Source organism: Phyllopteryx taeniolatus, chromosome 17 (assembly GCF_024500385.1).
Source record: "Phyllopteryx taeniolatus isolate TA_2022b chromosome 17, UOR_Ptae_1.2, whole genome shotgun sequence".
NCBI lineage: Eukaryota > Metazoa > Chordata > Actinopteri > Syngnathiformes > Syngnathidae > Phyllopteryx > Phyllopteryx taeniolatus.
Genome location: NC_084518.1, coordinates 10446735 through 10590913, shown reverse-complemented (window position 1 = coordinate 10590913; position 144179 = coordinate 10446735). Strand labels below are relative to the sequence as shown.

Sequence of the window (144179 nt, the reverse complement as noted above, 5' to 3'; positions counted from 1 at the left end):
CCAAAAACATGCATTAATTGGGGACTCTAAATTGCCCGTAGGTGTGAATGTGAGTGCGAATGTTGTTTGTTTGTATGTGCCCTGCGATTGGCTGGCAACCAGTTCAGGGTGTACCCCGCCTCCTGCCCGATGATAGCTGGGATAGGCTCCATCACGCCTGCGACCCTTGTGAGGAGAAGCGGCTCAGAAAATGGATGGATGGATGGATGGACTTCAGATGTCGTATCATTTTATTATTTTGCTGATTTGTGCTTATATTTAACCTGATGGATTGTATTTTTTCACCAAAATAACAAGCAAGGATGAGACCCCGGGGACGACCCAGGACACGCTGGAGAGACTACATCCTTTGGCTGGCCTGGGAACGCCTCGGGTTCCCCCCGGAAGAGATGGATGAAGTGGCTGGTGAGAGGGAAGTCTGGGCATCCCTGCTAAAGCTACTGCCCCCGCGACCCGACATCGGATAAGCGGTAGAAAATGGATGGATGGATAACAAGCAAATTCATTGCGTTTATTTGCTGTTAGGAGTTCTGGAGCTATCTGATTCGGGGGGGTGGGAGCTGGGGGGTTGTGAGCTTGTCAACCACAGCAAACTGAGTGTGAGTATTGTTGAAGTTCTTTCAGATGATTTCAGAAAAGTGTTGCTGTCTCGCCCTGACTAACTCTTGGTTGAAATTATAAAGACTGTTTGTGGAGGTCATAGTCAATTTGGAGTTTAATTTTTCTCCACTTATGTTCTGCTTTCCTACACTTTGATTTAGAGGTCTTTACCATCATTGTGCTCCTCCACGGTGTTCTAGGTCGCCTCAATTGTCTTAATTTTAATAGGAGCGACAGCATTCATGACATTTGCGATTTTACAGGTGAAATGTCAATAGATAGAATTTCAACATCCTTAGAGATGACCAGGTCTTAGATGTGACCTTGAGTGTGGACTCTTAATATGTTGAGAGAGGTCAAATGTGTCTAGTATAGCAGAGAGTTCTTTAGATTTTCCACCCCATGGTATTGTCAGCATGAATGTTAGTCTCCCGTTATGACAAAATAGTTGTAGTCAGTACAAATAACTCACAGCTGTTCTGAAAAGTCCTCCATAAAATTTCTATTGTATCTTGGAGGTCTATAAATTATTTTTTAAAATAACCATTGGAAATAATGACTTAAAAATAATAGCAATAACCATCGCCTTTTTTCCCTATTTGACACTTTAAAATTTGCTGTTGTCGCCTCATTTAAAAAGCTACTTTCTGTTAACCACATTTCATTTAGTAACAAAAAGTCCAGATCATAGGTTGTAATGATGTCATTAGTCAACATTGATTTATTACCCAGTGACCTGATATTGAAAAGAGCTAGTCTCGCAGAGATAACTGGAGACAATGGTTTGACATTTATCCTCACTAAGTTTGTAGTCCTACTTTTTTTGTGCCAAATTTCTTTAACCAACTTTCTGTCCCTTGTAATTACAGGGATCAAAAATGCCTGATCTCCATAGGGGTCTGACTTATTCTGGAAAAGACCCCGCAGATATCAGTCAGATTCGCAGATAAGGTTCTTCAAGGGTGGAGGAGGGGCCCTTCGTATCTTAGTGGACGGTGGTTTCAGGCGAGGGGGGATGGGAGGAAGAGCTTGGCGTGGTGTGCATTGGATTCCAATATTGTCAATCATACTTTGTCACTATCAGCTATTTTAAAAACTTTTTATCCTCATCCTGTTACTCTGTTGTTGTTTTTTTGTCCCGCTAATGTCTGGCCATAAGCTCATTTCATTGTAGAGAAGGTGTGCTAGATTTGCTTATCCGACTGCACAGGAATTATTATTTTGTGTGTAATTACTGCCGGCACGGTGGACAACTGGTTAGCACATCTGCCTCACAGTTCTGGGGACCCGAGTTCAAATCCTGACCCCGCCTGTGTGGAGTTTGCATGTTCTCCCCGTGCCGGGGTGGGTTTTCTCCGGGCAGTCCGGTTTCCTCCCACATCCCAAAAACATGCATGGTAGGTTGATTGAGGACTCTAAATTGCCCGTAGGTGTGAATGTGAGTGTGAATGGTTGTTTGTTTCTATGTGCCCTGCGATTGGCTGCCGACCGGTTCAGGTGTACCTCGCCTCCCGCCCGAAGATTGCTGGGATAGGCTCCAGCAGCCTGCGACCCTAGTGAGAATAAGTGGTAAAGAAAATGGATGGATGTATGGATTTTAATACTTTGTCAAACAAGTAGCCTATCAGCTATTTTGAAAACTTTTTATCCTCATCCTGTTACTCTGTTGTTGTTGTTTTGTCCCGCTAATGTGTGGCCATAAACTCATTTCATTGTTGAGAAGGTGTGCTCCATTTGCTTATCCGACTGCAAAGGAATTATTATTTTGTGTGCACATTACTTCATTGCCACAAATGAGTATTTTGTGAATACGTCATAATATGTATACAGTGGCCGCAGTTTATTTCCTCGGCATGTCATGTCTGGGGCGCTGTTCATTTCTGAGTAAAAGAATAAATAAAAAAATCTCCATCAATGAGCAGTTGATGTGTATTGCACCCAGCCAATGAACCTCGATACAGTCGGTGGCCAAATGCATGCTGCAGTACTGTTGGTGTATACGACGACACAATTGTCCCAGCCGAGTTTACAGAGCACTTATTCATCCAAGATATTGAGTGTTTCTTCTTGTCAAGACACACAAAAAGAAAGCTATAATTGTCCATCACTGAAATGATGATGTCAGGATGATTCAAAGTGAAGCAAAACATGTCTCTTGTTTCTATTAGTGGTGAGACGTGTTTTACTGTTTTGCTTTGACCTTAAAATGCACCATGTCTAGTCAGAGAGGATGGCGCTTGTAAGCTTAAATATATTTAATCCGCTCGGGTTCAGGTTTGCATCTGGTCTCTGTGCTATGATTTTCACTGCATGGACCCAGCAGTTAATCAAAGTGTGCCTTTCAGCTTAGCAGTCATGCAAACAAATTCCCAACCGCGCATCCTTATTAGCCTCCAGTTTCAAGGCGACTGAGGGGACCTCCAGCCAAGAGCTATTCTTGAGTCTTTGCTTCTGTCTGCTCCTCTGAACATCTGAAGAGTGAGCTCCTCCCACATCAGCCTCACATTACTTGAGATGTAATGATCACATTGGAGGCACACTTGGCAGCAGGAGTAACTACCATCTACCATCTTGTGGGAAATTACCCTTTTCTTAGTAAGATTAATTGACACCGATGTGAAAAGACAACATGATTTTGATATTGCCAAATGATCTCGACTATCCTCACAAATATCCTCATTTGCTCCTCATTATACTTGCAAACATAACACAAATGCTGCACCTTGGACCTTGGAATTACCATTCCTTAGTTGCTGTTGTTTTTTGGTGGTAATTGTGGAAGAAGAATTGTGCGCATATAGTGAAATAACAAAAATTAACATCCCCCTATTAGCTACAAAATATATTGTACTCCTGTAATCCTTTATAGGGCAGAAAGCTATTTGGTAAGCTTAAGTCAAAATGAACACTACACACCTCGCTATAAGGCAGTAGAACCTGTGACTACTCCCAGCATATCTAGGGGGGGAAAAGCTAATGATAATAATGAAACTGTTAATGAAATAGAACTTATTAGACATTTTTAGCAGAGGATAAATAATTTATGCCTGTGAGTGCTGTTGTATTAATATACTGTCTGTCTACATGTGTTGCTGCACCATTTGAGCTCAACCATCTTTTGCTTAAAGCATTATAACACGACCACATAGATGCTATTTGATAGCCGGTCTATGGCTTTTGGTATTATGTGTCAATATTAAGCTAGCGGATTTCATGACAAAGTTATGTGGTTGTTTTAAATTCATGTATAATTGTTTTTTTTTATGTTTAGCTTGACAGTAAATTTCATTTGTCCATATTATGATATAGTAGTAGTCTACGATGTTTTTACATTTGGGTATTGTACTTGTTGATTATATTGCGCTTATGTATTAAAATGTGTTGGGGTAGTCCTTAGATGTCACAGTGGTGGGGGGAAGAGACGTATTTCACAACTTAGTGGTAAAAGCTGTTTTTATCCTTGGGGTTCTCGATTTTAATGTCTTGTAGCGTCTTCCAGAAGAAATGGGGCAAACGTGAGTGTACGGGGTGGGAGTGGTCTTCAATAAAGCCACTGGGTTTCCGCAGGAGTCTGCCAGTGTAAATGTCTCTGAGGAGGGGTAGTATAGAGCCAATCACCCACTCTACTGTTTTCAGCACCTTCTGCAGTTCCCTCCTGTCCTTCGCAGCACAGCTGCTGAACGAACTAGCACTGCAGTAGGTCAGGAGGCTCTCCATGGTGGATCTGAAGAAGTTCATCAGCAGATGTTGGGTGACCTGGGTTTGGCGTAGTTTCCTGAGGAAGTACAGTTGATGTGCTTTTCTCACCTGATGAGAGATGTTGGTGGACCAGGTGAGGTCTGCTGTGATCTGGACTTCGAGGAACTTAAAGTTTTCCACCCTCTCCACCTCCACTCCGTCGATGTAGAGGCTGGTGTGCTCAATGCTCCTGGATTTTCCGAAGTCCGTGAGAGTAAAGTTTGCTATAATGATGATAATTCATTTTTGAGCTAAAACTTAACAAAGTGATTTTCTATTACAATCCCTGTATGGGATAGTCACTGATAGTTGACAAAGAAATTTACAACAATAATCCAAACAAGGAGTCTTCTTTGAAGGTGTATGCTTAATGAAGCAAGCCAGCAAGCTTGTGAACTGTCCAACATGGTCTGGAGCCGCATGGGTGAGTTTACCCAGAACAATGATCATGGTCTCCTCTAATACAACCAGATCAAAGGGACCGGGGCAGAAATGAAAGAGGAACAGGAGGCAGACACTCGAAACGATTAACATACAGATTGCACGAGCAGTGAACTTCACAACAAGAAGCAGACAGTGAAGCAGACAGTCTTTAAAAGTGAGGCCAGGTGCATGCTTCAAGCTGTTCATTGCCATCTCCAAGTTTAACATAATACAAAGAGAATTACACATTGTGTATTTGGCCACACCACATATGTTAGGAAAGTACACTAACACGGTAACTTAATGCTAACACACAATGCAAAATACTGTAGCATCGATGCCGCCATAGTTATAACCCTTTAAGCAACTCATTTTTTTTAACGCAAACGATGGAGCAACACCTGTAGACAAGCAATTTAAGAATAATCACAGGCATATATTATTTATCCTCTGCAAAAACAAAAACTAAGACTAAAAATACTGCAGCTTACTGAGTCATTTAGCTGTGCCTCTTCTTTATGTATTATGTATTGCTGTATTGTACTAAGTCACTGATGGTGTAGTGGTACACTCGCCTGACTTTGGTGTAGGCAGCGTGGGTTCAGTTCCCACTCAGTGACGGTGTGAATGTGAGTGCGAATGGTTGTCCGTGTCTATATGTGCCCTGCGACTGACTGGCGACCAGTTCAGGGTGTAGTCCGCCTTTCGCCCGAAGTCAGCTGGGATAGGCTCCAGTGTCCCGCGACCCTAACCAGGATAAGCGGTGTTGAAATGGATGGATGGATGTATTGTACTACCCCCTGGTGGCCAAGGCATGCACACCAGAAGGAGCACAATATCAATGGGAATTGAAGCATGAAATCATGATGCACAAACTGTTTCATTTCTTACATTCTATTTAACTATGTTCTGACTGTATGTTTTTATAAAGTTCCCACTCATTGTCGGTGTGAATGTGAAGCGGAATGCTTGTCTTTGTATGTGCACTGTGGCTAACCAGTCCAAGGTTTAGTCTGCCTTTTGCCCAAAAGTCCATTAGACTATTGCTCCATGCGACCCTGGACAGGATAAGTGGTGTAGAAAATTGATGTATCCTTTTCTGGTTATTATTGAAATATTTCAATGACTGTCCTTGTAGGATCATTACACTGTAGTATTACCTATGATGTCCCTCAGGTGTCAGCCCTTTAGTTGTCGTATTGTATGTGTGCGTGTATGTACGTCAATGGCTGTCAGCAGTGTTTTTCTTTTTAAATAAACTGATCTGAGTGTGCTGTCCTCTTTTGTTAAACTTAAACATTAGGGTGGGAGGTTAGAGCATATAATCAAATAAGTACAGCCATTAACAAGTTATGTGCCTGAAATAAGGCACTGTTTGATTTGTAATTTTTGCAATTTTAAATTTTAGCGTCATATTGATTGTTGTGCAGAAATGAGCAGCATTCATATCACATCGTCAGTAAATGCCCTACTTGTCCCCAGAATTTTAAACCACGTTGAGTGTTCTTACCGCCACTAATGTTTATAGATTTTTTTCCTAACCCTGGGCTTCAGTGAACTGATGTTGCTGTCACGAGATAAACACCAAAAATGAACAAGCTTTCTTCGATGCAAAACACTCCAAACTTTTCTTCACAATGGGACTGCCTCAAGCACTGATAGGTGATTGAATTGATGCTTTAACCCTGAATATTACATTTAAAACTTAAAGTGCCAGAGGAAAAAGCAACTTTCGTCCTTAACTGTATTGCATTGTTAAATAGGAGAAGCAGCATCCAGCATTTTTTGTGTATCCAAGGTCCTCAGTATAGCAAATCTGATTTCAGCAAAGGCCAAACAATTTGGATACACAAGGAGTTCTTCCTTGACCCATGCTCCTACTCTTCCACAATTAGATTTTGTACAAAAAAAATTATAGCAACTGAGGCAAACACTTTCATACAGTAGATATCTGACACCTTCATATGCTTGAATTTTAATATAATAGCAAACATCAATAATAACACACAAAAAAAGCTTGATATCCTGTGATTGGTTGGTGTCCAGTCCAGGGTATAACGCGCCTCTTGCCCAATGTCATCTTGGGAAGACTTCAAATCACCCGCGACCCTAGCGAGGCCCATGCATACATAGCCCCCAAGTGGTGCTCAAGCACCTGCCCTTTTGCCCTGTTTGAAAAAAAGTGCCCTTTTTGTTGCAGCCCATTTTTGTCTTAATTCATCAATATTTAAAAAAATTACCTTCTGTTCAGCAATTCCACCCAAAGCTTTTTCATTTATTTTAGTTCTTGAGAGAATTATACATATAAATGACAACGATGCTTTGGAACTTTTTTTTTGTACTCTTCTTCTACCTTTGAACAATGAGACCCCGCTGATGCTGCAGAAGCTCTCTGCAGACCAAGGCTTGTGTTGTAAGATGTGACCGCAAAAATGTCAGGCTGTTCTAATAGAACAGCTGAGATTTATTTAGGATTAATCAGAGTGACTTTAAATGGGGCGGCATGGTGGTCGACTGGTTAGAGCGTCAGCCTCACAGTTCTGAGGGCCCGGGTTCAATCCCCGGCCCCGCCTGTGTGGAGTTTGCATGTTCTCCCCGTGCCTGCATGGGTTTTCTCCGGGCACTCCGGTTTCCTCCCACATCCCAAAAACATGCATTAATTGGAGACTCTAAATTGCCCATAGGTGTGAGTGTGAATGGTTGTTTGTTTTTTTTGTATGTGCCCTGCGATTGGCTGGCAACCAGTTCAGGGTGTACCCTGCCTCCTGCCCGATGACAGCTGGCTCCAGCACACCCGCGACCCTAGTGAGGAGAAGCGGCTCAGAAAATGGATGGATGGATGGACTTTAAATGGCGGCTGGTGTGTGCTGACTCGCATTTAACATGAGTTTGAATGTGATTGCTTAATTCTGAACACAGCCACATCACCATTTATAAGAGGGTATGTGCATTTGTGCAACCCTATTTTTACTTCCCCTCGCTAAAATATTGCATTTTTTAAATTGAGTTGTTCAGGTTATAGGTTAACTATCGATCCATATTCTGTACCGCTTATCCTCACGAGGGTCGTGGGGGTGTTGGAGCCTATCCCAGCTATCTTCAGGCGATAGGCGGGGTACACCAGCCAATGGTCGCCAGCCATTGCAGGGCACATAGAAACAAACAACTATTCGCACGCACATTCACACCTACGGGCAATTTAGAGTTCAATTAACCCAGCATGCATGTTTTTGGGATGTGTGAGGAAACTGGAGTACACGGAAAAAAAACACACAGGCACGGGGAGAACAGGCAAACTCCACACGGGCGGGGCCAGGATTTGAACCCCCGTCCTCAGAACTGTGACGCAGATGTGCTAACCAGTCGCACACCATGCCGCCTAGGTTAACTAATAGTGGGAGAAAAAAACAACTGCCATTTGAACAGGGCTGTGCAGACCACGCTTCCCTTCATCTGCTTTATTAATAGTTGTTATTGACTGTGGTGATTGTGTTAACAGAAATAAATACATAATACATAATCCATTTACTACATATTGTTCTTAATTATTGATGATAATGAATGGAACATGCTTGATAACTACAGCAAAACAAACAAAAAATCTGTCTTTCTACATCAACTTCTATCCAGCTGTATACCAGAATAACATTGTAATTTTTTTTCTGGCATTATACCTCACTCCTCCTCAAAATTAGTCCTATAGCTTTTGTGTAATCTTATTAACTTACAATAGCAATGACAGCATAATCATCCTTGGCAGAAGTAGCAAATCATTTCAAATGTACACCAGGGCCAAAGAATACCATTGTTCACTGCAAAAATAAGGACAATCCTGAAAATAATTAAAAAAAAATGTCCTTGATATACTCCATCTGCAGCAGGAGTAAACGATCCTGGACCCATATCTTTATCTAGAGTCCCTTTCAAAACCAGTCATGCCATGTTTTTTTGTGGGATCCTGCCAGCAAACAAACTAACAAATGGTGATGAAAAGATCGTCCTCAGTGAAGGTAAATGTAACGCTGCGTACCAATTGACCTCCTAAATGAAAACGTGTGATGTGACAAGTGACTCTGACACCGCTTAGACTGTTTACTTTCAAGCCTCCCTGCGGATCCGTCACTATAGTCTTTGTGTGTTTTGTTTACACCAAGCAAATGTATAAAGCCCTGTGTGGGTCTTCCTCCTGCGCGCAGCCGCCTGCACACATATTTGCATCACAGCTTACTGTGTCCCTCTGCTCTTGTGTGGCTGTGACAGATGGATTATTCAATAGTGTAATGAATGAGGTGCCAAAAACATTCAGTTCGGCTTTTGGGCACAATGATTTCTCTGTGTCTACCTCTGCATTGTACCATACATTGCTCATATTGATTATGATGAGGTGCCCTCCTCACTAGTTATTATAATATTGACCTCACACTGATGCAGAAGAGCCCAGAGTATATTAGAGGTGCTGAATTAATTTTGGATACAGGTAAACAAAAAACAGCAGTCGTTGAATGCCAGGCTGACTTGGCACTGCTATGACAACATTTTATCAATTGATGGCTTAATTCTTTTGGAGATTGTCTCGTCTCCACCGAGGAGGGAGTTTTATTTTGCAGTTTTGTCTTGTCACAAAACGTTTTTATTTAATATGAGGTTACACCAGGAAATTGTAGTCAGTTTTTACACTCACTGACCACATTAAATGCTGTATGCTTACAGTCTAATGAGATCCAATGCAAGAGCTGTATCGAACATTCTCTCTTATACAGGTAATCATTTGCTGCCTTGAAAATTCTGCTTTCATACAAGTAGAAACGTAAAGTTTACAGGACTTAATACCTTGTAAAGCAGAACTCCAGCACAGATTGTTCCAGAAAGTTGTTCTACCTTTGTTCACATTTAAAATGCATTTTCCCCATAACTACACCTTTGTTTATTTAAGTTGTTTGTATGATAACATTTTCCTCATTTTTGTTGTTGTCACCACAGACGTGTACCCGTTATGGAATGATGAAAGCCATTAAACCAGAAGTGGAACATAGGGAAGGCTTTGTCGCTCAGCACAGGAGTAATTCAATCAATGAAATAGCAATGACATTACACTAATTCATTTCACTCATCATATGCTAATGCAAATACAATGTATTCATTCCGGCAATACCTATAGGAACACTCATGATAATATTGCACTGCAAACAACATACTGTCATGCATTTTGAAAAGGGTGAGTAGTTTTAATTTAGTTTCGTTTTATAAACAGTAATTACATTATTTCAATTTGTTTTAGTTTTATTATGCAGATTATGTTGTTTTTTCACTTGTCTGACTTTTAGAAACATTAAAATGTTACTTAAAGACCCTGGAAAGTAAATTCAGTGAGTTGTTTTGAATACATTATACATGTTTCAAGATAATTCCTGAAAACGTGCAAAGATTGAGAGCTGTGTAGTACTCAATTGTTGAGATACAGTTGTCCCTCGCTATATCATGGTTCACCTTTTGCAGGTTCACTGCATCATATATCGCACGATTTTGCAGTGATTATTTTCCACATGGACTGTTACTGCAGATTCATGTAGCAATAATCGTGAAAGAGGAGGAACGAGTGCTTAAAAGACAGAGAATGTCCAAAGTTTGGGATCATTTGACACTTAATAAGATAAGCAAAAGCACAATGTGCCTCTTGCAAAGTTCATCTGGTTTAAGTTACACAACAGCACGTCTAGGATAATGCAAACATTGCTAACTTACTACAGCCTACCACCGCTAGTATACACAAATTGTAATCCCTCCCCAGGTGGTTAGAGTTCACTTTCAATCGCTTTATTGAACAAACGGTAACAAAACACAGGAAACACGAAGACATTCTTAGACGACTTGCTGATGGCCTCAAATGACGGCGTCACTGAACCAACAGTTTTCCTGATGTTTTGGGCATGGCTAAAATTGCGACGTGCGGTTAGTTTGCTACCTGTGACGATACCCTGAAAATGCACTTCCCTACAGATAGTCCTCTGGCGTGGCAGCTTTAGAGTGCCTCATTGATTGCTGTCAGTGCACGCACACATCATTGAGCGAAGGCGGAAGAGCAAGCGGGAAAAAAAAGTCAGACTTGACAGCCAGTTTGTGGACTGGGGCTTCGGGCTGGCATGTGGCTGCTTCAGAGTGCCTCGTTGTTGGCTGCGACAGGGCGCATGTCATGGAGAGAAAGCCGAAAGAGCAAGGAGGGGAAAAAAACAAGTCTGACATGACAGCTAGTCTAAGCAGACTCAGCCACGCTGGGTACTTGCGGTGCTCCTCATCAGTGAGTCCTGTCTACCTCCATGTCAGTGAACACTGCACTCTGCAGTCCAAAGGTGCAGCAAGGAGTACTCCAGTGTGTGTTTGCTTATTCTTGGAGCTCAGCAAAGTAGAGAGACAGTCCAAAATCCTGCTGCCTCCTCTGGCAGACGACCTCAATTACAGAGGCGGAGATTATGGGTCAGCATTAACACTACTCTTTATCTGTATACACTCAGCTCCAACTCCCCTCTATCTGCTCTTACCCACCTGCCTCGCTGAGTAGATCCATTGCCTGTTTGGTTTCATGCACACAAGATATCCCTGCTATTTATTCTTCCTTTTCTGCTTCCTGTCCTATCACCCTAGCACACTCCTCGGGGCTCTTCACTCTGCCTCTGCGCCAAGGGACTTTCACTCACAACAAAATATTATTAATATCTTGATGCGCAATGATTTTTGCCACGTCCCACTGACATTTGAGAATGTTTCCCAGGAATTCTTCTTGCAGCTGAAGCTACATCAAATTAAAGGAAATACAATAATACACAATCATACATTAAAACTGCTATTTTTATACTAGTTTATTCATCATTAAAGTTATTCGTTTATTTTACTATAGCGGTCTTTTGCCGTAATATTTTTATTTATGCTATAGACACAGCTCCTTTTCTTCAGTCTGCCAAGGAGCTCTTGAGCAAAGCACCAAACTGCTCAGGGTTTTGATGCTGTTGAATGATTGAGTGCAACTTGACCTCCAATGTGTTCACATTTCAAAACATTGGAAATAAATAAAATCCTGCATTAACTGTAAAAGTAATGTTACACGCGCATAAGAAGCTGTTGACCACTGCAATATTAATTAATGTTCAAACAATAGAACTCTCTCTACTACATTAACTTTAATGATGAATAAGAGAGGCTTAATAAAAGTCGCATTGCAGAGGCAACCAGTTAACCACTACAGTAAAATTATTAAACACTACAACTCGCTACCCTACCTACAGTATATAAGCTGGCCAGTCAGCAGCTGGCAAATGTAGTAAAAAAATGGAGCAGACATAAATACAGTATATAGTCGCGCAATGTGACAAAAAAAATCCCCTAATGGACTAAAAATAATATTATAATTTGACATAAAACTGAAAATGAAAAAAACTGAAATACATTACAAATGAAGCAAATATGATATTACAAGTGCTAAACTAATTGTAATACACACACGCTGGAGAAAACATTGACATGTGCACTGACTAATGAATTCTGTTTGACTTTTGTTTTACCCCAATACACCACAAAACCACAACAATAAACATTTGAGAAAAAAAAAACAATAAAAATAAATAACATAAACATAAATAACATTAAAAGTCCATTATTATCTTTATATGGGCATAGATATCGATACAGCTCTTGTATTTGCTCTCGTTTGAGCAGGTAAGCATATTCCTAAAGCTATGGCTAGGACACACACGCACTGTGTGGCGTCGTTCCAGTTTCACGGGCCCCATCTGTGGAACAGCCTGCCGGAGCACCTCAGGGCTACAGAGAATGTTCATGTGTTGAAGAAAAGGCTGGACCCACCTTTTTAATTTAGACTTAAATTAATATTAAATTTACCTTTTAACTTAGTTTAAACCATTTTATCTCCCTTTTAACTTATTTTATTCTCATTGTTTTAGTGTTAATTATTGTATCTTGTCTTTATTGTTTTGCTATTGTTACAGTTCTAGGTCCAGCCATTTTAGTTTTCATTGAACCTTATTTTTTATAATATATGTTTTTGTGTATGTTTATGATTATTTTATTATCTTTCAGTGTTTCCTCAGAGGAAGCCCTCTGCACTGGGAGCTGTGATGGACCGTGGCCATGGTCCTGCCTCATGGGGTTGTCAGTCACCATATGTGGCTCCTCTTACGCAGCCGCAGTCTGATGTCTGCTCTTGGAGCAGACGGCTCCCTGAGATGCCGTTTCCTCACCTGGATTCCCTGTACCCAGCCATATGTCATTGTCTCATCACATTATTATTATTATTATATTTATCTTTACGTGCGTGTGTCTGTGTGCCTGAGTGGTAGGAGAAGATTCATTTTAACTATGTAAAGCACTTTGAGTTGCATGTCTTTGTATGAAATGTGCTTTATAATTTTTTTTTATTTGATTTATTGGCCAGTGAGTGTACAAAATGACCTGGATGGCTTGAATTTGCTTTAATTGCATGTTGTAGTTTTTGCATTGTTGAGTACATTATGAATTATATTGAGCTGAAAGTCTGTGGTTCATGTGCAGTTCCCAACATTAGTTCCTGCTATTAAAAAGGATCTGCCCCCTCTCTTGTTACCATGTCACCAACATAAATGCAGGTACGTAGCTGCGTTATTGTGACAACGGCTCTACTTTGTGAGAGGTGCAGCGTTGCACTGGAGTATATGTGCATTTATGTAAGTGTTATGTGTGTGGATTCTGGGAGGATGGAGGGAGGACTGTAAGAAGATGAAGAAAAAAAGTGATCTTTTAAAGAAAGGAGGATTTACAGCTTTAAAGCCCGTGGGTGCATCTTAACCTTTGAGATATCCCATCTGCACTTCTCCTTCCTCTCTCTCGCACTCTCCCTCTCATTCTTGTACTGCTTCATCCCACCGTATTTCTCCACATTCCCGCAGATTTGGAAGTGTACTCTCCATCCTATCTGTGGCGGCAGAAGGGAGCAGAGATGAATCCATTAAGTGGAATAATTTACCCGCAAAGCAAAAGTCTCAAAAAGCGCCTCTGCCATTGTGTGTTTTTCAAAAGAGAAGACAGCTTTGTGTCAACCACATCCTGCTAGGACTGTTTACTCTCAAACATTTGGACACTCTCCCTGTTGGAATCAAAGGGACAAAATCAATCCACAGAAGGCCTCAGCTGACCCTTTGAAAAAAAGCCAGAATGCCTTTACAAGGATGTTGCTTGTACATAATATTTTGCTTTTATATAGATGAGTGTGTAACAAATGGCAGTCATGTTGAACCAACAGGAATAAAAGCATGCAGTGACATCATCGTTTTCGCACTCTGACCGGCATTTATGGCATTGTAACATTTACACTCCGTGCGTGTGTAACTCATGTTGCGGGGACAGGCAGTATATCAGCATGCAGGGCCTCTGCGTAGGGAATCGCCTCACTTTAGGGGCCAACAAGCAAGTCCCTGTTACGTAAATCAGCAAACCCTCGGGTATAAAGTCTTTTCTGAAGGTGAAGTTAAGGCCAGGGTAAAGGTCAAGCTAGAAGAGATGATGACAAGGGGTCTCCAGCTGACAAATGTGACTCGAGGGAGGCCTGTGTATATGTGTGTGCAGTTTGAAATACTAATGTGTAAATAGAGGCACCTTAAAACTCAAGGTGGATTATAAAAAAAACTCATCCAGGGGATGGGCTCAGCTCAGCTCAGCTGCCATGCGCTTGACAGGCATGAGAATACGTACAAGTCCTGAAAGCGTGCCTTCTATTCTTCTTCTATACACAGAGCAGCCGGATGAAAAAGCACAACAGAACCACACATGCTATTTTCATCACATCCATTCAGACAGACAATTAGGCCCTTATTTCTTTGTGTGAGAGGGAGTGAAAAGGTTCATTTCTCTAATTGTAAACTTCCCTCAATGCACTTAAGTATTAAACACGTTCATGTATTGTTTACCTATACAGCCTATTCATTTTGGATGATAACTAAGTCAAGGTGGCTGAGATAGTTTGGGTTTTAGAGCCAGTCAGTCTATGTTCAATTCGAGTATTTTTACATTTTCAACCCATCTTCAGGGATTGATGTTCCTCAAACATTAATGGATTATGCTATACTGCTATATGCTATATATTTTGATTGATATCAAAATGAATGGCTCTTTGTGGTTCCATTTTCTACATACTGTCTTCTGTCAATGTCATTCCTAATATGTAATATTTGTTCCATTAAATTGTAACATTTTATTCTCAACAGTCTATTCTCTTTATTTCATAGTGGTTCTCTTGACTACATTGCTTCCACTAGTTTATGTAGATGTCTGATTTTTTTTGTCCAATCAAATTTCAGCCTCAATGAGCTGCTGTCACTCTAATCTGCCCATGGCCTTGCTGGGTGATGAAACCTAACTATATTAGCAATGGGACTGTTACGTTAACCAATTAAATTTTGATTCGTCCTCCCCAGGCCAGCTAGATGGCCCTATATGACATCAGCATTTGTCTGTTCTCTGATTGGTTGGTCAGAGCAGGCCAACCTCAACTAGCAAAGCACATCTGTAGCAATTTAATAATCAGCATCACTGGTAAGTATGATGTATTTATTTACTTGTGTTTACATTTTGTCATTTAAATTGATAAATATTGATTCTGAACTGCTCCATATGATGTACATGGCACCGTTGCATGCTATTATATTGTGTTTTTGTACGGTTTCGATGGTTTCCATAATTGCAACGCGTTAGTGGCGGTATTGAGAGGGGGACTACGTCGGGTAAGTCCCCACTGAAGGCCCAGGTACCAAATGCACCACCTGCCACTGAATCAGAATCAGAATCAGAATCATCTCTATTTGCCAAGTATGTCCAAAAAACACACAAGGAACTTGTCTCCGGTAGTTGTCCGGTACGACAACAGACATTTAATAATCAGCATCACTGGTAAGTATGATGTATTTATTTACTTGTGTTTATATTTTGTCATTTAAATTGATAAATATTGATTCTGAACTGCTCCATATGATGTAGATGGCACCGTTGCATGCTGTTATATTGTGTTTTTGTATGGTTTCGATGGTTTCCATAATTGCAACGCGTTAGTGGCGGTATTGAGAGGGGGACTACGTCGGGTAAATCCCCACTGAAGGCCCAGGCACCAAATGCACCACCTGCCACTGAATCAGAATCAGAATCAGAATCATCTCTATTTGCCAAGTATGTTCAAAAAACACACAAGGAATTTGTCTCCGGTAGTTGTCCGGTACGACAACAGACAGTCAATTGACAGAGAACACTTTTTGAGACATAAAGACGTTGAGAAAAACAGTCACTGAACAATAAAGGGTTGCTATGAATAAGGTAATGGAAGGCCATTAAAAAGGGAATAGTGAATATTTGGCTTGGGCCAATCCATTTTGGTTTCTGTTTACAAGGAAACACCTGTGAATGATGAACAGCTAGCGGACCGTGGGCAGATTTTTGCTGTCTTTGACAAATAACAATCATGGAGTGCACCTTTAATTACAACTATGTTTTATGTTCTCAACCCTCATCTGTGTCTTCAGAGCTGTTCATCGTGGCGCGTGAAGGTTTAACAGTGCAATGCTCTCACCCATCACAGTTTTATGCTTACGCTGACAGGCTCGCTATGTCCACTGCCAGACTTATTCATTCCCTGTGTTTTATCATTAAGGCCATGCTTGTTCTCAAGACATACATCAAACACTTCATCATCACTTCCTCTGTCGCCTTCCTCCCTCTTTCTCTCTGTACTCCTTTTTGTGCACAACTACAGCCATTGTGACTGCACATCGATGCTGAAACAATAGCTGAGCAGATGACAAAACATTTTGATGGGCACATTTAAATGCAACATTTTTTACACTGCATTAAATGGAATTTGTTATTCGCAGTAAAATCCACCACCTCATTCATGGTCGACTCATACAGTCGTGGCCAACATTATTGGCACCCGTGATCTTTGCCAAAGAGTGCCTGGACAAACCAGAGCCCATCTGGGAAAATGTTCTGTGAACACACAAAACCTGCGATTGGCTGGCAACCAGTCCAGGGTTTAGCCCTCCTCTCGGCCAAACGTCAGCTGGGATTGGCTCCAGCTCCCCTGTGACTTTAATGAGGACAAGCGCTTTAGAAAATGGATGTACAGTACAGACAAAATAAAAATAAGAAGAATAAAATAAAATAAAAGATGATTTGGGGGCAATGCACACCAGTGTTTTGTTTCTAGCAACCAAATGAAGTTTATGAAAAAGGTATTACAGGTCTTAAATGTATCAAAGCAATTATGAATTTAGAGGATTTCCAAGGGATTTTAGAGTGATTCTGTCTACCCACTCAGACAGCTAGTTTGGATGTATGATGGAAGCATAAAACCTTATTTAGAAATACTATGTTTACTGTTTTAAACTGGAAAACGGAGTCCTGATGTTTTTCCCCACAGAAAACCCTTCCAGAACTTGAACGAATTGCAATTAAAGAATTAAAGACAACTAAAGTGCAAGAAGCTTATAGCTAGAGGTAGTCGTCCTTCTAAACCAGGGATGGGCGGCTGGTGACCTGCTATATTACAGTTAAGTAGTACAGATGCTTGATTTTATGCAAATACTTGCACTGAGACTGACTGATTCACCTGGGTTGAATTGTATGGCGGTATGACTCAATACCCTTGTCCATATAGTGCATGTATGACAGAGTCAAAGGGAATTCTCTTTTATTTCATCTGTTGTTGTTTTTTTTCACTTACCTCTTCCTCAATTGATGTCTGCCTTGCTTTGAGTTGCATGTGTCTTTTCTATGTGTTGGTTGGAAGGATGATGTGTACCATCAGGAATTCCGATGCTTTGAGCATCACATATGAACCTGTGGGGAAAATACAGGATATGCCTTTGCACTTAAAATGTTTATTTTATGTTAACTATATAATATAATCTTTTGTTTTAGTGCAAGGATAAGAACATAGACCTTGTTCCTCTCTCTCTCTGATATTGTATTATCACTTTGCTGTGAGACAAAGTAAGATGTCTGTGGTTGTTGGGATCCAGTGGAATGAGGCAAATGTTTACTGCCAGTTTGTGTATGTATACTGTATATATATATATATGACGTCACCTCGCCTATGAAGAAATAGGCAGACACTTATTAGAAACAGCCATCAGGTTGTAATTAAACTGTCTCCTTGCATTTAGGTTTTTATTAAATTGTATCTGTCATTTTTCTCAAGGTGCTTTCCCTGTTTCTTGTCTAAAGGATTAAAAATTATTATTTTTTAAAAACAGTTTGTGCAAAGGTCTGTGGTCACCACCAGCTGTTTTGTTGATTTTAGTGAGAATCTGGATAAATATACATTATTTTCACCATTTTAATCACTCCTTCATGAAGCAGAAAGCAGTCTCCTGCCAACTAACAAACAGATGGAACAACAAACACCAATGTTATATTCCACTAATGTTTTCACTTTCACTGTGGAGGTCTGCATGCCATTCATGATGAGCATTCTCATCATTATAGCATCATTTGAATAACCCATCTAATTGTAGCTTTTATTTTTGCACAGCAAGTTGGACTGTTAACAGGTTATTGATAGTTAAGGTTTGAACGGTTAAAGTCTTGTTTAGGCACACAAACACTTTGTCCAGGAGGCAGTTAAAAAAAAATTCTTGTTGCAAAGAGTGCTCCCTTGTACAACCCCAATTCCAATGAAGTTGGGACATTGTGTGAAACATAAATAAAAACAGAATACAATGATTTGCAAATCATGTTCAACCTATATTTAATTGAATACACTACAAAGACAAGACTTTTAATGTTCAAACTGATAAATTTGATTGTTTTTAGCAAATAATCATTAACTTAGAATTTTATGGCTGCAACACATTCCAAAAAAGCTGGGACAGGTGGCAAAAAGACTGAGAAAGTTGAGGAATGCTCATCAAACACCTGTTTGGAACATCCCACATTTGAACAGGCCAATTGGGAACAGGTCGGTGCCATGATTAAGTATAAAAGGCGCTTCCCTGAATTGCTCAGTCATTCACAAGCAAAGATGGGGTAAGGTTCACCTCTTTGTGAACAAGTGTGTGAGAAAATAGTCGAACAGTTTAAGGACAATGTTCCTCAACGTACAATTGCAAGGAATTTAGGGATTTCATCATCATCATTGTATTCTGTTTTTATTTATGTCCCAACTTAATTGGAATTGGTGTTGTAGATGGACATCTGCCTCCCATAATGAGTATGACAACTGGATGTCATGGTCTGTGTTTCGGTTTGGGTTGTGTTTAGTTTTGTTCCATGTTTTCCTGTGTTCCATGTTTGTCGTGTGCTCATGAGGTTGTTGTGTCCACCTGTTCTCGTCTACTTTGTGTCGACCAATCAGCTCTCTCTAGCCACTTGTCTTGTCCAGGTGTTCCTCGTTGGCTCGTCAATTTGTTTGTATTTAGTTCCCTGGTTTCTTTCAGTTCTCGTCGGTTCATTGTCGTTGTCACATGTCTTGCCATGTCATAGTCGGCAGTTGTTTTTGTCATAGTCGCCAGTTGTTTTATCATTGTGATTAAATATTATTATTTTGAGATTCCCGCACTCCTGCCTTGCCTCACTGCTTCCCTGCAATTGGGTCCACCATGTTCTTGCCTTGCGTTCCTCGCCGTCGCCCTAACCATGTTCATGACACTGGAGGGCATTGTCTAGTTCAGTCGACCCATGCAGAATATAAGGCCAGATGTGCTATCATAACACAACACTGTGTGATAAAGGTCAATGTGTTTTCCAAGACAATAAGGCAAAAAGTATGCAGTTTTGTTGTCAATACTTTTGACAACTTGACGTGTTTCTGTGCTGTTAAGAATAACTTCGGTGTGATGTGTGTTTAACTGTTTAACAGCAAAATAAATAGCTTAGGTGTTTTCAGCTGATTGGATTTCTTTACTGCATGATCTCTGAGAGAGCTTTGTGTAGTCAAGGGAAATAAACTTATTCCAAAGTAATTGAAAAGTTCAAAGTTTGACATTTGCGCTCATATATACACTATGTAATTCCCATTGAGTGGAAGCACACTTCTTGCACACTTCTTGCAAAGCTTTAGAAGATTAAGGTGATGCTATTGGATTTGAATTTAGGATACTCTCTTCTTTAGAGCAGTAGCCTGTAAGACGGAAAGAACAGCAATGCTTAGGAATGGGAATTGTGAATACAGTGGAATCTCTGAAATAGAAGATCTGATTCAGCATATTTAGTAAATATATCAATATAATAAAACGTGCAGTGTTCATTCTCATCCATGATGGCAGTCCATGTTTACAAATGTTGCAAAAAGCCAATGATTTAAGAGGCATATTTTAAGTTCTGAATTGCAGAACTTCAGAGCCATTGAACTTGTGGTTGCAATATGTGCGATTTCTCTATCTGTCCATCCATCCATCCATCCATCCATCTATCTATTAATTTTCTGTGCGGCTTGTCCTCATTAGGGTCGTGGGTAACTGGAAACTATCTGAGCTGACCGGATGAGGTGTTGTACAGTACATCCTTAACTGGTTATATGCATGTTTTTGGAATGTGGGAGGAAACCGGAGTAGCGAGAGAAAACAATGGGGTAAGCACAAACACTGCGGAACACCACACAGAAAGATCATTTGCGCCACCACACTGATGTGCAATTTAACTGAAGTGAAAAGTGGAGAGTTGCATCCACACTAAAGGCCAGAATGGAATTTGTTGTCAGCCACGTCATGTTTTATGGGTTGTAAATCCCTTCCTGGAAGGGGTCTTTAAATTAAAGTGTTCTACATCATCACCTACTATCTTTTGTTGTCTGTTCTAACTAAGCTGGAAGCCACTTTGTCATCTTTTTTCTCTCTGAAGAATAAATTCAAAATTTCTCATAGAAAACAGCCAACTTTGTTCTCAGTGAAAATCTACACCACTTGCTCAATGACCCATGTCATTGCAGCTCCTGCCTATATGGTCAATAAAATCAGATTGCCTTCAGCTAATAAATGTACTATTGTCAAACTGCCCAATTTATGGCATTATCATATAATACGTTCACGGTGAGATGAGCACAAACGTTCACATAAATCTGTGTCCCCAAAACAAAATCTGCATTTTACCAAATGTGCAGACGTTGGCAGCAGTGTAATTCAGCCTGGCAGGCGTTGCGCACACTCCTTCAATACAGCATCACTCTTGTGTGAGCGGTGCCTAGGTAGCACTGCAGGGCATTGTTTATATGCACAATTGCTGTAGTGGGGGCTGCTAGTGTCCGTATGGGGAAAATTGTGTAAATTGCCGTTTTGTCAGATGCAGTCTGGCGGGCCTTTTATGACAAGTTTGTAAGATGAGTCAAATTGGAGCAAATAGGAAGCGGCAACTTATGGCATTATCAGTAATGTTATTCATTGTGACAATTAAGGGAGGTGGGAGGAGGACAGATAAATGTCAGAACAGGTGCAAGAAAAGCTCAGTGACATTTGAACAGTGAAAACACACAAACATGAGCGTATTGACTTGCTGTGCTATTGTATCGACTTCAACAATAATTCTAATTTCTTGAACTAACAACCTGTTTGTCATGTTAAAATAACAATAATTATAATACTTTGTCAGCTGTAAAAAGAAACCCAGCAGCTGATTCAAGCCAACTAATAACAATCATGTAGAATTAAACCAGTTTGTGTGCAGCCTGTCAACCAAGACAAAGTTGCGTTGCTTTTTTTCGTCTCCTTTTATAGCTTCAAGACAACGGAGCGCAAGTAACAATTTGTCAGTGCCAAACAGCAATTCATATTAAACTGCTCTCATCATCTTGAAAACCAAACCCTCTTCTAGGCATAGATTGATGACTTAGAAACTACGAAACTGTCATTAAGTTCTGTACCACTAAGGCCTCGAAGGCTTTATTCAAAGTGCTCCTTGTATCTATAGTCGGTAAAGTGTGCGAGTTGCCTGCACAGCCATAAGTATTCAGACCCTTTGCTCAGTAATTAGCAGAAGCACCCTTTCGAGCTAATATACAGCCAAGTCTCTTCTCCCCTGATTGCTCAGTTTGGCCGGACGGCCAGCTCTAGGAAGGGTTCTGGTCGTCCCAAACGTCTTCCATTGAAGGATTATGGAGGCCACTGTGCTCTTAGGAATTGTAAGGTCTTATATAGAGGGTGTTTCCTAATCAAGTCCAATCAGTATAATCAAACACATCTGGACTCCAATGAAGGTGTAGAACCATCTCAAGGATGATCAGAAGTAATGGACAGCACCCGAGTTAAATATATGACTCTCACAGCAAAGGGTCTGAATATTTATGGCTGTGTTATATTTCAGTTTTCCTTGTTAATAAATCTGAAAAAATTTCAAGAATCCAGTTTTTTTCTGTCAATATGGGGTGCTGTGTGTACATTAATGAGGAACAAAATTAACCTAAATGATTTTAGCAAATGACAACAATATAACAAAGAGTGAAAAATGTAATGGGGTCTGAATACTTTCCGTACCCACTGGAGATCCTAAATCTTACCAAAAAAGGCAAAGACTCTCATTTCACTTTGCTCCTTTACTGTAAGTTAACCCAAAAGAGTGATGTCACATTCAGGATGTGCATTCGTTTTTTTTTCTTTAGAGGGAAAAACCACAGACTAACAAGGTGGAATGCGATATTGAGGAATGAATAAAAATTTTATAAAAACAAGAAAATAGATAAATAACCACTCTTTCCTTTGATATAGATTTATATTTAGAGAGACTCTAATTAATTCTAACCTGTAATAAAGGTGCAAACTAAAAAGTTCCCTTGAGGACATCATTTAAAAGGATATCTGCCCCCCTCCAAAAAAAAGTTAATTACTCCTTAAAAAAAACATTCTACATGCATTACTTTGTGTTTATGTTAGAAGGAAGACCACAATCTCTGATAAAATGTTTTCATACCAATAATTTTATTTTGCTTAAGTAAAACTAAAAATCATTTCATGGGGACAGAAAAGGCACCAAATAGCCAGCAGGAATGACCCATGAAGTGAGAAGTTGTGCTCTTTAAGGGGAGCAAGCAGTGGGTGGAAGCAAATACCTCTAACGAGGCAAATTACTGAAGTAATGACTCACGAGGAAAGCTTGATGGGCAAATGATGACTAACTTTGCTTACATTCGCAGTACTGTAAAGTAATTACCCTTGAGAGTATTTCACAAAGTAATTTAGGACAAAGGAGAGGAAAAACAGGTACACTTACACAATGGAATAAGATCCAATATAAGCATTTTAAAACATTTTACAAAGATAATAATGGTCAGTTTTGATTGACACGGTCAACAACAAGTTTATTATTGTTCTGGTTTGTGCCTAGAGTTTGACTGTCTAAACAAGCTGAAAAACAAAACTGAGGTTTATTATCTTTTAAAAGGCAGAGCTACATGGATTTAATTAGACTGTGCAAGTGAAGGTAATAAAGTCTATGCTGAAGTACCTCATGATCAAAGACAAGTCATGTATAGACAGTTAAACATTTTTAATGTGAAACTGCAGCAGTTGTGTTTGGAGTTCTGTTCATTCTCAATTTTCTGTAACTAATAACAAAGTCGTGAATAAACCAAAAAGCTGGTTAATAAACAAGGGACAGAATAAAAACACAGATGTGGAATGGAAGGTTTATGAGGACAAAAAAAAACCCTACAAGTAATCAGAGACACAAAATGAGAGACATATCCATCCATCCATCCATCCATTTTCAACACCGCTTATCCTGGTTTGGGTCACGGGACGCTGGAGCCTATCCCAGCTGACTTCGGGCGAAAGGCGGACTAAACCCTGAACTGGTCGCCAGTCAGTCGCAGGGCACATATAGACACAGACAACCATTCACACTCACAATCACACCGTCACTGAGTGGGAACTGAACCCACGCTGCCTGCACCAAAGTCAGGCGAGTGTACCACTACACCATCAGTGACTCGAGAGACATATGATTAAAAAAAAAAGCTCAGCAAAACAAAGAATAGTAAGTTCAATATATAGTTGAACAAAATAAATTGCAACCATGTGTGCTGTCTTTTCTCCCTAAGACAACATTCAGGTATATAGCAAACACCATTAAATATAAAAAATCCTCTTGTCGGATGCTTCAGTGCGCCATGACCATGTGACAGTCAATTAGTGCACAACAACACAGTGAGGCAGCTAAATGAGATTAAAAAATGATGCATTCTTTGACTACTTACACCTTGCTTTCTGGAACATTAAGTTTGTTATTGTTGTTTTTGTTTTGTTTTTGGTATTGTTTTCCCTCCCATGCGCACTCCCAATAATTGTGAAGTGTTGTTATATATGTCTTAGAGTGGACATAAAAAGTCTAAACACCCCTGTACAAATGCCAGGTTTTTGTGATATAAAAAAGTGAGACTAAGATAATTAATTTCAAAACTTTTTCCACCATTACTGCGACCTATAACCTGCACAACTCAGTTGAATTTTTTAAACATCTTCCAAGGTGGAAGTAAAAATAAACAACTAAGATGACATGGTTGCACAAGTGTACAGACGCTCCTATAACTGGGAGGTCGCTGTGTTCAGAATTAACCAATCACATTCAAACTCATGTTAACTGGGAGACAGTACACGCCTGCCACCATTTAAAGTGCCTTTGATTAACCCCCCCCCCCCCCCCTTGCTCACAGAAGCCTGACTGTAACCCTTTGAACCAAATCCCTCAAACGCATGTGGAAAAAATGTTTTATGGTCTGATGAATACCCCATCAGTGTTAGCACAAAACCTTCAGACTTAAGACAGAAAGCAAAAACCCCAACATTTTTTGGGGGTTAATGAGAGGCACTTTAAATTATGTGATGTGACCCCCATTTAATATGAGTTTGGATGTGATTGGTGAATTCTGAACACAGCCACATCCTAGTTATAAGAGAGAGTGCACACTTGTGCAACTAAATTATTTCAGTTGTTTATCTTTACTTTCCCTTGATAAAGATTTGAAGAAAATTTCAATTGAGCTGTACAGGATATGGATGGAAAATATTTTCAAATGATTTATCTTGGTCCCCAAAATCTGCCATTTGAACAGGAGTGTGTAGAGTTTTTCATCCACTGTATGTGCCACTACGGTAAGTATGAAGCAAAATGATTGTAAGAACTTAATACCTGTACTTAAATTTTTGCATTATGGACACAAGTGGTCGAGACCTACTTGATCCATCAGATGAAACTGTGTTGAAAAAAGCTTCATACTTTTTCTTTTCTTTGTGTATTTTCTATTTAATACAGAGTAGTGCTTCATCCATCCATCCATCCATCCATCCATCCAGCCATCCATTCATCCATTTTCTTTACCGCTTATCCTCACTAGGGCTGCTGGAGCCTATCCCGGCTATCGTCGGGCGGGAGGGGGGGTACACCTTGAACTGGTCGCTAGCCAATCGCAGGGCACATAGAAACAACCAACCATTCATGCTCACATTCACACCTACGGGAAATTTAGAGTCTTAGTGCTTCATTCACAAATTGAAATAGAATTTAAATAAAGTCGCAATTAGACTTTACACCGAGCTGATCGGTTTGATCGGTATCGGACGATAATTAGCATTTTATGCTGATCGGCCAATCGACTTTCATGTCATAATTTGCCAATGACGTCGTCGATCGGGTTCGCAAAAAACATTTACTCTGCGTCACCGTAGCGTATGAATCCGAAAGCTAGTTTATTTTTAGTCTTGTCACGTGTCTTGTGGCGTAGTACTGTAACTATCTGACGTCCAATAAAGTTTTTTTCAAGCTTGTCAGTGAAAAAACACGTCGTCGTTGAAGGACTATTTTTGTGGTGTCTAAGACAAACAGCACGTAAGTTATTTGCAGTCTGTGCACAACTGAAGTACATCGTGAGGAACGTCATCTAAATGCTTCAACACAACAAATTTCATCAAGTGGTCACACAACCATGTGACATGACTAGGAAAGTAATTCCAAGAAATTCCGTTGATCTATGTTGTAAAATGCTTATATATATATATACATACATATAAGAACATTCCAAAATGTATAGACTTTATACTGTTTAAAGGTGCACGTCAATAAATTTTGGGTAAATTCTAAAGAATTTGTTTTTTTTTTGTTTTTTTTTGAGGTAGAAATTGGGTTTTTGAAAAGTATTTTTCAATGTGTTTAAATAATTTGTATAAAATATGAGTTTCAGTTTCAAGGTATATAATTACAATATCATTACCTCATTGTCTAACTTTTTATCTGCTATGTAGACCATAAGCTTTTATTATACATTGGATAGCAACATTATATAATTTGCTGAAAGTGACAGTCACCATAAATAGGATCACTTCACAAAGTTTTACATTACAAAGAGGAACCAGACAAGGATGTCCACTCTCACCAATGCTATTTGCAATATTTATCTAACCTCTTGCTGCCGCTATACGTCAGAATGCTAATATTAAAGGTATCTGCTCACTAGTGACAGAAAACAAAATCAATCTTTATGCTGATGATATTCTTCTTTAGTTACAGGAACCCAAGTATTCTCTTCAGGCACTCTTCTCATTAAAACATTTTCACAAATATTAGACTACTCTACTAACTGGACAAAATCAACAATACTGACAATAACAGCAAACTCACTGACTCCTGCAGATCAAATCCCAGACTACCCTATTCCTATAGGAAGTATTAAGTATTTAGGTATCAATATTTCGTCAAAACTGACAGAGCTAACCAATCTAAATTACACACCACTCCTGGAAAAAATCTCATCTGATTTCAGACGCTGGAATTACCTGCCTATATCATTACTGGGAAGAATAGCTACAATAAAAATGAAAACATTACCTCAAATAAATTATTTATTTTCAATGATTCCATTTAAGACCACATTTAAATGGTTTCAAACCTTAGATTCTGCTGTAATAAATGTTTATTCAAAAAATAAGAAAAATAGAAGAAGTCTATCCACTCTTCAGAAAAGTAAACAGTAGGGAGGCCTAAATGCTCCCAACTTTAAAGACTATCATTTAGCTAACCAATACCTCATCAAATGGTTGCACCACAGTGAGGAGTGTAATTATTGGCTAGAAAACAAACATACTGCAACAGCATCAAACTACCAGAACTCCCATTTATTTCTACTAGTCTTAAACGCCATAAATGTTTCAAGAATCCAATAATCGCATCCACCTTAACGGCTTGGTGGCAAAGTTTAGTATCGAAAGGATCTCAATTAGCTCCCAGTATGCTCTCCCCAATCTGTCATTATCCAGATTTCGAAATTGATAATACACCCCTTCATTTTAGTACATGGGAACAACATGGAATTAACCATCTACAACAACTATTTAACAATGTTTTTAGGACACGTGATGAACTGTTCCAGGAATTCCAAATAACAGCCGGAAACTTTCTTCAATACAATAAATTAAAAACAGCAATAAAAAAAAAGAATACCAACACTCCAGAGCACCCTCGAACTGCCGTAGTTTGTCAAGCAAATAATGAAGCTTCTCCCGCAAAGTAAAATAAATCGCTCAAAAGTTTATAAATTAATTTTATGTATTAAATTAATGCACTTACCAATCACCAAATGGGAAGAAGACTACTCCATGTCTGCTGACCGTAGCTACTGGATACAGATTTGTAACAATACGTTTAGAATGACAAAAACACAAATCTACAGTTTATACAATATAAAGTGCTCCATAGAACACATACTCTACACTGCATAAAATGGGATTCTCTGCATCTCTCCATCCATCCATCGGGGCAGCCGTGGCACAATGGTTAAGATCGTGGCCTGCCACCGTGGGGGTCCTAGGTTAAAGACCCCGACTGGACCATCCGCCAACATCCCCTGGATTTCATTCTATATGGGAATGTACACCAATTCAATGCTTTTGGTCTTCGGTTATACAAAAACTCTCGTATATTTTAAACTGCAGGATTCCACTTTCCCCAAGATTGTGCATACTTGGCGATTTAGGCATAATTGACCTCCCTAATAAATATTCACAATCATTACTCGTCGCGTTAGCTACCGCGAAGAAAACAATTCTATTAAACTGGAAAAACAAACAAGCTATTACCATCAATCAGTGGCTAAATCTCATCATAGAATATATTGCGTTAGAAAAAATATCAGCAGAACGAAAAAATCAATTACACATATACATAGATAGCTGGTCACCATTCCTCAACATGCTAAATCTAGACTCTTGATTCCTTTGCCTGAGTAGGGTACCATTTGACATTTGACAATAGCAAGACTATTTTCATAAAGTAAACAATGGAATTCTATATTCTTTGTTGTCGAGGTTGTTGTTGTTTTATTAATAATTTATTCATTTCTTTTTCTTTTTCCTCTTTTATTTTCACACATTTTAGATCGGTTTGCATGGTAAAAAGACACATGTATGCTGTGGGGATCTTCTCCTCTTGTCCCTGTGTTTGCTGTTACGAAATCTGTGGGGGCGGTACTTTTTTTTCACTCCTTCCTGATCTCAGGGGTGGAGATCACTGGGGCGACCTCCTGGGGAGTAGTGGAGGTGTGATGGTGACTCGCCCATGTTCTGCACCCGCCTCGGTCCCCCGCTCTGGCTGCTGGTGGGGGCGGTGGGGGCCCCCTGTCGCTCCTGCTTCCTCCTCTTTTCTCCGTTCCTTGCGTCCCGCTGCACATACACATATCAAAGGGTTCCTGGGGGACTGGTATGGGATCGGGAGGGTGTGGGTGTCGGATCGGGTTTCAGCACGTCTGTGGGGGGAGGCATTGAGTCCCTGCGGCCCCCACCGGGTGTCCAATTGTCGGGGCGCCTCGGTGAGGCCGAGCTGCTCTCGGGTGGACCCCTGGGCCTGACCCCTGGGCCTGACCCGCCCCTTGATTGATTGGGTGGGGTCCTCAGCCGCCGTGGTGCGGCCACAGCAATTACAGGACACTTCTGTCAGTCATTGTGCATGTAAAACGGTATCAATTCACTTGCATGTATCCGCAGACACACACCCCTAGGACTCTTTCACTGGGTGTGGGGTCATGCACTTACTGCGACAAAAAACTCATGAATATGCAAATTGTGTGTGTTTCCCCTCACTTATACTCTCATCCTGTAGACTTTTATAATTCACATAATTAATGCCACCACACTTCAGTTGTACAGTCGTGTTCACGACCCTTGTCCTGCATGCTTCTTCTCCTGTCCTTGTCCTGTTCTATCTTGTCCTGTCCTTTCCTCACAGGGTCTAGCACTACAGCCCCATGCAACACTCATATTTAATGTTTCATTGTTGTAGATAATGTAATGATTTACTTCTCTCATCCTGTTTAGAATTAGTGCTTTGTCTTTTGTCTTTGTTTCGCTCTCCCTTCTAGAAACTTTGTTCTGTTCGACTGATCAAGTCTGATTTTCAATAAACCTCAATCATAATACCATAGCCGAAGGTTAAAAACTCCACTGAGACACAGTAAAACTGTTCCGGCATGAAAGGGATACAGATTTGCCATTCTGCTTGACCTAACAGCCGAACAAAAAAAAAAAAAAAAAAAAATATATATATATATATATATGTATATATATATATATATATATATATATATATATATATATATATATAAGAACATTCCAAAATGTAGACTTTATTCTGTTTAAAGGTGAATGTCAATAAATTTGAATATTGTGGAAAACATAATTTATTTCAGTATTTCAATTCAAAAATTCTAACTCATATATAATATAGATGGATTACACAGAGAGTGAAATGTTTCAGGATTTTATTTTCATAGTTTTGATGAATGTAGCTTACAGCTCACAAAAAACCCACAATTCACCATCTTGACAAATGAGAGCGTTACATAATAATAATAATTTAAAAAATCATAATGTTGTTTAATATGGAAATTAGGTAGAAATTGGGCTTTTGAGAAGTATTTTCCTATGTTTAATACATCCATCCATCCATCCATTTTCTGAGCCGCTTCTCCTCACTAGGGTCGCGGGCGTGCTGGAGCCTATCCCAGGTGTCATCGGGCAGGAGGCGGGGTACACCCTGAACTGGTTGCCAGCCAATCGCAGGGCACATAGGAACAAACAACCATTCGCACTCACAGTCATGCCTACGGGCAATTTAGAGTCTCCAATTCATGCATGTTTTTGGGATGTGGGAGGAAACCGGAGTACCCGGAGAAAACCCACGCAGGCACGGGGAGAACATGCAAACTCCACACAGGCGGGGACGGGGATTGAACCCCGCACCTCAGAACTGTGAGGCTGACGCTCTAACCAGTCGGTCACCGTGCCGCCATGTTTAATACATTTGTATGAAATATGAGTTTCAGTTTAAAGGTATATAATTACAATATCATTACCTCATTGTGTAACTTTGCTATGTAGACCATAAGCTTCAATTACCCTTAAATTCAAGAATATTTTGTGTCAATATTTGCCCAGTTCAGCCCGTTTATGCCATTGATGATAAGCTTGTTCGTGACACTTCCATCAGTATTTGCTGTTGCTAAAATAAAATGTCATTCAAAAAGACATAGGCAACACACAGCACTCATTTCATTTCCATCCAATAATGTCCTATTGGATATGGAATATGTGGCTTTTATTAGTCTTTTAACAAACTGGCACACGGTTCTGTTATGTCACAAAAATTACACTTGTTTCTTTTTTCTTTGACACTTTATAGTCACATTTTTTGGCATGATTGATATGTTGTTTATTAAACACATGAAACACATTTCTATACATCATTTTGCAGGAGGATCTTAAAGATACAATTGAAAAGGATTTTCAGATAATAATGCATTTAAAGTCATTAATACATCAAAAATGCAAGCTACTGTATGGTAAAATGATTTTTTTTTTTACATAGTTTACAAATATAAACACACATTTTGAATACATAAAAACGCATGTTCAGTCATTAAGGCCAGCGCCACAGAACTGCAAATTAGCAGCATAAATGCTACAACACTGAAACAGCAAAGTGTTTTTCTTAAACATAATTTTTGATTTTTCATGTGTCCAGATATATATTTTCAGACCAGTTTGCTATCTGATGGTTTTTTCCCCCTGCCTGTTAGCTTCCCTTTGCCTCAATTTTAACAAGAGGATGGTCAAACTGCAGAATGGCCCCTCCTAATGTAACCCCTCATTAACTCTTCAAAGTGATACAATCTCCCAATGGAAACAAGTGATGTAAGAGTTGGGCCATGCGGCCTCCTCGTCTGATTACATACAATCCTATTTACAGTGAATGAGAATGTATAGCAGTGCTCCTCCTGTGACATTTACAACAAGCAAACTCTTTTTTTAATGTACCTATTTTTATGATACATCTTTGGAAAAGGTCCAGCCTGTTTAAGTGCTCAGTGAAATCTCATCATTACGATGGTAACAATCATATATGATGCCTCATAATACTCAGTGTTTGTATGTTTTCTTTACAAAGCCAATTACACTATAGCTCCTTTTTGCTAAGAAAGCCATTATGTTTGCTCAAAATAATGGTTAAAAAAAACCATATGGTTGTCTTTACCTACAACCCTGCAACAGTGTAATTTCCCAAGAAAATGAGCCATAGGAAAAAAATCATTAACATCAGCAAACGTTATTCCAGGCAGAGAGAAAGGCTCGATGTGCTGCTCAATGAGCAGAGCAGCCAGCAGCCTTTCCAGACTCCAAGTCTCCGTGCCTATCTCCATATCTTAATCTCGCAACATCTGCACATGACAGGGAAGTGCCAATAAAACACATCTCCTCAGAATTTAAAAAAAAAAAAAAAAAAGGTGAGAGGCCATGACAGCTGTAAATTGCCTATTTCCTCCCCTGAGCCGTCCTCCACATTTCCCTACATGTTGACTTCTTGGAATTGTGCCGTAATTGCTTTAAGTCGCTTTTTTTCCCTCCTCATTTTTCCCATCGAGGTTTATCTCATTACCGTTGCCATCTCTCATTACTCATCGTGCTCGGAATAATTCTAAGTGATTGGAGGTGCTCACTGTGAGAGGAGCCAAATGTTGTAAAGTCCTAATATCCCTTGTGCATGAAAGCCACGGCATGGTACCGACTTGACTACAGTCTCCTTGCTTTTGTCACCGCCATTTCATTTTCCACCACTCACGGGCAGCACTTAACGTGTTGTTATCTTCACGCTGAGGAATAAGAGTCCATTTATGACCCTTCATCTACTCTAATGTACCCCATAGGGCTAATTATTGGACTGTTAGGTAAATGTACCTTTTCCAGGGCCATAAATATACATGCATGTTCCCCAGATTCAAAAGTCAGCTGTCAATGGAACAAAATAAAATTTTAAGGTACAAAGACATGTAGTGGACCTTGGAACCTAAATAGTTGATGAATAATTTGGCCTAAAATGTGAAGGAAAATATAGGAACAAAAATTAAACAAAAACCTGGTATGATGGTTTGAGACATTTTCCTTGTATGTCTACTCTTTCACAAGGGTAGTAGAGGTGATAAGATGAATAAAATGAATAAAACTTAAACAGCAGCAACTGTACTCGTCAAAGTTTGGCTACAAGTATGCAATACATGCAGTTTGCTGTTGTTTGCTGCTCTTCTCCCCGTGCTTGCATGGCTTCTTCCCATATTCCAAAAACATGCATGTTATCCTAACTGGAGACTCTTAACCTGCGCCTGGGTATTAATGTGAATGTAAATGGCTGTTTGTCCAAATGTGCCCTGTAAATGATTGGTGACCAGTCCAGGGTGTACTATGGCTCTTCCCCACAATCAGCTGAAAGAGACGAGTACTCATCATTGTGACCCGCAATAGTTATTAACAATGATAACTACCAGCTCGCATGACAGACATAAGGAGCAACTCGAAACAATGGTCAAAGACAAGAAGATTACACTCCAGCTGTTTTGTATTATGAGGCAAGTTCGGGATGGCGGAGACGAGCTAGCACAATAGAACTGTCCCAGTGGGAGTGCGCCCTAACTTTGAACATATTGTATGACTTATTTTTGTTTTCATATGACAAGATTAAATATTTAAACTACTACTAAAGCATGTGTTAGTGCAGAATTTAAAGGTTTTATGATGGGGGAAATGTTGATTACTTCCAATATAGGGGAAATACATTCCGAATCTTCAAGGTCAAGCAGCCTGCTGGAACAGACTGTGTTGAAAAACGTTAAGTTGTAAAAGTCAAATGTGTGCTGCACCATATAATGCTGCTTGGATCTTTCAGCCATTAACCTAGATAAATAACAACCAAAATTCTATGGCCACTGCAAAATGTACATTTAATCAAATAGCAGTGCAAAAGCAAGATTATTTTTAAGTGTCACATTTGCTCAGTTGGAGTTTCGAGTCAAGTCAGTACCATGTTTTGATTTAGCAGAGTTGCAGTCTTCAGATTAACCAGTAAACTAACTCACTGAGAGCATCGTGCAATGGGGACAGAGCAAAAGCCAACGGGGCAAGCGAGTAACAAATGTGTTACGAGTCACGAAAAAGAAATCAGAAGTCATCCTCTGTCTCGGATGCACTAGAGCACGTTGCTTCTGCGGTTTTGTCTTGGAGAGCACGTGCAGTGAGTGTGGCCTTTGGCAATGTGCTTCTTGTTAAAAGAGGGGATGTACTTTTGAGTGTGAAGCTGGCTCTGGATGGACTGTTTGCCCAGGCAGCACTTCTGAGTTATGCCATGCACTGCTATCTGCTCCGGAGCTAAGACACAGATATTGCTGCACCCCAGATATCTTTTAACTCTTAAGGAGTAGAGTACTTTTGTTTTTCAATGAAAGCCTTTGCAGTTTATTCTGGCAACTTTTCTCAGGGAGTGGGCATGTGTTTGAATGTGGAAATGGCAGAAAAATGAGCAGAAGATGGAAGTTTTAGTTGCTCTAACAGTCCCAGTCCAGGATGAGTACAGAAAACAGCAGTAGTGGAAAGACTGGCGCCAGTGAGCTGGCTGTCCCTCGCTGTCTCTCTGTGGCCCTTGACTCAGTGTTGGAATCTTTCTCAGAATATGGCGGGATCATGTTGAATTCCTCACTCTTAACCTCCTCCTGCTCCACTTCTTCACTGGTCTCAATCTGTAAATGGAAAAAAAGGTGAAATTATAAGAGGAATGACGTGAAGGAAACCAGACCAGTTTAAGTGCTCTCTGTTTGTTCAGGTTCACATATTGTTGCTGTCCACTGAAAGGCATGTATCTCCATTTTTGCGTGTGATTTTTTTATTGGCAAAATAACAAAAAAATATGATTTCTTTAATGTAACAAAATGAAGTGTCCTTTTTTATTTTCTACACTGCTTGTCCCAGCTGGCAAGAGGCAGGTAACACCCTGGACTGGTACCCAGCCAATCGCAGGGCACGTAGACAACCATTCAGACTCACGTTCACACCTATGGACAATTTGCAGTTTTCAGTTAATCTAAGAAGCACATAATAATAATAATAATAATAATAATAATAATACTTTTGTATTTCAAGATAAAAAATAACATTACAAACTGTAGATATACAACAACAAACATTTTTGATTGGATGGGTTTTCACTAAAATAATATCCTTCCTTCAGGAATTCCCTGAACTCAAAGGATTCTATAGATAAAGGTGAAATAAAAAATAAAAAATAAAAAGTGCAAAGACACATTGACCTTGACAGCAGGAAACAATCAGCTCATCCTGGGCCCCAATTGAACATTTTATATCAAATGTGAAGAAATTGGCCCTCAGCAATACTGAGACTGCAATCATAAAACTGGAATGGACAAGTGAACAACCTGAAAACACAATTTTTCCATCTGGGTGTTGCTGAGGTGGAACAACAACAGGTTGATGCCGCACTTATATTGTTAGACGTTAGGTAACGTGTTGTTGGCTGATCAGAAGCAAATATTATGGAAAAACATCCATGCATGGTGTAGTGCTTAAAATAATTGTTTGTGTTCTCTCTTCTTGGCATGTCACTGTATATTTCATGAAGAAAAGCTTTGATTGTTTTGTATTGTTGAACAAAAGACATGATCTGATGTCGGCCAAATAAACAAACTGCTCTGTGTGCAGCACCACACTTTAGAGACCTTATCAGTGTTGCTGGCACATGTAATTGTGCGTACTGTAAGTGTGCCAAAAAGATGTCCAATGAGTTATTTTGATACCGTTTATAACTGAATTATCAGTTTTTCCCACAATATTTTCATCACAAATGATTTATCTCAAACAGCATTTACTGAATTACTTTACCATTAACAGACTATGTTACATGGCTTTTTTTTTGCCCTTTGTTTAACTACAATGATATATAATTTTAAACATTTTATTTGTAATGTTATAAGTAGATATATTTGTTAATAAATGTGTTGCCTTTTCCATATATTACCATTACAGTTCACTAAATACTGTGAATATAAAATGTCTGCACACCCCTGTTCAAATGGCAGGTTTTTGTGATGTAAAAAAATTTGACCATAATATTATAATTAATACATTTCCAGGAATTTGTTTTATGGTCCGATGATACCAAGGTTGAAGTATTTGGCCATAATTCACATGTGTGCTGACTCCCACTGAACATGATTTCCAATGCGATCACTTAATTCTGTAGAACTGTGAGGCAGACGCTCTAACCAGTCGACCACCGTGCCACCCAAGAGCATACACTCCACCAAAATATATTTCATAAAAGTAAATGTACAAAATGCAAAGAAATGGTTGTCGTTTCCTTTCATAAGTCCTATTGGGCACTCCACTTAAAAGGTTCTGTTTGCAGCTGGTGGGATGAAACCTACAGTGTGTACACTGTCAACACATTTGCTGCTCTGTGATGTGAGCAGGAAACAGCTGTCACCATGGAGAGTCACTCACCCAGCTGTCAACCTATGTCATGACACTTTCGTGAGCCTCAAGACTGACTATGTGCACTTTCCTTTGCTAATGGCTAATTATGTGAATTGATGCATGCACACATTCATATGGTTAGCACATATGGCTGTCATTGCACCTCACTGACCATAGTCAACAATTATCAGTGATGCTGGACATGCTCACAGATCAAACACACTATCACTCACTTCCCAAGATATTGACCTCACCGAAACTTCCATCCATCCATTTTCTACACCATATCTCACAATGTCACATAAAAATAAAAGAACTCAAAAGGGGTTTATTGTTAAATAAACTATGCGTATGAATCTTGAATGCAGCCCACCAGTGACAGGTTTTGCAGCAGTGGGGTGTTGTGGCAGGATTATGAGAAAATAAAGAGAATATAAAGTGAAGGGGTGTGCATATATGAATATTAAAAGTTGAGGGCTGAGCCCAATGTTGCAAACAACACAATTTTCTTTACAGCTTATCCTCACAAGGGTTGCGGGCTGCTGGAACCTATTCCAACTATCTTCGGGCAGGGTACACCCTGAACCGGTCGCCAGCCAATCGCAGGGCACATAGAAACATACAACCATTCGCACTCACATTCACACCTACGGGCAATTTAGAGTCTTCAATCAACCTAACACGCATGTTTTTGGGATGTGGGAGGAAACCGGAGTGCCCGGAGAAAACCCACCCAGGCACGGGGGGAGAACATGCAAACTCCACACAGGCGCGGCCGAGATTTGAACCCCTGTCCCCAGAACTGTGAGGCAGATATGCTAACCAGTCGTACACCGTGCCGGCATGTTTCAAACATCTTCAGATAATCCGTGAGCACAAAAGGCAGGCCTTCCACTAATCTGAGGTTACAGATGAGGATGCTCGCCCCAAATCACTGCTGCAGTCCCTGCTTGTGCCATTTTAGTTTTGGTTAGTCTTCCATCGAGGTTGTAGTATGGGTTCAACTCTCATGCGGCGAGGGTGTGATCATGCACCGAGAGGGCTTACTTACGGTGGTAAATTCCGGAAGAGAGTTGACGCTGTGGACTCTTGGGGAGGGCTCAGGAGCTGGAACGGGGCTGGTCTCAGCAGGGGGCGCCACGGAAACTCCCATGGAGCTGATGGCAGCACCTGAGGCAGAGTCAACAGGGGGTCTCTGCATGGTTCATTATTCATCATCACCATTCAGTCATTTTGACTTCTGTACTGTACTGTACTGTACTCCTATATTGAATACATGTGGTGACTGCACTGTGAGGGTTATTAAACTGTGATTTGACTCGGGCACTTTTTCTTGCTTCTTTACTTTTCAGAAGCAAACCTACTCCATTTTATGCACGATTTGCAATGCACTAATGATTATGACTAAATAATAAAAATTGTAATAACTACGGAATAAATAAATGCCAATTCACACATCAAGACCAGATAGCTTCATACCATAACCCCGCAACTCTAACCCTAACCCCTAACCTTAACTCCAGCCAACCCATCATCTACCCTTAATGCCCCAACCCGAAACATAACCTGAACCCCCCAAACTAGAACTTTCTTATCCTCAAGCAGAATTCCTCAACACTAACCCCCCAACCTTAACCCCCCACTACCAACACCTTTAACCCGTTTTATAATGTAAGGGAATACAAATACTTTCTTACTGTACATAAGTAGAATTTATACACATGTTCATTATCTACTGTAAATTTCTTACTCCTGAAACCAAATGTATACTTTTACGATACATTTTTGTTAACCATCTTCATTAGTCCATGCAGCCATGGCCCAATGGTTAAGATCATCGCCTAGCACCGTGGGGGACCTAGGTTCAGGTCCCCGACCGGACCATCTGCCAACATCCCCCAGACTCATGGCTGTGGTGTCCTTGAGCAAGACACTGATAACCCAAACTGCTTCCTGGGTGCTTCAGCTGCCCCCTACTCCAGTGTGTGTGTGTGTGTGTGTGCGTGCGTGCGTGCGTGTGTGTGTGCGTGTGTGTGCGTGCGTGTGTGTGCGTGTGTGCGTGTGTGTGTGCGTGTGCTCACTGTGATGGGTAAAATGCAGAGAACAAATTTCATGTGCATGGATGTTCATGACAATAAAATTGATTCTGCTTCTTACTATTTATTTATTTATTCATTCATTCATTTTTCATACCGCTTATCCTCACTTGGGTCGCTGGAGTGCTGGAGTGTATCCCAGTTGACTCTGGGTTAGAGGCGCGGTACACCCTGAACTGGTTGCCAGCCAATCGCAGGCCACATAAACATATATAAACAAACAACCATTCGCACACGCGGGCAATTTAGAGTCTTCAATTAACCTACTGTACATGTTTTTGGGAAATGGGAGGAAACCGGAGTACCCAGAGGAAACCGGAGTACCCGGAGAAAACCTACGCATGCACGGGGAGAGCATGCAAATTCCACACAGGTGGGCCCGGGATTTGAACCCCAGTCCTCAGAATTGTGAGGCAGATGCAGTAACCAGTCAAACACCGTGCCATCATCTTCATTCATGACTCATTACTAAAAAATAAAATCTGAAAAAATTGTTCATTGACGTAATGCCGGAACTACGGAACCCAAAGCAAAAGAAAAGTCCTTTTTGTACAGTACTGACTGGTAATCTTTACATTTGACAAATAGTGATGCAAGTGAAGGGACAAGTGTCAGAAGTGATCAAACAAGAGTTTTGATTGACAGCAGTAAAACCCAATAGAAATTAGCAAAACAATTAGCCCCACCCACATACATCCAGCTCCCTTAAATACATTAAAAAATGCAATTAAAATAAATAAAGACGGCGGCAAATTGTCCAACTGCTTAGCAGATCTGACTCACAGTTCTGAGGACCCAGGTTCAAATCCTGGCCTCGCCTGTGTGGAGATTGCATGTTTTCCCGTGTGCCTGTGTGGGTTTTCTTTCTTTACGTTCCGTACCCCCTCTCGCCCGCAGTTAGATGGGATAGGCTCCAGCATGCCCGTGACCCTAGTGAGGATAAGCAGTGTAGAAAATGGATGGATGGAGAAATAAAGACATAACCAAAGCTCTACAAAATCAAAACTCAAAATACTTGTACTTTTAAGTACATTTAGTGTGAGTAAATTACATTTGATACTTAATGTCAGCTACTTTAGGACCTTTACTCGAGTAATACTCTACAAGGTTACTTAAACTTCTACAGTACTGTCATGGATGTGTGGTATGGTTGTTGTCTTCCCCCTGTCTCATACACACCTGCTCCTGAGAGCATCTTCCCCACCTGTGCCTCGTTTACCCTAATTTCCCCATGCATTTAACCTCGTGTCTCATTCTTTCTGGTCGCCAGTACGTTGTACCTTGTTGTCACGTTCCAGCATTCCTTATGTCCACGTCACCAACTCATAGTAAGCCTAGGCCCTGTTTTGATTATTGACCTTCCCTTTTTGCCTCACATTTTTTGGATACTGTTGCCTTGTCGGATTGCCTGCCTGTGTAATGACCTCTACCCGTTTATTAAACCTCTCTTTTTTAAACCGTCCATTTGAATTGGAGTCGTGCATTTTGGGTCCTGTCCTTTGTACCTTTCATGACAGAACGAACTGGCCATAACATCGACCCAGCAGACTCAGACCCGGTGCGCAAAGCCCTTCAAGCGCAGGTTCAACGCACCTCGAAGCAGGATGAGCAGCTTGCTGCCCTCCACCTTCATCTAAAGGGACTGTCAGAGTATCAGGAAACTATGATGAGACAGGTGGCCTCACAGTTTGAAGTTCGAATGAATATGGTTCAGAAGGAGAAACCAGCTGGCACAGCATCCGATGCCGCCACTGTACCACCGTTTCCATGTGAAGCAGTCACCATGTTGCCACCTGCCACCTCCGCTGCTGTCTGCCCACAGCTCTCTCGACTGGAGAGGTTCTCTGGAGATTCTGGGAATATTAAGCTGTTCATCACGCAGTGCAAACTCCACTTTGAGCTGCAGGCAGCTGCCTTCCCCACCAAGCGGGCAAAGATCGCTTTTGTCATTTCCCACCTGACTGGTTGTGCGGAGGCGTGGGCTACTGCTGAATGGGGCCGCAATTCTGCTGCGTGTCATTCTTGGGCTTCTTTTGTAAAGACTATGGAGCAAGTTGTTCAGTATTCCACACCAGATCGCGAGGCAGCTCGCTCCCTTGTCACCTTACAACAAGGCAAGCGCAGGGTGTCAGATTACACGATTGAGTTTTGCATTATAGCAGCTGAGAGTCAGTGGAATAATAGGGCATAACTCTCCGTCAAGGATCATTTGGTCCCACTAGACCTGCCGCGACCAACTTGGACACTCTCATCGCTGTCGCTATAAAGATGGACAAAAGGCTTTTGGATCGCGAGCTGGACGGAGATCGATGGAAGGATGCGTCACCGCGCACTTGGAGGACGAGCCTCGGTGTCCAGCCAAACCAAGGCACATCCCCTGTTGCCAGTCTCAATCCATTGGCTAGCGTCACCACGGATGAACCCATGCAACTGGGCAGGTTCCGTCTCTCCCCTGAGGAACGTTAACACCGGCTGAGGGAAGGGCGGTGCTCCTACTGCGGGCAGTTGGGTCTTTCCGTGAGCAATTGTCACCTCAAAGTTGCCGGTGCCGGTAACAAGGGAACAGGAGCGGTGAGTCTTAATATCATTAAGGAAGATCCTACCCAGGTTCTTCGTAAAGTAACACTATGCTCTCCAGATCAAGAGATTCATACATCTGTATTGACTCTGGTTTTGACGCAAATTTACTCAACTCCCTCCTCGTTAGACGTAGGCACCTTAGAACCTTTCAAGAAAGACGCCACCGGTAGTTTTATGGGCAAGATCACTCGCCGCTCCCAAACACTCACATTTACATTTTCTGATTCTCACTCAGAACACATTAGTTTTCATGTTTTTGAGGCTATAAATTATTACCTTATTTTAGGGAACCCTTGGTTGAAATTACATAACCCCCACATTGACTGGTCCTCTGGGCATGTTATGTCATGGGGCAGCAATTGTGCCCAGAACTGTTTAGAGCCTCCATGTAATGTTTAGGGTTATGTTTCAAATGATATTCCACAGACCCCATCTTGGGATCCTGACTTGTCACAAGTGCCCACCTGTTACCATGACATTAAAGTTTTTTCCAAGTCCAAAGCCAAATCCCTTCCACCCCACAGACTTTATGAATGTGCAGTTGACTTGCTGCCTGGAACCACACCTCCACGGGGGAGGTTGTTTTCTCTTTCAGGGCCGGAACACAAGGCCATGAAGGAGTATGTGGAAGCATCACTGGCAGTCGGGATCATTCGCCCATCTTAATCTCCTGCGGGAGCAAGATTTTTCTTTGTGGACAAGAAGGACAAGACCCTGTATCGATTACCGGGGTCTCAATGAAATAACTGTGAAAAATAGGTACCCTCTTCCTCTCATCTCCACCACCTTTGAGTTCCTGGAGGGAGTCAATGTTTTCACCAAACTAGACTTGAGAAATGCGTATCATCTAGTCAGGATAATGAAGGGGGATGAATGGAAAACAGCATTCAACACACCAACGGGACATTGAGTATTTGGTAATGCCTTTTGGACTAATTAAGGCTCCAGCTGTTTTCCAGAACTTTGTCAATGATGTCTTGCGTGACATGTTGAATGTGTATGTTTTTGTATATTTGGACGATATTTTGATATTCTCCCCGGATGAGGAGACTCACATCATTCATGTCCACTCTGTGTTGCATCGGTTACTGCAGAATGAAATTTATGTCAAGGCTGAGAAATGTGAGTTCCACAAGGCGTCCATTTCTTTTCTGGGTTTCATGCTGGCTCTAGGTGAAATCAAAATGGACCCTTCTCAAGGATGGTAAATTACATCCTTATCTCTCGAAAAAACTGACTCCAGCCGAGAGAAATTACGACATAGGTGACCGTGAACTGCTGGCTGTCAAGGTGGCTTTGGTGGAGTGGAGGCACTGGCTAGAAGGGGCTCAGACCCCGTTTTTAGTATGGACGGATCACAAGAACCTTGAGTATCTTAAGTCTGCTAAAAGATTAAATGCTAGCTGGACTGCGGTAAAAGAGCTCTGAAGAACACTCTTAGCCCTGAAGATTCCCCTGAAAACAGGCTTTATGTGGTCCCAACCTTAAGGGGTAGAGTTATCCACTGGGCTCACACTAACAGGACTGTATGTCAAACACAATCTGTGGTCGAACAGCGCTTTTGGTGGCCTAATGTTAGACGAGATGTTATCCATTACGTCAACCCTTGCCAGGTATGCGCTGCTAACAAGCCCTCTCGTCAACATCCTTCTGGGGAATTGCGACTCGTGCCAATACCACAACGTCCTTGGTCAGACATTTCCGTAGACTTTGCGACAGGATTACAGACCTCTAAAGGAAATACCACCATTCTCACAGTTGTTGACAAGTTCTCTAAGATGGCACATTTCATTGCAATGACGAAACTCCCCTCAGCTAAAAAACTGCCGAGTTATGATAAACCAGGTATTCAAGTTTCATGGTTTTCCCAAGAATATGGTATCGGATAGGGTCCCCCAATTTGTTTCACGAATTTGGAAGGAGTTTTGCAAATTAATAGGTGCTACCGTCAGTCTGTCTTCTGGGTTTCATCCTGAAACCAATGGACAAACTGAGAGGCTGAACCAGGACCTGGAGACTGGGCTCCAATGTCTCTCGTCACAGGAGCCACAATCCTGGACTCAGAAGCTGGTTTGGGTCGAGTTCTCTCACAATTCTGGTCTATCACCTTTTCACATTGTGCATGGTTACCAACCATCTCCTGCCACAGCCCCAGAATCCACAGTTCCATCTGCATTGACCTTGGTGAGACGCTGCAGGAGGACCTGGGAGCGACCCCACCAAATGCTGCTACGCCAAGGACGGTCCTACAAGACCGCAGCTGACAGTAGGACACTGACCCAGAACTACAAAGTGGGTCAGCGAGTTTGGCACTCCACCAAGCATCTTTCACTCTGGGTGGAGTCCCGGAAGCTTGCTCCCAGGTTCGTTGGGCCAGCATGCCCGTGACCCTAGTGAGGATAAGCAGTGTAGAAAATGGATGGATGGAGAAATAAAGACATAACCAAAGCTCTACAAAATCAAAACTCAAAATACTTGTACTTTTAAGTACATTTAGTGTGAGTAAATTACATTTGATACTTAATGTCAGCTACTTTAGGACCTTTACTCGAGTAATACTCTACAAGGTTACTTAAACTTCTACAGTACTGTCGTGGGTGTGTGTTATGGTTGTTGTCTTCCCCCTGTCTCGTACACACCTGCTCCTGAGAGCATCTTCCCAACCTGTGCCTCGTTTACCCTAATTACCCCATGCATTTAACATCGTGTCTCATTCTTTCTGGTCGCCAGTTCGTTGTACCTTGTTGTCACATTCCAGCATTCTTTGTTTCCACGTCACCGACTCATAGTAAGCCTAGACCCTGTTCTGATTATTGACCTTGCCTTTTTTTTTTAATACTGTTGCCTTTTCGGATTGCCTGCTTGTGTACCGATCTCTGCCCGTTTATTAAACCTCTCTTTTTGAAACTGTCCATTTGAATTGGAGTCGTGCATTTTGGGTCCTGTCCTCATGACAGTACTGAAGTTAGTTTCTGTTAAGATACTTGTATTTTCACTCGTGTCACTTAAGGTACTCTATACAAGACCAGCCATATCCATCCAACCTTAACCAGGCCAAAACCAAAGCTGAAACTTGCTATGCAGACTCTGAAATACCAGTAGGAGCATTGCAGGAGCTTTTAAAATATTTGCATAGTCACATCTGTTGCCCCAAAATGTCACGGCATATGTGCCTCCATGGGCTTATCTACTCCATTGCCGAAGAAAAAAAACAACTTTTATTATGACCTTGTGGAAGATGTATTGCAATATTTAAATTGAAATGATATTAATCACAGCACAGTCAGTGTGTTCATTGTTCTGTCTACCAAATGACACTCACGCAGACAAATGTTGTTTTTGAACATCTGCAGGATGCGTTGACAGCCCTGCCATTCGTTGCCGCTGCCATCACATGTGCACCACTGGGACACCTCTGTGCTGCTGTTGCTCACGTAGTTGGGAGTCATAATGGTGCCTGAAAAAGCCAAAAAACCTCTGTTTTACGTCTGCTAAGATTATTAATGCCCCGTGCCTCTGTTGAAGAGACCAAGCAGACTACTGACAATATTCGTGGTATTGCAACAGGGTCAAAAAATGTTTTGAAAGATACAGTAAGAGGGAAAATGAGGGAACAAGACAATTTGATGAGCTGCTGGTGGAAATATAAATGTGAGATTTTTTGCCGTACAGGAATCCCTAAGCGGCAGCAACAAAACAGAATTGAAGAATTGTCCATACAGAAGATGGAGAAAACATGACTTTTCGTGATTGTGTCTTCCGATTAGGAAATTTTAACAAAACAAAGAATTAAAAACCCTCATCAGGGGTTTTGATATTGTCTGAGTCAATGTGGTTTGTTACAATTTTATTTATATATTATATAAAGGGTTACATAATGGTAATGGCGAAACAGTACAGTATCTGGAAAGTACTCATGAAGTACTTTAGTATTATTTAATGGTTAATGTGTTTTTTTTAAAATTGTTCGGGAGTTAAAGCCAATTATTGCAGACAAACAAAACCACTGACAAAAGATGCAACATATTGCTAAACGCAATGACTGTTTCTAAAACTAGTAAAGAGTTGCTCTCTGGGGAGAAAAAGGATTATGAAAGCCAAATATCACTGCAAGACACCTGCGGATGATTTCTAATAATCCTTCACGCTGTGTTCTGCCTTTTCCACAAAATGATTCCATCCCTCAACAACATCTCTGCTTTCGTTTACTCACCTATGAGTCCGGCGTAGGCCTTGAGGCACATAGCTCTGCTCTCTCGCATGCAGCCAGAGGCAGACAGAGGAGCTGGCTGACAGTTGTGTTGGAAATCAGCAAACCGGGATCTGACACACAAAAATAAATAAATTAATAAATAAATAAAAATTATTCATTTCAAAAGTACCTTAAAGGTCAAATGTACTGATTCAGCTATATGGGTTCAAGACAATCCCAAAGTATCGCAACCAGATGTCTTCTGTATGACTTCTGTGGAATGAGCTGCTCTACCCAACTGTAAAATAACAGTTTTTGGAGGCTTTTGTTTTTGCATCACACACATTGCTATTGTTGCAGTCCATTAAAAAGTAAAAACGTCGATTGCGCAGGAAAGGAACCGAGCCTTATCACGAATAGCGGAAAAATAAGAGTAATTGATTACCTCAAAATGTTTATAATGGTTTATATTAATTTCAAACTCCTTTTACAACATTACCTTTAAAAATAAATGGCATACAGATTATTGGATTTGGAAAAAATTACCCTGGCATGTATGGCCCCGCTTGCAACCCATAAAATATACATTTTCAAGCAATTTGTCGACTTAAACTTTTTAATAGTCACTCAGCAAAACAAAAAAATACACAGGCGGCAAAGACTCTACATAACGTCTGCTAACAACCCCGGCTAAACTCAAATCCTCCCTGACAGACTGGATACAAAGATGAAAATCTTTGAGCAGTGGGTCACTTCACCATACTTCCTTGACACCAATTACTACTTTCCGATTAGCCAAGGCTTTGCTGCCATCTTGTGTTAGTTTAGCATTACAGACAGAGCTCAAAAGTTCCACAGAAAATAACCCCAATACGGGAACAGGTGACTTTATAAATGGTGAACCACAAATAGGCGGGTGTTCAAATGATCCCCAAATGCAATGAGTTCTTCACTTGAAACATGGATTTTTAAAGGTAAAAAAAAATGTCACAGCTATTTAAGATACGTACAGATACATTCCTGTTTTGTTTTTTTTTTCACATACATCCCCATGTTGTTATGCAGAGCAGAAGCAAAATTAATGTGGAACTCATACAGTATATACACTGTCTATGTAGTATAAACAAACAAAATAATACATGTAAAACATTATTGGATTTGTGTAATGTGGACAGAAGCATTCAGAACAATTGAAGCACAAGGTGAACATGTTCTAAAACAAAAACATTGTTCTCCCTCTTGTTTGCACATTTTGCCTATGACTGACAATAACATTCACCTCAGAAAATGTCCAGCTCTGTAATGAACAAGCAACCTTTCTCACCTACACAGCTCGTCCCTGGAGCAGTAGTTCTGCAGGTTGAGGCAGTTGGGCTTGCCCACTCGATCCTCCCCCTTAGTGTTCTCCTCATAGGAACAAGACGGTACGATGGTTTTCCTGCGGCGCTCCCCACATAGGGTGTCGGAGCAAGGGCAGAAGAGCAAGGCGAAGCTGTACTCTTCTGGGACACGCTCCAGGAAACGCCGCAGGGCTCGGTGGCACTTCTGACGGTTGCAAGTGTTGTCAGAGGCCGCCGCTCGCTTGGTGCACGCCACTACGTACTCGGAACGCAGGGAGCCGCATTTCTCATACAGGCCACAGTCTTGGGCCGCCTTGAGACACTGATTGTGACCGTCCACAGACACAGAAGAAGCTGGTGGGAAAACAAGAGTATCGTGTCGACAAGGAAATAACCTTGAATAATTCATTCATTCATTGTGTCATATCCGTGGCTGTACCTGCCATGATGGACGCCATATGTGACATGTCAATGTTTCTCACCAGGCTGAACTCCAATTCTTCATATGGAGACACTTCATACTCATCATATGCTAAAAACAGAAGTGAAGTCTTGTTTTCAGCAGTTTCACATAAGGGCCACAACATTAGGGACACCTGCACAATCTAATAGGATAAAAGAGCTGTATCCAAAATTCTCTCAATGCAAAGATAACTACAATGGCACTCAATAGAATGCAGACCTCTCCCAAAGCAGAATGAAACACCATACCCAAAATACAGTACCGGTATGTTTATCTGAAATTCTGGGCAACTGCATTGCAAAGCGGCGGCACGATGGGCGACTGGTTAGAGCGTCTGCCTCACAATACTGAGGTCCGAGGTTCAATCCCCGGCCCCGCTTGTGTGGAGTTTGCATGTTCTCCCCGTGCCTGTGTGGGTTTTCTCCGGGCACTCCGGTTTCCTCCCACATCCCAACATGGTATGTTGATTGACGACTCTAAATTGCCCGTAGGTGTGAATGTTTGCTTGTTTGTATGTGCCCTGCGATTGGCTGGCATCCAGTTCTGGATGTACCCCGCCTCCTCCCCGATGATAGCTGGGATAGGCTCCAGCACTCCCGCGACCCTAGTGAGGATAAATGGCTCAGACAATGCATGGATGGATGCATTGCAAAGTTTGTACCGATTGCTACATGGAACAAACTTGTTCTTACTTAGCTCATGCACCACACCGCAAGAACATTTCATAGAAATCAGATATATAGTTTTGAAGTTACTAGCTAATGACACAACAATATCTTTTCACATTTTCCTCAATTTCTCAGTGAATGATTCATGACAGAGGCGGGCCATGCATTTGGTACCTGGGCCTTCATTGAGGACTTACCCAACTTAATCTACCTTTTAATACCACCACTGTCACATCACAATTATAGAATCTATCAAAACTATATAAAAACAGTATAGCAACAAGCACACATGCATCATCTGGAGCAATTAAAAATTCATATTTATTAAACAACATTATTAAAACATCCATTCGTCCATTTTCTATACTGCGTATCTTCATTAGGGTCGTGGGTGAGCTGCAGGCTCTCCCAGGTGACTTCGAGAGAGGCAGGGTACACCCTGGACTGGTCGCCAGCCAATCACAGGGTACATATAGGCGAAAAAAATATTCATGCTCACATGCACACCAAAAGACAATTTAGTCTTTGACTGACCTTAGGCCCGCCGCACACCGAACAAGACAGCTGAATGCAACTCAAGTGTGTTATGCAGAGTTTTGCAACTAGTTTTTATTTTGCAGCAATTTAAAAGTTGAATTGCAGATGTAAAGGCCAATCAAAAATGCCTGAGCTTTCACAACAAAAATTACGTTACCGGGTACGAAATTAGCTCCAGCTGGCAGCTGCCAAGCCATACCAATTCTGTGTATTCAAATGTGTATATTGTGTTTTACTGTGATACTTAACTATTTATGATTTCATATGCACCTGTGCAAGTGTGGAGAGTTTCTCTCACCGAAATGCACAAATGCAGTCATGAATGGGGCAATCATTGCCAACTCCCTCTCAAATATTCACACTCTATCCATTAGTTCTCACCTGTTTCCTCTTTTTGTATTATTACAATATAGCTATAGCGACCAGGGAAGTACACTTCGTCCTTGACAAACACGCTTTTGTTTGTGGTTAAATAAAAAATAATAATAATACAGTACAGCATATATATGGAGCCTCAAAAAAAATAATTATCCAATAAGAACACCAGAGCTCACGTTTTTTTTTTTTTCCATTGTAGCAAGCATGTGTGCGAGGGGTCAATCGCTTGATGTGCAGATGTGAATCGCCGACTGCACTTTGTAGCCGATTGTCCAGTTCGGTTGCATTCAGTTGACATATGTATCCACTTTTTGTGACATATTTTGTTTGGTAGTGTACTGTGAGATTTTTCTCAATGTAAATTTCTGTTTTGGCTCTACAGAGGTTGGGAAACACTGATCTAAGGTATCTACCAAGGTTTACGATTCCTCTTCACTCGAGTTTGTGAAGGCAGAATCTTTTATTCAACTCTTGTGCTGGAATCTCATTACATTATGCAGGTGTGCATGCTGTTATGGTCAGTGAGTGTAGGTAAGCAATAAATACACAAACACACACACATGTGCGCACACACGCGCGCACACACACACACACACACGCTCACACACACACACACACGCGCGCACACACACACACACACACGCGCATGCTCACACACACAGATGGCAGAGCTTAAATCCCACCTCCAAACCTCACAGTCCAGTAGACCCTGAGGCAGTGTTCCTCTCGTCGAGATCCACGCTGACATTTGCACACTTGAAGGGGGCGATGGTGCTGCAAGGAGTTCTGAGCCTCCAGGCACTCTGTGCGGGCCTCCGGGCCGAGCGGCGAAACCGCCTCCTCATCTGCACAGTATTCCAACAGGCGGTACAGGACCATGCAGGACTGCTCTTGGATGCAGCCCTGCTCTGCCAGCAGACAGTCTAAAGAGGCCGATACCGGTGTGCTACCTGATGGAGACACAGTGATATGTTGTCTTTGTGGAAGGTGCTTAGCTGCAGGGTTAATTGTCCCACTGTTTGCTCTTAGGCTAAATAGGTTGTAATTAAGACAACAGATCAAATTAATTGTGCTCTGTGGACACGCCGGAGAACTACTCATTATAATAACCGCAAGGAAGATTAAATTGAATGCCCATAAGTGTTCTTCTTTCACAATATGGCCATAAAACACTGCAGTGGGCTGACTGGTTGGATTGATTGACATTCAGGGGGCCATCCAAGCTTCTGGACCGCATCCAAATAACCAGTCAGCTAATATTGAGGCACTGTTTAAACATTGAAGCTTTATGCTAAACTGTTATGACACCGCAATCCAACATGAGCCCATTATTATCGTTGTTTGAAACACACATCTCGCACTACATAATATCCTCCAATGTAAATCTTTTTCTTTTCCACCTCCGCTTTCAGTTCTAAAGCCTTTCTTGTGTCACTCCCCAGAGTGCATATTAGATACCTATTTGTGTGTCAGTTGCTGAATGGTGTCGCATTCGTATGTAGAACATTGACTTGCATTGAAAAAAGGATGTTGTTACACAGCCAACTTTTAGATGCCGCATGCCAAATCTTTCAGTTTTCACTTAAACAACCTTCAAAAATATTTCTGAAATATATTAATAACAATATAATACGTACATATAATAATATACTTAGTACAGAATTAAGTGAAAACACACCAACATTCAAATATTTGCAAAAAGAAAATGAAAACATACTGCACATGCACACACCAGAAGGACCAATAAATACCTGAAAAGATTAGTGGGACATTGTATCACACTCTATACTGGCCATTAGATCTTCCTGAACAATCTAATGACATCCAATAAAGGTCGGGTCTGTTTTTGTTCCAAATTATTATGCATCTAACATTTAATCCATTTTCCATACTGCTTATCCTCACTAGAGTCACGGGCGTGCTGGAGTCTATCCCAGCTGACTCTGGGCGAGAGGCAAGACCTGAACTGGTCACCATTCAATCGCAGGGCACATATAAACAAACAACCAGTCACACTCACAGTCACACCTACGGGCAATTTGGAGTCTTCAATTAACCTACTATGCATATTTTTAGGGATGTGGGAGGAAGAAATCCCTGAGAAAACCCACACAGGCACAGGGAGAACATGCAAACTCCACACGGGATAGGCCGGATTTGAACCCGGATCCTCAGAACTGTGAGGCAGATGTGCTAACCAGCATTGGAGATTTAATTTTTTTCTGGGGAGGTTTATGCGTATTTAGTTTCTCCTGTTTTATATCACTAATGCCAATCTCAAACAGGCTTGATGATTAAATTTCACAGGTGAGTCGAATTCAATATTACTTAAGGAGGTTGTTCCACGTTATTAAGCAACTCACAGTTTTCATGAGTAATCGTGAAAAGGAATGCTTTGCGAAAGGAATGAAAATACTTGACATTTCAAGAAAATCATTGCACTGATTTGTATTAAAAAAAGTTTATGTCAGTCAAATGCATCTTATTAAGCGAGCAGCTGTTAAAAAGCTACGGGTATTTCAAGCTGCTGATGTATCTGGAGTGACAAGAACCTCAATGCATGATCTTCTAAATACCTGTAGTCATGCAGAGTTGTCATAACGATTACTCACAAGGAAAAACGTTTGCAGGGGGCTCAGAAATACATAAAGACACATTTTCAGACTGTTTTATTCACTGATGAATTCTGTGCTACTTTGGGTGCTTTAGATTGGTGGCGTTCTGGATGGTTGGTGGCAGGACCCCATGTCATAATAAGGCTGCAACATCAGCAAGAAGTAAAATATAGAAATGTGTGTATAAAATATGTGGACATAAGGTTGGTATTCATGGTATGAAAAGAAGAACAGTGCCTTCTGCAGTAGAATTCTCATGCAAAACTAGTATGTTTATTAGTACATAAGTAGTAATTTAATAAGTTCATTCTTGTTGAAGTTTGCAATGTGATATGTGATGTGTGTATACAGAGATGTCTTTCTAATAAATATGGTTGCCTATTTTAGCTGTATTAGCATTAGCTGGAAAAAAACAATAATAAAAATTCAAAAGACCTCTCAGGATGTTGCGGTGAATGTCCACTGTAAACTACAACTATTACAATAAGCCTTTACATTTGTACCTCTCTGAAAGGATTAAATAATTTAATGTTAACTAGATATATTATAAAAATGTAAACATAGTCATATACTGCCCTGCAGTTCCATTCTTGGAGCCGGGAGGGCTTTGTTGACTCCTGTGTTCCTGATCCATGTCATTCCTGCCGCCAAGCCAGCCGCCTGTCCACGCCACCGGCTGCCAACGCACCCAGAACCACCGCCATTACCTTTCCTCAATAAAGTCATTTTACATCTGCCTCCGCCTGCTCTTGGATCCAGCTACTCCCCATACGTGACAGAATACTTTGGTCATTATGGACCCAGCGACTCCAGACGCACTGATGAACGCACTAACTCTCCAAGGAGCCCACATAGGAATACAAGAAAAGATTCTCCAAGAACTCATGGAATCCTTACACTCCCTCATACAACAAGTATCCCTCCTTTCCTCGACAATGCTATCCAAACTTCCACCTGTAACTACGCCTTCCGAGCCCGCAGCCTCAGAGCCACCCTGCCTCCTGTACAAAGAACCTCATGTCCCGCTGCCCGACCCCTACTCCGGGGACCTAGGTGCGTGTCGCCAGTTTTTACTCAATTGCTCACTCGTTTTCAACCTTCAACCATACAGTTATCCCACCGAACAATCCAAAGTAGCTTATGTCACTAACCCCCTCCGCAGCAAAGCAGCTAATGGTCCACTTCCTTATGGCAAAGCTCCTCCCCGGTACTCCACTCATTCGATTCCTTTTCCAACAAACTCCATAAAGTGTTCGATCACCCCGTTCATGGCAAAAAAGCCACCCGTCATCTCCTCACGCTCACGCAGGGTGCTAAATCAGCAGTGGAATATTCCATAGAGTTCCGGATATTGGCGGGTGAATATGGGTGGGATGACGCGGCACTTAGGGGGATTTTTTCTAATGGCCTTTCCGAGCAGCTCAAGGATGAGCTAGCAGTCCGGAACGAGCCCTCCTTTCTCGAGGATCTCATCGGCCTTTTTACCATCCGTCTGGATAACAGACTGTGAGAGCGAACACGAGAGAGGGGGGTTCGCTCGCGCAAAAGCCCTACCACTCGGAGCGCCGCGCCGTCAGCTTCACACCTGCCTCCGCACCGTCTTCCGCACTTCAGTCACTCCCCGTAGCCACCGAAGAGCCCATGCAAATTGAAAAGACACAGTTAGATCCACAGCAGTGTCAGCGTCGTATCACCCAGCGGCAGTGTATCTACTGCGGTCAATCCGGTCACTCGTGTCCCCTCCGACCAAAACACCAGGCTCACCGCGACCCTAGAGCGTCGTGGTGAGCCAAACCTCCATTCCCTCAAGCTCTCCCGCTCTCATGAGCGTTCCCGCTTTCATTATAGTTTCAGCTCATAACACCCCCATCGCTGCCCTGATTGATTCAGGTGCCGATGACTATTTCATTCATGAAGCCATAATTCACCAGCTCCAAATCCCTCTCCAACCACTTCCGTCCCCCAAAGAATGTCACAGCCCTGGATGGCCGAATTATCTCCCCTGTTACCCACCAAACTGTGGCATTCACGTTGCTTATTTCAGGAAATCACTGTGATCTCTCTTTTTGTTATCCCTTCCCCCATTAGTCCTTGGAATTCCCTGGCTCAAAAAACATACCAAGATGTGGCGCATACCTGTGAGGACGCCTCAGTTACGCGCTCTCTAGTATTGTTTTTGTCTTTTTCGTTCGTCTTTGGAGACATTACATGGCTCACTTACACAAGGGAAGACTTGCTAACCATCAAGTAGGCTACTTCGGACTTTCTTTCACCAACTTTCCCAAATCCCAAACTTCCCCCCCCCCCCCCCCCGTTTATCACCGGAGTAGCGACCGCGGTCTTTGGTGCATGGAGGCGAAGGCGACGCCACAGAGGGAAGCGAGAGAGGATACAGATTGGCGTTTCCGTCGATCCACCTCGCGAATCTACTCTCCCTACCCAACAAAATGGACGAGCTTCATCTTCTGATAAAGGCCAGTAAAGACTTCGGATGTTCCGCCGCCATGTGCTTTACGGAAACTTGGCTTTGTGAGGTTGTACCCGATGGCGCCGTCATGCTTCCCGGCTTCCATCTTCACCGGGCAGACTGCGACATGCAATCATCGGGGAAAACAAAAGGCGGCGGGATATGCTTCTATATCAATGAAAAATGGTGTACGGACGACACAGAGCTCAGCACACACTACAGCCCGCATTTAGAGCTGCTGTTTTTAAACTGTAAGCCATTCTACTCGCCTCGTGAGTTCGCATCGTTCATTCTCGCTGGTGTCTACATTCCCCCTCAAGCTAACGCTAACGCTGCACTGCTAATGCTCGCCGAACAAGTAAATGAAATTGAAAAAAAACCACCCGGACTCACCCCTCATTATTCTCTGGGACTTTAATAAAGCTAAACTCAAACACGAACTCCCTAAATACAAGCAGCACATTGACTGTCGTACCAGGGAAAATAACATTTTAGACCACTGCTATACTATGCAAAATAACACATATCCGTGCCAAACCTTGTGCAGCACTGGGCTCGTCTGATCACTGCTTAATTCACTTAATACCGACATACAGGCAATAACTTAAATGCATGAAGCCTACAGTGAAAACAGTGAAAATGTGGACTAATGAAGCAAAGATAGAACTTCAAAGCTGTTTAGACTGCACAGACTGGAGTGTCTTTGACAATTCAGCTGGCAGCCTGGATGAATATACGGACACTGTCACATCCTGTATTAGTTTCTGTGAAGATGTGTGTGTGTGTGTGTGTGTGTGTACCAACAAAGTCATTTCACACATTCAATAACAACAAGCCGTGGTTCACTGCCAAACTTAAGCAACTTAGACAAGCTAAGGAAGGCGCATATCAGAGCGGGGACAGGGCCCTGTATAATCGAGCGAGAAAACAGCTGACTAAAGAAATTGACATTGCAAAGAGAAACTATGCAGCAAAGTGGGGAAAACAGTTTAGCGCTAACGACTCTAAATCAGTCTGGCATGCATTCCAATCGCTGACCAATTACAAGCGACGATTACCCCAAGCTGAGAACAATAGCACACCAGGCAACGGCTTGAATACCTTCTACTGCAGATTTGAAAAGGACACTTTTGCACCCCATACCCACCCAGCCACATCACCGACCACAATCACACCTCTGACTTCTGCGTTAACCATCCACGAACAGGATGTGAGACGCATCTTCAAACAACAAAAGATTAACAAAGAGGCATGCCCAGACCATGTCTTCTCTCTCTACACGAACGACTTCGCCTCAATGCACCCGGCTGTCAAACTTCTGAAGTTTGCAGATGACACCACTGTCATCGGCCTCATCAAAGAGTGAGTCTGCACATTGACAGGCAGTGGAGCGGCTGGAGCTGTGGTGCGGCCGACACAACCTGGAGCTGAACACGCTCAAGACTGTAGAGATGATCAGGAGACAGCTGCCCCTCATGCTGTCCAGCTCCCTTGTGTCAACCGTCGAGGCAGTTCTACACAGCAGTCATTGAATCAGTCCTGTGTTCTTCCATCACAGTCTGGTTTGGTGCTGCTACAAAAAAAGACAAACTCCGACTGCAACGGACAATCAAAACTGCTGAAAAGATTGTCAGTACCCCCTACCGACCCTTGAGGACTTGCACGGGACCCTCCACACCCCGGTAACCAGCTCTTCCAGCTCCTTCCCTCAGGTAGGCGCTACCGATCAATGCAAACTAGAACTAGCAGACATTCCAACAGCTTCTTCCCTCTTGCAATCAACTTCTTAAACAGCTAACCTACAATTCCATTGCAACATGCTCCCAATTTTTTTGTCTTGAGTTTGTTGTCACATTTCTGTCGGGCCAGTTATACATACACGAGCACTCACTGTAGTAGTCTCGCCACGCTGCACTATTTGCATATCTGTTGTTGACCAATACTGGCCACTCATGCCAGAGTAGCGTTTGCCCCACTTGCACACTGACTGAGGAGTATCTGCAACATTTGCACAATCAACATTGTCCCAGATTATCGTGCTACTAGTCACTTTAAACTGCATACACTCCTTGAAGTCTCGGCGCCCTTTGCACAATGGTCATTGCACCGGACTATTGCTATATTAGTCATTTAAACTGCTCTCAGTGCTCGAGGACTCTGCATCTTTTTGCACAATTCATCCATCCATCCATCCATTTTATACCGCTTATCCGAGGTCGGGTCGCGAGGGCAGCAGCTTTAGTGGGGACGCCCAGACTTCCATCTCCCCAGCCACTTCATCCAGCTCTTCCGGGGGGATCCCGAGGCGTTCCCAGGCCAGCCGAAGGATGTAGTCTCTCCATAGTGTCCTGGGTCGTCCCCGTGGTCTCCTACCAGTGGGACGTGCCTGGAACACCTCACCAGGGAGGCGTCCGGGAGGCATCCGAATCAGATGCCCCAGCCACCTCATCTGGCTCCTCTCGATGTGAAGGAGCAGCGGCTCTACTCTGAGATCCTCTCGGATGACCGAGCTTCTCACCCTATCTCTAAGGGAGAGACACCCTGGGGAGGAAACTCATTTCGGCCGCTTGTATCCTGGATCTTGTACTTTCGGTCACGACCCACAGCTCGTGACCATAGGTGAGGGTAGGAATGTAGATCGACCGGTAAATCGAGAGCTTCGCCTTTCGGCTTAGCTCCTTCTTCACCACAACGGATCGATACAAAGTCCTCATCACTGCAGACGCTGCACCGATCCGCCTGTCGATCTCCCGTTCCATTCTTCCCTCACTCGTGAACAAGACCCCAAGATACTTGAACTCCTCCACTTGGGGCAGGATCTCATTCCCGACCTGAAGAGGGCACACCACCCTTTTCCGACTGAGGACCATGGTCTCAGATTTGGAGGTGCTGATTCTCATCCCAGCCGCTTCACACTCGGCTGCGAACTGCTCCAGTGAGAGTTGGAGGTCACGGCTTGATGAAGCCAACAGAACCACATCATCTGCAAAAAGCAGAGATGCAATACTGAGGCCACCAAACCGGACCCCCTCTACGCCTCGGCTGCGCCTAGAAATTCTGTCCATAAAGGTTATGAACAGAATCGGTGACAAAGGGCAGCCTTGGCGTAGTCCAACCCTCACCGGAAACGAGTCCGACTTACTGCCGGATATGCGGACCAAACTCTGACTCCGATCGTACAGGGACCGAACAGCCCGTATCAGGGGGTTCGGTACCCCATACTCCCGAAGCACCCCCCACAGGACCCCCCGAGGGACACGGTCGAACGCCTTCTCCAAGTCCACAAAACACATGTAGACATGTTGGGCGAACTCCCATGCACCCTCGAGGACCCTGCCAAGGGTGTAGAGCTGGTCCACTGTTCCACGGCCAGGACGAAAACCACACTGCTCCTCCTTAATCTGAGATTCGACTTCCCGACAGACCCTCCTCTCCAGCACCCCTGAATAGACCTTAACAGGGAGGCTGAGGAGTGTGATCCCCCTGTAGTTGGAACACACCCTCCGGTCCCCTTTCTTAAAAAGGGGGACCACCACCCCAGTCTGCCAATCCAGAGGCACTGTCCCCGATGTCCACGCGATGTCAACCAGGACAGTCCTACAACATCCAGAGCCTTGAGGAACTCCGGGCGAATCTCATCCACCCCCGGGGCCTTGCCACCGAGGAGCTTTTTAACCACCTCAGTGACCTCAACCCCAGAGATAGGAGAGCCCGCCTCAGAGAACCCAGACTCTGCTCCCTCATGGGAAGGCGTGTCGGTGGAATTGAGGAGGTCTTCGAAGTATTCTCCCCACCGGCTCACAACGTCCCGAGTCGAGGTCACCAGAGCCACATCCCCACTATACACAGTGTTGGTGGTGCACTGCTTCCCCCTCCTGAGACACCGGATGGTGGACCAGAATTTCCTCGAAGCCGTCCGGAAGTCTTTCTCCATGGCCTCACCGAACTCCTCCCATGCCCGAGTTTTTGCTTCAGTGACCACCAAAGCTGCATTCCGCTTGGCCAGCCGGTACCCATCAGCTGCCTCAGGAGTCCCACAGGCCAAAAAGGCCCGATAGGACTCCTTCTTCAGCTTGATGGCATCCCTCACCATTGGTGTCCACCAACGGGTTCGGGGATTGCCGCCACGACAGGCACCAACCACCTTATGGCCACAGCTCCGGTCGGCCGCCTCAGCAATGGAGGCGCGGAACATGGTCCACTCGGACTCGATGTTTCCCGCCTCCCTCGGAACATGAGCAAAGTTCTGTCGGAGGTGGGAGTTGAAACTCCTTCTGACAGGGGATTCCGCCAGACGTTCCCAGCAGACCCTCACAATACGTTTGGGCCTGCCACGTCGGACCGGCATCTTCCCCCACCATCGGAGCTAACTCACCACCAGGTGGTGATCAGTTGACAGCTCCGCCCCTCTTTTTACCCGAGTGTCCAAGACATGCGGCCGCAAGTCCGATGACACGACCACAAAGTCGATCATCGAACTGCGACCTCGGGTGTCCTGGTGCCAAGTGCACGTGTGGACAACCTTATGCTTGAACATGGTGTTCGTTATGGATAATCCGTGATGAGCACAGAAGTCCAATAACAGAACACCGCTCGGGTTCTGATCGGGGGGGCCGTTCCTCCCATTCTGCCCTTCCTGGTCTCACTGTCGTTGCCCACGTGAGCATTGAAGTCCCCCAGCAGAACGATGGAGTCCCCAGCAGGAGTGCTCTCCAGCACTCCCTCCAAGGACTCCAAAAAGGGTGGGTACTCTGAACTGCTGTTTGGTGCATAGGCACAAACAACAGTCAGGACCCGTCCCCCCACCTGAAGGCGGAGGGAGGCTACCCTCTCGTCCACCGGGGTGAACCCCAACGTAAAGGTGCCGAGCCAGGGAGCAATAAGTATACCCACACCTGCTCGGCGCCTCTCACGGTGGGCAAGTCCAGAGTGGAAGAGAGTCCAACCCCTCTCAAGAGGAGTGGTACCAGAGCCCAAGCTGTGCGTGGAGGCGAGTCAGACTATATTTAGTCGGAACTTCTCGACCTCACACACCAGATCGGGGTCCTTCCCTGCCAGAGAGGTGACATTCCACGTCCCTAGAGCCAGCTTCTGTAGCCGGGGATCGGATCGCCAAGGTCCCCGCCTTCGGCCACCGCCCAGCTCGCACTGCACTCAACCCCTATGGCCCCTCCCACAGGTGGTGAGCCCATGGGAAGGGGGACCCACGTTACCCTTTCGGGCTGTGCCCGGCCGGGCCCCATGGGTGCAGGCCCGGCCACCAGGCGCTCGCCTTCGAGCCCCACCTCCCCTTTTTGCACAATTGTCCCAAAAATCTTTTTTAAATTGGACCGGCATTACCAGATAACTTGCAACCCTTTATTGCTCAGTGACTGTTTTTCTCAATGTCTTCATGTCTCAAAAGTGTTCTCTGTCAATTGACTGTCTGCTGTTGTACTAGAGCGGCTCCAACTACCGGAGACAAATTCCTTGTGTGTTTTTTGGACATACTTGGCAAATAAAGATGATTCTGATTCTGATAACCCCGCCATAGACTAGACACACTTAGTCATCAGCGGATGGAGCCCTCACTGCCACTCACACTGCCTGCTCTCAGCTATACCTCCCTCTGGTAAACTGCCACCCTCTTCCACGCCCATTGACCTCTCCCAAGTCCCTGAAAAATATCATGATCTCTCTCCTGTGTCTCATCAAACACCTGTTTGGAACATCCCACAGGTGAACAGGCTAATTGGGAGCAGGTGGGTGCCATGAGGGGGTATAAAAGGTCATTCACAAGCAAAGATGGGGCGAGGTTCACCTCTTTCTGAATAAGTGCGTGAGAAAATAGTCGAACAGTTTAAGGACAATGTTTCTCAACGTACAATTGCAAGGAATTTTGGGATTTCATCATCTACGGTCCATAATATCATCAAAAGGTTCAGAGAATCTGGAGAAATCACTGCATGTAAGCGGCAAGGCCAAAAACCAACATTGAATGCCCATGACCTTCGATCCCTCAGGAGGGACTGCATCAAAAACCGACATCAATGTGTAAAGGATATCACCACATGGCCTCAGGAACACTTTAGAAAACCAATGTCAGTAAATACAGTTCGGCGCTACATCCGTAAGTGCAACTTGAAACTCTACTATGCAAAACAAAAGCCATTTATCAACAACACCCAGAAACGCCGCCGGCTTCTCTGGGCCCGAGCTCATCTAAGATGGACTGATGCAAAGTGGAAAAGTGTTCTGTGGTCCGACAAGTCCACATTTCAAATTGTTTTTGGAAATTATGGACGTCATGTCCTCCAGGCCAAAGAGGAAAAGAACCATCCGGACTGTTATGGACGCAAAGTTTAAAAGCCAGCATCTGTGATGGCATGGGTATCTTACACATCTGTGAAGGCACCATTAATGCCGAAGAGTACATATAGGTTTTGGAGAAACATATGCAGCCATCCAAGCAACAGCTTTTTCATGAACCCCCCTGCTTATTTCAGCAAGACAATGCCAAACCACATTCTGCACGTGTTAAAACAGCGTGGCTTCGTAGTAAAAGATCGCCGGCACTAGACTGGGCTGCCTGCAGTCCAGACCTGTCTCCCATTGAAAATATGTGGCGCATTATGAAGCGTAAAATACAACAACGGAGACCCCGGACTGTTGAACAGCTGAAGCTGTACATCAAGCAAGAATGAGAAAGAATTCAACAATTCAACAAAGCTTCAACAATTAGTGTCCTCAGTTCCCAAACGTTTATTGAATGTTGTTAGAAGAAAAGGTGATGTAATACAGTGGTAAACATGACCCTGTCCCAGCTTTTTTGGGTGTGTTGAAGCCATAAAATTCTAAGTTAATGATTATTTGCTAAAAACAATAAAGTTGATCAGTTTGAACATTAAATATATTGTCTTTGTAGTGTATTCAATTAATTATAGGTTGAACATGATATGCAAATCATTGTATTCTGTTTTTATTTATGTTTAACACAACATCTCAACTTAATTAGAATTGGGGTTGTACAACCTGACCCTGCCAAGATCCGAGCAGTCGTTAACTGGCCCACTCCCACCACCCGTAAAGAACTACAACGTTTCCTTGGATTCGCCAACTTCTACCGTCGATTCATCCGCATTTACAGCAAGGTCGCTATTCCCCTCACTAGCCTCAAATCCACCAGCTCCCTCTTTCAATGGACCCCGGCAGCATCCCAAGCATTCAGTCAACTCAAGACCCTGTTCACCAGTGTGCCCATTCTTCGCCACCCCAACCCCTCCCTCCAGTTCGTGGTCGAGGTTGACGCCTCGGACACGGGGGCAGGGGCTCTCCTCTCGCAGCGAGACCCCACGACCCAGAAACTTCATCCCTGTGCCTTTTTTTCCCGTCGTCTGTCTCCTGCCGAAAGGAACTACGATGTCGGCAACCGAGAGCTACTGGCCATTGTATGGGCCTTGGAAGAGTGGAGTCACTGGCTGGAGGGGGCTGAACTACCACTCATCATTTGGACAGACCACAAGAATCTCTCTTATCTCCGTTCCACCAAATGCCTTAACCCTCGACAAGCTCGCTGGGCTTTTTTCTTGAGCAGGTTTAATTTCAACCTCTCCTTCTGTCCTCGCTCCCAAAACAGCAAACCAGATGCCCTGTCTCGACTTTACTCACCCCCCACCAGCCCTGACAAACCAGAACCCATCCTTCCTTCCTTGTGCTTCGTTGGAGCAGCCACTTTGGAGATCGAACAGGTGGTTAAGGAGGCCCAAAAGACTCACCCGGATCCCAAGACTGGGCCTCCAAACCGCTTGTTCGTACCCGATTCCGCACGCTCTGATGTTCTTCAGTGGGCTCGCAACTTAAAACTCACCTGTCATCCTGGCATCACCCGTACCATTCAGTTCATCCAGCAGCATTTCTGGTGGCCCAGCCTTGTTCAAGACGCCCGGGAGTTCGTCCAAGCCTGCTCCGTCTGTGCCCGAGGGAAGTCTTCACACCTGCCCCCAGCTGGGCTGCTGCGTCCATTGCCTATCCCTAGCCACCCTTGGTCCCATATCGCTCTGGACTTCGTTACCTGTCTACCTCCTTCTGAAGGTAACTCTATCATTCTTACTATTGTCAATCACTTTTCCAAATGTGTCCATTGCGTACCCCTCCCCAAACTACCATCCGCCTTCGAAACTGCTAACCTCCTTGTCCAGCATGTCTTTAGACTCCACGGTATTCCCATCGATATTGTCTCTGACAGAGGTCCTCAGTTCTCATCCCTGGTATGGAAGGTATTCTGTAAATCGGTGGGCGCAGCAGCCAGCTTGTCATCAGGATATCATCCGCAGACTGAGCGGGCAAACCAATCCCTAGAATCAGCACTCCGTTGTGTTGCCGCACGCAACTCCTCCTCCTGGAGCTCATTTGTCCCGTGGATTGAGTACGCCCACAACTCCCTCACCAGTTCCGCTACCGGTATGTGCCCATTCATGTCTTGCTATGGTTACCAACCGCCATTATTCAAAGAACAGGAGCAGGCAGTGGCAGTCCCTGCCGTCAAGGATCATCTCCAGAGAATCCAGGCAGTGGGGAAAGACGTCCGAGCGGCGTTGACCCGGTCCGCCGCACGCAATAAACATCTTGCGGATCGTCATCGCTCCCCGATGCCCGAATACAAGGTGGGCCAATCTGTCTTGCTTTCTTCTCCCGACCTCCTACTTCAAACTGAATCCCGTAAGGTCACTCCCCGTTTCATTGGCCCTTTCCCAATTACCAAAATTGTCATGAACGGAACAGAGGATAGGACCCAAAAATGCACGACTCCAAAACAAATTGAGAGTTTCCAAAAAGAGAGGTTTAATAGACGGGCATAGGTCGGTACACAGGCAGGCAATCCAAGAGAGGGAACAGTATCCAAAAACATGAGGCAAAGAGACAAGGTCGATAATCGGAACAGGGTCAAGTCTTACTGTGAATCTATGACGTGGAAACAAGGAATGCTGGAACGCGACGACAAGGTACAACGAACTGGCAACGAGAGGAAATGAGACACGAGGTTATATACAAGGGGTAATTAGGGTGAACGAGGCACAGGTGATCAAGATGCTCACATGAGCAGGTGTGTGTGAAACAGGGGGGGAAGACAAAACCCGGAACACACACATATGACAGTACCCCCCCCCCCCCCCCTTAACGGCCGGCCCCAGACGGCCCTGGGGCCCCTGGATGCGCAACGTGGAAGTCCCGAATGAGCGAATCATCCACGATAAACGCAGACGGTACCCAGGAACGCTCCTCAGGCCCATAGCCCTCCCAGTCCACCAGATATTGAAATCTCCTGCCCCTCCGACGAGATGACAACAGCCGCTTCACAGAGAAGACAGGGCCCCCATCCACAAACCGGGGGGGAGGAGGGGGCCTGGAAGGCGGGACCAGAGGGGACTCCCGGGCTGGCTTGAGTAGGCTGACGTGAAAAGTAGGGTGGACCCGCATAGACCTTGGGAGCCTCAGCTTCACGGTGACAGGGTTGATGATTTTTGTGATGGGGAAGGGCCCAACGAACCTGGGAGCGAGCTTCTTGGACTCCACCCGGAGTGGAATATGTTTGGTCGAAAGCCAAACTCGCTGACCCACTTTGTAGTTCGGGGCCGGTGTCCTCCGACGGTCAGCAGCGGCTTTGTAGGACCGTCCCTGGCGCAGCAGCATCTGGCGGGCTCGCTCCCAGGTCCTCCTGCAGCGTCTCACCAAGGTTAATGCCGCTGGAACTGTGGATTCTGAGGCTATGGCAGGAAACAGAGATGGTTGGTAACCATGCACAATGTGAAAAGGCGATAGACCAGTGGATGCAGAGGGGAGGGAATTGTGGGAGAATTCGACCCAAACCAGTTTCTGAGACCAGGATCGCGGCTCCTGTGAAGCGAGACATCGGAGCCCCGTCTCCAGGTCCTGGTTCAGCCTCTCGGTTTGGCCGTTGGTCTCAGGATGAAACCCGGATGACAGACTGACGGTAGCACCTATGAGTTTACAAAACTCCTTCCAAAATTGCGAAATGAATTGGGGACCCCTATCAGACACCACATTCTTGGGGAAACCATGGAACTTAAAAACCTGATTAATCATTAGCTCGGCAGTGTCTTTAGCTGAGGGGAGTTTTGGAAGTGCAATGAAGTGCGCCATCTTAGAGAACCTGTCAACAACTGTAAGAATGGTGGTATTGCCTTTAGAGGCCGGTAATCCTGTAACAAAGTCTACGGAAATGTCTGACCAAGGACGTTGTGGTATTGGCAGGGGTCGCAACTCCCCAGAAGGACGTTGATGAGAGGCCTTGTTAGCAGCACATACCTGGCAAGCATTGACGTAATCGCTAACATCCCTCCTAACATTAGGCCACCAAAAGCGCTGTTCGACCACTGATAGCGTCTTGGCAATGCCTGGGTGACATACCGTTCGGTTCGTGTGAGCCCAGTGGATGACTTTTCCCCTTAAGGTCGGAACCACATAAAGCCTGTTCTCGGGGCAATCTTCAGGGCTAGGAGTGTCTTTCAGAGCCCCTTCAACCGCAGTCTCAATGTCCCAAACAAAAGCGGAAATGAAGCATGACTTAGGCAAAATAGTCTTAGGGTCGGACAAAGAACTCTCCTCGGAGAAAATGCGTGACAAAGCATCTGGCTTACCATTTTTAGAACCCGGTCGGTATGATAACGTAAAATTAAATCTAGAGAAGAAAAGAGCCCATCTAGCCTGCCTCGCATTTAATCTTTTGGCAGTTTTAATATATTCAAGGTTCTTGTGATCTGTCCATACTAAAAACGGAGTATGTGCCCCCTCTAGCCAGTGCCTCCACTCCATCAAAGCCACCTTGACTGCCAACAGTTCACGGTCGCCAATGTCATAATTTTTTTCAGCTGGGGTCAATTTTTTGGAGAGAAACGCACAAGGATGTAACTTATCATCCTTGAGAGACTTCTGGGAGAGCACTGCTCCTATTCCGGCATCAGACGCATCGACTTCTACCACAAACTGCTGTTTGAGATCTGGCAAAGTAAGGATGGGAGCGGAGGTAAAGCTCGACTTAAGTTTTTGAAAAGCTGCATGACAAAGCGGGTTCCATACAAAAGGTTTGTGTGGCGAGGTAAGATCATGCAAAGGAGAGGCTATAGAACTGAAATTCCTGATGAATTTCCTGTAGAAGTTTGCGAACCCTAAGAACCTTTGTACATCTTTGCGTGACGTGGGAGTAGGCCAATTAATAACGGCATCGACTTTGCAAGGGTCCATCTTGACTTCACCTTGAGCCAGGACGAAACCCAGAAAAGAAACGGACGCCTGGTGGAACTCACATTTCTCAGCCTTGACATAGAGTTGATTCTGCAGTAACTGCTGCAAAACAGAGCGGACATGAATAATGTGAGTCTCCTCATCCGGGGAGAATATCAGAATATCATCTAAATAAACAAAAACATAAACATTCAACATGTCGCGCAGGACATCGTTGACAAGGTTCTGGAAAACAGCTGGAGCGTTAGTAAGCCCAAAAGGCATTACCAAATATTCATAATGTCCCGTTGGTGTGTTGAATGCTGTTTTCCATTCATCCCCCTCCCTTATCCTGACTAGATGATATGCATTTCTTAAGTCCAGTTTTGTGAAAATCTTGGCTCCCTCCAGGAACTCAAAGGCGGTGGAGATGAGAGGAAGAGGGTACCTGTTTTTTACCGTGATCTCATTGAGACCCCGGTAATCGATACAGGGTCGCAGGGTCTTGTCTTTCTTGTCCACGAAGAAAAATCCTGCTCCCGCAGGGGATGAAGATGGGCGAATGATCCCGGCTGCCAGTGATTCTTCTACGTATTCCTTCATGGCCTTGTGTTCCGGCCCTGAAAGAGAGAACAACCTCCCTCGTGGGGGTGTGGTTCCAGGCAGCAAGTCAATAGCACAGTCATAAGGTCTGTGGGGTGGAAGGGATTTGGCCTTGGACTTGGAAAAAACATCTTTAATATCCTGATAACAGGTGGGCACTTGATATAAATCAGGATCCGCAGATGGGGTCTGTGGAGTGTCCTTAGAAACATGACCCTGAACATCACGTGGCGGCTTGAAACAGTTCCCTCCCAGTTCCATTATTGGAGCCGGGAGGGCGCTTTGCATCCTCAATCTCTCCCCTCTCTGTTTTCAGCACCTGTCTCCAATCAGCCTCATCACCACCGGTGTATATAAGCCTGCCTGTTCCAGGAAATCCTCACCAAAGTATTGCAGTTTCTTCCAGCGGTACCACGGCCCATTTACCTCAAGTAAGTCACTCTATTCCTTGTTCCCTTTGTTGACTCCTGTGTCTCCTTGTTCTCAGTGTTTTCCCCCGTCTTCCCGATCCACATCATTCCTGCCGCCAAGCCAGCCGCCTGTCCTCACCACTGCCTGCCACCTGTCCACGCCACCGCCTGCCAACGCACCCAGGACCACCACCATTACCTTTCCTCAATAAACTGTTCATCATTTTACATCTGCCTCCACCTGCTCTTGGATCCAGCTACTCCCCATACGTGACAAACATTTCAACTCTAAAAACATTTATTTCAATTTTATAGACTTACTGACGACTATTTACATATTTCTGTGAACATCATAGTCAAGTACAATTATAGTGTGAATGTAAATCAGATTTTAACAACTTACTGACTCAAGTTCCTTCATCTATGACGTCATTGAAGGTGTCTCAAACAAACTTGAAACCATGCCATTTGTGCATTATTCTATTTGTGAGTTTATCTAAACAGTTTCTCAAGTAATCCCCAAAATTGAGCCTTATTTTATTTGAAGTTTAGTGAAAATTTGCCAGCCTTTCATACTTTCCTCTAAAAACCTTGTCAACTTGAGACTCAAATAAAAAATGTGGTTCCTCTGGGGAGCCAAAATTATTTCAATGCATCATGTATGGACATAAAATTGGCATGTGCTTTACCCAAACTAATACTGATCACCAGTCATAACATTTTGAAAACAAACATGAATCAAAAAGTCATTGCCAAGAATAAGTGTGTCTACTTGATGATCAATAAATCACAACAGCACTTTACACTGATGATGGTTCAACCTATGATAATTGACCTATGACCCATTTTGGGCCCCGACCCTAAATTTGGCAAAACCTGCATTAGGTTGCACAGGTGTACCAAATGACAGTGAACGAAACCAAAGTTCATGTTTAAACAAACTGTAGAGAATGATCTTTTAACACAAATCTGTGGCTCGGGGTGTTTGTCTGCAAGTGCATGTACCCTCACATACATTAACATATAGATTAAGCCCACACACACACACAAATTCACAGCATAGTGTTAATATTGGTCACACACTTTGATTAAGCTGCTGGCGACTGGCGAGGCTAAACGCAGCTGCCGTCCCATTCTGCTGCCACGTATCCGGTAATCTCAGACGCCTCATGAGGTCCACGTCTCACTCACGCATGAAATATATCATAAACAGAGGCTACGCTTTATTGCCACTGCAGGAAACCTGCCATAGCGCCTGCCGTGACTCCACAGGCCAAGGCGGGAAAACGATCATAGCCTCATAAAAAGCAGCGCTTATCTTACTCAAATGGTTGAATTCCTAGATCATTACCGAGCATCTGTGTTAAATTTATGAAAACATGGAGTATATCTGACGAACATAAAAGCATCACAGAGTTGTTCTCATTGATTAAGTAAAGCTCTCTTAAGTCTGGAGGCAACAGTGGAGTGTGCGCTTGATGAATTGGGGATGCATTATTGTGATATCTGCGCCATAATACACCCTATTGATTCCGCACTGGGGTGATTAATACAATGTGTGCAGGAAAATATGATGAAGGTTCATGCTGTTCATGGGAGACCACACACCAATGCTCACAAGAAAGTGATTGGCTGTGGCCAATTTATCTTCCACCCATTCAAAGGCGTGGGATGGATGGCCGACCATCCACGCTGCAGGCCAGTAATTGGAGATGAGAGGAGAGTGTGGCGGAGGAGTGGGGAGTCTGCTGGGAGACAGGGAGTGTGACGGGAAGAAATTCCTGCGTGGAAGTCACACCATTGAGGAGGCGACTGAAGGACGAAAGGCATATGTACGCTCACTGGACATAACATTAGGTTCACCTGCTTTAGGTGCTTTTGAGACGTCCCCATTTCACCACATAAAAAAATTTCCATTGAACTTCATATTTTATTAAGCAGACGTTATCTTATTAGAAATGCTTATTGGTGAGATCCCACTCTTTTTGTCATAAATTAACTGCAAGCAGACAATGTGCATGCAAACAGCTAAATATGTGAGCTTGCTGACAGTGTAGACCACAGCTGTCAAACTCATGCCAGATCCGATTTCATGTGGCCCGCGGAAGCAAATCATATGCATCGACTTCACGGCTCTTGCTAAAATACCAAAACTGCAGATTGAGATATTGCAAGCATTTCTTTTTTTTACCAATCGCCTTTAAAATAAATTGAAAAATGTATTACTGAAAATGTATAAAATATTTTTTACTGACTTCTAATTTCAAAACTAGTTATCCGTTAATTTGTTATAACTATGCAATAATATTTGCGGATCAAACATTTGTATTGGTTCAGAGTAAGGATGTCCAATACCACTTCTTTTCTGACTGATACCAGTACAAGTATACACTCCTAAGTACTCACCGATACCAATACGACTAGTACTTTTGATATATAAAATTTGAACACAATGACAGATAATTGTGAACAAAGATCTTTCTTTCTGACCCACATAATGATTCACCGATGTGTCAAAGGTTGCAGTGTAGTGCCAACTACTGCCGAGTAGGACTTTATTTCAGATATATATATATATTTTGCCTTAAGTATCTGTGGCTGGTATCGGCAGCCTTCGCAAGTACCCTCTTCCTTGAAATGAGGCCGGTATCGGCCCGATGCCGACACCTGGTATCGGTACTCGCCCATCCCTAGTTCAGTCATAACGGCCCTCCGAGGTAAACCATACCTACGATGTGGCCCACCATAAAAATGAGTTCTACACCCCTGGCTGTACACAGTGTGGACATTTTTGGCTAACATTAAATTACCAAATGGTGGACCTTAACTTAGCAACATGAGTCCTTTAGCAACTTGTGTACTGTTTAACAAATACCTTTCAAATTCCCGAAACATTTTTATATCACGCGGCACGGTGAATGACTGGTTAGCAAATCTGCCTCACAGTTCTGAGGACCCGCGTTCAAATCCGGCCTCACCTGTGTGAAGTTTGCATGTTCTCCTGCGTGAGTTTTCTCCAGGTGCTCCCGTTTCCTCCCACATCCCACAAAAACATGCACAGTAGGTTAATTGAAGACTCTAAATTGCCCGTAGGTGTGAATGTGAGTGTGAATGGTTGTTTGTTTATATGAATCAGAATCATCTTTATTTGCCAAGTATGTCCAAAAAACACACAAGGAATTTGTCTCCGGTAGTTGGAGCCGGACTCTAAATTGCCCGTAGGCATGACTGTGAGTGCGAATGGTTGTTTGTTCCCATGTGCCCTGCGATTGGCTGGCAACCAGTTCAGGGTGTACCCCGCCTCCTGCCCGATGACAGCTGGGATAGGCTCCAGCACGCCCGCGACCCAAGTGAGGAGAAGCGGCTCAGAAAATGGATGGATGGATGGATAGTTGGAGCCGCTCTAGTACGACAACAGACAGTCAATTGACAGAGAACACTTTTGAGACATAAAGACATTGACAAAAAACAGTCACTGAGCAATAAAGGGTTGCTAGTTATCTTTTAATACCGGTACTTTTTTTTTTTGGACAATTGTGCAAAAAGATGCAGAGTCCTCTAGCACTTAGAGCATTTCGAAAGACTAATATTGAAATAGTCCGGTGCATTGACCATTGTGCCCTGCAATTGCCTGGCAACCAGTTCAGGGTGTACCCGGCCTCCTGCCCACCGTTAGCTGGGATAGACTCCAGCATACTCGCGACCCTGGTGAGGATAAGCGGTGTAGAAAATGGATAGATTGATGGATTTTTATATCAATTGATAGTTCTCTATGACAGAGTGCACATGTTAAGCTTGACAACATCCACCGACACACATACTGTGATGAAAATAAGCAAGACGTAAATATTTATTCTGCAACTAGTAACTGTTTCAACCTGCATTAAAGAAAGACAAAATGCAGGTCGTAACATCACCGAAAGGTTTCTTAAAGGGGAAGTTATTCCATAATGACAGGGTGGACAGGAATTTCAGATACACATGCAAAATTGTCAGTATAATTGAAAATAGAATATGCATGCTCAAAATTACTAATTTTATCAAATAACTTGTTATGGAAAAAAAATCATAAAAAAAAAAAGATTCATCATCATTTAAGCACTAATTACACAATGAGACCTATCATTGTACTGATACGTGTGTAAATGCTTGGCCACTTATAATAAGACTTCATAGTGCCATTATTCTGCAAAGTTTTCATGAATTTCATGATATATTATAGTGATGTAGAACTGAACTGCATCATATTGACTATTTGCCCCTCTCATGTTGCAAAATCGGGTAACCACTGCAAACTACATTCACAATTGAAAACATGGTGCTAAATTTAGTGTACGGAAGAGCCAAAGCTAAGAACTCCGATATGAAAAAACAAAAAAAGATGATAAAAAAAAAGAAAAAAAGTTCAAACTAGAAACAAAAATTATGCGAAAACTGTTTTTTTATTGAATAAGAAGAACTTGTGTGTCATCTTTTGTTCCTAAAACCTCTTTCATGTCAGTCAACACTGCGCATTATTAGATCAAATGAATGTGACATTTAAAAAGTATATAAACAATAATATAATAATTAAATATTCAAATCAAATAATAATCACATACATGTACCTGTATAATCTAAAGGCACTTGAAATAAGGTGAACAGTAGAGTAAAATATATAACTATTATTAAATATATAATAACAATTTTGACTGAAGATCATGCATTGGATTACATTTTATTTTGAATGTGTTCCTAAATATTGTGGCCAGTGAGTGTATACTATATGCAATGTGTTGTGGTCTTAGCCAAACAGGGCATTGTACATTATCACATATTTCACAATAGGTGACCCTACAACATTCATGTAAAATGTACAGCAGTTTATGTATATGAGATGAATATACTATCACACAAATTAAAACAACATACTAAGTACCCGCAGTACTATACAGTTCATGGAATATTCATGTAAAGACAGCAATTGACCTGCACAGCAAAGAGGCCATACTAGAAAGGAGCAGAGAGGCCTGCGTACAATATGTTATGACCGTTTTCCTGCCAAAAGTGTCTCTTTTTGATGTCATTCAACACAGTAAAATTAAAAGACATTATCCCAAAAATAAATTGAGCACAGCAGATGGCAAATGACAGATACTGTAGGTCTTAGTAGACGTCCAAGCTTTCTCCAATCGGCACATGACTGACCCCCATGTCATGGCAACAATTAAAATGCATTTATTCCCCACGGTATCACAGATTAAAACGTGGCACCATCACTTTTGGAGTGCGTGAAGGCTTTTCACTTTGTGTTAAGAGCCGCGAGTGAATTAATGAATTAATTAATTGTGTATTTTGGCTTGTGTGCTGCACTCGCCCCTGGACAGAGTTGTTTCCTTAAGAAGGACACAGTTGGTTAATCAGCCATAATTAAGGCTGGTGTTAGTCCTTGCTGATGCAGCGCTTTCTTCCCACTTTCTCCACCAATCAGCTCATTGTCCTCCAACATCTTTTAAAATTAAACATATGCTTAGCCAGGAAGACTGCAGTGACTGCCGTGGGCATCCTCACACAAGCTGAATCCGAAGTTGTGTTTTTATCATAAAACCTTATCTTTTTTTCTCATTGTGCCAATTCGAAGAGAGTCTCTACATTTTCAGAATTGCAAACAGCTCTCATTATGATGCAGTGCAGTTCTACACAATTGCCAACTGCAAATGCAAAAGATTGTTAATTCTGACAGAGACAGTGTCAATCAGTCCGTGCATTATTAAAGGATAATTGGATTTTGTTAGATTGAATGGTTGTACATGATGACACCCGGTGTAAAGGAGTATTAGGTCCGCACTGAAAATATGTGAACTGAAAGTTGTCACATTACGAGAAAGAAGTCATAGTATTATGAGCAGAAACATATATCTGACTTAAGATGAGGACTGTTGACTTTCACGGGCAACCAGTTCAAGGAGTACCCTGGGTCTCGCCCGAAGATATCTGGGATAGGCTCAGCACGCTTGCAGTACGGAAGCGGTACGGAAAATGGATGGATGGATGGAGTTTCACGTGACACATTATTATGAGTATGAACAGTTTAATGTGGCTGTGTAAAAGTGTCTCTTCCTGACAAAGAATGATACAAACTGAAATCACCTTTTTCTTGGCATGGGTCCTGCCAAAGATTTGGGGACCCTGTGAAAAACATAACAGTTTTGGACTGACGACTCCAATGCCACCAATTGAAAATACAGGTTTTGTTTAGAACCCCAGTCAGTCATGGGCTTTTGAATCATCATCACTTTTCTAGCAGTATCTTGAGTTTGTTTCTCTTTGATATGACTTTTAGGACCCCCCAAAAATTCTACTTTTTCTCTTGTAATTTGTAACTTTCTGGTAATTGTACTTTTTGGTCATTTCAGGATGACCCTTTATAAGGCAAGGAACAATATAACTTACACATCTCACTATAAAAAAATAATATAAAATTAGAAGCTACAACTCAGTACTTGAGGGTTTTTTTCACTGAATACTTAGTGACTCTTAATCAAGTAATAATTTGGAGGACTAATTTTACTTTTACTTGAGTCATATTAATCTAAAGTAACAATACTTTTACTTAATAACAGTTTTGGCTACTCTACCCACCATTGGAGCTCACCCAGCCAATTGGTGAACAAAGTCACAATAATGACAGCGTTATCATTTAATATAATGAATAATTAATTACATTGGAATATAACTGTTATGAATATAATTACAATAGTTTTAAAATATAAAATTACAAATGATCATTTTCTGAGTATTTTAGTGAGTGGGTTTTAGGTTTAACGTATGTAAAGCAGAGGCTCGGGGGCCAGATCCGTTTCACCACATCATTTTATGTGCCCTGCGAAAGCAAATCGCATAATGTTTCTTGCAAAAATACTAAAATCGCAACTTGTCTTCATTTAAAAAAATGCTGAGATATTGCAAGCATTTTTGTTACCAATACTCCTTTTAAAATACTGTAAATTGAATAATACTTGAACAAACTTTATTTACTGGCTTTTGACTTCAAAATGACCATTATGTTATAATATTGGGCTATCATACATTTATATGGGTTCACAGTCATAACGGCCCTCCGAGGGAAACCATAACTATGATGTGCCGCGCAACAAAAATGACTTTGACACCCCTGAGATATCTATAAGTGTCTTTGAATATTTTGGAAAGCGCGATAAATATAATGCACACAAATCATTTTCTATACTGATTGTCCTCATTAGTGTCATGTGCTTGTGTGCTGGAGCCTATCCCAGCTAATTTTGAGTGAGAGGCAGGGAACACCCTGGGATTGTCAGTCACCTGCAGCACACATATAGACAGACAAGCATTCACACTCACAGTCACATCTATGGGAAAATTTAGAGTTTTGCACACTTTTGGAACGCGCAAGAAAGGACAAGGAGAACATGCAAGCTCAACACAGGAAGGCTGAGTCTCGATTTGATACCCGAACCTCAGGATTGTGAGGGGAACGTGATAATTGCTTGACTACCGTGCTGCCTCCATGCCTTCAATGCCACCAAATGAAAATCCTATTTTCCAAGAATTGCCAGCACTTTTTTTCCCAGCACTGCTGTTTCTTGGGGTTGTTTTTCATAATAGTATAACTTTTTGTCCCCAAAATCAAACTTTTTCTCTTGTTAATTATAACTTCTGGGTAGTTTTACTTTTGTTTTTTTCTTCTTCTTCTTCAGAATGGCCCTTTATAAGGTACGGAGCCCCAGACATGACGTGAAAAAAAATACTAGTTTGTGCGCACAAATTAGTGGTTTGTGGGCAAGAGCTACTAATTTGTCAGCAAAAACTACTAATTTGTATGCACAAACTACTACTTCGTGCGCTCAAACTACTTCTTCGTGCGCACGAAATAGTTACAGTGTGTGCACAAAGTAATTGTTCGTGCACGTGAAGTAGTTATTGCGCGCGCATGAAGTAGCCGTGGCTCGGTACTGGACTGGAAGGTAACCAAATCGAGCGCACTTTTACGGACTTGCTACAAACGACGAAGCCGAAACTGTAAGAAACATGCGATGGCTTCAGGGTAAGTTTATTTTCTTATCATGTTCTTCTCAATATCCCTGTCCATTGTGTAGCTTAAGAGCTTTAGCCTCGCCTCGACCTTCAACTTTGAAAGAGGGTACGTTCGTTTTGCTTACCCTACTGTCCAGTATGGAGCCACCGCTACTTCGTGAACACCCTGTAACTATTTCGTGAGCACAAACAACTACTTCGTACGTGTAAAATAACCATTTTGTGTGCACAAAGTGGTAGTTTCTGCACACAAAGTAGTATTGCATGCGCACAATGTTTGAGTACGTGCGAACGAAATAGTTATTTTCCCTTCATGTCATGTCTGGGGCTCCGTATTAAGGCAACTTGGGTGCTAAATTCTGTGCCTCATTATAAGAGAGACAAAGTTTCAAGAAAAATTCGAGCGTATTTCAATTAGTGGGTTTTGGGGTTAAAGTGTCTAACCTAGTCTTTGAATATTTTGCAAAGCTCTATATATAAAAAATACTACCATTATATATTTTTGTGGGCACAGTGATGACTGGTTACAGTGTCTGCCTCACAGTTCTGAGGACCGGGGTTCAATCCCCGGCCCCGCCTGTGTGGAGTTTGCATGTTCTCCCCGTGCCTGTGTGGGTTTTCTCCGGGCACTCCGGTTTCCTCCCTCATCCCAAAAACATGCATGGTAGGTTAATTGACGACTCTAAATTGCCCGTGGGTGTGAATGTGAGTGCTTGTATGTGCCCTGCGATTGGCTGGAAACCAGTGCAGGGTGTACCTCGCCTCCTGCCCGATGATAGCTGGGATAGGTTCCAGCACGCCCGCGACCCTAGTGAGGAGAAGCGGCTCAGAAAATGGATGGATGGATATATGTTTGTGTCATTATTGTTATAATTGATAATAATAATAATAATAACAACTTCACACACCACAACAGCTATCAAGCAGGCTGCTTGAGAGTCTGCCTTTGTTTGCTTTCTCTTGATGTTTTGAGTCGTCAGCCTTGACAGAACAAAGGGCCCAGCGTGGGCGCAGTGTACAGAGGAGGATGTAATGAGGTTCTTAATGCTGTGGATTGCCTGACTGCCCTCTAACATAACACCTGAGAGAAGGACATTGTGGCAAATTGATTTTGGAGACAATTAGGTCAAAGCCATAGATACTGAAATTGACCCGTCTGCCAGGGACAAGCAATCTCATCTGGGGGGGTCCAATCATGTGATCACCATCCGTCACCTGCTGTGTTCACTTTTGTCTTTCCGCCACTGGCCTCACACGGTGGTCCACCATTGCTTAATTCACCCCCCAGACGCCCACCCACACACCCAACCAGTGTAACACTATGGACCATAAAGCTAGCTACCCAGCTTTGTCTCCTCTTCATGTTAATTTGCATGAGTGTCCTAATGTCTCCACATTCTACAGTTGTATAATATATTTACGTAGAAGGCTTTTGCTTTACAAAAGATCAAACATGAAACAAACAGGGGACTACAGATGAAAACTAGCCTTCTGGCTAATTCTGGCTTTTTTAACCATGTGTACTTCATGTGTTTTATGAAATTGCATTGTCCCCTTTCAAAAATAAACTGATTTAAATAGCCTTTTGACCATTTCAATCACTGCTTTGAACTCAAACTCTAGACAAACCATTCTCTTGACTGCCAGATCCAATTTGACCCTATTCCAAGGCCTTTTAAAGGTACGTTAACACAGCAATGATCTAGAAAATTCCGGAACAAATTTCCATTGCATATTTGAGAGGGCCCGCGACCCTAGTGAGGAGAAGCGGCTCAGAAAATGGATGGATGGATGGATATTTGAGAGGTTCACATACAGACAATAACGTTGTAAAATCCTTGTTTATGTGGACCTGTCAGAAGGCATGCCAGACCAGTATTTGGGCAAAAAAAAACTTTTGCTTGTCTTCCCAGGTCTATTTTGAATCCCCTCCATTGGTGTAAATGTGGGCATAAAACTTTCATGATTAATACATCTCCGCTGGAGGGAAGGGAAGTGCTAAACACAATGCAAAAAGAGTGCTGTGGTCCACCATTGTTGTACTATGGCGTGCAGTACTCATGCATGCCTTCAAATAAACACTGGGCAAGTATTTTGTTTACACAGACTGTTTTCAGGATGTCGATGCAAACAACAGCAATATTTTTGCTGAAATAAAATCTTTTCAAATTTATGTTGTATAAACAACCAAAAAAACAGAATTATGTTGTCCATTTTCATGGGATAATATACTTAAACATGAAATAGATATTTTCATCTCTAAAAACACTTTGCACAATTATACTTACACGACTACCAATTTCCACAAAATGTTGTAGCAGTGTGTAGTGTAGACCAGGGGTGTCAAAAATACAGCTCGTGGGGCCACACCGGCCTGCTAGGGGGTACAATCAGGGCCCCAGGATGAATTTTAAAATGGAAGAAATACCTAAGAAATTGCGGTGGTGGGGAATAAAGATAATTTTGAGAATTAAAACGCTATTGTAGAAAATTTAATTGTAATAATTCCTACGTCTTCATTAATCAATTTCATTATAAAGTACAATACTATATTTTTAAATTCCACAAATCTGTGACTTAAAGTTTTGTGTCTTAAACTTCAATCACTTTGATCAGTTATATGCACACATGTAGATCTCAAACTGAACCAAAATTTTCTCAAGAAATCTGTTTTTTTCGTAAAATGATTGTTTTTAAAAAGTCTATCAATCCATCCACCCATTGTCTGAGCCGCTTCTCCTCACTAGGGTTGTGGGCGCGCTGGAGCCTATCCCAGCGATCATCGGGCAGGAGGCGGGGTACACCCTGAACTGGTTGCCAGCCAATCGCAGGGCACATACAAACAAACAACGATTCGCACTCACATTCACACCTACGGGCAATTTAGAGTTGTCAATTAACCTACCATGCATGTTTTTGGGATGTGCCAAGAAACCATATGGGACATCACAGTTGCTCCGGTTTCCTCCCACATCCCAAAAACATCCGTGGTAGGTTGATTAAAGAATCTAAATTGCCCGTAGGTGTGAATGTGAGTGTGAATGGTTGTTTGTTTCTATGTGCCCTGCAATTGGCTGGCGATCAGTTTAGGGTGTACCCCGCCTCTTGCTCGAAGTCAGCTGGGATAGGCTCCAGTGCGCCCGTAACACTAGTGAGGATAAACGGTATGGAAAATGGTTGGATGGATGATTTTATTGGTCCAGTCCCTTTGACATCAAATTAGGCTGTATGTGGCCCATGAACTACAATGAGTTTAACACCCCTGGTTTAGACCACAAAATGCAGTGAAATTTTAAAAAACATGTATGTGGAGCATGGATTTTTAACTTCCGATAACATTTCTAGCAAGTTCACCTTTATAAACAATGCATGTATGCACATTGTACATTTCCAAACATCCAGATAGACGTCAATTATTATTCATTAGTCCTTTCTTAAGATTCCAGAGACACAGAAAGGATTTTGATTGATAATATTTATTCCTAGCCTCACATATTTGCTGTTTTTAAAACAAATTTCCAATCATAAATTTTAGTTTGTAATACACATCTCTAAAATGATGGTGCCCTCCTTCATATAATTACATTCAAATGATGGCAACAATGGTGCCGAGAGGACTCTCCAGTCTGCAGACATCCAAGTTTTTTTAAGCCCTTATCTCTGATGGAGAAATTATTTGCTATTTAGTCATCAATTTCTGCAAGCAAAGAAAATTGTATTTCTAAGTGAGTGGGTCTTTGAGAGGTACAGCACACTTGCACTTGCTCTAATCAGTTTTCATGCACATAGCCCGCAGAGACAGCTCCAACAGAGACGCGACGAGCAGACCGGAGCAGAATGGAGCAGCCTCGCAAGTGGCAGCGGACCACACTCTGAATCAGCCCTTGCCTCACAAGACCACTACATGAACCAATGTCTTGTTTTGATGAACTGTAACCCTGGACTGTAGTGCCACATCATCACTCCTCTGACCTACAGCAGCCTGTCTCAGGTGTCACATCAAGCACTCAAGGGTTTTCTCCTGCAGCTTTGTCAATATTTCAGGTTCCTCCACAGTGCAGTGCCAAACTGTGATGTGCCATATGGTTTCTTGGCAGTGACAGAAAATTTCTGCCAGTTGCATCAATGTGTGCAACTTTCAATCAAAATGCAAAGCACTTTGGGAGACAAAAATCTTCTCTTTGTGTCAAATAGAGTGGAACGTCTAAGATTGACCTGTGAATTGTTCAATCTGAAACCCCGCCGATTCGTGGCTACCTAGTCACGAATTTACCAGTTTGTGTTCTGTCTGTGTAATCTATATCGGGGTGGAGCTAACTTTAACCTGGGTTGTTAGTGGAATTTTGTTTTTCTTGAAATAAAAATATATGTAAGGCATTTAATTTCAAGGGGAATATTTACGATGTGTTTGAAATGGGATCACAGTATGTGGTATATTTACAGTTTCAACAATTGCATTGACTGGGGATGGGTGAGTGCTGATTCCAAGTATTGGCATAGGTATAGGGTACTCGTGAAGGCTGCCGATACCAGCAACCGATACTTTAAAAAAAACTGATATTGAATAAGTCCTCCTCGTCAGTAGTTGGCGCTACAATGCAGCGGTTTGATACATTGGCTAATCATCACATGTGTCAGAAAGAAAGAAAGAAAGGGCTGTTCACAATTTTCTGTCATTGTGTTAATTGAAATGTTATTTATCAAAGTACTCGAGCGATCGGTACTTCGTATCGGTGTGTACTCGAGAGTGAATACTTGTACTGGTATCAGTCTGAAAAAAAGTGGACAATTATTAACATTTTTAGAAAGGAGCGTCAATTTTTTTTCCATTTGCGGCAGTGCTCAGTCCCTATAGGAGAGCAGGGGTTCACTGTAACCTAGTCTAGGGTCAAACAGTCATCATAATCATCATAGCCTTTATTAACTGTAACTTTTAAGTAACATTTTAACATTCTTAATGGTCATACGAATGTAATTTGTGTAAATTAAAACATTCAAGTCAAACAACAAAGAACGCTTAATTTATAATGCTGTGAGTTGCAGTAAGCATCTCGCTGTTTTTTCACTTGTCACACAAGTGTAAAAAGTTACACTATAATACAATACACTTTTACAAAGAGCAGTAATGTGACGGTGGCGTCAACGCTTTGAATTCGTTGTCTGTCTTTTGGAAGAGCGAAAAACAACAACCCTTCTATGGGGTGCCATTTGTAAAACTTCTCACGCAAAAATAGCAACATTTTGTCACATTTAGTTTCAAAACGTGAATTTTTGAGAGTCACCTTTCTGCACTTTTCTAGAACAATATTTGTTAACTTTACAGTTCAATACAAATATTAAATGTTAAACCTAAATCTCAAATCTAAATGTTAAATATATATTCAAATGTTAAATATATATCTAAATATAAATGTTAAATATAAATATGAAATAAAAGCTTTGTGTTTGTAATGTCAAAAAAAACATATGATACAGCGAAATTGACCCTTGACAATACATTAGCACTTTCTAAAATCACAAACCATTGATGAAAACTTTATTTGACGAGTACTTTGAATGTTTAGTGTCACTTTTATGAAGTGTCGCATGGAAGTCATGGGGCGGGAGCCGGGGAAGCAGGGCGGAGAAAAGAGAACCAGCCAGAGACGGGTGCTTCCCACTGGCCTGCCCGCCTCACAATGCTTGCTCACTGCCCGTTAGAGAGCGGACTTGGGCCCTGGAGGTGGATTTGGAAAAACAAGTGGCGACGGGGGGGAGAAGAAAAGAACTGTTACTGTTGCGGTTCTTCTTTTCACCCGGCATTTCAGCACAAAGTGCGGTATGTTCTTGTGTGACGCCATGCATGCATTTGTGGAATAAGTGTGGCTAAATAGCCCCCCCCCCCCCAAAAAAAAAAAAAAAACGCAACCATAATGTCCACCCAGTGCCCTGTTTTCGTAGATGGCGGCATGCAAAATCTGCGTGTATTGATTTTCGTGGAAGCTCAAGGCTCGTTGCATGCGTTTGCCAATTTGGGAGACTGGTCTGCGACAAGCTGGGTGTAACGAGGGTGTGTCCTTTGACATGCGCCCTGTGTAGTGACAATTTGGTGGCAGAAAGTTGGTCTAAACTTCGCCTGCTGGGACCACGTCTAAGTCTGGCGCAGTAGGTAGACCTGACAAAATGTTACTTAATTTGATTGGGGCATAGGCGGACAGATTCTGAGCCCCACAGATGTGTGGTGGATGTCAGATGTATTTCATTCATAAATACTGTATGTGAACAGCAGGCATCAAACCCTCTGAATCATTGTAGAAATCAATTCATTGACCGCATTATGTTATAGTATAGTATTATTATTATCAGAGGTGGGTAGTAATGTGAATTTACTCCATTACAATTGCTCAAGTAACATTTTCCATAAACTATTCTTGTCAGAGGCGGCACGGTGACCGACTGGTTAGAGCGTCAGCCTCACAGTTCTGAGGACCCGGGTTCAATCCCCGGCCCTGCCTGTGTGGAGTTTGCATGTTCTCCCTGTGCCGGGCACTCCGGTTTCCTCCCACATCCCAAAAACATGCATTAATTGGAAACTCTAAATTGCCTGTAGGCATGACTGTGAGTGCGAATGGTTGTTTGTTTCTATGTGCCCTGCGATTGGCTGGCAACCAGTTCAGGGTGTACCCCACCTCCTGCCCGATGACAGCTGGGATAGGCTCCAGCATGCCTGTGACTCTAGTGAGGCTCAGAAAATGGATGGATGGATATACTTGTCAGAGTACTTTAAATGTACTGTACTGTTTACTTTTACTTGAGTATTTATGTGACAAAGGATCGATAGTTTTACTCTGTTACAATGATCGACATGCCGTTCACTACTTTTATTTATTCATTCTTGCGTCTATTTTTAGACTCCATCTTCAACTTCCACATAGGGTGTCCATTGCTCCAATCAAATGGGATCACTAATGTCATTTGACTCCAATTCACCAATCAGACAACACAAGGCAGTCACATGACCCCGCACGTAGCCTTCACGAGCCCATCAAAATTACAATTTTTTCACTAATCATACGAAACAAGGGAGTCACATGCCCACGCACATACCCTTCGCAAGCCAATCAAAATGACTCATTTTGGGGGGGAAACGCCGCGTGACAGTGTTTATTTTTCAGACTCCCAAAAACAACAGCTTTATCATGCAGCACTTAAATTATGACTGCCCAAACTTGGATATTTCAGCCCACTTCTAACTTGAGAAAACACCTTGCGGTAAGTTGCAGATGTTTCTATTGTTTTGGCAGTGTATATGGCAAAATTAGCCTTATTGCTACGGTGTCGCACACGCACACACAATCACTAAGTCTGTTCAGCAAACATCTTCATGAAGTCATTTAAGTGAATAAAGCAAATAATATTTCTGTGGGCCTGATGTATGTGTTGTTGGTTTTTGGGCAGTTAAAAATTGAAATGGTGGCAGGTGTGTGTAGACTCCCATATATTATTGTTTTTTTCATTTTATTTGATGCTCAAGCTCGGATTTTTAAAAAAAATCAGACGTTACTCACAAAATACTCTTTACTTGAGTAGTTTTTTCATGGAGTACTTTCTTACTCTTACTCAAGTAAATATGTGGATGACTACTTATTACATTTACTTGAGTCTAAAGTAACAGTACTCTTACTTGAGTACAACATTTGGCTACTCTACCCACCTCTGATTATTATTAGTATGATAGTTTCTTCTTCCGCCATTTCAAAGACTGTGAGTATGCTTCTAGTGCTAACCCGTATTTAATGGGAAAGAGAAGAGCCCCTTTGATTGGACAGGATTGAAGTCGGCTTTGATCACTCCCACAGCCGTGCAGACATCCCACTTTTAGATGCTCTGGGGTGCACTGGTCCACAAAATTACCAACACTTGGTCTAACCCACCTCCGTGAAGAGTTACGCCATGTGTCAAACTGGATTCATGCAAGTCACAAAAATAGAGCCCCCAAAGTACACTGTGCAATAGTCTGACATTTCTCTTGATGTCATACATAATGTCATAATTCAGGATGGCCCATTTTTCTCAAGTGTTTTGGTCAAATTTCAGGGAAAGTCATCTTTGCAGGTTCCACTGTATGTCAATGCATCTGTGAGCTACAGCAGAGTACACGTACCTTGATTTTTAACATCTTAAATTATTTTTAAAATGAGAGACGCCACAAAGGTAAAAAAATCACTTATACTGCTCTTAGTGTGTGTGGCGTACTTTTGATGACTAACAGCACCACACACACCAAACGACCAGTACCAGTCAGTACCAAGACTGACCGGTGAGAGGGAGCATGGCGCCACAGAAAATCCTGTCTGACGGAAAGTTCAAAGAAGAAGAAAGAGTATTGGTAGAAGAAGAATTATAGGAAGCTAGGCTAACTGTTAGCTTATCTGGTAATTACATCGGGGTTGCAAACGACCCTCCTGTTCATTTTTATTGTGGGGTAGAATTTGTGAGACATTACAGTCATACAAATACTCAACATAACCAAAATATTGAACAGGTTTAACACAATTGTCAGCACCCACTGATTTCTGTGCAGACCGTACACCACAGGATAATCTTTTAGGATAGTCTTTTCGAGACATCCAACAATTTTTTTTCAAAAAAAAAAGTATTCACTGAGTTTGATCAAACTGAGGGAAATGCTCAAATATAGCCCGATTGTCAGTATGTGTGTACCCCACTTTAGATGTGACAAGTCAATTAAATACCACTGTCATCCACAAATTAAGTTGCGTGTGGCAATTTTGTTTTCTCGATACAAGCATTATAATCCAAATGATCTTTTTACGACATCAGACGCTTGAAATGATGAGGCTCTTTTTTATTTTCTCTCATCTTGGTGATGTCCAGTGGGCGTGCTGCCAGTTCAATCTTTGTGTGCAGTCGGCCAAAACATACATACATAGTTGTGGGTACACAGTTTAGAAAGACAAGAAGAGTACAGCGAGAACAATGTGCGGCATTGTCATGTATTAAATAGTCACAAATAAAAGAGATGAGCAGTTTATATATATATATATATATATATATATATATATATATATATATATATATACAGTACACTGTATATAACTTTACGCTGACTGAAATGAGCTCCGGGAAATTCATGACAATGGTGTTACGCCACAATCAGCATCCACTAAATGAAGAACCAAAATAGCCACACTCCATCTCACACCTCAGGTCATGTGAATAATCCACAAGGGCTTTGCAGCACAGGGGTCAAAGTCAGCTTTAATGTCATTTAACAATGACTGGCTTCCAATTGATTTGCCTAGCAATGCATGCACAGACATCATTTTAAACACACCTTTCCATTGCGAATAAAAGAAAATGTAATTTATGCGAACGATACACAGTTGGGAGGTTTTAAAATGTGGTCAATTGTGTTTTCCTTGCTGCATAGAATACAGGCCCGCAGCTATTGTGAAATTTGAATGTTGTTTCCATAGGGGAGAGCGCAAAGGCTGCATCTGCTGTGTACAGACAGGTGCAATCCGCCTCCTCCTCCTCCTTCGATCTTGAATAGACACTTTAATGACGACTTTGGCGAGCTTTCGCCCGCAGCTCTGTAGCTTGTCACCGATGACAGACATTTTGGGAAAGGCTCCCTCTAAAGCGCCACACTGCCATTGTTAAGGTGACAGAGTTGTACACGGCCAAATGTATTCAAATCTAAAAATAACATTGCATGAAATGTGATTTCACCGCTCCATCTCTTCTACTGTTTTCTCTAATACCTGTGAAGGAAATTTCAAATCAGATGATTTATTTTTAAAGTAGGCATGAAAGTCTATCGTTGACAATTTCTATTTACGATGACAGAGATCACCGTTTAATAGCGCTTGAAAGAACCTCTGGACAATTATTATGCGCCATATGCACTTAAATAAATGCTGGGGTTATTTTAAATCAGAATGATACATTAAATAATAACACTTTGATCCGGACTCCTTTGTAATTTTGGAAACGTTTTTGACAGATCCTTGAATTTGTTTCCAAAAAAGTGCAGCATGTCTGCCATGTTTACTGAGTGTGTTCCGCTTGGGCGCAATGACACTAATTGTCTATTTTAAACAAACAATTCAATTTCCTATAATCTTATCTTTATAACATGTTGAAAATAAGTGCTTAGAGGCCTTAAAGGGAGGTGTCCGACACACAGGATGAAGGTGATAGAAAAAGTGGCATAAAGCACATGCACACTTTTTGGATAATGTTATTAGCAGCCTGACACAACATTGTCCAAAAAGAGATGAAATTATCAGAACCAACTGATTTCTGTGCAGATCATCTGGTCAATAAAGAAACGTTATGAGAAATGTATGTGTCTTTCATAAGAAGGTATGTGGCTGCACAGCCTGGGGACAAGACACTCGCGCGGGCGCACACACACACACACAAAACCTCATGAAATTAATGTGTCTGCTCGCCTTGAGCGATGAAGAATACCAATAAAGCAAAATAACACAATTTTTTGTATTAATATTGCAGAGCAACACTAATTTATGGTCCACTGGAGTACTGCTTTTCAGCCACAACAATTTTATCGACTTGAGGATTTGAACTGGTATATTTTTCAGCAATGGTGCCAATAGAAGTGGATTCATCCAAATTCATTTTATATCGCAGCTCAAAAATAATGATATTGCAGTCTCCTTTTTAAAATACCTTTTATCTTACAGTATTTGTCAAATGTAATCAAGCCAAGTGCCCCAAATGATGACGTCTCATAAAGTGGTCTCCTATTTTACTGCCATTAAGTGGTGAATCCTGCAATTTCTGACATCATATGAAATCTTCTCCCCAATCACCATCTAATGTACATGTTATGTACCATGTCACTGATTTACACATGTGCTAATGGAAAGAAAAGCCTCCTCTTAAAGGGGAACACCAGATAAGTGAGATGTCTCCATGATACGGGACAGTCCAATCAATATGTGCAGGATGAACACCCCCCACCAACCCCTTTTTGGAACGTGTCCAAAGAAAGAAGAAAGACTGAACCCATGATGTCATCCACATGTAAATTATGCTGCCTTGGAAATTAATTGCAAATGGAGTTAATGGGATCATTTTCCCAGCCGAAAGGTTCCACTCCAACCTGGGCTACTGTAGAAGTGCATATAGTCGGTGTAATACAGATAAATAGCTGCATAGCTGATGCCATGATGTGATTTTTCTTTACCAATGGTGTTTGCATGTGCAAGAGAGTCAATTTTACTCTTGGCAAATGCTTCCCTTTCCCCTTTACACCCCCCTTTTAAAAGCATCTTTCACCAACCGCATTCACATGATGCATTTGCAAGAATGCAGATAGCAGCAGTTCTAAATGACTCTCGTCATAAAATAGCACTTACAGTCAGTGTTGCAATTTTAGTAATCCAAGGTAGCTAAGTAGGTCTTGCCAAATTTCCCAATTCTCTTCAAATGATTTTTAACATGCTGCCAGGTCCAAAACAATATTTTACATAATGTGCCTCTCGGAAAAAATGTAACGTTTTAACATTGTTCTGTAATATTATGCAAACAGTGATAGGCTACACTAATAAACAAGATAGATAGATAGATAGATAGATAGATAGATAGATAGATAGATAGATAGATAGATAGATAGATAGATAGATAGATAGATAGATAGATAGATAGATAGATAGATAGTGCACTTTCATAATCCTAAACTTTATAAATAGCTTTAAACAATGAACAGGGAAAATTATGACTATTTTTAAAATGACGTGCAATGCATCCATCACTTAACTTATGGCAATTACATGCATCTGTTTCACTAATCAAAGTGGAATAACAGCACACTTGTAAGGCAAACATTTACGTGCAAATGTTGAAGTGATTATTTCAACTGTATTGAGGACACAAAAGCATCTGTCAAATAAGATGGTTACCGTGGGAGAAGACCTGAAGCAGGAGTCCGATGAACATCATCCTGTGCGCGGACATGGGACACTTTTGCAGAGGGGGACTGTCAAAGTGGCACCCGGCTGGCAGCAGCTCACAGAGCCGTCTGCTGCTTCCACATGCAAGCCTCCCGTCCCGTGAGGAAGGTGACGATGAGGATGCGCCCACACGCGCTCGCCCCGATCGGAGGACCAGGTAAGAGATGCGCAAAAGTTGGCCAACAACAACACCACGGACGCGACTCAGCAAGTAGCGACCGTGCGCGCTACTGGAGGCGACGCGCGAGTTCTCGCGAGCTTTGCAGCGCCATCTCCGTCTCTCACGTCCAATTGAAATGTCCAAAAGAGGTCCCTGTGCTCCACTCACAACTGCTCATATGTGTGGCTCCACAGTTGTCCGCTCGGAGGAGTGAGAACACGCAAAGCTCGCGTCTCCTGTTATTTTAGGGGTCACGTGATTGGCCCCTGGAACAGGAGGAATAATCCCAAACGCTGCTGCTAATGGTTCCTGCGGGGGAACAGCTGTGTGCGCGGACAGGACATGATGGACAGCAGTGGGTGCTCCATGACAAGGAAGGGGGGAGTAGATCCTAAACACGTCCCGTATTTCTCTAGGCTATTGTTATTATTATTGGTATGACTTTACTTCTACAGTCATTTCAAATCGAAATGCTTAGTTGAAGATAGGGTTACAAAGGGGTGGAAGTTTATGGTAAATGGAAATTTATGCTGGGAAATTTGCCACTCGCATATTCTCGCGTATTCGCTGAAGAACTCACCTATTCGCTGATTTTGTGCTCAGGCCAAAAGCCCCGCCTAAAATAAGTATTTCTTTTGTGCCATCTTGTTGCCAAGGAACTGTGTTGGGTTGAGGAGCGTAGCAAACCTTTGCCACCATCTTGTGGCATCTACAGGCAATTAATCGTGAATTTTTGCTAATCACGGCAGGGCCTGGTCCCTGTCCCTCTCGACGAGGGAGAGCACTGTTTTTCAAATTGAAAACTTTCCAGGGGAATTTAACTGGAAATTTAGGATAATTTAATGGAAAGGTATCATATCCAAGCATAAATATATTATATATTTTGTTTTGTCAGAAGCAGACATCCATGCAAGGGCATTGCAGAACCTTAATTGCGCTTAACATTTTTTACACTTCACTCCAACGGTGGCATATCAGAAGCTGGCTTACACCTAAAATTTTGACTTGCAACACAAATCAAAGAATTGACCAAGCCACGTCTCATAACTGGAGAAACTTGTAAATTGGGACACTCATAAGTCAAGGTACCTGTGCCACAAGATGGCAGCAAAGTATTACTTTTGTCTAAATGCAGCTCCTCAATTCCACAAAATGGTGCCTTAGGCCTGGTACACACATAAAGACAATCGGGCCGTTTTGGTGCCAATTTTGCCCCTTCCCGACCAAGCACGTCAACGCCAGACAATGTCTTTGTCTGATCTGAACATGTCAAGATTATCGTATAAGATTGTCCTTCGGTCTGACGTGTGTTAAGAGTGGATTCGTCCAAATTTTAGGGTCCAAAACAGGTCAGGGCCGACAATCTTAATTAATGAACATGTTCAATATTCACGACCAAAAGTCTTCGTGTGTGGGGGAGAGCCAGGAATTGTGACGTGGAGCTGAGAATTGTGACGTGAATTCACCACAGGCAGACTGCAATTAAGCTCTAGAAACATCTCAAGCATGATCAGTGGAAACAGGAGGCACCAGAGCTCCGTTTTATGCTTCATCGCAAAGGTTGTGAATACTTATTTATGTATGATTTTAATTAATAATAATTGTGTAGAATTCTGAGGAATCCATCCATCCATTATCTGAGCCGCTTCTCCTCACTAGGGTCGCGGGCGTGCTGGAGCCCATCCCAGCTGTCATCGGGCAGGAGGCGGGGTACACCCTGAACTGGTTGCCAGCCAATCGCAGGGCACATAGAAACAAACAACCATTCGCACTCACAGTCACACCTACGGGCAATTTAGAGTGTCCAATTCATGCATGTTTTTGGGATGTGGGAGGAAACCGGAGTGCCTGGAGAAAACCCACGCAGGCACGGGAAGAACATGCAAACTCCACACAGGCGGGGACGGGGATTGAACCCCGCACCTCAGAACTGTGAGGCTGACGCTCTAACCAGTCGGCCACCGTGCCGCCGAATTCTGAGGAATAAAAGTTAATTAATTCCATTTTGGAATAAGGGAGTGACATAATGTGGAGCGCTGAGAATGCTTTCTTAATGCATTGTACAGTGCCAGGAAAACCCCCCTCTCAAATTCTCTTTTTTTTGCATAGTTTCCCAACTTTAATGTTTAAGATCATCAAACAAATGTAACTATCACACAAATATAACTCAAGTTTAAAAAACATCTAAATGACTTCCAAGACTTTGGGGAGAATATTTTATGGACTGGATGAGTCACAACTCGAACTTTTTGGGAAATGTGTGTCTCATTACATCTGGCATAAATGTAACACAGCATTTCAGAAAATGAACATCCTACCAACAGTCAAACATGGTGGTGGTAGTGTGAAGGTCTGGGACTGCTTCACTATTTCAGGACCTGGACGACTTGCTGTGCTTGATGAAACCATGAATTCTGCTTTTTACCAGAAAATCCTGAAGGAGAATGTTCGGCCATTAGTTTGTGACCTCAAGCTGAAGTGCACTTGGGTTGGCAAATACTTTCTCAAGGCATTGTATATCACCCGACATCTTCTAGATTTTGTCCTATATGAACTAAAGCGGCGGCACGGTGGACGACTGGTTAGAGCGTCAGACTCACAGTTCTGAGGACCCGGGTTCAATCCCCGGCCCCGCCTGTGTGGAGTTTGCATCTTCTCCCTGTGCCTGCGTGGGTTTTCTCCGGGTTCCTCCCACATCCCAAAAACATGCATAATTGGAGACTCTAAATTGCCCGTAGGCATGACTGTGACTGTGAGTGTGAATGGTTGTTTGTTTCTGTGTGCCCTGCGATTGGCTGGCAACCATTTCAGGGTGTACCCTGCCTCCTGCCCGATGACAGCTGGGATGGGCTCCAGCATGCCCTCGACCCTAGTGAGGAGAAGCGGCTCAGAAAATGGATGGATGGATGGATGAATTAAAGCAAAATTTGATGTTTTTTGTTAGAAATAATAACATAGCAAATGTGGTAATTTAATAACAGGGTTTCCTTGGTTGGGTTCCATTCCTATGGTGAAGTTGTACATTTTTTACCGAAGTCATAGACTCGTAGCGTAACACAAACCTATGGGAATGCAGTAGTAAATCTTTCTATGAAAAAATCTTCTAGGCCATAAATCAAACGAAAAACAGTACGTTTAGTGGTAATTGAGCATGCTTTTGTGCTGTGGGCTAACTATGTACTTCATTTCACGCCGTTCGAAACCTCCTCAAAACATTGCATCTGGACTGTAGATACTGGTTTCATCGTAATATATAATATTTTCTCACATGCAATTGGAAGATTTCAAGTGTGCTTTTCAAAAAATTTTAAACCAATTTTGAACGTTTTGGCCATAATTCCAAAACATATGTCTGCCGCAAAGACAACACTGATCATCACCAAAAGAACACCACACCTACGTGCGAAAAGTCCTGATTTGGGGCCGTCTTTAGCACAAAACCTTCAGGCTTCTGCTGGGAAGCAAAGCACATTTTTGGAAAAGCCTATTAGAACAGCTGAAATTTATTTGGGGTTAATCAAAGGCACTATAAATGATGGCAGGTGTGTTCTGACTCCCTTTTAACATGAGTTGCAATGTGATTGGTTAATTCTAAACAAAACCACGTCGAGGGTGTGCACACTTGGTGCAACCACATTATCCCAGTTGTTTAATTTTAGTTCTCCTGTCAAAAATATATTTTCTTGTGGAGTTGTACAGGTTATATTTCACATTAATGGTGGAAAAGGTTTTGAAATGATTTATTTTGGTGTAATTGTTTTTAATATTTAAAAAACCTGGCATTTGAAGAGGGGTGTGTAGACTTTTTATATCCACCGTATATATGCAAGCCCACGTAGTACATTTGTCTTTGTTTTGGAAATGTAATGATTTACTCCGATTTACGTGGGCATTTGTTAGTTACATGGTACTGCTGTTGGGTTTATTATTAAAGCGTAATATCTTGTGGATTGTATCATGTAAGCAAATGATCAAGTAGAAGAAAGCACAATTATCAAATTGCTTTAAATATAATACCTGTCCGGACTTTGTATCGATCCGTTGTGGTAAAGAAGGAGGTAAGCCGAAAGGTGAAGCTCTCGATTTACCGGTCGATCTACGTTCCTACCCTCACCTATGGTCACGAGCTGTGGGTTGTGACCAAAAGAACAAGATCCCGGATACAAGCGGCGGAAATGAGTTTCCTCCGCAGGGTCTCTCCCTTAGAGATAGGGTGAGAAGTTCGATCATCCGGGAGGATCTCAGAGTAGAGTCGCTGCTCCTCCACATCGAGAGGAGCCAGATGAGGTGGCTGGGGCATCTGATTCGGATGCCTCCCGGACGCCTCCCTGGTGAGGTGTTCTGGGCACGTCCCCCCGGGAGGAGACCCCGGGGACGACCCAGGACACGCTGGAGAGACTACATCCTTCGGCTGGCCTTGGGAACGCCTCGGGATCCCCCCGGAAGAGCTGGATGAAATGGGTGGGGAGAGGGAAGTCAGGGCGTCCCTGCTAAAGCTACTGCACAGCAAATGTATGATTGTAGACAACCATCCTGTATCCCACTTCACAGCTTTTGGATACTTTTTCCTTCAGTAATTCCAATAAACAAGCACATTAAAGTCCAATGGTCTATTGTCTGTAAAAATAGAAACTATAGTAAATGTGAACAAACTTAAATCGGTGCATCCAGTATAGGTAACATAATATAATGCTTAGGGTTTTTTTGTTGTGTTTTTTTTAATGTCATCAGACAAGAGTATTTTTTTTAACAATTGTAAATATAAGTAAATAAAGGTAATTAAAAACAGTTCCTCTTTTACTTGTTTACCTCCTTAATCACATATGCTTTTGTAAAACCATTCATTAAGGTGGACTATCTTCTCATACATTGCACTGTGCGAGCAGATGTAAACCCAATTGTCTATATTTTGTTCAAAATAATACATATATATATACGTAATGTGAAAACGTTAAACGAGAACATAGATTAAATAGTTAAATTAAAATTAAATTAAAAGGTAAAATCTAAATTGCCTGTAGGTGTGAATGTGAGTGCAAATGGTTGTTTGTTTCTATGTGCCCTGCGATTGGCTGGCGACCGGTTCAGGGTGTACCCCGCCTCCCGCCCGAAGATAGCTGGGATAGGCTCCAGCAGCCCGCAGCCCTAGTGAGGATAAGCAGTAAAGAAAATGGATGGATGGTAATATTGTTTCATCTTGTCTTGTTAATTCCAATATGCAAGTTGATGAAAGCGAATTTAATGTATACTAACTCTACCTAGTGGTGAAGTTACTTAATTACAGTTTCTTTATTTTATCAACCTGAAATTGAATGACATAATCTCAGCAACACAACATCAAACACAAACTGTGAACATTGTAACAAAAACTGTTAACAAAAATAAAAAATAAATCAAGTCCTTTAATTCTGAGCAACCTCGTTATTTGGTGCTAAGTAAATAGTTGTTAAATACTGACTTGTCATGTCCTGCATTTCATAGGGCTGGTGGGTGATGTTAATGGTTAAATGTAAATGAAACCTGTTTCTGGTCTGGCCTGCCTCACTGGGAGGCACCCTGCAGACGGGGCGCTTTCATATCAGCTTGCAGCAGGATTGGGACTGTGAAATCTTCCCTTTTCCCACTGCTGCAGTCAGCCTGTGGGATGGTGAGCTTTTTGTCATCACGCAAAGAGAATTGCACTGTGCTGTAAATATTGACTTATTTTTCATTTTGCTCACCTAAGAAGAAAATAATTGTGCAGCCAGTTGGAATTGGATAAGATGAAATAGTTTATCAAAGGTTGAGCGAAACAAATAAACACCACAAACGGATTTGATCGGTTGATCCCATTGCAGCAGAAAGGTTTATCATGTGTCATGTCACGTGTGGTTAAAAAATAAATAAAAGCCTGTGTGGTTCTTTAATGTGTGTTCATGTTTTAAGGATTTCACTGGTATGGAATTACTTGTCATTGAACGACAAGAGGAATTTTAAAGCAGTGTGTGACCTCACTGAGATTACATTAATAAGAATGGTAAAACATTAGAGCACCATTTGCATATCCTGCTGAATTGGATGCCCAAGTGGCAGCAGGAAATAAACTAAGATGACCATAAAACAGTACACCAACCAAAATTAAAGTTTAGATCATGCCATTATCACACCTCATGTCCACTCATATTGGCACAAAACCACCCAAATTATTTACATTGCATTCAAGACGCTCATTAAATCTAAGAAGAGCTGTGTCCTTTTCAACGGCGCGATTCTATGATATCACTACACTGTCCTCAGGTGGCCAATATTGTGCATTACATCATGGTTATGCAGGCCACACATCACTTTTGAGAGTTTACGTCATGCAACCTGTTTGAGCATTTATTCGATCAACTTGAGATGCAGTTTAAGATAGTTTAGTAGCCTCCTGGACCCTACTACTCGTACCAAAATGCCTACACGTAGTTTTGCCTCAGTAGTAACATGCAGTTGTTGTACTAGTGTGCCCTAATCATTCTAATAGTGTGCAAAATGAAATGGAATTAAGATACATTCAAATATTTCTAGCAGTTTGAAAACTGCCTGTCCCTTTAAATTTGAAAAATTTGAAAAATTCTAAAAACAAACCCAAGTTTTAAAAAAAAAATGGAAAGCATATACTGTATTGTGATGTCACAATAAATGTATTGGCTTGTCTGCTGTCTGCTATTTTGTTGAATCCTGACGTGACATTGCAGTGTCTGGGGGGGGGGGGGGCGGGCATTCAGTTGTGTCGTTGATATGGACCATTATCAGCCATCTCTCGGGGCACCCTACTAGTCACCAGCCAGCAACAAGGGTCCTGCACCGGATTGCCGACATTGTTGTTGCAGTGTCTGAAGCACTGCCTTTGTTTTGTTTTGTCATTAATATAGGCCGATGTCAACTGTTTTCCCACTTTAACAAAGCTAAACTCAACCACAAACTCCTTAAATACAAGCAGCACATCGACTGTCCGACCAGGGAAAATAACATTTTAGACCACTGCTATACTACGGTAAAAAACGCATAACGTGCTATACCTCGTGCAGCCCTGGGCTCGTCTGATCACTGCTTAATTCATTTAATACCGACGTACAGGCAAGAACTTAAATGCGCGAAGCCTACAGTGAAAACAGTGAAAAAGTGGACCAATGAAGCAAAAATGGAATGTCAAAGCTGTTTAGACTGCACAGACTGGAGTGTCTTTGAAAATTCAGCTGGCAGCCTGGATGAATATAGGGACACTGTCACATCCTATATCAGTTTCTGTGAAGATCTGTGTGTACCAATAAAGTCATTTCGCACTTTCAACAACAACAAGCCGTGGTTCACTGCCAAACTTAAGCAGCTTCGCCAAGCTAAGGAGGACGCATATCAGAAGCCTGCTGACTAAAGAAATTGACATTCCAAAGAGAAACTATTCAGCAAAGTTGGAAAAACAGTTTAGCGCTAACGACTCTAAATCAGTCTGGCATGCATTCCAATCGCTGACCAATTACAAGCGGCGATCCCCGCAAGCTGATTGATTGAATCCCGGTCCTCAGAACTGTGAGGCTGACGCTCTAACCAGTCGCCCACCGTGCCGCCTCCGGCTCCAACTACCGGAGGCAAATTCCTTCTGTGTTTTTTTGGACATACTTGGCAAAGATGATTCTGATTCTGATTCAGGGCCCCCTTCAGCTCAGGGACAATTTTCTGGGTTGCTTGCACTATTGTGACGCTTCTGTTTGTGTGAAATACTATATTTTGGGTATATATCATTCCCATGAACAACTTACATGCCTGGGTAAGCAAATTGAACGCACCTTTGCCCCAAAAAACAATAATGATAATAATAAAATTTTAAAAAATACAATACAGACTCTTGTTTCTAGTGAGGATGCACTCAATTTGCTTACCCAACTGTTCTAGAATGATATTAATATTATTAATGTGTATTTTGTGTGCAGATTATATCTACTTTTTCACCACAAATTAGTATTTTGTGGCCACGAAGTAGCATTTTGTTATTTCTCGGGGGGAAAAAAATAAAAAATCAAATAAAAACATCTCCCCTTGTCATATCTAGGGCTCCATAGTTATTAGTGAAGTTGATGAGAAAAATGTATTTGGATTTTTCTTATTTGCATGTATGCTTTGTGGAAGCCTCTTCAGTAAATGATCCAATCGACTTTACCATAATTTATAAGGTTCCACTACAACCGAATTGCAACCGGGACAGATGAAATAAATACTGTATACATAATAGATATAATCAAATATCTTGGATTTCTAACTAAAATTAGAATATCACAGTAGCCCGCAATAGTGTGTGGAACCATATTTGGTCTGTAGAAATCAACACCACAGGCAGGTCAGGAGGAGGTGAGATTGAGCCCCTTTTGAACATACTGTATGCAGAATTGTACAGGGCATGCATCATTTGAACATTTGATTGATCTTATACATTCATAAATACATTCTAATCTTGAGTAATTTTACACTTAAAACATTTTTGTTTTCTGTTTCAGATAGAGATGCAGTGTATGTACTGCCAGATCTAGTGGCATTTTGGCACAAATGCAACATTTGTTCAACATTGTCATGGTCTGTCCAGCCAAGGTGATAGGGTTTCCACAAGGACACACACCTCGGCCGAATCCAACTGTATTGTGCCTGCCTCGGTTGAGGTAGAATTGACAGCTAACCTCATTCCAGTTATCTCAAGACTGGTATTGTTGTGGTGAATATCGGTGGTTCTCATACTGTTACTTAATTTGCTTGCTTCAAAAAGCGCATGCATGAACACAGAATGTCCCTGACTGTGTTCCGGCATGCGTGCAGACATGACAGTGGAGTGGTACTCAAGAACACTGTGAAGGTGACACTTCTCTGAAATTCAGTAACCTTATGCTGCCAAAGAGTCACGTGCAAACACATAATGACATATACAGCCAACAACGACACCCTCACTGATTACTGGTTCATTGAAACGTGTAGGCTCACTGGCCCTAAAACGGATATCAAATAAGACTAGAAATAAACATCCGTATTGAATGAAAAAAAATAATAAATAAAAAAAAATCATGCCCCATACGTATGTCTGTGTTAATAAATGAGATTGTAGAACAGAAAAGGACAGTGTCCGGTCCAACATAAACAGAAGAAACAGAGGAAAATATAAACAGCGTCTTGGGCGCTACGTCGTACGTCAACGTAGCCACCATATTTGATGTGGAAAAGTGGGCGTCTCATCCATTTTTTTGCCTGGAGATGTACCAACCGTTTCATACTTACTGTAAAACTAGATCTAATGAGATTACGACTATTACTATTACAATTACTTTACTTTTGATTTCATTTTGAGATCAGAATTGATTGGCTTTGTCGCTAATACTATGACTGAATAATGAATAACAGACTTTCTCTTGTGACTGTCACTATTAGTTATTAAATTGATATAAATCACCAAATCTAAAAATAAAATCACTTAAATATAATTGTTCCATCCATCCATTTTCTGTACCGCTTATCTTCACTAGGATCGCGGGCGGGCTGGAGCCTATCCCAGCAATCTTCGGGTGTTTTGTAGAATGAATCCAAATGTTGCATGATCCCTTGAAAGGGTAGAAAGGAATGCGATTATAGTGATACAAAGATGTACATCCTTCCAAAATGGTTGTTTTATTGAACATGAGAGGATAACAGCAAGCTTTAACTTTGTGCACTTTGTAGGTTGTCGCGTTATGAAGTTACGTAGCTTTATGAAGCATTTACTTGCATACTTCCATTAGTTTACGGAGTAAACTGCCTCATCCAATACGGCGGATACGCTGACGTATTACATTAACCAGCCACCGCACTCAATGAGGTGTCTAATCCACATACGTCTAGGACACGTCACTATTGGAGGAGGACGTACGCAGGAACCATCGTGTGTGACATCACACGCACTTCTCGCTTCGTATCGCGAGTTATCGTTTAAGATAAATCCGCAACGCGGCTTTCCAATCGGCCATTTCGTCGGTGCAGGCCATAGCCGTAAAGGGCAACGGGGTGAATCCGCATTATACTGGTTATCTGAAAGGCACGTCAAGAACATCGCACCATGAGTGAGACAGCTATCTCTTTTGCCAAGGACTTCTTGGCCGGTGGCATCTCCGCAGCCATCTCCAAAACAGCCGTCGCACCCATCGAGAGAGTGAAGCTTCTCCTTCAGGTGAAAAGCGTCTTCCGGGAAAAAAAATCTGCTTTTGACGCTAGCTCATTAGCTTCCTCGCTTGTGCCAACTTGCTAAATGCGGCAGAGAGCGTTTCTCACCGATAGACTGTTGACCACCCAGACTTTCTCTCGAGTAAACCAGTCTACAGCTTGTGTGGTGTGTTTTAAGTGTGCGGATGGTGAAAGGATGTAAGGTCATCACGGTATTGGGAATGACCTACACGAGCCGGCTGCTAATGCTAGCTCTCCTACACGTTAACCTTAGCCGGCGTTGCTAACAAAGGACAAACACACTCGCGTGGCATCGGGACACAATGTACAAATGTCCATACAACGAAATTACCTATTGAGCTCATAACATTTCGTTTACACGTTTTCTTTTTATACGCTCTTGTAATTAAACCGTATGCTAATGTAGAAAGTGGCTTGTGAAATGGCTGCTAGTTCTCTGTTCTCTGGCGACCGGGTCGACAAGTTCTACATGATTTTAGTTACCCATTTTTTTATTTTTTTTTCAATAAACAAGTCAGTAATAGTCATTTTCGCCCACAAACGTTTATTTAGACTTGGTCATGTCATGTTATCACAACTTGTATTCCAGCGGCATGCAGCCTTAGTTTGCTATTGAGCTGATCATAGTGAGTAATTATTTGAAAAGTGTAAAAAGTGAAGATTTAATAGGCACCAAGGTCATAACCTTGTGATGTGTCACATGTGCTTCACCTAATTGGCTTTGCTGTTATATAACTTCTTTGTCTTTCTCTTTCCCCCTCGTCCCAGGTGCAACATGCCAGCAAGCAGATCACCGCAGATAAGCAGTATAAGGGAATTGTGGACTGTGTCGTCCGTATCCCCAAGGAGCAGGGCTTCCTCTCCTTCTGGAGAGGTAACCTTGCCAATGTCATCAGGTATTTCCCCACCCAGGCCCTCAACTTCGCTTTCAAGGACAAGTACAAGAAGATCTTCCTGGACGGTGTCGACAAGCGCGCTCAGTTCTGGAGGTACTTCGCCGGCAACTTGGCATCAGGCGGAGCCGCCGGAGCCACCTCCCTGTGCTTCGTGTACCCCCTCGACTTCGCCCGTACCCGTCTGGCCGCCGACGTCGGAAAGCCCGGCGCCGGGAGGGAGTTCAACGGTCTCGGTGACTGCTTGGTCAAGATCTCCAAGTCTGACGGTCTGCGAGGCTTGTATCAAGGCTTCAATGTGTCCGTGCAGGGGATCATCATCTACAGGGCTGCTTACTTTGGCATCTACGACACCGCTAAGGGTAGCGCATGCGCTTTTGAGACTCATTTTTCTGTTAGACGGAAGGCTCCGTAACTAATGCGTGTTCTGTTGCTCACAGGTATGTTGCCTGACCCCAAGAACACTCACATTCTTGTAAGCTGGATGATCGCCCAGTCTGTGACAGCCGTCGCCGGCCTGACCTCCTACCCCTTTGACACTGTCCGTAGACGTATGATGATGCAGTCTGGACGCAAAGGAGGTGAGTTGATTAACATTCAATGGGTTTAAAGTTGATCGACGCCGGCCCGACTTAACGCTTCATTCTCTATCGCCCCGCTCAGCTGACATCATGTACAGCGGCACCATCGACTGCTGGCGTAAGATTGCCCGCGATGAGGGTGGTAAGGCCTTCTTTAAGGGCGCGTGGTCCAACGTGCTGCGAGGCATGGGCGGCGCTTTCGTGCTGGTGTTGTACGATGAGCTGAAGAAGGTCATCTAAAAAAAAAATATGTCACGTCACCTCACTGTCCAATTCGGCTAAATGTAATAACTTTCCATTTCTTATGGACTCTGCATTCTGCCTTATTTATGGGAACAAAACTATAGTGTCCTCTCCACTTAGCTGTGGGTAATGGCTGTACGTATTGCATCTTGATTTTAAACGTTCCGCACCCCATCTTTACCAATGTCATTCCTTCAACAAGTATAATACCTCCTTGTTATTCACTAGGTTTGTATGGTCCCAACTCAAATAAATCCATTCTGGGGAACAAACTACAAATATGGCTGTCCACTCATTTCCTCCACTGTCATAGCATGAGTACACTGGATCATGAAAAAGTGGATTACACCCAACTGCTATATTTAGTCACGCTTATCTCCTCCTGAGCCTCCCTGTTTGTGTTCACTGCTAGGCTTCCTGCTCGGTACAGTACAGTAGAACCTTGTAACTATTTGTTTCTCCATTTGTAAACTGTTAAACAAAACACAATTTTGTGGTTAGCAGGCTGCATTTTATGCTTGCTTTTTTGTTTTGGCAGAAACTTTAGATATATGTTCAGCGATACTATTTTGGTTAACTTTTGGTACCACCGGTAAATGATTGACCTTATTTGACATTTCAGTGGTTTATTGGAACATTAAAGTCATGTTTCTCATACAAATCTGTGTATTTTCTTCTGGATGACAATCACTTAAACTAGTTTATATAAACCCCAATACTGACACATGACACGTTCATATAAAGACGCATAGAACTGTGAAAGGGAAGCAAATTATTTCTTTCGCGGGTGGTGGTGGTGACGCAAAAATTAATAGTTGGACAACATTGGTGAAACTTGTCTTGTGGAGAACGCGGAATGTATGACGGTAGAGGGCGCCAAAGGGTAACAAATGAGCCCTCTGCAATTCCGTACTTGCTTCCGGGTTCGTTTCATAACACTCATGGCGAGTTTCTTTAAGCCGTCTACACGTTTATAAAGTACGCTTATAGCTTGGAAATAGATGCTTCCTGGGTATTTAGAAATTAAAACTAACGCGGCTTAGGCCCCCCCAAAACAAAATTTAAACAAAGAGGCTAGTTGCATTAGTTAAGTCATATCTTGGGTTGTAATTTCATATGGTAAATTAATAAATAATTTGATGTCAATGTATGCGTTAGAATTTTAATTGACAGAATGTCATTGTTACCTTTATGTCCGGACCAAATATTTCCTTGTGTTGCTATTACGGCATAGTTAGAGGGACGTCAACAACAACTAGTTTGCATGTATGTAGCTTTTTATGATAATGCTTTCTGGTGCACTAAATGTTTCGTTGACATCTGAAGAAAATGGGTGATAATAGGCTTTAAAGAAAATTACTGGCCTTCAAACTCTTTTTCACGGCAAGCGCCCAAGGAGTAATTTATCTGTCGTAACTGTGCAGTATTTATATTGACAATGTTTGTGTGAGTGTGTCCCATTTATAATGTATTGCACACCTGATTAGGTTTTGCACAATGTTAATTCATAGACAAGGTACACACGGTGTGAGATGTGTGAGGATAAAGATATGTTAAAGCAATAAAAGGCCATTACAAAGAACCGCTTGTTTTTGTGTTTTCGTGGAGAGCTACAGGACCAGCGCCACAAAAGATATATTTCAAACCCGAAGTTTTCGACTTCAATGTAGATCAGATGCTCACCCAGCACATCTCCAAAGAAAACCTGTGGCCTTTGCTTTGTTCAGTGCGTGAGAAGATGTGAGTTGTGGACGCTTCACCATGACAATGGCCCTGCTGACAATGCCCTGAGCATCTCTTGAGCAACCTCCCTACCCTACTCACCCAACCTGTCTCCATCCATCCTTCCGTCCATCCATCCATCCATTTTCTGAGCCGCTTCTCCTCACTAGGGTCGCGGGCGTGCTGGAGCCTATCCCAGCTATCATTGGGCAGGAGGCGGGTTACACCCTGAACTGGTTGCCAGCCAATCGCAGAACACACATAAACAACAATTTGCACTCACATTCACACCTACGGGCAATTTAGAGTTATCAATTAACCTACCATGCATGTTTTTGGGATGTGGGAGGAAACCGGAGTGCCCGGAGAAAACCTACGCAGGCATGGGGAGAACATGCAAACTCCACACAGGCGGGGCCGGGGATTGAATCCCGGTCCTCGGAACTGTGAGGCAGATGCTCGAGGCAGATGCTCTAACCAGTTGTCCACCGTGCCGGCGCCACCTGGCTCCATTTTTTTTTTCCTGTTTTTTTTTTTTTTCCCTTGGGAAACAGGAAAAACAAAATGGAGCACGGTGGATACTGGTTAGAGCGTCTGCCTCACAGTTCTGAGGACCGGGATTCAATCCCCGGCCCCGCCTGTGTGGAGTTTGCATGTTCTACCCGTGCCTGCGTGGGTTTTCTCCGGGCACTCCGGTTACCTCCCACATCCCAAAAAACATGCATTAATTGGGGACTCTAAATTGCCCGTAGGTGTGAATGTGAGTGCGAATGTTGTTTGTTTGTATGTGCCCTGCAATTGGCTGGCAACCAGTTCAGGGTGTACCCCGCCTCCTGCCCGATGATAGCTGGGATAGGCTCCAGCACGCCCGCGACCCTAGTGAGGAGAAGCGGCTCAGAAAATGGATGGATGTTTCCCAAGCTCAAGGGGACCTGTTTTGAAGACGTGGGCGACATCCAAGATGGCCTTGATGACAGAGCTGCAGAGGGTCCCAGAAGAGTCCTTCCAGGAGTGCATGAAGGTGTGGCAGATGAGGCTGAGAAGGTGTGTTAGACTCCAGGTGGATTACTTTGAAGGGGAAAAAAATATGTAGTTTGAAGTTTGGATTTGAAATATGTCTTTTGTGACACTAGTCCTGGAACTTTTCAGACACACTAAGTTCTTGAGGTATTTTCTTGCTGCCAAAGCAGTTTTCATTCATGTTAACAGAGGTAAATTTAACTGCAGTGAATGACCAAACTCATCACAAATGTGAATACATGTTAGGCAAAGAAGGACTATATGGTTATTGATGAGCGTGTGATAAAACATTGGCCGTCTGTCCAAGTGTGTTCGCTGCCAAATGCATTCTGGGATACCACCCAACTGTATGCAGCATATTTATGGCCATTCCTTTGTTTAGTATAATGAGTTACAGGCTCACTGTTATGCAGCTATTTGAGAGGTCATGTGCTGAGGCTTTGGATAAAAAAAAAAATAAAAAAAAAAACTCAGAATTCAACCTCCAAGGTACAATTACAATACAGTATTTTATTGATATTACATTAGGGCTGAACTACTTTTACACCTGTGTGACAGTTGATGTTAAAAAATATATTGTTTGCTATTACTGTTATTACACCCTCATTTGTCATTAATGTTAAGAGTGTTTTGTTTGTTCCGATCATTTCTATTTCCATTACATCCTATGGGAAAACAAGTCAGAATGGAATGTGTTTGTCCTTCCGGGTTGCATTGCATTTGGAGTTTGTGAGGAATGCTGCTAAATGAAAGGCCAACAAGACATTGTGTGAAGTACAGGAAAGTACTAGTTTTTAATTCCTTCATAATCAAACTTCACAAACAGCTTGAACTTGTACAATACCTCAGAGTGAAAATTACAAAAAAAGTGCTGGTAACATTTACAAAAATCATCCTTACTTAGCAACAATCAGTTTATTCTTCCACACTTTTTTTAGTCTTTTGTATTAAGGCTTAATACTTCTGTATAAAGTATATGCAAGATAAGTCTTCACAGTTTTTCGAAAAAAGTCACAATATTGTGTAACATAATGAAGCGTTTACGGCTATTTTTCTTTATAATAACGAATACACATCACTGGTAAATATATGTGAAATACAGGGCTTATTGTAAAATGGCAAGTTATGATACTGTTTGCTGAGATAAATCGATTCCACACACTTGTTATAGGAAAGTTTGCGATAACTGAAGCAGGAGGAGGAAAAAATAAAAATGATAAGTGTCAACAGTTGGGGAGATCGCCTCCAAACTTTGGCACATCCCACGAATGAAGAAGTCACACAAATATGAGATTCCAAATGAAATAATTGCTAAACTGGAATAAAGTGAAAACATGCTGTGTAGTAAGGTGCTAAATTAGAGATATTACATAGCCAGCCTTTTCTTAAAAAAAAAAAAAAATCATTATTCTTTTGTTTTCCCCACGTGGACTGACATGAATAAGGTGCATTTTAAGACTCAACACGTACGTTTTTTTTCTCACATGTTGACAAAATATTTAATAAATACAAGGAAAAAATGTTTTATTGACCAATAGTCTTGAGGCGACCTCATGCTTTCCCATGGATTGAAAAAACTTAATGGGTAACTCTTATCGTGGCATGTGAAAATAAAAGCTGTACTGTAGTTATGGTGTTGCTTTTTTTTTTTTTTTTTTTTTTTTTTTCATATCACAAATTTTTTTGTCTTTTTTTACACAATTTAGACTGTGACAAACTGGATGACTAAAGGAGATGTAATTGAAAGCCGAGATATATTCACAAGATCCTCAAGAAGCTGCACTGGTTTTGTTTACAGGTCGACAGATGAGCCAATCTACCCTCATGCATACTGTATGGTTTAAAGTGACGCAACAAGCTCGCTTTAAATAGTCTACATCACAAAACAAAAAGCAATTTGGTTTTTAGTGCAAACACAATTGGCTGGCTTCAGCTTCTCAATAATAACAAGGAGATTACAAGAAGGCACGTACTTATGCTTCCTCGAACACGCAACATATTCAAACTGGAACACCAGACAAAGCGGTGGGAATAGGAAGAAAAGCTACATTGCCGCATATAATGGTGAAATATTTTTTTTTTACACTCTAAACAATAATTTGTGTCAAGGTCAGACCTTGATGTTGGGACAGAAAAAGGAGATTTGGTGGATGCAGCCAATGAAGTTTATATCACAAAAAGGTGCATTTCATTTTTGGAACATTCTAGATGAAAACAAAAACACTTAAAATGACCAAATAAGCAATGTTTTTTTTTATTTGTTTACACAACAATAGTTGATGAAGACTCAGAATGGATCCCTTCCCTCATTACATCCAATCTCATTTTCCCCACATCTGTTTTGATTTGTCCAAAAACAACCACAGGAGGAAACGACACTTTAATGCCCCTCAAATGTGGAAAACATCAATGTGCACCACAGACGCCAACAAACAACTATGGTTTCTAAGAGGTGTAAAATGAATTATATTGCTTTTTGATAGAAGAAGACCAAAATGAGTCTATAGTGCAAATTTCTTTTCTGGTTTGAGAAAGTGGAACAATGTGAGATTTAGTCATTATCGGCTTTACCATAGCAAGAAGGCCTCCTACCTGTCTGTCTGTCACGTGGAATATCCCTTTATGATGTCTTGTCAATGCAATCGGTCATCAGTAGGGATGGGCATTGGACTATAGGCAAAACAATTATTATTATGAATAAAAAAAATATACATTTGACGAGCAATTGATCTCGCTGTTGAATGTTCTAAACTCCTGTTTCAATGCCAAAGTGGAAGCCAAGCAGTGCACTCAATTGCTTCACAACGAGATTAACCAACAAGCAATTCCCTACAATCAACAGAATTAGTAGCATTCAATGAATGGGTCGATTATTATGCCCATCCCCCAGTTACCAGGCCACAGTTTGGAAGAGTGGGTCACCTACGCGGGTATACACCCCTCACCAAACCGCAACGAAAGGAAATGTCTTGACGTCTCACTTTTAACAACTAAGCCCTGCCCCCTTTCCCTCCCACGTCCTGTGCAGTCATGTCTGTCAAATACATTGCTCAACTTGGAAATGTTGGAAAACTCACTCCAGTCCAGTGTTTGACAAATCATATTATATAAAAACAAACGTCCGTGCACATACTACATTTAGAAAAATGCTTTCCCCTATTTCAGAACAGCAGTCAAAACATTTCAAACAAGCTCGTTTCATAACAATAATAATAATAAAACATAAACTTGGAGGATAAATTACCAAAAACAAACTTAAAAACACATTACTGCAGCATATATCTCAGGGTCGTTTAGTTTGATGTCATCTTTAACTACCATTTACTACAACAGCTTCACTTCTGCCAGTTTTTTTTTTAAGGGGTTGGATGTGGGATTTATAATAAGATAGCAAGTTAATTTAGACAGAAACAAAGCCTAACAAAATACACACATGAGCAACATCTGAGTTTACAAAAAAGCATATCATCTCCAAACAAGATGACCAAAAGAAAAAAAGAACGAGAAGGCGCCCGTCTTGTAAATTGAAGCAATTCGTGCCTTCAGCATTACACCAATTACTGCAATTCAATTTCCTATTTTGAGAGCATAGAATGAAATACATAACAAAGTCTTGCTAAGAATTTGTGAGAAAAACTTTAAGGATGATATTTTGTTGTTACAAAAATATACTGTCTCATAATGATCACAGTTTTGGAGCACATTTCAATTTGCTTTGTTGCTGCAGTGAGCATGAAGATATTTCACGTGTCGATATTCTCTCAGTTTTTGGCTTCATAACCTACAAATATGTGCAAACTTAACATCTTGGTCCATCTGAAGTATAAATGGCTAAATGTATTTAAAAGTTGTGATGTTAGTTTTGTTGTTGTAGGGATAGCCTTTAAAATGTATAGCGCCAATATTTAGAAAAAAAGAAGTATGAAGAGTAAATAATAAAAAACTGCAATCCATTAAATGTAATATAAAGTGAAGGTGAAGGGTCTACATTGAGTTAAAGTTGGGGATGGTACACATATCGAATGAATTTTTTTTGTTTTAGAAACAATGTATGTGGTTTCATATTTCAAATATCAATGGGGTGTATTTTTTATTTATTTTTAGAGTCATTGTATATAAATCTAATTTGGTCTTCAAATCAAGACAAGCACAAAACTCCAAAGAAACATTAAGCTCTCTGCCTTTAAAACAAAAAGCAACAAGAAAAAAAAAAAAACACCAGATAAAGACATTTTATTTTCTCCAAAATACACTATAATCTCAACCCTTCTTTGATTTGTGTCAACCAACATTGTCTTGTTCAGCTTTCCCTTGCCAATTGGGCTTCAAGTAATTAACACGGCCCAGTGCTCCAATGTGTCCTTTAAGTCTTGATGACGTTTGCTTTTACTGTTTGGCGGCGTGACCAAACAAACAATATGCATTGTAATGCATGTTGTCTACAGAAGTGGTCTGCTCACAGCTAGATAGCTTTGTGCTCTCATGGCTAAAAAAAGAAATGGCAAATTAAATGAAATAAGGGCCATTAGTTGTTTGTTTGTTTATTTATTGTTTAACGGGAACACTGGCTGGAATGTTCTGGATTGAACGGGAATGCAATTGTGCTGCCAAAGAGGTGAGCTGAGCCAATTGACATACTTGGCAAATACAGAGGATTCTGATTCTGATACTATAGAGCAGTGATTCTCAAACTGTGGTACCAGTACCACAAGTGGTACATGGGCTCCCTCTCATGGTATGCAAAAGAATCACATAATTTTATGTTCAAAATGTACATAATGCCACAGAGGCTTAAACTTTTGTTTTTGTTTTAATCCAGTACATTTGATTAGTACAGTTCAGTTGTATTTAACTTTTAAATACAATCCATTTGCATTTAATCTTTTGAAATGATGTCTTCTAACATTTATTCAGGTACAACCTTTTTGTGCAATACATTTTAATTGAATTACTATTTAAGTACAGTTTCTATTTTACTATATTCAACCGCAGTGTTAATGTTCAAACTGTGCATAATGTTATGGTGGTTTACAGCAGTGATTCCGATATACAATATAGTACTAATGTAGTGTGCCGTGAGAGATCATCGCAAGGGCCGCGGGAAATTATTCAATTGCACTTACTTTGTACGAAAATTATCATTTATCAATTACAAATATATCATTGTTCATTTATCTATGCTTACAACATATAGTGACAGGCAGAACAATTAAATGCTCTTCCATTAGATGGCAGAAAGTACAATAAGGCTGTATCCACCTGTTGCCATTCATACAAGTCAAATATAAGTCATGGCATCCTGCAAGTATATTGGCTTTGTGTTCAGTTAAACAGGCCCAGATTTCACACTAAGTCAATTTGTAAATTGAGACGAGATCGACGTGTGCCGTGAGATTTTTGCAATGTAAAATGGGTGCCTTGGCTTGATAAAGGTGGGAAAACACTGGTTAACAGTACCTACTACGGGCCTACTACACAACTGTATTTTAATGATGGTCATTATGGTGGTATTTTTCGAGGTGGTAGTTTTTGTAAAAAGTTAGAGAACCACTGCTTTAGAGACTTTGAACAGGACTGCACAGTAGAGTTGGACTGATACAACAGTGGTAGCTGATGCTTTAAAAAACTAAATAGGGTTGTGTCATAATGGAGAAAAAAAAAGGTCCTAAAGAATATGACTGACATTAAAATGCGGGTGGATGTAGTGTGTGTGATTGACGGATGGATGACAGGGACGAGCTATCACGTTGCCTGTATCACGGATGCTTATTTTGAATGTCAATGAAAGTAAGCCTTTCAAACAAGTATCTGTTTATAGTCATAGCTGTTTTCTCCTAGTAAAAAGTATGGATGATGGAGGACTTAAAGAACCAAAGTGAAGGCAATCACTTCATTTGGTATGACCTGCTGTATGTTTAATGTGATTCTTCTTGTTTTTCAAAAGTAATTTACAAAGTAGACTGTATTAGGGCCCCTTTGAAAAGAAAAGAAAGAAAATACATTTACTACAAGAATAACTCATATTCCTTTGTGAAAAATGTATAATCTTGCAAGAATAAAGATGCAATTTTACCAGAATAAAGTAGTCATGAAATGGTCAATGTTTTAAACAGCATTTATAAACATCTTAATGCGAGAGTTTGCGTGGCTCTGTTAAATTTTCAATCAAAAGTGTTTTTAACAAATATTTAACAATAGTAACTCATTAGTGTACATGGCAGCACTCTGGAGACAGAGAGTGGCTGCTGGTCTCGTACTGTGATGTTTAGGTGTTGAACATTACGACTTTTTGCTTGTAACACTGCAACTTTTATTCGTGAAAAATAAATACTTTGTTCTTGTAGCCTCATTATTCTTTTTTTTCTTTTCACTGTGGCCCTAACAGTCCTTTGTACTAATTAACAATAGTAGTTTTAACGTGAAGAGTTCCCACCCCCCCTAAAATTTTCAATTTGGCACGTTGACCGGGCTGGAGAATGAAAGTGTGGTAATTAGTCAACAGGGGACACAATAATGAGCCGGTCCAAAACCTTTAATCTCACAGCCACACCGTCATCGCCATCCTAAAACTTCATGTCTGACACAAAGCGCTTTTACAGACCTTTGTGGAACAATCATGTGTTGTCTTCACTAAATTTTCGAATCTTGATTTCAAGACTTTTCCTCCAAAGAGGGATTACTAAAAAATGTCTTGACAAGTTTCTTTATGCACGTCGCTCCACTTTTCGGCTGCATGTACAAAGAGATCAGATAAAGCATTCATCAACATTAGGTTAGGGAATTTGGCATCAGATTTGTATACAATGGCGCCCTATCATTAGGTTCAAAGGGCACCCGGTGTACTTTGACCTTGTCAACTAAAGGGCCTGATAATCTACTTAGGTGGTAGACCATGGCCACGTAACAGGCATAAACAAACATCTTGAGTTTCATCATCACGTGACCGACGCATTGGCCCGTCACTTGACGCGCACACGGCAAAAATTGTTGCTGCGTGTAGAATGCCGCGGAGATCATCTCTCCTGATTGGTCCGTCTTAGTCACATGCTGTGATGACGTACTAAGCGTTCCCCTTGGTTCTACAGACCATCTACGCCACCGCCTTCTTAATCGATTTTGCAGCATAATTAAATGTATCATCTGGTCATCTAGGTCCATTTGTTCTAGCAGACACTGTTCCACAGTCGCCATTGTTGTTGCTTTGTTCCTTGTTACGGAAAGGAAAGTAAAAACGGCTACCGGAAATGGCCAAAAATGCAGAGGAAACAACACCCTGTGATGTCCGAGCCAATACCAGCCGTAGCGACTCTTGGAGGAGAACTGCAGTCCATTTTAAAAACTGTGCGCGTGGGTTGCGCTGGAGTATAAAGGCAAACTGCGCCTGGATAGCAGCAGTGACGTCAGCGCAGTCGCCACCCGCGCGAGTATAAAGAAGCCTTTACATTCATGCGTCTCCCTCTACAGGTCACAAAGCCACATTGCCCTCTGTCACACAGCACACAAACTAGCTTGCCTGCTACGTACGTGAACAACGTGCAAGAAGAAAACCGCCATTAAACATTCGTAAGTGATTGTGCATTTTTGATATCTTTGAATCCTCCACATGGCGTACATGTAAAATGTAAAACCTGCTTTTACTGTATACGAATAGAACATTTCAGGTACTTTAAAGGGTTCGGATGCACTCACAACCACCTGGTTTTACTTGTATAAATACTGTCGTATATTTTTTTAACTAAATAGAACATTGTGTATATATTGTATCTGTGCACTGTAGGAGAGAAAAACTATGAAAATTCTGTATAGTTGCTGAATGCACTGATAGGCACTTGATAGGCATATTCCCGATATCACACAAGGAAAAATGCATTCAACTGTGAGGAGATGGTGATTCTTTTATATACATTTATATTTACTGTATATATTTATATAAATATCTTTGTCAGAAGGTATATGTTTCACACTGATGTGTGCTGTAGAGGAAATAAAAAGCTGTTATGTATAATCTGAGTGGTTTTTATTCCTAACTGTGACTTAATTCAAGCTTGAACAAAGAAAAACTGATGGAGACAACTAGGAAGATGGACACTACAATGAACCCTCACCATTCCTGTGTTTTCGCCTCAATGCAAAGCCTATACTGTACTGTATGCATATGTACAGTATAATACACCGTGAAAAATATTACTCAATTACTTGACTACCCTCGACCCAGCTATGTGAAAGCTATATGCATGTATTAACAACAAGACCATACTGTGTGATCATCAGAACAAACAAGCAGGATGAACTAAAGAAGTATCGTGAATAAATGAGGAATCAAATGTACTGTGAGAAGGACAAACATAGTACTGTAGACCCCGAATCTCTACACTAAGATAAACAAAACGTCATATTATTGGAGAACACAATATAAACAGCTGCAAGATTGGTATCGAGCATTTAATAGGGGTTTGTCCTGGAAAATTCGTCAACAATCTGCAAAAAAAAAAAAAAAAAAAAAGCCAAACAGAAAAGATCCCTTAAATAAAACTACAAGAAATGCGCAAAGGACCATCTTTTCTGAAAGGGGCTGCAACTTTTTAAACCATTTTTACAATTTTTCTTTGCAACACAGACAAAATATTGTGAAGCCCCACCACGAGTATCTGAAATAGAATAAAGAATATACTGTACTGTATAACTATGGACAGTGAAGCGAAGCTAATGCACACTGGGGAGAAGAAGAAGAAGGCTCCTTTCCTTTCAATCTTATCATACAAGTCAACGAGTGATGGGATGAGTTATTAGCCCTCATCCAGAGAGATTGGCTACTTGTTATTCCAGAAAACCACCACCACCACCACCACAACAACAACATAAAAATGATAGCGAGACACTCTTATAGTGTAATTCTGAAATGAAAATATTGTCCAAAGCCAACGACAAGCTACTTAACCTACTATTTAGACCATTGATACCACAAAGCTGGTTGTACTCATCTAGCTACAGTCTATAGTGCATTAGATATATGTGTTTACACAAACTATGCAAAAAGCAGGTGCCATGAAGGAATGCTAAATCACTGAATACGTACATTACACTGAAACATGTCTGCCTCTGCGCGGAAAGCTGACGTTTGTTTGGCAGTGTTGGTGCTCGACCGACAAGACACCGTAAGCTGTGTGCCCAAAAATGTGGCAATACTGTTGGAAAAGAGAACTCGGCAGTTTGCTTACATAGACTATTTAGTGCATTGTCTGTTAAGGCAAGAGATGACCCTCCACGTGCTGTGTCAAGACAAATAGAGCACTAGCATGCAGCACATTTGCCATCCTGGCAGCAACAGCTACAAAAAAGGGGCCGCACCATTTTTTTTTAGGCTAATACGCACACCATAAATGAGACAGGTAACTGTGAAATAAATGTCAATGTTTACATGAGGAGAACTCTCAGTTGTAGTTGGATGAAATTTAGAAAACAATTTTGACTTCCAACTCTCAGTTTTGGAGGTGTCCTATGAGCCCAAAAGGTGTGGTGAGGAGCCACTCCTCGTGTTGTACCTGCGCTGCATATTGCAAAGGAAGCCCTACAAGGTCAAAATATTTCGCTTATCAACAGTTTGATTCGGCTAAAAGAGCACACAGACACAACGACACTCACTAAAGGAAGGAAAGGACACAACGGTGCACAACCCACAGACACATACAGTATTATCAAAGAAGCTGCATTCCATCACCTTTCCACGCCCACCCAAAAGTTGTACTAGGACACATATGTCATCTATATTACACACACACACACACACACACACACGCACACACACACAATAATAAATGTATTATTATTATTAATAGCGTGATAATAGCTGTTATTACCACTACCACCAAGTCAGACAGAAGTTGCCGTTATTATTACTGTTGCCGTTTCACCGTTTGGCTATAAGGAAAATTCTGTCTCTTTAAAGAAATGCAATTGAATTATTGAGTTACACGGAAGTGACTCCATAAAACATTAACTTAAAAAAAAGATAAAACATAGATGAGCACGTCATGTTCCACATTTAAATAAATGCTTGCATCGAAACGGCACAAGTAATGTACAAACAGTATATGTATTGATATACTGCAGGTAACTGCAAGCAATAACAAAAGCCAAGAACCGCTGAACTACTTTAAAATTGAAACAAAGCTATGCTAACACGTGAACTCTATAACCAAATGTTAGATTTTTTTTTTAAAAATCCTCTTTTCTAAAACTATATCTCTGTTAACAGTAGTGCACTTATTGGTTTAAGCAGTGCAACATATATGCAAGAAAATAACGCAGTCCACTTATCAAGAGTTTTTGAAAAAAGAATTTTCTGCTTTAAAATTGAAAAAAATAAAATCATAGTTTATTTAAATTAACAAATGATTAAATATTAAGCACAGGCATTTTAAGAAAATGTGCAAAATAACACATTTTTGTGTATTTATTTTTATATCTGCAGCACTGTGAGCAACATAACTACAAAAGTCATTTGCTCACACAAAGGAGCAAATCCTTCAGATTGTAGTTGCACACAGCTGCGTGTGTGTGTGTGTGTGTGTACACATACACACACACACATATATATACAAATACACATTCACACACACACACACACATATATATATACACACATACATACACCACACTTATATGCGTATGTATACGTGCGTGTGTGTGTGTGTGTGTCTGTGTGTCCTATATCTAGTGAACTCCAAATATCAGCCTCAAGTGGTGTCCTGATGCATGGATGACATTTTAGCACACTAACTAACAAATCTAATCTGTACATGTATGTCCAAGCCTTTTAGAAAAACTGGAATGTATACTTCTCATGTAGAAAGTCCATCCACAATTTGGGGTGAATGTATGTGTGTGTGTTTTTATATATATATATATATATATATATATATATATATATATATATATATATATATATATAATTATGTGGTTGGTTAAGCTACTTGTTTTTCTCCAATCTTTCCTTTCAAAATGTTGCAGGCTGTTTGAGGAGTGACTCACTGAGAGTGTTGCATTTAGCTCCCATAGCTAAAACAGCTCTGCAAAAGTCATGAACTGGTTCTATTCTACAATCAGATGGCAATTATTTCAAAAACAAAACGGGATTCAAATTGAATGTCTCTCTCTTTAACACTGTTCACATTTACAGCCAAACTAAAGAAAGTGAATAGAAAATGAAAAAAACACGTAGGATAATCAATAACAACAATAGCTTGAGAGACAAATCTTGTTTTAAAATCTACAGCCTATAACAGTATGATGTAAGTGGAGGAGCAGCAAATATGAAGGAGAGAGTTTAGTCTCTTATTCCAGACTGCTCTTACTGTGAATGGTAAAAGGTTGAGAAAGAAAATAGTATTAAAAAAGAAGAAGAAAAAAGTCGTTCTCATTTTATGATTGGCGCAGCCTTGACTAACAGTCTTTTAGGAGATTAGTGGCAGTGTATGCAAATGAGTTCAGAAACGTTTTTTTGTTGTTGTTGTTGATTATTTTTCACTTTGTCTCATCAACACAGTCTAATTTAGGAAACTGAACTATCAAAAATGCTTGTACAATTACAAAACTATTATTTCTGCCATCTTTGACAGGAAGTGATTGAAATTTGTACCTTGACAATAGCTGCATTATAATCTTTTAATACTATAGGAATAAATAAAACCCAGTGTCAAATTTACTACTCTCTTCTTTTTTATTTAAATTCACTTTTAGAAGGCAATCTTGTGACTGTCAGTATTTTAGAGGGAATATGGAGGCCCACCCAGACGATTTTTGTTGTTGTTATTGTTGTTGTAAATTATACCACAGTAAGTCTGGACATTTATCGTTTCCAAACTGGTCAGGATGGGTTCACAACTGCCATTTTAAATGGCATCACAAACACACACACACACCCACACACACACTGGGACACATGCAGATCCACACACAATAACCACTTATATTCACTCAAATAGATCTACACTAAAGGTGTGTTTGTGTGTATGTCTTTCTTTCGTAGGCCTTTCGGTAGTGTTCAACACATAAATCAGTATTTTAGGAAATCATACATTTAGAGGCCTGTAGTTAGGATCCATCCAGTAGATCAATATCCAACTACTAAGCCTTAAGGCCACCATCTTTTTGTTTATTTAGAATAACAAAAAAGAAAATCTGTTTTTTTTTTTTTTTTTTTGGGAAACTTAATGTGCCAGTGTCTATACTCATTACTCTCCATACCTCAAAAGAAGAAAAGGAAAATCTAGTGCCATTTTGTTTGTCATTCTTTTGGAGAAGTTTATCAAGTTGTACTTATCCGTCAGAGACATGCATTCGCATGTGGTCGTTGAAGTGCTCCATTTGGTCGAACTTGACGGGGCAGACAGAACACATGTAGGTGGTCCCTTCTTGGCAGCTCGCCTCCGCGGCCATGCCCACTCCCATTCCGACCCCGGGCCCTTCTCCTGCACCTCCGCTCACGGGCATGGCGAGGGCCACCACCCCGGCGCCGGGCTCGGGGACGGCCATGGGGAGGGGAATGGGGATGGAAACGGAGCCCGGGGTGCCGGTGATGCCAGTCAGCCCTGCGATGGCGCTGCCTGTGCTGTGCAAGGCCATGTGGCGCTCCAGCAGGGTTTTGTGGGAGAACTTCTTCTTGCAGATGACACACTCGTACGACTTCTCGCCACGGTGCAGCCGCATGTGGACGTTGAGAGAGCTCTTCTGGGTGAAGCGCTTGTTGCAAATGCTGCACTGGTAGGCCCGCACCCCTGTGTGGGTCACCATGTGTTTGATTAAGTAATCCTTCAGGGAGAACGAGCGCCAGCAGATGCTGCACTGGTGAGGCTTCTCTCCTGTGTGGGCATGTCAGACAAACACAATTGGGGGGGAAAAAAAAGAAGAAACCATTATTATTCAAACTGGTTTTTACGTTAATGCTCACATGCACAGGCAAATAAATACCAATACCGAACAGTCACAAGGAAGCATAAAAATGCAACTTTATCATATTTAACTATACTCTCATCAACCGAGAGAGAGCGAGAGAAAAAAAACTCATGAATGTAAAAATGTTTTCCCTTTCCTTAGCTGAGGCTGAAGCTGCTCCATCTGTTAATGGCATCAACAAACACATGTAGAAGCCAACAGTGGTCATTTACACAAATCTGCAACACTGTGCTTGTAGTCGGCACGAGAAGCCAAACAGAAGGTGTCCAGTCCCCAATTCCATTAAAGAAAATGAGCTCGTCAGCAGCTGACAATTCAAAGTTAAATGCTCCTGCTGACTTCATCTAGTGGACGCCTCAAGGCCGCACATGGGGAAGCATTAAAACTCGCTTTGTGTCTGGCTAGAGAGACATTTTTGTCTAGACTTACTTTACCTAAATTGAAATTGAGAGCATTCTTAATTCTATATTATTGGATTCACATTTCACACATGGGGACCTATTTGGTCTAGTTTGCAATTAAAAAAAAACACCTTTTTCATAATTGTTAAAACAGTCATTTTGAATTTACAGTCGTACATGATGGCCTCACGCTGACCTGTAACCCCCCAGAAAAGCACCTTATTCGTGATGGAGAGTTAGTACAACACTAAATGTTATCAGTTTGAAGTTTGAAGTGAAATTGGCTTTTTAATCAAATTAGAGGCATGAGAGGGGGCCAAAGATTTGTTTTTTCACAAATCATATTTATTCATATCTTTTACTACTGGAAAACCTTAAGGACTGTTTTAATATGTATGACAAAAGTGATGCTTTTTAAAATTGTAAACTTCCCCTTACAATGAGAGTTAAACATGAACCCCGTTTGCCTCTGAACTGATTTATATATTCAGTATCACAAAATGCTATAATGATATTGATAAGCTTTTTAAAAAGAGTAAAACATTGTAATGTGCTCAAGTAATTGTCTAGGGTTGAATTTCCAGGAGTCTAAAGTGACATGTGCTCCAATACTGTGCTGTTAAAAACTAAAATGAACAAAATTGTTATAATCATAGTTATTGGTTTTCATTAGTGACTCATAAAAGTTGGAGCAGCCATGCAATATTTGATTGCAATTATTATCTTTGCTAGACTCAAACTGTAAATGATGAAATAGTACTCACATATGTTTGCATGCATTTATTACTTTAAAAACTAAGCTATCTACATATCAGTTTGTCTGGCTCATGAATTTGTCTGCTAAGTTTTACGTTAACATAAAGCTATCTAAAAAAAAACTTTATGCAATAAATGTACCATAATTTAACGGAAGTAGCATTAATTAAAAATCATCCCCTTAATCAAAACATTTTAGTCCTGTTTTTTATTTTCCACAAGATTCAGAGGAAATAGTTTGTCACTGACTGTCATACTATTGTGATCCTAAGGACTGGTTACTCCTTCAGGTAATGTGTTGTCACTCTGCTCTACAAAGTACTAGTTTGGTTTTTATATATCCTCTGGAAAAGATTTTTGGCCAAGTATTCTAAGCCAGAAGTAAAATTATAAGGCGAGTGTTTCTGCTTTTTATACTAATTGTGTTGAGCAAAATGCGAACTTTAGTCATTCACGTAAAGAAAGAGTGAAACAATGTGACTTACCAGTATGCACAAACATGTGTTTGACGTAGTTCTGTTTTGCAGTAAAGGTTTTACAGCAGAGAGTGCATGCATAGGGTTTCTTCTCCCCCTGACTCATTGCCTGCTGCTGCTGGGATGGCGCTGGCGGCACGGCCATGGCGTTGGGGAACGATGGCATGGCGGGGGGCGGCACCGTCACAAACTGGGCCTGCTGCTGACCGGGAAGGTAAATAAAAGACTTGTTGTCTCTGGCCGGCTGCGGAGGGAAGAGCGTGGGCAAGAAGGTGCCCCCAGCGCCCATCACTTGAGAATTGCTGGTCATGGTGTGCGGCATTCGGAGATTGCTGGTGTGTGACTCGACCTGCCGCAGGTAGTGCGGTGTGCTGGCCAGGGATTGGGACATTATGGGGTTGGGCAGGGGTTGCATCATGGTACTGTCACTAGTGCTGTGGCTCTGGTCACCCTCGTCAGGCTCCTGCACTTGCTCCGGGGACGAGTCGTTGACCTCGATCTGCACCGGACCGCCTTCCCCTTGCTGGACTTCGCCGGCGCCATCCCGGTTAAAGCTCAGGTAGGGCTGCTGCTCCATGGCGTCTGGCTCAGTACTGATGGAGGAGCTGACACCCGAGTCAAAACTTTCCACCTTGGACTCATTCACCACACCCTGAGTGTGGTCATTCTCCACCTGGCAGTCCCCTACATTGTCGAAGCAGCCGTACTCATCTTCGGCCTCCTGCTTGATGTGCATCCCACCTGTTTGTAGGCGTACCGGTCGGGGCTGCTTGCGACAGTGCGTGGATTCGGACGTGGCAATGAAGCGGTCTACCTGCTGTGATCTATCCTGGATGCGGTTCATCCAGGGGGGATCCTGCGACTGCTGGTTTTTCTGAGCACCGACACTCGGATCGTAATTGGTCGCCATGGGGTTGATGTAAAGGGAGCGCTCCCGGGTGCCATTGGAGAGGCCGGAGTAGGAGTACAGCGACGTGTACGCTCGATCCACGTTCTGCTGGGTCGACGTTTGCATACAGCCCGACTCGGCGTCACTACTCGGCCCGGACGTGCCGGACTCTGGCGTGCCACGGGGGGTGTCCTGACCAGAGTCTCCTGGTATAACGGGGAAGCCTCCCGGGCCTGCCAGGCCCACATTCTGGGACACGATGCGAGTGCACTCATCGATGACGGTCTTGATCTGCAAGATGCTGGCTGCAGTTAGGATCTGCAGGGCCTCCGACTGAGACACTCGCAGAATCCCGCTGTACATAAAGTCAATCAACTTTTGGATGGATTGCACCGAGACCACAGAGGGGATCTCAATGTCGCTGTAGCCCAAAAGCAGCTTGTCCTGAAAGAAGGGGCTTCCAGCGGCCAGCACGCAGCGGTGAGCTCGCAGCATACTTCCATGGATCCGAACAGTCACATCACAAAAGTGCCCACGGTTGCGCTGCTCATTGAGGGTCTCAAGTACAGAATTGCTGAAGTTGTGGAGATTGATGTTATGAATGCGCTCGGTCATCCCCTTGCAACTGATGTGACCTGAAAACGGGGCAGCAACACACCTCATTTAGAGAGACGTTGCATTATTTAGCCTTGTTAATTTCACTGCACTTGCCCTGCTTGTGCTGCAACGATATTGGAATTGCTAATTGCAATAAGTGTTGTGTTGAGTGCCATTCTCAAGTACATGTTTGAAAACTGACAAAAAGACTGAGGGCATCAAATGTGACTTTTGTTGTAACACAAGGGAGAGAACTATTCAAGCAGTTTTTTACCTGATATTGGTATGACTTAAAATATTAAAAGATTTCAAGTGTTCAGTCATTGCATGTCCTAAATTATACATAACATTTTGTTAACCAATCAAAGATGATATATAGAACTTTGTTAATCAAGCAAAAATCTGTGTACATTGCTTTAGAGATTTCATAATAGTATAATTAAATTACATGGCTATTGTGCATATTCAGTCAAAATATTAGTTTGTGAAATACAAGAGCTGTATCTCCCAATTATTTCCTTAATATAGATAGAGAATACTGATTGACTGATTGCTAGACACTAATATATACAGTACGACTGAAAAACTTTGAACTAATACCTCTTTCTCAGTGTTGATTTAAAAAAAGACACATTTTTAATACAGTTCAGCTCTCATTACACTGAAAAAGCTTAATAATAATAATAATATTAATAATAATAATACATGTGTCTTAATGAAGATTGTGTTTTGCGAAGCTCCTTTAATCACCAGTGGGTGGCGCACAGGGCTTGGAGGAGAAGCGGACTCCATTGTTGGTCATGTGCTCACTATCATGGTACTGCCAAACTCAAGACAAGAACACACTGGATGTGCCGCTGTAGATTAGTCTGCTTATATTAATCTGGATTCGTTTTGTTTTTTGGGACAGTTTGGTGATAAAATAACAAAAAAGAAAATCTCAATGTAAATTACTACTGAATTACTTCAAAATGTATTCATTTAGACTACTTCAGATGTAGTATATATTTAATTCATTATCATGAGTGAGTATGGAGGATATTTCAAATAAAACGTCCCTTTTTGGTAAGAAATTCATCATTTAAACCATGAACATTGGCCCCACTTATAAGACTGCAAATATATATTTAAAGCTAGTTATCTTAACTGTGAACAAAGGGTAAAATGATTATGAAACATTTTTCTCGTGAAATATTAGACCGAAAAACAAAGCATAACTACAGTGAGCCAAGGGAAATAGCTTTTGAAAAATGCCTAAAATTTGCACTTGCATGATAGATGTTAAATGAACAGTAAGTGTAAAGCATATAATCATAATATAATAACCCTAATATTCTAAAATCCAGAAATTAGATGGTATTTGCAACAAGATAGTGATGTTCATAATTCCAAATATTTTACAGTTGAATATGAAAACTACAAAAGGAACTCACAGTTAGATGACGTGCGGCTGGTGATGAAGTGCGGGTCAAGCTTCAGTTTGCTGGTGGAGATGGCTGAACAGAGGCCGGGCACTAGGCAAGGCTGTCAGTCCTCTCTTCCCAAATCATGTGTTGCTCTGCCAAAGTGTTTGCAGGGGAGAGAAGAAGGAAAAAAGACAAAGACAAATCTTTAGATCACATCGATATTGCCACTCCCTTGATGGACCCGAAGCAACACGAATGTCTACCTCCAACATGCTGCAACAGATGTGTGAAGAGTTTTCACTGCCAAATTAAAACAAAAAACAAAAATGGACGGTCCTGTGTGCAATTCCCCAACAAGGGTGAAAATTATATTGGCGAAAGCTAGTCTCTCAGCAGTTATCTGAGTCACTGGGCAACAAAACCACACCCTTTAAAAAAACGATCTTAATTCCAGATTAATTAATGCACTCAGCATGTGTGTGTGTGTGTGTGCATGTGTTTGTGTGTGCGCGTGTGTCTGTGTGAGAGTGACTGTGTGCGTGCGCGCTATTTTCTCGTCTCCAACAGCTCAAACAAGACAAAGACGTCCCGCAGTTCTTACAAGTTGTAATAAGAAAAAATGAATCCCAATATTAAACACACAAGACATTCATTGCAAAACACAAACCCGCCATTCAACCTCATTAATTAAGCATGTGACAAGCTGCTTTTGGTGATGCTAAGGCAAGCTTTTAAACAGCAGCTTTTATACTGTATATAGAGGGCAGCGTGCAAAAACTTAAACTAAAGTAGCCATGTAAAAAAATAACAAAAAAATAATAAAATAAACTGAAGGGATATGGTGTCATTTCAGGTCACTCACACCAGGGGGAAAATCATTTGAAGCAGTGTGAAATTTCCTTTTGGTGTCTTAATCAAATTTCCCACACTGAACTCCGGCATCACATATTTCCAGTCTTCTGCTAAATGACAGTAAAGGCAGCATTTAAATGCTTTTGTCAGTTAAAACCTGCAGATTAAAAGTATATCTGACTTCAATCAAGTGACCTCTGTATTCTTCCCTTCCCCTCTAATGGAGCCAGTCTTGAGCATGTCAGATATCTTTGTGATTCGTGTCAAAAACTGTGCATTAAAAACCTGAAAGAGTAATAATGTGTTTATTATATTAGTATTAATTTTTATGCTTTTTAGTCTTATGTCAAATGATAATAGAAAGGGGTGATCACGACTAGGAGCCACTTTTTGGCTCGCACGCACACACACACACACACGCACACACACACACACACACACAAACACACTGATGGTACATGAGTTAAAAAGACCAATAATATAAGTTGGGGCAGCACATTACATGGATTTTGAAAAAATAAGTACAAATTTAAAGTAATTGCAAAATGAATAGGCATTCGGTGCAGTGTTGAAAGCAAAGGTGTCATTTACTCTTGTTTTCAAGTACCCATTACAATCCTGGCTGCTTCATTTTGGGTTCATTGTACTGACAATACAATGTTTTTGCTAAGGACAGAGGGAAGGGAGTTGGAAAAAATAGTCATCATGTAAAATGTGATTTTTTGGGGGGGTGGGGTTTGAAAGAAACGGCTTTGAATTTTAAGTAGTAAGTATTAGTACGGCAGATGATGTAATAGCAAGCAGAAGTCAAGCTCAAGTATCAGTCTTTTTTAAGTTGAATTGTAAGAAATTTAGGCCAACAATATGTGAATGTCCTTAGGGCAGTTTGTAAGCCAAAATGAGTAATTTGGGTATCATCTGCATTAAATGGAAACGGATGACCCTGAAGAGATTTCCCAGTGGCAGCATGCAAATGTTGAACAGAACTGGGCCAAGCACAAAACCCTGAGGAGCCCCACACCGCAGCCTAAAGGCGAAAGATATGGACAAGGGAATCCAAAATAGCTATGTCCTGTCTGAGAGGTAACATTATGCAGCACTCAAAGGGCATGCCCTGATGGAGACAAGAGGACCAACAATGTCAAACTGAGGAGGTCAGTGTCAGAAAGTTTACATGTTAAACAAGCAGAATGGAATTATTGAAGAAATGGGCCAGCTAAGGCTCAGAGTTAATGAAAAAAACATACTTGGAGCAAGTGTTGCTTCTTGACCATATTGCTATAGACAACCCTGGGGGGGGGGGAAAAACTCGCATAGGTGAAACTTGTGTTCTTACACAACCTGTCACCCTGCAATTCTGATTTGACTTAGTCAAATTCAGAACTGAATAACAGCCATGCATGTGCCAAATTCTATTTGCCATCACCATGGCAAATATTATCTGTCAGGTTAGCCTGTTGCTAGGGGCGCTACAGTTAAGCAAAGCAAACATACTGTACATATATCTCCCTTTCTGGCTGCCTTCGTCCATGCAGACATGGAAATCCACCTGCCTTAGGGGTAGACTCAAGTGAATGGTGCCAACAAAGGGGAGCGGGCCAAGGGAGGCAGGCTCCACTTGCCCAGACTGCCACTCACAACAGTGATTCCATTTTAGCCGTGACACAGTGGGTGAGCAGCAGCCAGCGCCTACCTGCAGTGAATTCTAATCAGCCCAGGGGTCTGCCTCGCGCCCCCTCCCCTACCTCCTGTACCCTGCCTCACACTAAAGGGCCTGATGATCCTTCAAAATTAATTAGATCCTCGTAGGTGGCAGCCATTTTCTTCCCACATCCGCACGCGCTACCAAAAAACAAAATTTCCAAAAATCCAACCAAATTTGGGCACCCACTCCCCAACCTCTCGTGCTGATCCCTTTCTCTGGATTGCTACCTGTTTCCTGTTTCATCATCCCTCTCGCCGCCTTCCCCCTCCATCTGTCTGTCTCCCTGTCTGAAACAATCAAGCACCACTCCTCTCCTACCTCCCCACCCCGCCCCTCGCTGCCTGCCTCCATGCTCCGAGCTCTGTGTCTGCCTCTGTAGAGTTTGCTGTCAATAAATCCCCAGAGGTCAGTTTGTCTGCTGGAAATCAGACACAATGCTTCAGACCGCCAATGCAATGCATGCTCTGCTGCAACCGCCACAACAAAGACTGAGGAGGGCTCAGGGATGGAGAGGAGGGGTATGATAGTGGGGAGTGGGGGCTCAAAAAATTGGGCTGTAACTCCACCAAGCAGCCAGACTCCAGGTTAATCAGTTGCCTGTATTACGTGACAGGCTCATGAAATATGCTGCATCAAATTGGACATCAGTTAATAAGGCAGTGGTGGAAGGGTATGGGGGGTGAAGTGGCGAGACTGGGGGATGGGGGTTGAGAGCAGACACAAGAGGCACGCGTATGAAAGGAGCAGTATCAGCCATGTGAATAATATAGATCTTGAATATGCTAATAGTACTTACAGCGCGCATTCAAGACCTTTGCTACGTTTGCCAAATTTACATCTGGAGACAAAAGGCCACAGAGAATTGTGGCCCATGCACGTGCACGCAATACAGTATATCTACATTACTCAGTTTTTAAGGAATCATTCATGGTTTTGTTTGAAGCCCCGGCTGATGGATGAGCACCATTTGTCGCTGCAATTATTTATTTTAAAATCAGTATGCCTTGTGTGCGTTTATATGTCAGCTTTAATTAAAGATATAATGTAAACGTGTAGCGAGAACAATGGCAAATTAAACAGCGTTGATCAGACAGGTGAAAATGACCTCAATACAGGAGGCTTTGTTTTCTTCTCTTTACTTGGTGAGGCTCTCATTAAAGTATTAAAGAATTCATTAGGTATTCGTACAGAATGTTGCACCGAAATTAACAGGTGAGGTGTTGCATAGCATCGGCGAGCACACATAACCGTTTCCCTTGCTGTTAAAAACATTTTTTGTGAGGCGTAACACAACCTCACCGATTCAATGTTTTTAAAGTGAGTCATGATGTCTTGTGATCATTATGGAATGTTTGAATTACATTGGGAGGCATGGTTGCTTTTACAATTCGCTCAAGAGACACTTTCAGAACTTAGAACTGGCTTCTCCCAACTAAATTCCTCCTTTAAAAAATGCAACTACTGTATATAAAACATGCAAAAGAGCATTTCTGTTGCAAATGCTTGCTTACTTAGTCACTCACATTATAAAGTAACAAGAAAGGTACCAAGTAATGCTACAACATTTTTCAGCTCAGATTTCTTGAATAGCTACTGTACATTTGGTAAACTAAATGGACCTAATAAGATACACACAACACTAAATAGAAGTTAGGACTGAATAATAACACACAAGATGAATGTGTTAGGACATTCAGTCCAACAACAGGGAAAAAAACATTCAAATGTGGTGAAATGAAATAAATCCCTGCAGAGAACAACATACAATAAACACAAGTGCAGGACAGTCTAAATATTTTTTTTGACAGGACAGCTTGCTCAACTTTCTGTCAAAAACACACCCACCACCACCCGTTAACCATAGCAGATCCTTTGTCCAGTTACAGATGGGAGCAAAATCTACACCAAATCTCCTTCTTTCTTTTTGTCTGTCGGGTAAAGTTAGCACAGACATTCATGTGTGAGTGTACCCAGTGTATTCTATTCCATGGCAACATCTCACGCTGCATGCCCTCATTAAATGTTGCAGAAATTGTCGATGAGCTGCGCTTTTGTTAAAGAGCATTTGACCCAAAAGAACCATCTGACAACTCACATGATCATCTCCTAAAGTCCTTCACCCCCCACACCACCTCTCCCCACACCCCAAAACAGGTAATGTTCATTTCAAGAGTTATTATCATTTGGAGGCAAGCATCAGCAGCGGCTGTCGCTCCACAGCTGTCCAGGGCGATTCGTAACAAAAAAAAACAAAACAGGAAAAAAGAATGGCTGTTATAATAAATTATTATTTTTTACATATTAGTGTCACAGTTATAACAAAAGGACATAATACAAACTATGAGAAAAAGTTCAAACATTATAAAGTAGTAATACTATGAGATTCAAGTCATAAGGTTCAGAGAAAAACTTGCAATGTGAGAATAAAGAAAGCAACACCTAACACATACTAATTGTGTAATATTAACCATTTGTTAAAAACAAATGACCTTGGTTGATGTTTGAAGTAACCCGGCAAAAGATGTAATTTGACTTTATTCTAGTAACAATACTACTTTATTGAAATATTTATTTTTTCTTAATGTGGCTCTTAAAAACATTTGTTGTATGCATAGAAAAGACAACAGATTTTCTAAAAGCACCTTTATGGCAACATAAAACAACACATTATTTGTTGACAATTAAAAGGAAGATTCCTCAAGTCAAGAGCATTAATTAGGCTCAGGTTTCTACAATATAGTCCTGGGTGAAAAAAAAAGAAAACTGCAGTTGTAGTTGTGAATGTATTTGAGCACTTGAGGTTATAGTGTTGTGTGTGTGAGTGTATGGACATATGTAGCGACATGTGCGTGTGTTCTTGAATGGTTTAAACACTTCCAGCTCTGTGACTTATATGTTACATCCATCTGTGCATTTAAGCACACAAAAGCAACATTCTTCATCTTTACATAGACATTAAATCATTTTGGTTTTAGTTTTTTGGCATAGGATGCTTGGAGCGCATTATGATGAAATATTTATTGGGCACAAAATTAACCAACCTAATACGATTGAGGTGCTGTTTCAGAAATTCAGCTTTTCAAACATTAATAATGTACACTTTTTTTAAAATGTTATATACTGTATTTATTATTGTGGTTGTAGTTTGGCGTGGTGTAACGTTTACCTCTTCATATAATGCACTGCAGTTTAACAATTCTGGAACCCCAATATAAACATACTATTAAAAGCTTACCTGGCTGTCAATGAAAAGTATTTATCTTTGTGTCTATATCTTTATCTTTGTCACGGCAGAATTTTTAATACCGATTTTGCATTGGATTTTTTAAGATTGTGCAGGTAGACGAGTATCATACAAATGTTAGACGGTGGAAATACTGTTAGAAAAAAATTACAGAAATTATTAGCCTGTTAAATCGGATGACATCAACTGGATTTCGGCATTGTGTGTTTTAGCACGAGGTGAGCGGCTACACATTTGGCATACAGTACGTAGAAAGGTGCTTTAAGCTGTTCAGCTTGACCCTGCACATTTTGTCAGTTGGGGCCGCAATCGAGCCCCTCTTGTAGACACTGGCCAGTTCGACTCACTCTTTGGAAAAACTGACAATGAAAAATAAATTTGTGTGACAAATGAAATGGGGAAAATACAACTGTGAATACTGTATGGCATAGGGCATCATTGATCAGTTAAATGGCTGCTTTAGACTTAAGCGTTTATACATAACCATGAATTCAAGCACTTGGAAGTGTATTTATAGTTTGGCACGTCTTTGTGTAGTAAATATATGCATATAATACATACCTCATCAGCTCATTTGACATATGACCCATCTAAAAGTGTCATGCTGACACACTGAAACGCGCCACCACGTGATGCCTTGTGCACGCTAACCAAGTGGTATGTGGGCCAGCTGAACAATTCAACTTATGTAATATGACTTCAATCATATACTGCTCCATGCAACAATGCATTGCTTTTGCAAAGGCATAGTTTTTGACACCCCAAATCTATAGCATTCCAAATTGAGCATATTAGGAAACATTATCCATAATATACTGTTGCAAGACAGCACTGTTAAGCAAGCTCAGGCCCGAATTTCACAAGAAAAAAAATGCATTTCGCAACTTTATATAAAATCAGTGAAAACACAGTGAAGATAATTAATCAGAAAAGAAAGTTATACTGGAATTGAATGAAAAATTCCATTATTCAGCAGAGAGATCAGCAGATAAACCATGGAAAATGAGGTCAATCAATCGGAAAAAAAGTTGGAGATAAAACCAAGTGTTAATAAGGACAAAAGGCACAATCATAAGATGTGTTTCAAAGAAGAATGTGTGTCACACTGTTACTTAACACTTTGGCGATATCTGCCCCACTCCTGCTTCATCTACACTGGTTTTATAATCTAATAAACATGCATTTATCTATGTTCACCACAGTTTATTATAAGACCTTCTTATACGACCCCAATTCCAATGAAGTTTGGATGTTGTGTTAAACATAAGTAAAAACAGAATACAATGATTTGCAAATCATTTTCAACCTATATTTAATTGAATACACTACAACGACAAGATATTTAATGTTCAAACTGATAAACTTTATTGTTTTTAGCAAATAATCATTAATTTAGAATTTTATGACTGCAACATGTTCCAAAAAAGCTGGGACAAGGTCATGTTTACCACTGTGTTACATCACCTTTTTTTTTAACAACATTCAATACACGTTTGGGAACTAAGGACACTAATTGTTGAAGCTTTGCAGGCAGGCCAGTCTAGGAGACCTCTTTTACTACTTAGCCACGCTGTTGTAACACGTGCAGAATGTGGTTTGGCATTGTCTTGCTGAAATAAGCAGGGGCGTCCATGAAAAAGACGCTTGGATGGCAGCATATGTTTCTCCAAAACCTGTATCTACCTTTCAGCATTAATGGTGCCTTCACAGATGTGTAAGTTACCCATGCCATTGGCACTAACACAGCCCCATACCATCACAGATGCTGGCTTTTGAACTTTGCGTCCATAACAGCCCGGATGGTTATTTTCCTCTTTGGCCCAGAGGACACAACGTCCACAATTTTCAAAAACTATTTGAAATGTGGACTCATCGGACGACAGAACACTTTTCCACTTTGCATCAGTCCATCTTAGATGAGCTCGGGCCCACAGAAGCCGGCGGCGTTTCTGGGTATTGTTGATAAATGGCTTTTGCTTAGTAGAGTTTCAAGTTGCACTTATGGATGTAGCGCCGAACTGTATTTACTGACATTGGTTTTCTGAAGTGTTCCTGAGCCCATGTGGTGATATCCTTTACACATTGATGTCGGTTTTTGATGCAGTGCCGCCTGAGGGATCGAAGGTAACGGGCATTCAATGTTGGTTTTTGGCCTTTCCGCTTACATGCAGTGATATCTCCAGATTCTCTGAACCTTTTGATGATATTATGGACCGTAGATGATGAAATCCCTAAATTCCTTGCAATTATACGTTGAGAAACATTGTCCTTAAACTGTTCGACTATTTTCTCACGCACTTATTCACAAAGAGGTGAACCTCGCCCCATCTTTGCTTGTGAATGACTGAGCAATTCAGGGAAGCTCCTTTTATACCCACTCATGGCACCCACCTGTTCCCAATTAGCCTGTTCACCTGTGGGATGTTCCAAACAGGTGTTTGATGAGCATTCCTCAACTTTTTCAGTCTTTTTTGCCACCTGTCCCAGCTTTTTTGGAACATGTTGTAGCCATAAAATTCTAAGTTAATGATTATTTGCTAAAAACAATCAAGTCTATCAGTTTGAACATTAAATATCTTGTCTTTGTAGTGTATTCAATTCAATATAGGTTGAAGATGATTTGCAAATCATTGTATTCTGTTTTTATTTTATGTTTAACACAACATCCCAACTTCATTGGAATTGGGGATGTACTTAGAGAAGAATTGAAAAAAAACAAAAAACAAATGCAAGGTTGTAGACGACCACATTGTATACCCCTTTGCACCATCAAATTTGGTTCTTGAGTTTGTGGCACTGTACTATGTGTGTGTATGTATACCATAACAGTTGATCACCAAACTGATTTTACTGTTCCAATTTACTGTGAAGCTAAAGGCATAGAGTTGTCTGATCTGTATAAAAAAAATCTGCCTTTACAAAGATACTAATGTGCAGATATGATTGACACGATCTCAGACACTGTCTGTGAAAAATCATTTGACCATACTGTATGTATGTTATTGTAGTTGTGGTTTTAAACAGTACCACCGAAACAGCTGTATGATGCATTAGATTCTGATCTCTGCAATGCCAGGATTGATTATAGCCCCCTAGCTCTGCCAAATCCACACTCCTGCCCCTTCCAGTTATTACATTATTACATACAATCTATAAGGAAATGTTCCTCATCTAAATATACAGTACTTTGTACTGGTAAAGTTCCACAGATGAATTTCCTCCTATGTGCAACTTTGTCATAAATAAATATTTTTTAATGCTCAGGAATGACTCCAGGAACAAAATGTTGAGGTGGTTTTACTAGTTGTATTGCTTATGAATTGCAGTGCACATAACCACACATTATACTGTCACACAAGATGTTCTGCTGCCAAAACATTCAAGTTTTTTCGCTGTCACCATTTTTTTTTTTTTTTATCGCTTAGATTTGACTAATTTTAAAGAGGGGAGGGTGATTGTTTTTTTTACTGTAATACAAGCCTGCAGCTGTAAGGCCTTCCAAAGAACAAGCTCAAATGTATCTGATGAAGCTATGTACATACTTAGCTGTTTACTGTTTCTAACCAGAAAAGCCAGTTTAGCTGTACAAAGCCGAATGCAATAAAAATAAAAGCCCACTTTGTTTGCAAGCGTTTTCAACGTCTTACTTGACTAACGTTGTTGCTAAGAGATGCAATGGATTAGGATACTACCAACACCACAGAACACTGCGCCTTCCCTGGCGCTACACTTCACAGATTTATTGTCATTTACTGTTTACTGGCGTAGGGTTGTTGTCTCGGATCTGAGTCACTACAGATACGCCTCATAGCACATGATCACCCTTCAGCTCCGCCGATGGTAATCACCAGCCTGGCTAATGCACATGAATGGCTGGTCAGTGTGGTCGCTTTGGATGTGGCAGAATTATTTTCTTTGAAGGGCAGTTTCTCGCCCCCCAGAATACAACCCAATCATGTCAGTTGGTTCTGGTAACATTCCGCTAAAGATCATGCCACATGACCAGTGGCGTGGTTTTGCCATCTGAATCGTTACCGAAACACCAGAGGGATTGAGGCGGGTTTTCGAGTAACTTTTATGTGATTTTTAATTTTTGTCCAAAACAGGGTTTAGGTTAAATCTAAAAACAACCTTTTAATGACTAGTTACTGCCACTTCAATAGGAGTGTTTTGAGCATACTATGTTAGTCAAGTGACCTGCCAGACTGTTTACCCTGGCTTGTTCTAAATTCTTGCTGCAATACACTGGACTTAATCCTTGATAGAGGTAAGAAAATGGAAACTGCATTTCCCTATAAAATTGTGCGTGAGTGCTGACAGACTCTGTTCTTGAGCAAAAATGCCAAGAACATAGCCTAGAAATGAACATATAACAATCCCCAGATACAAAAAAAAAAAATAGGGCTGACATCAGAGCAACTTGGTTGGATGCTAAGCGTGTAACAGGGCAAGGAACCATATTTGGTAACTTAAACTCAAGTCATAATGGATGCCACACACCTTACTATAAGGCAGTAGAATGTGATTTCTCCCATCCAAGCAACAACAGATGGGAATGGAAATAATGAAATTGACACAATAAATGTACAACGTATTAATACCAATATAGTAAAAATTATTATACAGTATTATTATTATTTATTACATCATAGAGTTTTTGTATTGGTGTTGTATTACTTCTTCTGATCTAATAATGTAATACACAGAATAAATGTACAACGTATTAATGCCAATATAGTAAAAATAATTATACATATAACAGTATTGTAGATATGAAGAAAAAAGTAAAAATGTCTACGAATACACCACAATTATTTTCTGGGAAGATTTCCAAATAATATTATTATTATTTATTACATCGTAGAGTTTTTGTATTGGTGTTGTATTACTTCTTCTGATCTAGTTTGAAAGTCTGATATTTTGGAGCTGTTAATATTTTTGGCTAAGAAAAATAATAGCACTCCAGTCATGAATGGGACACACATTTTGTTGTTGTTATGTTGAATTTATAATCGTTGCTGCTGCTGTAAAGCACAGTCCAAATGAGTATAAGAGTAAGTCCGACCTCTAATCTTGTGAGGCAAAAACAACAGGTGGGTGGGGGGGTTGGAGCGGTTTTTAAAATGTATTTATTTATTTATTTTTATCAACCTGTCCTGTTCAGCTGCATGGCCTTGGAGAATGGTGGATCTGTATGCCTTTTGTGCTGGAACAGTTTTGCTGTGCAAAGGGGGAGTTTGAAATACTCCCTCTGCATTTTTTTTTATTATTCTGATGTTTATTGAAAATGCAGCCAGACAGAAAATGGTTTTAGGGGACAGACAGAGGGGCAGAGTGGACAAGGGGAATAGGGGTGCTAAAAACAGCAGAACAATAGTTTGACAGTCTAGATATTTGAGCACAAGTAACGTTATAACAGTCAAATCATGTTCTTATTTGTTCTTTTAGTAATTTTGGTAAGCTGTCTTTGTATTTTTCTGTACGTGTTTTTAAATGTCTTGGTCTCTTCTGATTTGGAAGTCATTTGTAACTGTCAACACGAATAATAAAGAGGGCGAGTCTGAACCCTAATATATATATATATATATATATATATATATATATATATATATATATATATATAGGCGGCACGGTGGCCGACTGGTTAGCACATTTGCCTCACAGTTCTGAGTACCGGGGTTCGAGTCCCGGTCCCGCCTGTGTGGCATTTGCATGTTCTCCCGTGCCTGCGTGGGTTTTCTCCGGGTTCTCCGGTGTCCTCCCACATCCCAAAAACATGCAGGGTAGGTTAACTAAAGACTCTAAATTCCCCGTAGGTATGAATGTGAGTACGAATGGTTGTTTGTTTATATGTGCCCTGCGATTGGCTGGCGACCAGTTCAGGGTGAACTCTCGGAGAAAGCTGGGATAGGGTCCAGCACACCCGCGAACCAAGTGAGGATAAGCGGAACGGAAGATGAATTAACTAATATATATATATACTTAGCCTCACTTGTTTCAAGACACGATTTATCAACGATCAATGTCACACAATTGACGTACAGTACATACATATGTATGCATGAAAACAAATGTCTTACTATATTGAGGCGTCAGAATGCGTGACCACGGCAGTTGCTGTTGCTTTTTAATAGCGCTTGACAGCTGGCAAGTACATCTTCATGTAAGAGATTTTGTAAAAATCTCTCTGTGTGAGGATGTGGGTCTTTTTGAACCCAGAGCAGAAAAGAAATGTGCTTTCAAAAATACTCATGTACAAAGTATATACAAAATCTACATACCCCTGTTCAAATGCCAGATTTTTGTGATTTAAAAAAAACAAAAAAAAACAGAACAAGACAAATAATGTCTCTTTTTTTGTTTTTTGTCCTGTTCGACTGTTAGGTCAAGCAGAATGGAAAATCTGTATCGCTTTCATGCCGGAACAGTTTTATTGTGTCACAGTGGAGTTTTTAAGCTTCCGCTGTGGTATTATAATTGAGGTTTATTGAGAATCAGACTTGATCAGTCGAACAGAACAAAGTTTCTAGAAGGGAGAGAGAAACAAAGACAAAAGACAAAGCACTAATTGTAAACAGGATGAGAGAAGTAAATCATTACATTATCTACAACAATGAAACATTAAATATGAGTGTTGCATGGGGCTGTACTGCTACACCCTGTGAGGGAAGGACAGGACAAGATAGAACAGGACAAGGACAGGAGAAGAAGCATGCAGGACAAGGGTCCTGAACCCGACTGTACAACTGAAGTGTGGTGGCATTAATTATGTGAATTATAAAACTCTACAGGACGAGAGTATAAGTGAGGGGATACACAAGTGATTTGCATATTCATGAGTTATTTGTCGCAGTAAGTACGTGACCCCACACCCAGTGAAAGAGTCCCAGGGGTGTGTGTCTGCGGATACATGCAAATTAATTGATACCATTTTACATGCACAAAGACTGACAGAAGTGTCCTGTAATTGCTGTGGCCGCACCGCGGCGGCTGAGGACCCCACCAAATCAATCGAGGGGCGGGATCAGGCCCAGGGGTCCATCCGAGAGCAACCCGGCAGACGGGACACGTCCCACACTGAGGGACCCAGGGCGGCCCGCCGGCCCCACCAAGGCGCCCCGACAACTGGCCACCCAGTGGGGGCCGCAGGGACCCAATGTCACCTCCCAACCAACCCCCCCCACCCCATAAGCCCCCTCCCCTCCACCCCCAGGAGAGCAAGACGCCCCCTCACCCCAACCCGCAGGGCCTGCAATGCAGCCAGTCCCCGCCCAGCCCGAGGGCGGGACAGTGTCCCTTGTTTGTTGGAAAGGAGGGCGGATAGGGGCACCCGAAAAGGGAACGATAAGGGGGGGGGACCAAGGAGCAGCCACGGGCCATGAGAGGTCAGCCCCAACCCCAAGCAGTCATCCAGCCTGGGGGGCCCGGCCTCAGGAGCATGCAAGTAAGTGAGACCCACCTCACCCCCTGTTACTATGACTGCCAGGTCCCCGACTGGCAGTCATTGGCCCTACCCCGTGTATCACTGCCCCGCTGAGTGGTGTGGTGCATTAAAATCTGGAGAGGTCAGTGACCCGAGGGGGTGGGGGCAGGGCTGCCAGGCACTACTGCCTAACAGCCAAACCCCTCCCACCCACGACCCACCGCCCCCCAAAGATAGGTGTGTGTGGTGCATTAAAACATGGGGAGTGTGTGTGATGCATTTAAAATCAAGGGGGGCAGGCAGGGCGGAGGGCCAGGGCGCACGGACCGGGAAACAGCACAGACGTGCTGAAACCCGATCCGACACTCACACCCTCCCGATCCCATACCAGTCCCCCAGGAACCCTTTGATATGTGTATGTGCCCAGATGTGTTTAGTGAGAAAAATATATACAGTGAATGGTGTGTGTGTGTGTGTGTGTGTGTGTGTGTGTGTGTGTGCTAAGTGAGTGATTAAGAGGCATGGCTCCTGCAGGTCGGGCCCATTAGGCCGGACAACCACCGACGAAGAGGGCCATCCTTCCCAGACCCGCAGCACCAACTCCCCCCCCCCCCCCCCCCCCCCCCTCCCCTCACACACACACACCCGCCAGCACCCACTACCCGCCCCTGAGCGTGGGAGGTGGAAACCCCCCCCCCCAAACCAGGCAGGGAAAAGAACCCTACAGCAGGCCCCACAGCCCGCAGGGGACCGCCCGGCTCCCCCACGGGAAGAGGAAGAGGCGACCGCATCAGGACGCAAGGAACGAAGAGAAGAGGAGGAATCAGGCCCGAGGAGCGACTGGGGGACCCAGGCGGGTGCCAGCCGGCACCGCCCCAGCACCCACGGAACATTGGCGAGTCACCATCACACCTCCACTACTCCCCAGGAGGTCGCCCAAATAATTTCTCAACATTTTCCACCATTAAAGTGACCAGTAACTTCCATATCTCAATTGATTTATTTTTCAAGGTGGGGGAAGGACAAGGTTTTTCTTTTCTCTTGAAAGTAGCCACAAAAGATACATGTTCGTTACTTTTTTTTCCTGTAACAATGCAATTAGAGGTTGTCTGAGCAGTTCTACTGGTTAAAATCTGATCCAAACTGTTCCTAAAAGGGATAAAACAAAACCTCGCAAACATCCATCCATCCATCCATTTTCTGAGCCGATTATCCTCACTAGGGTCGAGGGAGTGCCGGAACCTATCCCAGCTATCATCGGGCAGGAGACGGGGTACACCCTGAACTGGTTGCCAGCCAATCGCAGGGCACATACAAACAAACAACCATTCAAACTCAAATTCACACCTATGGGCAAATTAGAGTCTTCAATTAACCTACCATGCATGTTTTTGGGATGTGGGAGGAAACCGGAGTGCCCGGAGAAAACCCATGCAGGCACAGGGGAGAACATGGAAACTCCCCCCAAACATTTGTGGGAAAATGTGTGCTGGTCCACTGAAAGCAAGGTTGAGATTTTAGCCATAGTAACACAACCCTGCTGATTATCAAACGACAGCATCCCTAAAGTGAAGCATGGTGGTGAAAGAATCCTGATTTTGGGCTGATTTGTTTTTTAGGATCTGGGGCCTTAGAAAAGGTGGAAGGAACTATGACCAGTTTGAAATAGCAGTCAGTTTTAGCACAAAATCTTCAGTTTTCTGCTAGGAGGCAGAAAAATGTCTGGAAAAGCCTACTAGAATATTTGAAATTTTGAGGAATTGAATCAAAGGCATTTTAAATTGTGCCAGGTGTGTGCTCACTCATATTCAAATGAGTTTGAATGTAACTTGTTAATTCTGAACACAGCCACGTCCCAGTTATAAGAGGGTGTGCACACTTGCGCAACCACATTATTTCAGTCCAGTTTATTTTTATTTACCCTTTCAAAAAATATTTCAAAAACATTTCAATTGTGATGTAGAGGTTATAGGTCACATATATGACTGTTTTATATCACAAAAACATGGTATTTGTACATAGCTGTGTAGACTTTTTATATCCACTGTACAGTATGTGTGGACTTTCCATAAAAGACAAGAGAACAGTAGAAGGGAGGTCTTAACTCTCTCACTGAATGACTTGGCAATTAGCCTCTTTTACAACCTTACGGCGTGTAGTTGACTCTATAGCAGTGCATGTCAATAATTCAACATTATACATTTATTTTGAGTTTTATCCCTTTTCTGAACAATTTCAATCAGACCTTAACCAGATGAATTGGTGAAACAAGATGTAATTAAACTGTCACAGCAAAAAAACTAACTACACTAACTTGTATCTTTTGTGTATTTTTAGAGAAAATACAAACCTATGTGTGGCAACAAGCACAATACATTGCACAAACCTGAAGCTACTAGTATGATCAGTTTTTTTTATTTTATTTTTCTATCCTAAACGTCAAACATTGTGAAACAGTCTCATTAACTTTCCCGCAAACTAAGATAGTTTTCACCATTTGGTATTTGAGAAACAGGTACTGCATACCTTTCCTTTTATCATGAGCCTAAAGCATTGGCAACCAACACGAGGAAGAGGAAAAAGTTTCGGTTTGTAGTTTACTGTTAAAACCAGCCAAATTAATAACGAGTCTACAGCAGGGGGGGCGGGGACTGGGGGGGTCTAGATCTTCCTGTGTCTTTATCAAGGTTGACTTTCGGGCAATAAACAATGTAGACAGTATCCAAGAGAGATATTTGGAGAGAGATTATATTAGACTCCCAATAAAAATGAGAACTCAAAAAGAAAAGTGTCTGCCAAAGAGCTTCTTTCAACAGACCATGTGTATTCTTTTGGCTGCATTGATTGGTAGGAGGGTGGGGGGAGAAAAATGCTATAAATTCAATGTACACACTTCCAAAATGTCTTCATTTTAAGAAAGTCACAATGTAAACAGTATTGTGGATTTAGTTTAGCTGTTGCACAGTGCATACAGACAAACCTGGAGAGAGAGGCTGTGTGCAACCTTAACACTTTGGCTGCTGTGGCGTCTGTTTGCTGGCTCTAGGCTTAAAAAGGTCTTTTCTGAGCCAAGATGGAAGCAGAAAATACAAAAGTGACAGTATATTAGTTTGAAAAGTTTCCAACTACTCTTAAAAAAAATAAAACATAACAACATACCAAAATGTTCAACCTCTGCTTAGATTATTTTCCCATGCAGTGAGGCCCAGCTCACCATGACTTGTAGCAAACCATATGGGTAACAGGGTGAACTGAGGACACACATGCCTCTTGGCACACTCACATCTTCACTATTAGAATCCAGGATACATTTTTCACATGATTTGAATGCCAGGACATGCTTGTGTGTTCAAAGCAACAGAATGCAAAATAAGTTGAAATGCTTGTGTCTTTCACACACATTTTTTTTTTAAGTTTACAGGACACATTCTAATAGTTTAACTGATTTCTCACGTGTTTGTCTCGTGGATGCTAAAACATGACATGACATGACTTATTTTATAGCAAACAGAAGAGGCTTTGAAAGAGTAACAAATGTAAAGAGAATCACGGCAGTTGAGTCAAGGTAATGGAAACACATGGTCCCATGCATCAATAGAATCTTATAAACACTGTAATTACTTTAAAATGATTTACTGTGCATGATTTCACAAAGAACTCCAAACCCTGGGAACTACCGAAACTATTTGACATGAAAGCTTTAATGACTGAAACACGCCAATGTAAAAGGTTTTTCATTGAACATGACATTGCTGTACTGGAAAAAAAATAATAAAAAGGATTGTTTTAAAAGTTTTTTTTTTTATGATTCCTATAGCTTAGTGTTTCTCTGTACTGTATCTACTGTTGTGTCTTCGTCATTCACAATCAGGTCACAGATAGCCCTTATAGACTCTGAGGGTATTGTGGTGGTATAACTGTACACTCTCTGTACAGTAAGCATGAGCAGTAACACAGAACATGTCGACATCCCGTCCCATGCTGGAATGTGTGCTTTGTATTCATAGTGTAGAGAATATCAAACAATACAATCTAAGAAATGCTGTATTTATTATCACCCCGACCGACGGAAATTACATTGTGCTCCATAAGACTGACATTTAGACAGTATTGCATCGGAACAAAAGGCTGCTGACAACAACGTTCATAAATTGGGCCACAATGTGTGCTTTCATTATGCATTCCTGTTATACTGGCAGGGAGCAGAGATTCCAAAGCTGAAGTCTTCTGAGAAACTGAAAAATATGCTTTCAAGTTTTCTGTCTGACATTTTTGCTCTGGAAGTCAAAGGATTGAGAGGGGTTCTGAATTTTGCTATACAATTCCATCAATTTTAAAAGACTAAAACATAGTTCCTAAAATATTGAAGGATCTGTGGCTGCCAAATTTTAAAAAAGGGTGATTATGAAAGTTAAATTGAAGTCCCGTGAATCCATAAAACTGGTTGGAAATGTTTAGTTATTCCATGTTTGACCTTGATTGCGAAAGAAAATTCACCACATTACAAAAGATCACCACTCACCCCTCCCACCCAAAACCAGGCAGATGAGTTTCTTTCCTTGTCTTGCTGCTGTGAGGAAAATCACCAAAATTCATGTAACAGCATTTTTCAGTTGCATGAAAGCAGCGAGAGCGTGCGCTGGAGACAACTCTCATTAATTACATGCAACAGCAGCACATTTTCCTGTTGTGTTACTAGTATGGGACAAGTTGTTTTTGTAGTGGCTAAAATAATGTTCTGTGCGATGCCAGCAATCCACCAAATTATTTCTTGTTTGCAAACATTCTCATTTGGCCCAATATTTAGTAGGATTACCATTTTGCAATCGCTTCTTTTTTCAATCTATGTACAAATAATGTGTTTATCTGAATAATACCAGCTGCTGTGCCAGCTTTATTATTATCATTATTATTATTATTATTAATTAACATTCAACCAAAAAATAATAATTCTGTTCAGGAATGCCACCTATTACTTCACTTCTTAAGAAATAATGTGCTTTACTATTTTTCAGCACAGCACATTTGAAAATTTACAGATAATAATAATTTGATTTTAGCACTAAAAATAGCCTTTCGGTCAAACAGCTTCTGTGTGTTAACGATTACCCAAAAAAATGATTTTAGTAATTCTGTTTATTTAAGGCAACTGTTGTACAACCATACATTGAGTGGTGATCTGATAAATTGGTTAAGATCTGTGTACAGTACATCCATAAATAATGAATGCATAATACATACAGTATATACATAAATGTATAGATGCATACAGTGCATACATGCATACATAGCGGACACTTGCTTACTATATATATATATATATATATATATATATATATATATATATATATATATATATATATATATAGTGAAATTCGCCCCCAAATTTAGTGTCGTTTATTAGTAGACGTTTGTATTTTTTTCTTTTTTTAATTCATATTTACAAGAATGTTATGTGCATAACTATTATTACTACAGTATATTTGTATTAATAAACCAAATATGAGTTTTCCTCAAGGGGAAAGCATATTCTACCACATAACATGTGGAAGCAAAGGACAAAAAGTGCTGATAAAAATTCTAAGAAAGGACAAGAAATGACTTTCGGTGTGTATCGTTTGTTCCAACAGCAGATTTAAAATGCATTGCCAAAATGGCTGTTAGACTGCGATAGAGACAGGAAGAACTCTAGTGTGTGATCTTTTAAGGTCTACTATTATTATAATGTTCATTTCTGAACACATTACTTAATAATATTTTCTTGTTGAAATTCAAGTGCCACAACAAAATTGTGCAGCCAAATCTTTAATAATGCAATTTTTTTAAAACTTTTTTTTAACAAATGTAATCATGTACTTGAAACATCAAATGTATACAAGTATAGATTTGTTATGTGAACTGCACTCATGGCTAAAATGAAATGCTCGTTTGCCACTATCTCTTCTATCTTGCAAATATTTGCTGGTAAAATGGGATTGTGCAGGAGAAAAAAAAAATATCGAAAGGTAACACTGCAGGGTCTACTCTTGGGGCCATAGCGAATTAACATCATTTGGAAGACTGACCCGCTATGTGTGTGCACGTACAGTAAAAACAATTTTTTTGTGACATATCACAGTGCACTGTACTAAATTAAACACATTTGTAAGTCTATTATCGTAAATATATAATATTAAATGTACTTCATGATTGAGGGCTTCTAAGCATTTTTTTTGTTTGTTTGTGTAAAAAATACATTTGAGGATGTGAATTGGTGACAAGTAACAGAGGACCAGAGAAGAATAGTGACACCAAAAGAAAATTGGGATTGATTGCTGGGTGTGGATTAGCACCCTCTTCACACATGAGCGCGCACACGCACGCACACCTAGCTCTAGAGTTTCTCCTTCATATAATAATGAGCTTCCTTGGTCTGCAGACATGCTCTTAAATATTCATTAGTCATGGGTGGGATTTTAAGCAGTGACACAAAAAGCGGATGCCCTGTGATGCAAAAACACTCTGCATATTAATGTACATGTGGAATATATGCATATAATAAATTGTGATTCCACTGAGATGAAACAAGTCACACTGAGGCCTTATCTCGCCTCCTCTAGGCTGATGAAATCACTTTTGGACATCAAGCTGTGGTGAGAGCACACACACACGCACGAGCACGCACACACACACACACATTTACACATAACACAAGTACTCTTCAATTCATCAAACAATAAAATGTCCAAAAATTCAGGTGTTGAGTTTAGTCTTTGCAGATAAAAGGACTCAATCCCTCGTGCACTTTTTACTGCACTCCCCCACATGCCAGCCATTCGATCAATACAATAACATTTGAAATGATCTCACATCACATGTGCCACATCAGGCAGCAATAGTCTCCCCCCACATGTGTCAAGACACAAATGAGCCATTCATTCCATAAGTGGACTGACTGTTTCTCATTCCTGTTATGTTGACATATTGTGCAAGAAAATCCAAATAAAGAACTGCACCAAACGAGAAACCCAAAAGGAGTGTTTGAGGACAAAATAATCCTTACTGTTCTTGCTTGGTTAGGGGCAACCAAAACCAGGATCAACCTTTGACATTGACCTACAACGTGCCCAACTGGTGCTTCAGCCTGTATGTTATGGTGCGTTTAAGGCACACAAGAACATGCTGTATCATTCTCTTATGAATGGGACCAAGACAACCGCTGGGGGACAACATCTGTTAGCAACTCACACTCGCACGCTCCGCCTCGTCCTCACACACACACACATACAGAAATACATACTAACATTTAGGCGCTCATATGCGTTCACGAAAGTGTGAAGCCGTAATAACTGACATGTTGCTCCAACTTAGGCCCCGTCAGATAATTTGAATACATAATTTACGTCATATACATCCACCTCATGTTAAAAGAAACTGGATTCATTTGACTACCCCCCTTCAACAAAACACCCTAAAGGCGCACTGAAAAGCTCCTCTTGCAACTTTAATCACACCACAGCATGCACGGCTCCAAATCTAGGCCAGCCTCGGCCAAAAAAACATTTTCACATATCGCTGGCGGATAATAAAAAGGTGCACAATTGAACTTGTGACACACACAACGGATTCGAAGCTTAACTGTATTGTTGGAGTATTAACCTGCCTTGCTGCTCTGCTCCGATGAGCACCGTCTTCGTGTATCGCCATCTCCACAAGCTCTATTGATAATAATTCATGCTTTTTTTAAAAAAGTGGGCCGGACATGTGGTCGCTTGGGATCGAGGCTAAGTTCCACAAAGTGATATCGCATGGGGAAGAAGTGTGAGCTTTTGCGTGCTATGCCCGAGAAAGCGAATATAAAGTGACCTAAAAGCCAAAACGCGCACACTTGTTCAGGAGTGTAAAATGTGAGCATCGCTGACGGACACTTGAACGCAGCATTGTTCTCATGTGCTTAAAAAAAAGTAAATTAGGGTTACGTTAGGGTAGGTGGGCAGGTTGAGAATAGTGACAGATAGGGAAACTTGCGTCATGTCCAGCTTTTTTTTTTTTTTCATCCGCGAATATAAATGGACATCGAAGCCCGGTGGCAGCGTGGACTGAGCGCCTAGCACGGAGAACATTTCGGTTTCGCCGTCCGTCAGTTATTGAATTAACACAATTAAGTTAGAAATATGACAAAAAACGAGTGCAAGCAAGTCGTCGCCCCCCCACAAAAAAAAACTCCACAAGGAGCCCGTCACACATACAGGAAAATCCCCGTCCAACCCCTTTACAGACTTACTTACTTCCAAAAAAATCCATGCCTTACCTCCACTTCGAAGCTCGCTGCCCCTTACAAAAAGTGGCATGGATCTCCCCCCACGACGACGTCTGAGCTACAAGATGTCTAACGTGTCCCTTTTACTTTGTTTCATTTCTCACTTCCATCTTCTTTTCATCTCATCAATAAACACACGCTGCAGCCTACCTTCATAGAAGCAGCTCGCTTCAAATGTGCCCTCCCATTTTTTAACTATACATCGGCTACTTTGAGAGGGGTGGGGGGTGCTGGTGCTGGAGCGGGTGGGTTGGTGGGGGGTGCAGGCACGCCTTTTCACTTAAAGCTACCATTGGGGGAGAACAGTGCACCGTCTTAGGTTGCTCGTCACTTATTGAGCCCCCCACGGAAGGGAGCGAGAGACGCTCCATTATGTGCGAGCAGTGGGAGTTGTTATAGTACTACTACTACTAGTAGTAGTAAGGTGCCTCCTACTCGCCGAGGAGACACAATATTTACAAATAGAAGCCACGCAGGTGACATGGGGAGCTGTAAACACGGTATGGTAAACCTCACTTTGAAATAGTCACACGTGTATTCGTGCTGGGAAAAGAGGGAACACACCGACTGATAGAATCAACTGCGTCCACAAATGTGAATGAACTCTCACATCTTTCTCTCTCTCCCGCCTCCTCCTCCCCTCCTCTGGATCACAAGGACGGCGGAGGAGCCGGTCATGTGTCCGTCAGGCGTCCGAACTTCCTATTGGACGTCGCGGCTGTCGCTCACACTGAGCAGCGGCGACTCGCCTCCCGATTGGCGGAGACCGCCGCCAATCGCGCGCCGGGCACCAAACAAGCTAGATTGTCTGCCGTGTCTTCCACTTTCTACGCATTTCTATTTTCTCATTTATTTATTTTTTAACGTCCCGAGCTGACCTCGAGTTTGGGAGCAGGGGGGGAACAAACGGTGCCGGTTCGCCCGACCAATCAGATTTGGTGGAGTGATTGCTTCCCCCCCCCCCTCGTGTTGTTGTTTATTTTTTTTCTCTTCTTGCAACGCCTTGAGATAGATGTTGGCTGGCACGGAATGAAGCAAATGGGTCATGTGGGACCAACCCCCCGGACCCCCACACCCCGCCTTAATGTCCCCCCTCCCTCGCTGTCTAGACAGTGAAAGGTGTGCGTGTGTGCGCACACACGCGTGTCTGTAGTCCACATCAGAATAATGAAGCACGCGGTGGGTCGTGTTCAATAATGACCGTGTATTATTCATGTGTGAAAAGCGTGCCGTGGATATACACAGAGACCGTCTTAAAAATGATCACCACATCTTTAAAAAAAAAAAAAAAAAAAAAAAAAGCATTTCCTGACAAAGAGGTCAGCTAAGGTTACGCGCGTGAAGAAGCATCGCGAGTGTTCGTGTAATGAAGGCAAACATCCACGTATGTTACAAAAAAAAAAGAGCCACGCTCTCAACAACTTTACCAAGCACCAACGGAGAGGTAAAAGAGGTGAGCTTTCAGACAATCGCCATCTCCGAGATGTGCTGGGAGCGTGTGGTGAGAGCTCCATTCGGGATATTGGTTGCGTGTGCACGGCGGCGTGGGCTGGACGTGCGCGCCCCCTGCAGGCCTCTGATGTGACCCCACGGCACGGGTTCAACGGAGGACAAGCCTCCCGCCACTGCTTTGACCTACATCACAACGTGCAGGAGAAACGCCCTCCTAAAAGTGACTGCAGTCATTTTTCTACTGTAGTAAAGCTAGCAACTCCAGAGAAAAATAGGCCCATATTAGTTTAATTTAGATATTTGTGTTTGACTTTTGTTACTTTTATACTTTAAAGGTCATCAAAATGCATTTTCCCACTGTTTTATGCGTAACATAGGTTAAAATTACCTGGTTTAAGTTTTAAATCTATGCGGTTTGTCGATTGCGTGCAATATTCGATGATGTCAAAAGTTGAGGTGTGTGGAGTGGCCAAATATTGTACTCAAGAGTACTGTTACTTTTGAAAACTATGACTCAAGTAAAAGTAAAAAGTGGTCCTTCAAATAATTACTTGAGTAACAATAGGAAAGTACTCAGTGAAAAAAACTAGTAACTGGTGAGTAACCTGATTTTTTTTTTTTTTTTAATCAGAGTATGAACGTCAAATGAAATAAAAGTAACTAAATAAAATATGAATGTGCAAATTCAGATATTGCTGATTAACGTCACTTAATCTGAAACATAGTAAATACAGTTTTATAAAATCAAATCTTTGTAAAATAACAAATCAAGGCAAATTCAGCTCCAAGAAATGGTTTTATACTACAGTATATTGTTTCTACTTGCTAAACAGCACAATACTGTAGGCTCACCAGGCAGATTACAAAAGCAGGAACAAGGTTACAGTAGAGATAAAAAGACTACACACCCCTGTCCAAATGCCAGGTTTTTGTGTTGTAAAAGATTTTATACCAAGATAAATCATTTTCAAACTTTTTCCACCATTAATGTAACCTAGAATTTGTACAGCTCAACTGATTTATGTTTGGGTCTTTTTGAGAGGAGAGGTGAAAATAAACAACTGAAACAAACTTGAATGGGATTGACTTGGACTTGACGTTTAACTTGCTGCCTTCCTGGCGGGGTCACCATTGCAAAAGAGATTATGTTTTAACTGGTCTTTTACCTGATTAAATAAAGTTAAAAGAAAATTAATTTTAAAAATCTGGTTGCACAAGGATGTACTCCCTCTTATAACTGGCATGTACAGTAGCTGTGTTCAGAAGTAACAGATCACATTCAAACTCATGTTCAATGGGAGTCCACAAATACCTGCAACCATTTCAATTTTTAAGTGAAAAAAAACCAAAAACATATGCATGGGGCCTTGCAGAAGCATTATATGCTTTAGCCACTAAAATGACTGAATGAAGAAGCTGTTTGCTGACCAGACTTATTGATAAAGTGTGTGTGTGTGTGTGTGTGTGTAAGTGAGAGAGAGAGAAAGAGCGAGAGATAGAGCGATAGAGAAAGAGAGAGAGAGAACAGAATGTACCCTAAAGGATGCATGGTTAACATTTCCTTGTGACCATAAAATAGTGCTATTGTGGCCATATGCAAAGCCAAAGCCGTAAGGTGTTTTCTCAAGTTAGAAATGGGCTGAAATATCCAAGTTTGGGCAGTGACAAAACTACGCTGCATGTTAAAGCTGTTATTTTTCGTAGTCTATAATGTAAACACGAGTCACGTCCGGCTGTCACGACTCACTTTGATTGGCCCGCAAAGCCCAGTAGAAGACTTTCTGTGCGGACATGTGATTTTCTTGTGTCGTTTGATTGGTGAACTTGAGTCAAACATCACTCTGGTAATCATGGTGGATTGGAGCAACGGCGCCCGAAACAGAAGTCAAAGATCAAGTCTAGATCGCGCACGCAATTATTGATAAATGAAAGTAGCGAGCGGCATGTAGATTATTGTAATGGAGTAAAAGTACTGTTTCTTCTTAACATAAATACTCAAGTAAAAGTAAAAAGTATGCTTCATTAAAACTACTACTCGAATGAAGCTTATACACTATGTGTGCACTACTCCTGCGGTCAAACTCGCACGAGGAGCGAGAGGCAGAAGTTGGCTAGGCTTCCAGTGTTAATGAGCATTGACTCGATCAGTGTCCATTGATGATAGACATAGATTGAGCCTATTACCAATCAGAGCTGAGCGGTTTCCCATATTCAAATTAAGGTGAACAGCTAGCCATTAAGAGAAAAGCTTACTTAAGTGTCGAATATTAATGAGTAATACAGCCGTCTCAACTGCCAGATGTTTTGGACCTACTAGAACAGCTTGAAGAAAGGGTATCTTGGGCATTTCCAACCCAAATTATCTTGCAAACTGGATAAAAGGACATCAAAGATTATCTAAGAAAAATTGGTGACATGGGACCTTTAAAAAACATACTAAACTCAATTGAAAACTACGGTATCTGTCCATCCATTTTCTATGGACCAATGGTTCTCAAACCATTTACATAACGATAATCATTAAATCATTAAAACTCAAAAATAAGAGAGTTTTTATTCTTTAAAAAGTATATTCCTAGTTGTAAGTCACTGTAACATTATGCACAGTTTGAAAATTAACACTACTCTAAAATATAGGAAAATAAAATGATCAAAATAATTATTAACTTAAAACGTAGTACACATAAAAGTTAAATATAAATTGTCACTGAATAATTTTTTAAACAAAAAAATAAACAAACAAAACAAATGGAAACGTGTTGTGCATAAAAGTTAAATACAACTGAACTTCACTTTAAAAATGTACTGTACTTGAGAAGTAAAAAATCTACTGTAGATGAAAAGTAAAAATTGCACTGTGCCTGATTTAAAAAAAAAAAAAAAAGTTTAAACTGGTTGTATGCATTGAATATACTGTATACTACTATGGCTGGTCGTAAGTTCCTGGTGAGGAAAACGGCTGTTCCCGGGATCTCCCCGAACATGGAACATGGACAATAGCTAACATACTTAGCACATTCAAATGTGCACTGCAAGCTATGCCGACTGTTGTCACAGCCTGCAGCCTTGCCCTAACTATAGGAGCTTCCACGGCAATGTGTGAAAACTGTTTTTCCTCGGCGCATGATCGGCGGAGTATGCTGCCCAGACACAAGTCCCATGCATGTGAGTCAGATTGCTTTTGAAAAGGATGTCACCTCATCGCAAATTTCAATCTGCTGCGTTGATGAGGAGTTTCAGCGCAGAGAGACGCCGCCTCACACTGTATTGACACACTTGTCAAAGTAGGTTCAGAAGTGTGTGTGTGTGTGTGTGTGTGTGTGTGTGTGTGTGTGCTTGCTCGTTTGTGTGCATGTGTGTTGGCAATGCATGTTGAGCCCTTGAACTGCACTCACGGTGGTGCTTTTTTCAGTTTGGGAGATACTTCTGTGTTACATCTCATAAATTGAAGACTAAAGTGTTCTGTGGCTATTGATACCATTGCTTTAAATTATGAGGACTGGTGTTGTAGATGGTCATAGTTACTGTTGGTTAGGTTACTGATGATTACGTGAGTTAGTAGTTGGGGAATTAAGTAAGATATAGGATTATTAAAAATATCTACTGTCTATAGGGTAATAATAAACGTGCTCCCGCATGAATTTTATTTGCCCCCCTTAAGACTGAGGTCTGGCGAGGGGTCTGATGATCACGTGCACTCTATGTCTGAATTTCCA

The 144179-nt window shown here is 41.6% G+C and overlaps 3 protein-coding genes across 6 annotated transcripts; 1 reads left to right on the top strand and 2 right to left on the bottom strand.

The window, feature by feature from the left end:
- Positions 1-30295: 30295 nt before the first annotated feature.
- On the bottom strand, positions 30296-86047 carry LOC133467621 (GDNF family receptor alpha-4-like). Its single transcript, XM_061752677.1, has 9 exons — positions 86026-86047; positions 85128-85508; positions 48508-48774; positions 46218-46310; positions 45763-46132; positions 44460-44569; positions 43569-43703; positions 36622-36740; positions 30296-33820 (listed from the first exon to the last, which is right to left on the bottom strand). Exons 1-9 carry the CDS (start codon positions 86045-86047, stop codon positions 33629-33631), a joined length of 1689 nt encoding a protein of 562 aa, XP_061608661.1. The 3' UTR covers positions 30296-33628.
- A 9277-nt stretch (positions 86048-95324) lies between these two features.
- Positions 95325-97928, top strand: si:dkey-251i10.1 (uncharacterized protein LOC100038774 homolog). Its single transcript, XM_061751927.1, has 4 exons — positions 95325-95536; positions 96319-96805; positions 96884-97024; positions 97107-97928. The coding sequence occupies exons 1-4, from the start codon at positions 95426-95428 to the stop codon at positions 97262-97264; spliced, it is 897 nt and encodes a 298-aa protein (XP_061607911.1). The 5' UTR covers positions 95325-95425; the 3' UTR covers positions 97265-97928.
- Positions 97929-100772: 2844 nt separating this feature from the next.
- zbtb20 (zinc finger and BTB domain containing 20) lies at positions 100773-139210 on the bottom strand. 4 transcript variants are annotated; one of them, XM_061751116.1, is made up of 4 exons: positions 139003-139210; positions 117516-117640; positions 114606-116120; positions 100773-112869 (listed from the first exon to the last, which is right to left on the bottom strand). In XM_061751116.1, the coding sequence occupies exons 3-4, from the start codon at positions 116098-116100 to the stop codon at positions 112328-112330; spliced, it is 2037 nt and encodes a 678-aa protein (XP_061607100.1). In that variant the 5' UTR covers positions 116101-116120; positions 117516-117640; positions 139003-139210; the 3' UTR covers positions 100773-112327. The 4 variants fall into 4 exon arrangements, with proteins under 4 accessions (XP_061607100.1, XP_061607103.1, XP_061607102.1 ...); XM_061751119.1 differs by lacking the exon at positions 139003-139210 and adding an exon at positions 138331-138962; XM_061751118.1 differs by lacking the exon at positions 139003-139210 and adding an exon at positions 138351-138962.
- Positions 139211-144179: the final 4969 nt, after the last annotated feature.

Excerpts from the sequence above, each read along its gene's own strand:
- zbtb20 (XM_061751116.1), bottom strand. The coding sequence starts at position 116,100 with ATGACCGAGCGCATTCATAACATCAATCTCCACAACTTCAGCAATTCT. Across the intron at positions 112,870-114,605 it reads ACACATGTTTGTGCATACTG|GAGAGAAGCCTCACCAGTGC; the intron begins GTAAGTCACATT and ends ATGCCCACACAG.
- LOC133467621 (XM_061752677.1), bottom strand. The coding sequence starts at position 86,047 with ATGCCACAAGATGGTGGCAAAG. Across the intron at positions 48,775-85,127 it reads GCTTCAGGTCTTCTCCCACG|GTAGCACACCGGTATCGGCC; the intron begins GTAACCATCTTA and ends TGTCTCCATCAG. Across the intron at positions 46,133-46,217 it reads TATGGCGTCCATCATGGCAG|CTTCTTCTGTGTCTGTGGAC; the intron begins GTACAGCCACGG and ends TTTTCCCACCAG.
- si:dkey-251i10.1 (XM_061751927.1), top strand. The coding sequence starts at position 95,426 with ATGAGTGAGACAGCTATCTCTTTTGCCAAGGACTTCTTGGCCGGTGGC. Across the intron at positions 95,537-96,318 it reads GAGTGAAGCTTCTCCTTCAG|GTGCAACATGCCAGCAAGCA; the intron begins GTGAAAAGCGTC and ends CCCTCGTCCCAG. Across the intron at positions 96,806-96,883 it reads CATCTACGACACCGCTAAGG|GTATGTTGCCTGACCCCAAG; the intron begins GTAGCGCATGCG and ends TGTTGCTCACAG.